The sequence below is a fragment of the Cervus canadensis genome, chromosome 25 (genome assembly GCF_019320065.1).
Source record: "Cervus canadensis isolate Bull #8, Minnesota chromosome 25, ASM1932006v1, whole genome shotgun sequence".
NCBI lineage: Eukaryota > Metazoa > Chordata > Mammalia > Artiodactyla > Cervidae > Cervus > Cervus canadensis.
Window position 1 is genome coordinate 32279330 of NC_057410.1, and position 144179 is coordinate 32423508.

The 144179-nt window shown below is 40.7% G+C and overlaps 3 protein-coding genes and 1 pseudogene across 4 annotated transcripts; 3 read left to right on the forward strand and 1 right to left on the reverse strand.

The window, feature by feature from the left end:
• The first annotated feature begins 36524 nt into the window (after window positions 1–36524).
• LOC122427512 (60S ribosomal protein L5-like) lies at window positions 36525–37552 on the forward strand. The gene has a single exon (XM_043447053.1). The coding sequence runs from the start codon at window positions 36578–36580 to the stop codon at window positions 37469–37471; it is 894 nt and encodes a 297-aa protein (XP_043302988.1). The 5' UTR covers window positions 36525–36577; the 3' UTR covers window positions 37472–37552.
• Window positions 37553–56480: 18928 nt separating this feature from the next.
• On the reverse strand, window positions 56481–84536 carry MRPL42 (mitochondrial ribosomal protein L42). 2 transcript variants are annotated; one of them, XM_043447414.1, is made up of 6 exons: window positions 84399–84536; window positions 82804–82964; window positions 78546–78609; window positions 76947–77031; window positions 69619–69782; window positions 56481–56656 (listed from the first exon to the last, which is right to left on the reverse strand). In XM_043447414.1, the coding sequence occupies exons 2-6, from the start codon at window positions 82871–82873 to the stop codon at window positions 56611–56613; spliced, it is 429 nt and encodes a 142-aa protein (XP_043303349.1). In that variant the 5' UTR covers window positions 82874–82964; window positions 84399–84536; the 3' UTR covers window positions 56481–56610. The 2 variants fall into 2 exon arrangements, with proteins under 2 accessions (XP_043303349.1, XP_043303350.1); XM_043447415.1 differs by lacking the exon at window positions 84399–84536 and adding an exon at window positions 84230–84332.
• Window positions 84537–101045: 16509 nt separating this feature from the next.
• On the forward strand, window positions 101046–141102 carry UBE2N (ubiquitin conjugating enzyme E2 N). The gene is made up of 4 exons (XM_043447413.1): window positions 101046–101195; window positions 138932–139178; window positions 139361–139501; window positions 140356–141102. Exons 1-4 carry the CDS (start codon window positions 101166–101168, stop codon window positions 140394–140396), a joined length of 459 nt encoding a protein of 152 aa, XP_043303348.1. The 5' UTR covers window positions 101046–101165; the 3' UTR covers window positions 140397–141102.
• Window positions 115480–125333, forward strand: LOC122427727 (annotated as a pseudogene).
• Window positions 141103–144179: the final 3077 nt, after the last annotated feature.

Here is a 144179-nt window from a genome sequence, read left to right on the forward strand (position 1 = left end):
AACCACCCCCCCCCCTTCCAGGTCCACGCCCAGGAGCCGAAGGGAGTGGGCCGATGGCGGTCCCCTGGGCCTGGGTCCTAGAAGGTTGCCAGCGGGCGGAGAGCGGCGCCTGGATGAGCTGCGCTGGTCGCTCTCAGTTCCCTCCCCTTGGCGGCCCTGCTCCTCCCTCTTTCCCTCCGCTCCGCCGTCTCCTTCCGGCCACCCGGCGGCCCTCCCGGCTCACCAGCGCCGATCGCGAAGGGGACGCTCAGACCCGCGCGCTCTGTGATCCGCGTGGCCCGCCCGCCTCCGTGTCCGCAGCCTGAGAGAGCTCAGCTCTGGGATTTCCCGCAGAACTGGAGCCTGGGGGACCCGGAATGCGGAAAGATCCCCAGCTTTTCCCTGCCCAGGGACCCTCACCTCCTCCCACCTGGTTGGAGGCCACCTGGCCTCAGTTAAAACTCATCTCCTTCCCAGCCCGTCTCCTCCCGAGATGTGACCTACTTTAAATGTGACCTACTTTTTAAAAAACCATCAACACTCATGGGAAAACCGGATCCAAAATTTCGATAACCATTTTTCTTTGAAATACTCTTCTATTGCATCACTATTCAAAAGCTTGAAAGGTCAATGGCCACTTTCAGTTGAAGCACCGGCTATGGGGAAGTTGGGCGAGGAAGCGGCGGGGCGGGTGGGGGGTGGGGGGCGGGGAAAGGCTCGACTCACAAACCTGGCCTGGTGCCCCCCCCTGCTGGCTCTGCGAGGAAGCAGAAACCAGTCCCTGCCTTCAGGAGTCGTGGACAAAAGGGTTTTCTCAATAATTTTCCTGCTTTTGAGTAAATAGTTACGCAGATGATTGATAAATTGAGGAAGGGGAGGAGTGCAGTTCCCAGCTAACAAAGGGTTTTGTCAACGATTGGAGTCGCGTGGACGAATCATGTTTTCTTAGAGTCTGATGTGGAGGACTGAGCTAACAGCCCTAGTTAGAACCCTCTATAATAGAGATGGATAAATTTGTGTAAGTCTCTTACCCTCCTTGGACCCTAGACCTTTTCTATAAAATTAAGGGACTGGATTCCAGTTCTGGGCGAGGGATTGGGATGAATGAACAAATACGATTCCAAGATGGAGTTTGTCTCTGGTCTGAAGCCCAGAAACTCTTAAGAACCACTACATCTACTAGGGTTCATTAGGCTCTAAATTATTCCATTTAACTTTTCCTTCCTTGGTAGAGAATCACAGAGGGAAAGTGTACCCACTTTTCTGTAGTGTAAACATATTTTTTTAATTTTGCAAAGATAAAATAATTTCAGAATCACAGAGGAAAAGTGTACCCACTTTTCTGTAGTGTAAACATATTTTTTTAATTTTGCAAAAAAATAATTTCCATTTAATTGTCCGGTGAAATGAATCTGCCAACAGCTCTTCTTAATTGTGTTTTCCTGTTGCCTCCTAAGGATCTTTGCACATGCCCTCCCTTCCCCAGACTGGGTGCACGGCAGACTGTAATCATTGAGGGCCCGGCTCAAGAATCACTTCTACAGAGTCATTGTCCACAAAGATTACAGTAAACACGGTGCCAACTGTAGCAGCACCAAGCTTTGTACTAAAGGAGGATTTTTAACTTTTGTCTCTGAAAGGTCTCAGCAATTCCAAGCATTTTGTTGGCCCCAGGAAGCACACATTAGGAAAATATTTATGAGATTGTGTTAAGCGAAAAAAAAAAAAACTAGAATGTGTAATTGTATCCATGCTATGCTTTTGACATTATAAAGTTAAGTGTGCCTGTGGGCAAAAACAGAATTTGACCAAATAAAAGCAGCTGTTTGGAGGGTAACAGGATGTGGGTGAATCTTTAAATTTGACTTTTCTTAATACTGTTCCAGTGTTTCTGATACAGCCATCATTTTCCCAAAACTGCATGAGGGTGTCATTGCTTACTCTCAAGGGGTAGAATATAGTTTGCAGAGCTGCCCTCCTGAACCCCAGGTCTGCCACCCATCACCACCCTTTAGATGTCTAAGCAGAATCTCTGGTTTAATAGGTCCCAAACTGCAGCCTGGATAACCCTTTCCCTCCTCCCCCCTTCACAAAAATAAAACAAAGGCATCCCTCATGCACTCTTCTCCATCTCTGAAGACCAGTCTTCAGCTGCTCAGGCCAGCAGCCCCGGAGCCATCCTCCTCACACACCCCTCATCTCACGTGTCAACTAGTCCTTTGATTTCACAATAAAACCAGAAGGGAAGCACTGGCCACATCTCCCCCATGCCATTAGTCCGTGGTTGTTCAGTCGCTCAGTCATGTCCAATTCTTTGCGACCCCATGGACTGCAGCAGGCCAGGCTTCCCTGTCCTTCACCATTTCCCGGAGTTTGCTCAAACTCACGTCCTTTGAGTCGGTGATGCCACCCAACCATCTCCGTCCTCTGTTTTCTCCTTCTCCTGCCTTCAATCTTTCCCAGCATCAGGGTTTTGTCTGAGTCAACTCATTAGTCTAGGCCACCTTCATTTCTGGGCTTCCCAGGTGGCGCTAGTGGTAAAGAACTCACTTGCCAATGCAGGAGTCAAAAGAGACGCAGGTTCTGCCCCTGGGTGGGGAAGATTCCCTGGAGGAGGAAATGGCAACCCACTCCAGTATTCTTGCCTGGAGAATCCCATGGACAGAAGAGCCTGGGGGGCTACAGTCCACGGGGTCACAAAGAGTTGGACATGACTGAAAGCGGCTTAGCACTAGCACCTTCATTTCTACCTGGCTTACCGCTGCAACCTCCCTCTTGAATTCCTTGCTCCACAAAAGGCTCTCCAATCAGTGAGAGAGACCCTCACTGATTTTAATTAATTAAATTAGTTAAATTAAACTAAGTAATCTCACTCCCCACCTCTGCTTTACCCCCAAATGACTGCATTGCACCAGAGTAAAAGGCAAAACCCTGATAGCTACTCACAAGACTCTGGAAGATCTGGTACCTCTCTCTTATCCCCTCCTGCTCTGTTTCTTGATCACAATGCTCAAGTCACGATGAACTCCTTGCTATTGGTAGAACATGCTACCTGCGTTCCTTCCTTAGGCTCTTTGTCTTTGCTATTTCCTGCACCCACCACTCTCTTCCTCCAGATAATCAGATAATCTGCATGGTTTGCTCCCTCACTTCCTCAGATCTTTATTAAGTGCCACCTTCTTAGTGAGACTTGACTGATCACCCTATTCAGAATCCACCCCTCTTCCATCCTCTCTTTCCTCTGTGCTCTAGTTTTGTCTCTTGCATTGATCACTATCTAACCTAGATTATGTCTTATTCATTGGCCTGATTTCCTGTCTTTCTCATCCACAAGAATGTAAGCTTCCTGAGGACATGTATTTGTTTTGCACTGTTTACAGCTTTTTATCTCATCTCCTTGAATAGTTTCCAGCACATAGCAGGCATTCCACATAATTGTAGAATGAATGAAGCTCCAGCAAAGTGACTTTAAACTACCCAGGCATGAATCCTTGCTCTACCACTGCTGACTACCTATGTTATTTTTGGCAAATTATTTAGCCTTTTATGGAGGTAATAATGAAACATATAGGGCTATTGTGAAAATTAAATGACATAATCTATGAAAAGTGCTTTGACATTTAGCAAATAATAAACATCAGCTATTATTTTAACTCTCATCCTTTTACTCTCAATGAGTTTGAATTTTTCTCCCTACAGGTAAGGTTATCTTATTTTGTGTATATGAAACCCAACAGTAACTCCCTGGTTATTGCCTGAGAACTTCCTGTGAGTTGATTCCCTAGAGTTCACCTTTAGCTTTAAATTTACAAGGTAAAATAGTGATTCAGTTTGTCCCCAGGTTTTCAGGAGCACGTGCTCTGTTTACGGGGCAGGTGCATGACAGTTGTGAACTGTCATTCTACTAGGAAGGGAAGGAAGAGTGATTTTCACAAAGCTGAGCAGTGTCTTCTGTTGCTTGCATGGAGGAATTGCCAAAGCTTGAAAATCCCCTCCATGAACCAAACTCAAACTGGGTCTTCTTGGTTTTTTAATGCAGATGTTCTGATACTAGAACTGACTCGAGCAATCGGCACTGAGCTTGCTGAGTTGCAGAGAGAGCTTTTGGGGTTTTGTTTGGGGACTGAGGGAATGGCTGTTGGCTGTTGCGTCTGAAGTGCCTGTGGGTAGAAGGTACCCTTTTAAGTGGCCACCATTCCTTCCTTTTAGAGTTTGCCATCTCACCACCACCACCATCACACACACACACCCCCCACCCTCAACACTCCTTGTGATTCTGGAACCCACTCTTTTGGAAAGCATGTGACCCCGGCTAGCCAACAGGAGTGCCCCATGCCCTTGGACACAGGGGTTTGTCCACTATCACAGCAGATTAATTTTTAGGATTTGATGTAAGTGCCTCCCCTTCTGAGATGATGGGCAGTAAGGACCATGTAAGTCAACTTTCCCACCACTTGGAGAGCTTGTCAAAGAACAAAAACAACAGAGAAGGAAGCAGAGCTCAGTTTTGAGTGAGGAGGAGAGATTCCTGAGCACTTGAATCCAATAAGCCTGAAGCAGCACTGCCCTTGGGCTCCTCAAATACAGGAGTGAACAGGTTTATTTATCCCCGCAGGGTTTGATGTGGGTTTCTGTAGCTTGTAATCAAAGAAACTCTCATGAGGTATAAGGGGTCGAATGTGGAAGAATGTGTCGGAGGGAGTAGAGTGGAGAATTGAGAAGATGAAGAAGAAAGCTACCTTTCATGGTAATGAGCATCTATTACTGTTCGTCTGGTGCTTCTCAGTACCCATTCCCTTTGACAGTGTCCCACTTGCTCCATCCCTACAGTGGAAAACACTACCTGGGGAACAGAGGAAGAGGGGGAGATCCTGCTGGCTTCTGTGCTCTGGGTCAGGGGTGTGTGGGGGGGAAAGCCAGGCAGATGGCCCTCCCCTAGACTTCTGGGACCCAGGGACATGGTGCATGGCTGTGACCTCAGTCCTTCTGTCCACAGAAGTGGAAGGGAATCATGTTCCAGGAGCGTAGTTGTCAATGTTAAGTCACAGATCTCTCAGAAATCCTGATCAGAGTCCAACAAACCACCTGCCTATGGGCCATATTTGACCTCCCCCACCCTGAGGGTTATGGGCTTCCCAGGTGGCGCCAGTGGGAAAGAACCCACCTGCAGGAGACATAAGAGATGCAGGTTCAATCCCTGGATCGGGAAGATTCCCCTGGAATGGGGGCATGACTACCCACTCCAGTATTCTGTCCTAGAGAATCCTGTGGACAGAGGAGCCTGGTGGGCTACAGTCCATGGGGTTGCAAAGAGTCGGACACGATGGAGGTGACTTAGTACAAACACATACCCTGCGTGTTATTGTTGGTCTACCAGGGTTCTAAAAAAAAAAAAGAAAAGAAAAATGTGAACCAAATTAAAAATTTGGAGATTTCATCCCCAGAGAGATCAGAGTTTTGCATTCTCTAAGATTTGTCCACACTGAGTCCCATCCCCTCAAGGCAGTGATGGGCTGAAGCAGAGCAGGGGTTGCTGCCTTTGGAAGGCATGTGTCCCCCCATTCTCCACGATCCTCACATCCTCTGTGGATCCCCAACACTAAACAGAACTTGCTATCTGTCATCACTCTTGCATTGTTGGTTTTCTTATGGTGGAGAAGTATTTTTTTGGGACCTAAATGGAGAAATAAAAAAATACAACCCAAAGACTGAATATTTCAAGACAAATAGAAGAGAGCTTATTTCTCTGTGGGGCTGGAGCCTGTTCCTCTGCATAGTAGGCAAAATGTGGCTGAGTTCTCACACTGACCTATTTCATTCTGCTACATTCCTACCTGGCCCTGCAGGCATTTGCATACAGGTTCCATTTTTCTCTGCAGAAAAACGTTCTGGGACTTCCCTGGTGGTGTGGGGGATAAGGATCTGCCTGCCAATGCAGGGGACATGGATTCGATCCCTGGTCTGGGAAGATTCCATTGGCAACTAAGCTCACGAGCTGCAACCACTGAGCTGCCTGCTGCAACTACCAAAGCCCGCTCACCTCGAGCCTCTGCTCCGCAACAAGAGAAGCCGCTGCAATGAGAAGCCCATGCTCCACAACTAGAGGAAGCCCACACAAAGCAATGAAGACCCAGAACAGCTGAAAAGAAAAAAAAAAAAATTGTTCTGGAGGGAGACACAGATTGGCGTGTGGGAGTGGTTATTGACAACCTAAAACCTGACTGTGAATCCCCAGGGGCGAAATGAGCTCAGGTGAGACCCCATTAAAGCACTTCTGAGAGAGAAAAGTCTTCTTTCAGCATGGTTCAGGGTGCTCCTTATTGAAAGTGGTCTATACAGGCAGAGGGTATTCAGTCATGAAGACGTTGGCTTCACTAGTGTGGAATAATTTTCTTTATGTCCTTTCTCCTTCTTCACATTGCTCTTTCTGGCCATCTTGTTTCCCAAACTCACCAAACCTGCCTCAGGATCTTTGTACTTGTTCTCCCTGAAATGCTCTAAGCCTAATATTCTCATGGCATCATTCCCTCACTTTCTCCAGGTCTTTGCTCACCAAGACCTTCCTTTTCTTATCAGTGATCATTTCTTTCCCCTGCTTTATTTTTCATCCCAGCATCTACCACTACCTGATGTTATCAGTGTTCTTCATTTGACCTTTGTTTAATGTCTCTCTCCCACTAGAAATGTAAAAGGGACTTTGTTTTATTCACTACTGTATCTTCAATGCCTAAAATAGCTCCTAGTCCATAGTAGAAAGGCTTCCCCAGCGACTCAGTGGTAAAAGAATCTGCCTGCAATGCAGGAGATGCTCAGGAGACCCGGGTTCCATCCCTGGGTCAGGAAGATCCCCTGGAGAAGGAAATGGCAACTCACTCTGGTATTCTTGCCTGGGAAATCCCATGGATAGAGGAGCCCAGTGGGCTACAGTCCATGGGGTCGCAAAGAGTCGGACACAACTGAGAGACTAAGCAACAACAAACCATAGTAGATGCCCTGTATAAAGTTACTGATGAATCAGTCAAACACACATGCCAAGTAGGGAAATTGAAGCACTTTCACTACCTTCTTTCTGGCTTGAATCCCTTTTTAGCTTTTGCAACTTCTCTTGCATACATGTGCTTCTCAGCTTAGTCTTTGACTTAGCCTGCAGACTCAAATCCACTCCCAAGAAGAGCTTGGGCTGTCCTGGATTTTCTCCTTGATTTCCATGAGCTTGACATCTGTCGTACCAAGTAGCTAGCATGTAAGAGACTCAGCCGCTTGATGCAGCTGTTATGTTTCCTTCTCATTCAAATCACCTTCCAAGCTCTGCTCCAAGACCTTCCAAAGAGTAACTGATGGTGTTATTAGACCTAAGCCTAGGCAGCTTCTAGGTATGTTTGATTTTCCAGAGGAGTTCCCAAAGGTCAAGGCCTGGTATGATGATGTGGTAAGCAGAACAGGCAGAAGAAATACCTATTGGTAAATAACAAACACCACTCCTGGCTTAGTCATAGAATTCTGAGAAGTAGCAGTACCCAGTGAACCAACCTGGAGATTGGCAATCATGGGTGAGACTAACTTTGACCAAAGGCATGTGGCAGAGCTACAAAAAGCAAGCTCTGAACTGTGCAAACAGTAACCACCCACCTCCTCAAGCCACAGGGACAACCTCCATACGCAAGCCATGTGGAAAGGCTGGCTAATCACAGAGCAGGACTTTTCTGTTCCCTAGCTCATTAAATTATAATGATTATGTCCAGCCATAAAAGAAAGCAATAAAATATCATCCATTTGCCTTTATGTGATGACTTTAATCTCTCTTCACCATATATTATAACATATGCCTGACTTTACTTACAATAATCCATTGATGGTGGTAGGAAAATAAATATCTACTTTGCCTGTAAGTAAATTAAATCAAAGTAGATTAAGTAGGTTATTCTGTACTTGTAATAACCTTGTCCTTAGGAAAACAGTATAGGGTTTAGCATGAACAAACAAAACATTTTCAGTGGAAAAGTAACTTGTAGGGTAAGTTGCTTTTAAAATAGGTCATTCAAATCACTGAAAGTGCTATTCCAACAAATGTGGCTATTACATTTTCAAAGGTTATTTACAATATTTAAACATAGGCTAGGGATAAAAAATTGAGGGGGAAAGTTGGGTTCTTTCTGTTTTGTTTTAAAATATTCCCAATCAAGAAATTATTATATGTGCCAACAGCTCCAAAATAAACAGTAAGGTCTTATTTCTTAAAAAATAACAAAAACAATTTTTTTAAGAAATAATTCTGTGAACATTATGCTGGTAAGTCCTGCCACTTTTCCCTTTGGTTTTTCCAATGCATGCTCAAAGCAGATTTTTATTGCAACTTCCCTTTTCTTCTCTGATTTTTTAAAGCCGATACTCAAAATAGACAAATTTGCCTGACAAAGTCATCAGGCAAATCCTTGTCTTTCATGACATAAACATTTTTAACCAAAGTCTACAATGCCTTCTACTCTGCCATAACCACCAATTTTCCCCTGCCACATACTCATTGTCAACCAGATTAATTTTATTGTAATCTATTGATTGCAGCCATTAAATGGGAAAAAATAATGATGACATAATAAAAAGGACTCAATAAATAAAGATGATATGCATAAACAATGCATATGATATCACTGATAGCAACTGGGGAATCAGAAGTCAATTATATGCCAGCATCTCACACAAAGACCACCATAAAGGAATAAGACACCAGCTACCAAAATCCACTCAAAAAGAAATGGATCACCTTTACAGCCCTTTTAAAGAAGTAGACTCCAGACTCATGAGACTTTACTGGTGAGTCTTACCACTTAATGAAGAAATGACACCTGTTCTACATAAACTTCTCCCCAAAAATAGAAGTGGTAACATTTCACAACTCATTTTATTAATAAGAGGCCAGCATTATCATGATGCCAAAGATAGATAAGACAGAAAACCATAGATCAATACCTCTCATGAACATAGTAACAAAATACTAGCAAACGGAATCCAGAAATCTATAAAAAGGATACTATACCATGACCCACTTGGGTACATTCCAGAAAAGCGAAGTAGGTTCAATATTCAAAATGAATCAGTAAAAGTCACATTTTCAACAGATTAAAATTATGTAATATCTCAATATATGTTTTAAAAGCATTTATAAAATTTAACATTCATTACAAAAAGTTTGGCAAACTTGAAATAGAAGGAAATAGTTCTCAATCTGGCAAACCTTATGTCCAAAAAAAAAGGTAACATTGTTATTTTTCTTTAACTTTTTATTTTGTATTGGGGTATAGCCAGTTAACAATGTTGTGATAGTTTCAGGTGAACGGAGAAGGGACTCAGCCACACATATACTTGTATTGTCTCCCCGAGTCTCCTCTCCCATCCAGGCTGCCACATAACACTGAGCAAGGTTCCATGCACTATACAGTTGGTCCTTGTTGCTTATCCATTTTAAATATAGCAGTGTGTACAAGTCCATCCCAAACTCCCTAACTATCCCTTCCCCCATACTTTCTCCCACCTCCCCACTCCCCTACTCCTAGCAACCATGAGCTCATTCTCAAAGTCTGTGAGCCTGTTTCTGTTTTGTACATAACTCAGCCATTAAAAAGAATGAAATAATGCCATTTGCAGCAACATAGATGGACCTAGACAGTGTCATACTGAGTGAAGTAAGTCAGACAGAGGAGAAATATCATTTGACATCCCTTGTGTGTGGAATCTAAAAAGAAATGATACAAATGAACTTAGGTAACATCATTCTTAACAGTAGAAGACAGAATGCTTTGCAATTCAATCTGGGATTGAAGCAAGAATGCCCACTTTTTGTAACTTCTTTTCGATGTTAAATTGGAGGTCCTAGCTAATGCAATAAAATAAGAAAATAAATAAAAGCATACAGATTGTTTTTTAAAAAGTAAAAATGTTTTTAATTGCAAATAGCATAATCATATGCACAGAAAATTTAAGATATCAAAAATACAAATAGTTATTACAAAAAATATGTGAGTTTAGCTATGTATCAGGATACAGTGAAGTGAAAGTCTCTCAGTTGTGTCTGACTCTTTGTGACCCCATGAACTATACAGTCTATGGAATTCTCAAGGCCAGAATACTGGAGTGGGTTGCCTTTCCCTTCTGCAGGGGATCTGCCCAACCGAGGGATCAAACCCAGGTCTCCCGCATTGCAGGCAGATTCTTTACCAGCTGAGCTAGGAGGGAAGCCCATCAGGATACAAGATCAATATAAAAAATAAATTGTTTTTCTACTTGAACTATTGGATGTTGAAAATGCTAAAAAAACCACTCACTGCAATAATCTATATGGGAAAAGAACATTAAAAAGAGTGGATATATGTATATGTATAATTGATACACTTTGCTATACAGTAGAAGCTATTGCAACATTGTAAATCAACTATACCCTAATAAAAATTTTTAAAATTGCCACTCACAACAGATTAAAAACATGAAGTATTTAGAGATAAGTATAACCAACTATGTGCAAGACCTGTATACTGAAAGGATTTCTAATGCTGAGAGAAATCAAAGAAAACTAAACAAATCAAGAGACAAACCATGCTCATGAATGGGAAGAGTGAATATTGTTAAGATGTCAATTCTTTCCAAATTCATCTGCAGATCAACAGCCTTTGTTGTTATCATAGAAATCTACAAACTGAATCTAAAATTTTTTTGAAAATATAAAGGACCAGAAATGACTTTTGAAAAAAGACAATAGAGTTAGAGGAGTTGAGTTGGAGTTGAAATCTCTCTGATTTCAAGATTTAATCTAAAGCTACAGTAATCAAGGCAGTGCATATAGCTAAAGGTAGAAATATAGATCAAAGGGACAGACTATAGAGTCCAGAAATAGATCCACCAAAATATAGTAAACTGATTTCCAACAAAAGAGCTCAGGTGATGCAATGGGGAAAAGAGTTTTTCAACAAATAGTGCTGGAACAATTGGACATCCAAAAAAAAAAAAAAATGAACCTTGACTCTTACTTCATACTATACTCCACAATTAACTTAAAGTGGATCATAGACCTAAATGTTAAGAGATAAAACTATAAAACTTCTGAGAAAATATAGGAGAAGATCTTTTTACCTTGGATTAAACAGAGGTTTCCTAGATAAGAAATAAATATCATGAACCATAAAAGAAAAAATTAATATATTGGACTTCATCATAATTTTAAAATCTCTACTTTTCTAAAGATAATGTTATATGAATATATCTCAATAAATCTGTTATAAAAATATTAAGAAAATGAAAAAAGCCACAGACATGGAAAATTATTAGAAAATTTTATATCTGATAAAGGACTTATAAAAAACTATTACAGCACAATAAGAGTAATACTTAAAAACCCAATTAAAAAGAGGTTAAAACATTTAAACAGACACTTTCACTAAGGAAATAAATGAATGGCAAATTTGTTCATTAAAAGATGCTAATTTGAGTTTAGGGAAATGTAAATTAAAACATGAGACGATACCATTGCACCCTCACTAGAATCTCTAAAATTTTAAAAATTGATATGACCAAACATTGCCAAGCATACAAAGCAACAAAAATTCTCATATTTATAACAATTTTATTCATAATAGCTAAAGACTGGAAACAGTTCAAACATTCACCAATAGGTAAATAAACAAATTGTCTACATCCAGACCATAGAGTAATAGCAATAAAAATAGAACTATAGACACATGCAACAATATGCATTCATCTCAAAAGCAATTAGCTAAGTATAACAAGCCAACACAAAAGGCTATATATTATAGAATTCCATTTATATAACATTCTAAAAAACAGGTCAGATATTGTGAGGAAATGAGGGTGGGGGAGGAGATTGACTGCAAAGAGCATGAAGCAACATTTGAAGTTGATAGACATGTTCTATATCTTGATTAAGGCAGTAGGTTTATGATTCTGTATGATCAACAAAGGGCTTCCCTGACAGCTCAGTGGCAAAGAATCTGCCTGCAGCGCAGGAGACAAGGAGATGCGAGTTCAGTCCCTGGGTCAGGAAGATCCCTGGAGGAGGAAATGGCAACCCACTCCAGTATTCTTGCCTGGAAGATCCCATGGACAGAGGAGCCTAGCAGTCCACAGTCATAGGGTCACAAAGAGTCAGACACGACTGAGCACACTCACACGATGATCGACAAAACTCATTGAACAATACTTGTAAGGGGTCAATTTTATTGGGCTGGTCAAAAAGTTTGTTCAGGTTTTTTCGTAACATGGAAACCAAATGGAACTTTTTGGCCAACCCAATATTTTATGTGAATTATTCCCCAATGAACCTGACTCTTAAAAAGGTAAAACTTAAGACGTACCTTGGAGAAGGACAAAAGAGAGGAAAGACTGAAACTTTATGTTATTCAGGCTAAGTCAGTATACATGCAAGATCCCATCACTAAATAATCTTCCCTCTAACTGGTATTTTGGCATTCGTATGGTGCTCACTCTGGGAAGACAAATAAGGGAGGTATGGTGATTTTTTTTTTTTATCCCTACAACTAAAAATCCTAGACATATCTCTCCATGTTAATTCAGATTATTCAATAAAGAGAATAGTTTAGATTTGGTGAAGTTACAAATAGGAGAAGATACAGTTTTAGCTTTGGTACTAAAAACAGTTTTAAAAATAGAACTCATAATTAGATCTTAAATGTTCCTACCACAAAAAAGAAATGGCAATTATGTGATGGGCTGATAATATTGTAATCTATATATGTATCAAATCATGTTTGTATGTCTTAATGCTATATGTCAATTATATCTCAATTTTTAAAATTAAAAATACAAATAGATGATAAACAAAAACAGCACTCTTACATATCCTCAGAGGGATAGAAGGTATTTTACCCATGTGCATCCTTAGCTAAGGATAGCTCTCTGCAGGTGGAAAATGCAGGTAGAGGGAGATGCTATGAAACTGAATAGTTTTGCCCTGGGGAGAGAGATGGCTGGACTTACATGTTGCAGAGATCATGCTGGTAGTCATGGTATGAAACTATATTTGATCAGGGCAATGCAGTATAGAAGGACACGGTTGTTGAAAGCTGAAAGCATCCCTTGATAAGTGATAAAGCCCTCACTCAGGGCAATAAGAGGTGGCAGCTCAGAGGGACTTGGACATTGGTTGAATGTGACGGTGAGTGAGAAAACGGCCCTGGGGATGACACTAACATTCTGACTTGGTGGAAGATGTTGTTACACCAAAAGATCCTGGAAAGAGAGGCAGCAGGCACGCTTGGATAGAGGAAGTGTTCTCATATGGCCCTTGTCTATGTTGATCCAGGAGTTTCATTTTGGCTTTTTCTATAAACTCTTCCTTCCCTGCCATAGGCCCTTCCTGTCTATTCTCACATTATATTAAATGATGAATAAAAATAATAAAGCATCTATTTTATGTCCATCTGTCCCACTTAACTGGGAGCTACTCAAGGGTAGGACCTGCATCTTCTGCATTTTTTATCAAGTCCAGAATTCTCATTGTGCTTCCCAGGCCTGAATGTTCTTGCTCCTGTGCGCTCCGCTTCTCTGCCAAGCCAGTTCTCTCTCACCTGCTGACATTGGTAGTTTCCCGGCCTGGAAGGTCCGTCTGCCTCCCCCTGATTACAACCGCTCCTGGATCTGAAAACCTCTTCATCATTCTTCAGGTCTCAGCAAAGTCATTGTTTCCCTTAGGAAAACTTCAGGATTTCCCCCACGTCTGGTACAGGGCCCCTCCTGAATGTCCCACAGCACCTCTCATTCTGGCTACATTAGCACCCGTGACTCTGCCGGCTCTGTCGGTAAAGGGAGAGACCAGCTGCAATACTAGAGATCCAGGTTTGATCCCTAGGTCAGGAAGATCCCCTGGAGAAGGAAATGGCTACCCACTCCAGTATTCCTGCCTGGGAGATCCCACGGACAGAGGAAGACTGGTGGGCTACAGTCCGTGGGGTCACAAGAGTCAGACATGACGCAGCGACTAACCCACCACCACCACTCTATTATAATTGCTTGTTTTCTTCATCAGCCTGTGAGTTTCATAAGACCAAAGACTATGGGAGCCCTGGTTGTGCTGTGATTAGTCTCTCAGTCGTGTCTGACTCTTTGGGACCCCATGGACGGTAGCTCGCCAGGCTCCTCTGTCTGTGGGGATTCTTCAGGCAAGAATAGTGGAGTGGGTTGCCATGCCCTTCTCCAGGGGAACTTCCCAACCCAGGAATCAAACACGGGTCTCCTGCATCGCAGGCGGATTCTTTACCAGCTGAGCTACCAGGGAAGGCCAGCCCTGGTTAGTAATGTTAGTCATATTAATCATCATAATAATATTGGCTAATGTTTACTAGGTATTTAATATACGCCAGTCATCCTTCTAAGTATTTTGACGTATTAACTCGTTTAGACCTCATGACAGCCTTTCAAGGTAAGCCCTGTTATTATCACCTTTTCAGGTTAGGAAACTAAAATGTCACAAGGCAAGTTAACTTGAGGTCAACATTCTAAGAAGAGTATTAATCAACAACGACGACAGCTCTTTATCGTGTGCTCCCTAATTCCTCTCGCGCTGTCGTCAGAGAAAAGATGTTCCATCAATGTTTGCAGAATTGATTTCAGGTGAGGAGGTCGTACTCGAGCTGGCAGCTCATACCTGGCACAGAGGAGAGGGCAGACCAGGCAAAACTGTCATAAACATCCAGCACCTGCCCAGGGCAGAGGTGTTGGTGGTAAAAACACTCTCCTCGCAGCTGCTTTAAGGCCATGGGGAAGGGCTTCCTGCCAGTCAGAACAACAGGAGGAAGGTTTGGGGGTCTTTTTCCTTTTTATATTTTAACCATGCCCTGTGGCATGTAGGATCTTAGTTCCTCAGCCAGGGATCAAATCTATGCCTCCTGCATTGGAAGCGTGGAGTCTTAACCACTGGACTGCCAGGGAAGTCCCAAGATTTTCTATATCATTCATTTTATTGCCAGGCAACATACTCTAGACATAACCCTAGAATCCCTCTTGTTGATACCTTTATCTCACCCTGCACTGGCTTGTGACCCAGTGGCCCTCCCACTTTCCTATAAAATGACTCCACACCCTATCCTCACCTGGCCTCCTGTGGCTCTGTCATGCGTCCACGTTGTGTGTCTTGAGGACTTCCTGGAAAACCACTCAGGTGAGATCACAACATTATGAATAACGCAGGTGCCCCTGATGCGGGGGAAAGGTCACCCAGAACTGCGTGAACTGTACAGAGTGGTTCTCAACCTTGCTGCCCAGTCCAGAGCTTTTTAAACACCAGCAATTATATTGTCTCCCAGATGAATTAAATCAGAACCCTGGGGGGTGAGCCCCAGGCACTGGTGTTTTTTTTTTAAGCTCCTAGGGAGATTCCAGTCCACGAGGTCTCAAAACGTCAGACACGACTTAGTGACTAAACAACAACAAAGGAGATTCCAAGGTTGAGACTCACTGCAGAGGAACTCAGGCTCATTCTTTTCTGGGCCTTAGTCTCCCTGAGCTAGAGATTGAGAACAGTGTGTTCTTTCCATGTGGGACGGGATGGGCAAGCTTTGGAGAGAAAGCAGGGCTTCATAACCCCAACCTTAATAAAGCCTCATGGAAATGAGCCAGCCTTGCAGCGGTCTTGTGCTTCTGGACGTGTTAACCTGGTCTGAAGTTGAAGGGAAAGTAGCCCCTCTCCACTCACATCCGAAGGGACAGGAGCGATGGGAGTGACTGCAGCTTGTCCTCTTCTGAATCCCAGCTGGAGCAGTCTCCTCCCTAAGAGCCTCCTGTGTCCTCTTACAGAGCAGAAGCTCATTCCCCAAGGGAACGTGGGGTGCAGCGGTCCACCCACCCCTCCTCACACTCAGCTTCTCCCTCCCGTGCCAATTTCAGAGGATCCAAGGTTGACACTGGTGAAGGCAAACGGCAGCATCCTTATATATCAAGTCCTCCTGGCTTTGGAGGAGGTATCCCTCCTCCCTCATCCCAACCCCTCCCCTATATACTTTTCTAGTTCCTTCTCAAAACTGAGGTGACAGACAGCAGAGAGGAAACAACCCATAAAAGCATTAGACACCAGAGCTGCAGAGAAGTAGAGCTAGCCACCGTTACTATCACTGCTGTCTCGGCTAACACTATTCTAGAGCACAGTCTGTGTTCTCAGCTCTACGTGAATCGCTCCCCCTGCCCCCTCCCTCAATCCTGTGGGGCAGAAGTGCCACCATTTTACAGAGGAGAGAAGGAGAGGCATAGAGGGCAGCAATGTTTTGCCTCGCTTAAAAAAGAAAAAAAAAGAATGATTACACAGTTCTCAGAAACACTTAGGAACTTGCTAGAAATGTAAATATCCCCTGGCCAGAGCAAGACTCATGGGCATGCAACCAGTGTAGGCACACAGCAGCTGTGGGTTCAGAGGACCTGGGCAGTTGAAGTTGACTTTTGTCTTTGAGTGTTTCCTGAGTGAAGTCTACTTGGACAATGCAGCAGGCTGGGGAACTTGGAGTTACCCGGTACTTCTCTGCCTGGGTTCTAGGCCATCTGACCCCAGGCTCCCCGTCTCCCTCTCCCCCGATGGCAGTGATAAAGCGAGGCTTGTGTTCACCATAGTCTGCTGCCCCTGGAGGGGACCCCAGGCACAAACACAAGGAAGGAGGGGCCAGACACACACCCCTTGCACCCCTGGCTGCTCAGGCCAGGGCAAGGTGGTGACTGTCCCTACCCCAGGTGGGCAGCACCACAGCGACTTTCAGGCACCCCTTGCTGACCCTGACCTAGGTACTGAGCGAGTCATGGTGTGGAGATTGCATTTCCCTGGGGAAGGGTGAGGGTGTCTAGTAAGTGGGGATCGGGCCTTGGGCCCATGGGAAGGGGAGAGGGACCTCCCCCCAGGACAGAGCCCTGCATTCTCCTTTTGCACTGGACCCAGCGAATTTTGCCACTGACCATCTCTCTGCTATGTCCAGATCACCTGAATCAAAACTCTCAAGGCCAGGCCCAGCAGTTAGGGCAAAGAAGCACCCCAGGTGATTCTGACGCACTCTGAAGTTCAAGAACCCCCGAGTCCTACCGAAGCTAAAGGAGGAGGCAGTGAGCATGGTGTGGGGCAAGGGGCTGTGTGGGAGTCACAGGTTGGGTGCGGATCCCACTCCTTTGCTGGGTGACCCTCAGCAAATGACTTGCCCCTGCATCAGCCCTGGTTTTTCAGAGAATCCTACTTGATGTAATCGTCTTATCAGAATCTTCAGGCAGGAGCTGCCTTGATGACTGTTCTAAGCAATCTGGTTTACCTGATTTTAAGGAATCAGATGGAAGATCTACCGTGTGACTGACCGCTCAGCCTCCTCCTGATTTCAACGGCTCAGGTCGTATCCCACCGGAACTTCCCCCCACCCTCCCCTGTCCCCCTCTGAAGGCTGCCTTGAAATCAGTGCTGCTGTGCCCTGCCTACACTGTCTTTCCCAGGCAGGTGGAGGTCCCGCAGCTTCCGTGTCATCTGCAGCCTGTCACCTACAGGCTGACAGCCGCGCCCTTCTCTGGAGAGCCTGCCCTTGACTCACGGGAGCCAGCTGGGCCAGAAATGTTTGGGAGCTTCTTCTATCCCCAGGGGCAGCCCACAGGCACTGGCTGGCTGACACAGGGTACACAGTCCCTCTTGTTGGCGGCCCTATGCGTTATTTTCTGACACCACCTCTTACACAAACGCTGTGGTTTTTCCTGACACCAACCGACTCTCCAACACCCACTGGGTATTGTTGTTGCGCCGTGGCTCAGTTGTGTCCAGCTCTTTGCAGTCCTCTGGACTGCAGCACACCAGGCTTCTCGGTTCTTCACGGTCTCCTGAAGTTTGCTCAAACTCATGTCCATTGAGTGAGTGACGCCGTCCAACCACCTCATCCTCTGCCGCCCCCTTCTCCTCCTGCCCTCAGTCTTTCCCAGCATCAGAGTCTTTTCCAACGAGTCGGCTCTCGTTGGGTATACACCAACTCAAATTCTAACGCTATTTACTCGGAGTCAGTTTGCATTGGCTCCCACAATTTAAAGGGCTCAGTCCCACAAGACAGCCCCTGACTCAGCTGCCAGTCACAAGTGGCTTCCCCAGGTGACTGACGCTTCTGCCCAGCTGATTACAAATTCAGGCATTCTTACAATGCCCCCTTAAGTTTGATAATTCACTGGAATGACTCCGAGAACTCTAGAAAGTGCTCTACTTACATTGCGATTTACTATAAAGGATACAAACAAACAGCTGGATGAAGAAGTACATAGGGCAAGTGCCAGAAGTGTCCCAAGCACAGGAGATTCTACACTATGGAGTGGGGCTGAGCCACATCCCAGCACATGGATGCATTCACCAACTCAGAAACTAGAAATACTGTATGATCCAGCAATCCCACTCCTGGGCATATGTCCAGATAAAACTGTAATTCAGAAAGATACACGCACTCCAGGGTTCACTGCAGCACGATTCACAACAGCCAAGGCATGGAAGCAACCTAAATGTCCATCAACAGAGGAATGGATAAAGAAGGTGTGATACCTACAGTGGAATACTACTCAGCCATAAAAAAGAATAAAATGCCATTTGCAACAACATGGATGGACCTAGAGATTATTATACTAAGTGAAGTAAGTCAGGAAGAGAAAGACAAATATCATTTAGTGTCACTTGTATTTGGAATCTAAAATGTGACACAAATGAACTTATCTATGAAATAGAAGCAGATTCCCAGACATGGAGAACAGACTTGGGGTTGCCAAGGAGGAGGTGGTTCAGGCAGAGATGGAGTAGGAGGTTGGGGTTAGCAACCCCAACCATTTTATATGGAATGAGCAAACAAAAAAGTCCTACTGTATAGTACAGGGAGCTGTAATCAATATTCTCTGATAAACCATAAAGGAAAAGAATACATAACTGAATCACTTCACTGTACGGCAGAAAATAACACTGTGAATCAACTGTACTTCAATAAAGAACAAAAAGCAACTCTTGAGTTTTATGAAGATTTCATTCTGTAGGCATGAGTGATTAACTCACTGGCCGCTGGGGAGCTGACGTCACTCTCCAGCCTCTCTGCCCTCCCCAGAGTTTGGGAAGTGGGACTGATACTTCTAACTCTCTAATCATATAGTTGGTTTTTCTGGTGACCAGCTCCCATCCTGAAACTATCTGGTGTCTCCACAGGATCATCTTATTAGCATACAAAAGATAACTTCTTAAGGTTTTAGGAGCTCTGCGCTCCAAAATCAGGGACAAAGACCAGGTATACATGTTTTTATTATACCGTAGGCATTAGTCGTCCTTCAGAGCGCCTCATGGATCAGACTCAAGATGCTCATCTCTTTCCCTAGCTTCTCTCCAGCTCTGGTCTCTGCTCACAGCCTCAAAGTTTTCACCCCACATCCCTCTCTCATTAAAGCACACAATCCCTGCTCTAGCTACTTCCAGAAATCCAACCTAAAACACACCCATAGCTTTCTACTCCCCACAGGTATCTGTGTGTCTTTTACATGACTTATTTGACTGAGTTCCTTGAGATTTGATCCATATCTAATTTATCTTTGCCTCCCTATAACACCTATCTAATATTTTGCATAATAAGTTGTGGGTAAATTTTTTGGAAATAAGTATTTCATATTTTGAAATCATTTGCATGGATGGGCAGGATTGTTAAATGACTGACTTATTTCCTCCAGTTCCCTAGCCCCACCCAAACTTGGCACAAGAACAGTTTAATTCTCCCCAGTGAAGAGGAGGGCAAAGGATTTCAAGAAATGGCTCAAAAACAGGTCCCTGTGGAAATGCATCCAGGTCATTCCCATCTGGTGCCAGAGATAGAGAAGGCTGTTTAGTGTTTTGAGTATTTTTGCTCTTTCCAGCTTCTCTGCCCAATGAAGTTAAACAGTCCCTAAGAGTAAATAAATGTGGCAAAGATAAAACAAATATTTTTTCCAATTGGATTGGTTCATTCCTTGTGTGGGTTCAGATGAGGGAAAAACCAGAATGTTTTGATTAAATAAGCTATTGCCATGAAATGATTTGCCTGTTTACTAACGGACTGTTGTATTTCTTGTCATTATCTACCAAAGTGGGAATTCTTGGTATTGCGGAGAGGACTGTTCTGAATAGGAAAATGGCAGGTTTCCTTAACCTAATGTTCTTACTATGTTACAAAGTGTAAAACCATTGAATTGAAAGCAGCAGGCGGGTACAACCCTGCATGATTGCAGAGTAGAGAAAAAAGAGAAGCAGGTAGGCTCTCCCTATCCCTTTTTGAGGAGTCTTTCCTTACAGTGCTTCTGATGACTGTTTTTTTTTCCACTTCCCTTTCACATGTATCCTACCCAGTGTTACTAAGATTTGATTTCCTGATAAGAAGAAAGATGGTGTTGCTCCCTGTGACTCCTACTGTCTGGGAACCAAGGTGCTTCCTAACCTAAAAGGTCTGGATGAGATGCTATTGAGTTCATGGTGCAGGTTTTTTAGTTGCTAATCATCTACCATGATGGTGGTCCAGTAGCAGTGATGATAATGATGACACATGACCTTTATTGGATTATCAGACATTGTTCCTGGACTTTACATGTATTAATTGATTACCCCCCATCACAACTATGGGGCTTCCCAGGTGATGCAGTGGTAAAAGAACCTGCCTGCCAATGTAAGAGACGTGGATTCAAGCCTTGGGTCAGGAAGATACTCTGGAGTAGGAAACTGCAACCCACTCCAGTATCCTTGACTGGAAAATTCCATGAGCAGAGGAGCCTGGTGGTCTACAGTCCATGAGGTCACAAAGAGTCGGACACAACTGAGCAAGTAAACACATGAAAAAACCCATTTTACACAAGAAAAAACTAGACGTCACAGATGTTAAATAACCTGCCCAAGCATAGGTGTTGTCAGTGATGGAACTGGCTCTGACCCTAGGGAATCTGGCTCCAGATCCAAGGGTACTGATCATATACACACGGCCTAGTAGTATTAGTCTTAACAGCAACCATTAACATTTATCGAGCCTTCACTACATGCCAGTCACGATCATTAATTTTATGTATTAACATTATTAAATCTCATTAAAAACTCCATCAGGTGCGTATTTATCATCCTCTTTTGCTGAGGCACGTAGAGGTTAACTTGCCTGGGGTTACTCAGCAGACAGGTGAAGGAACCAGGTTTGTCGTCTGCGTTAAACGCCTTCAGAGAGACACGCACAGGCTCTTCTGCTCTTGCCGGCAGGAGGTATGAACTTTGGCTTTTGGGACACATGCACACTACTCTCAACAAAACTTCGTAAAATACATTCTGTCTCCCCTGGGAAAAAGATCCAGGGAGTCATAGAACAAGAGATCCCAGTCTAGAGCTCACATCTGTTCTGGTTGATTTGTTTGCTTGCCCAGTATTTCCGCCTCCTTTTTAGTAAGGGTGCTCTAGAACAGGAGCTTCCAGCCTCTGCAATCTAATGCCCAAAGACCCGAGGTGGAGCTGATGTAATCGTAATAGTAACAGCAATGAAATGCACAATAAATGTAATGTGCTTGAATCATCCCGAAGCCAGCCCCCCACCCCCTCCCTGTCCATGGAAAAATTATCTTCCACAAAACCAATTCCTGGGGCCAAAAAGGTTGGGGACTGCAGCTCTAGAAGTTTCTTGGTGGGGAATGTATCAGTTTTCTATCATTGCTGCAACAAATTACCATAAATGTAGTGGCTTGAAATAATACCAATGTAATTATCTTACTTCTGGAGGTCGGAAATAAAAAATAGGTCCCTCTGAGCTAAAGTCAAGGTAGCAATAGGCTGCATTCCTCCTTGAGGGCCTCAGGGAGACTCCATTTCTCTGCCTTTTCCATTTTCTAGAGACTGTCCCTGTTCTGTGTGCATAGGCTCCTTCCATCTTGAAAGCCAGCAGCAGCAGGCCAAGTCTTTCTCAAGCTACTATCTCTCTGGTTGTCCCTCTCCTGCCTCGTCTTCCACTTTTGAGGACGCTGGTGATTATATTGGGTTTACCTGGATACTCTCCCTAGTTTACCATTAACCGCGTGGCAACCTTAATTTCTCTCTGCCATGTAACCTATTCACAGTCTCCTCCGATTAGGATATTGACCTCTTTGGAGTAGTGTTGAGAGCATTGTCCTATCTGCCACAGTGAAACTCTGCTTTTCACCCTTGCTTCATGTGTTTCTGGGCTTATCCAACCCAACAACCCTGGTTCAAAGCGTAGGCTTGGGACTTTTACAGGATTTCTTGGTAAAAAGCTCCCACCCCCACATCCCACTTTGGATGAGCTGATCACTGCTCACCTGCTCTGAAGAGGGGCCGGGGTGGGGACTCTCCCTGACTGGCTGGGGCCCTTCCTGTTTGGGCTGTTACACATCCAGAGGTTCGGCCCAGCTGCTGAAGTCCATGAGTGGGTAGCAGCTGTGTCCACCTTTGCAAAACACCAGACTGCTGCTGCTGCTAAGTCGCTTCAGTCGTGTCCAACTCTGTGCGACCCCATAGATGGCAGCCCACCAGGCTCCACCATCCCTGGGATTCTCTAGGCAAGAACACTGGAGTGGGTTGCCATTTCCTTCTCCAATGCATGCATGCATGCTAAGTTGCTTCAGTTGTGTCCGGCTCTGTGCGACCCCATGGGCAGCAGCCCACCGGGCTCCTCTGTCCACGGAATTCTCTATGCAAGAGTACTGGAGTGGGTTGCCATTTCCTTCTCCAGAACACCAGACTAGCATTCCTAAAAATGAAGCCTCTTCCTCCTGCTGCTGATTCAGGAAGCCGCAGTGCAAGTATGCAAATACTCCCTAAAAAACAAAGACGACTGAGTCAGAGCTCCTCAGTGACACCCAGCCTAGCACTGTGTGGTCCCTTGTTTATTATTCACTGACTTGAGCTGAGCATCAGGATGGTACTTCAATGTTCAACATTGATTTGCTTTCTCTAGCCTCTCCTTTGCCATTCTCAGCATCCCCAAAGATTTTTTTTTTTAATGCAGTAAAATATCTGTTTGCTAGGGTTCACCTGAAAGACACATTGTTAGTCAGGTTTTTGCTATCTGAATGCTGTGCAACAAAACACTCCAACGTCTCAGTGGCTTACCAAAAGCATTTCTTCTTCTTCATTGGTCTGTGGGGCAGCAGGGGCAGCTCTGCTTTGCTTTACAGAAGGGGATCAGGTCTACTCCACATTTCTCTCATTATTTCTGGACCAGCAGCGACCAGGGACCGTTCTTATGATGAAGGACACCAAGCCAAACTACAGGAACACATTTAAGGTCTCTGCTCAGGTCATGACCACTAACATCCCATTGCCCCAGAAGAGTCACATGCCAAGTCCCCACATCAGTAGGTAAGGAAATGTTCTCTGGTTTCTCCAGCAGGGGCCACTGTCGAGCAACATGACAAAGACTGGGTGTGTTTCAAGATGGAAGAGAATTGCGGTAATCCAATCTTATCATTGGAGCTCAGCTGGTGGAGACTCTCCCTGCAGTGCAGGGGACCCAGGTTCAATCCCTGGGTTGGGAAGATCCCCTGGAGAAGGAAATGGCAACCCACTCCAGTATCCTTGCCTGGAAAATCTCATGGACAGAGGAGCCTGGTGGGCTGCAGTCCATGGGGTCGCAAACAGTCGGGCACAACTGAGCGACTAACACTTACTTAATCTTATCATAGGGGCTTCCCAGGTGGCATTAGTGATAAGAAATACACCTGCCAATACAGGAGATGCAAGAGAGACTGGTTCAAGCCCTGAATGTGGAAGATCCCCTGGCGTAGGAAATGGTAACCCACTCTAGTATTCTTGACTGGAAAATTCCATGCGCAGAGGAGACTGGTGGGCTACAGTCTGTGGGGCTGCAGAGTCACACACCACTGAGAGACTGAGCAATCCTCTCATAGACATCCTCCATCTTGATATTGTCCGTCTCTTTCATAGAAAAGGAGAAAATAACTATATAAAATTTTATAGGTCATTTCAAGAATTTCTGCAAAAAAAAAATTACACACACACACACACACACACACATATATATGTATATATATGTTACCAGTAAGATTTCACCCTGCCTCCTACCTATAGATCTGATTTCATGGGGTTTGTACAGGAGTATAGGACCTCACACCCAGAAAGACCCCACATTTGGTGTAATGCTCTGCTTTATCTTGAAGTTCTTAATAATGTTTGACCAAGGGGCCCTAGTTTTTCAAGGTGCACTGGCTCCCACAAATTAGGTAGCCGCTCCTACCTACACGTGCTGTATTTATGGTTCCATGTGGTGAGAATTCAGAGAAGGCAGTGGCACCCCACTCCAGTACTCTTGCCTGGAAAATCCCATGGACAGAGGAGCCTGCAGTCCATGGGGTCACAAAGAGTTGGAAACGACTGAGCGACTTCACTTTCACTTTTCACTTTCATGTATTGCAGGAGGAAATGGCAACCCACTCCAGTGTTCTTGCCTGGAGAATCCCAGGGACAGAGGAGCCTGGTGGGCTGCCGTCTATGGGGTCGCACAGAGTCGGACACGACTGAAGCGACTTAGCAGCAGCAGCAGCAGTGGTGAGAATTAATGCTCAGATTAGCAGCCCTGAGACCTGTAGGTTCCAAAATGATCCAAAATTCTGTTGCAATTCCCATGCTCTTTTCTTCTTTCAATATGTTTAATGGGCACAGTTATAATTCTAAGTGTTAGAGAGAAGACCGAGAACTAACCAGCCTGCTCTCCTCGGTTTTACACTGTACCATATTCTGGCTATCCGCTGCTGGACAGATGACTTTCATTACAGTCATTAAAGGGAAATCTGATGCAGACACTCATAATAGATCATGGATGTTGAAGGTCACAGGCAAGCCCCAGCACCCAGCAGGAACTCCCTTCATCTCGATATTTTCTTCCCAAGAAAGTAAACCAGAACACAAGTGAGTTAGAGCGCCACAATTAGACAGCCCATCTTAAAGCCACTTGGCTTTGTAAAGATAATAAATTTTTCCCAACTTTGCTACTTTGGCTATAATCCTAGTCTCCCAAGTGACAAAAAGATCCATTTTAGAAAGGTTTTCAACCATAAAACCTAAAGTCAAAGAGCAGACCGAGTTTCTGGTTAACATTTCCCAGGGGCTCTGCAAATAGTGTGAGAAATGCCACTCTGTGACAGCTTGAACCAATACCAGGCTCGTCCTTCAAGAGATCCGCTCACTACTGTGTTGCTCAGAGGAGTGGAAAGATGTCAAATTGCTGATCCGCTTGAAAGATCAAAACAGGTGTATTTCATACTCAAGCAGCAGGGACCCTGTCTTGGGAAGGAATCAGTGCTTTTCCTCATTTGCTTGCTTCACAGAAATTCATACCCTTAGGCTTAATACCTCACCCCATCCCCAGACTAGACTCTGCTTCCAGCAAGCCCAGCTGGACTCAACATGTTCACAACACACACAGATGCCTCCATGATACAGATGGCACCACCAGCTCTATCAAAGCTTGCTTCTCCAGCCCCATAGGGCCTAGTTCTCAGATTTTAGCCTACATTAGAATCATTTGGGAGCTTGTTAAACACAGATTTCAGGGCTCTAGCTTGTGATTTTTGGGTTCAGTTAAGTCTTGGGTAGGTCCCTTGCTTCCCTAGTAAGTTTCTGGATGCCCGATGCTGCTGGTTTGGGTACCAATCTTTGACAGCCTCTGCTCCAGGACATTGCTTTAGGCCCTGAAAGGCTGCACCAGCAAAACTCTCTGCAATGCTAAAGACCCTCGTTTTCTTTGGCTTCTGACCACCTCCATCTCAGCTTTCCTCGACTCCCATTCATTCTTGAATATCCTTCTTTCGATAGTTTTCCAGCCTCACATGCCATAGAAAACATTCTCACTGAGGTTAAACATGATGCACCTGCTGTCAAATTTAATAGACGGGCATCACCACTCAGGTGCCTCCCCAGCCAGGCCACAACTCACCCTGTCTGAGCTGCACTCCCTGCCTCTCTGCCTGTTCTCTTGGTCTAGTGTTGGAGGCTGCCTGGATGGGCTGTTTTCTCTTCCTTCTGGTAACAGTATTGCCCGGAGGTGCAGCCATGGCCCCTCCCTACTTGGTGTCGTTGAGATGTGATTTCCAAACTGACACTCCTGACACCTTGATTTTGAACATCTGAACTCTCGAATTGTAAGAAAATTAATTTCTGTTGTTTAAGCTACCCAGTTTGTGGTAATTTGTTACAGCAGCCACATGGAAACAAATACATCCTGCTTCCATCTGAAGGGCTGGGATTGCGGAAGGGAGGCAGGGGATCCTGCTTAGGCAATCTGACCTAAGATACAGAAGGTAGGAAATTTCAAAGCTTCCTCAGCCCAGATCTGACTGCTTGAAAAACAGTACAGTCACCAAACTATGCAGTCTGAAGATAGCTACCACTTCGGCACAGATACTTAGCCAATCAAGAGCTCTATCTCTTATACCAACCCTGTTTATTTAGTCTCTTGAAGTTGGAGGGCATTCTCTCTGTAGACAGAAGAAAGACTTTCTCTGTATAATAAATTAAGGGAAAAAAGTTTCACTGAACAGTCCTTTCTTAGAAAGCTTACAATTAATTTCCTTTGTAATTTCCGGTGATAAGAGCTGATAGCAGATTTCCTTGCCAGCTTTTGTAATCCCAATGACATCACAGAACCTCCATCACTGCAGAAAAATTGTTCTTTTAGGTGGCAATGATGACATCAACCACTACAAGGGGTGCGGGGTGGGGAAGAACAGGAAATCCTACATTCAGCTGCTAACTGATAAATGAAGGAGGAACTGGTTTTTAAAGTAAGTTCCCATAACTAAGCAGCATTCTCAATTACTTGGCTTTATTTGATACCTAATTGTTTCTATAATCTACAAGTCCCTAGTCAGAAAGGCTCCTCACTTCCAAGAAACCCAGGGATTATAGGTTAGATCCCCTCACTTTGGGGGAGCCCTAGGTCATTGCCTCATGTCAGACATAAGCATAAGGGTTAAAAAAGACCCAGACCACAGAGCTGGAGATAATTTTTAGGATGAAAGGAAGAGAAAGAAAGAGAGAGAAGGGGAGAAAGAGAGAGAAGGAAAGAAAGAAAGGAAAGATAAATAGAAAAGAAATACAGACAATCAATGACATCTGAGTTGGGCAACCTAACAAACGGTATTAGACTTCTCCAGAGAAAGCAAAACTGATGGGATATGTGTATATAGATACTGAGTTTCATTTTGTTTCATAACATCATGTAGAGTTTGGTCTCATTTGTATACAATAAAGACGTAAATTGCTATATTTCCTGGAAAGGACATTTACCAGAATCTTAACAATAGTAATCTCTGAGTAGTGGAATTTCAGGTTATTTTGGTAACATTTATTAGGGGCATACTATGTGTCAGGCATTCTTTAAAGTATTTTACATGGATTAAATTAATTCAATAATTGATTTGGTTTGCACTTTTTAAAAAACAAAATCATGTATCATTTCCCCCCCAAAAAAACTATGAAGCAGTTGTTTTTTAAGAAACATCCCTTCTAACCCTCTTACACTGTTGGTGGGAATGCAAACTAGTACAGCCGCTATGGAAAACAGTGTGGAGATTTCTTAAAAAACTGGAAATAGAACTGCCATATGACCCAGCAATCCCACTTCTGGGCATACACACTGAGGAAACCAGATCTGAAAGAGACACGTGCACCCCAATGTTCATCGCAGCACTGTTTATAATAGCCAGGACATGGAAGCAACCTAGATGCCCATCAGCAGATGAATGGATAAGGAAGCTGTGGTACATATACACCATGGAATATTACTCAGCCATTAAAAAGAATTCATTTGAACCAGTCCTAATGAGATGGATGAAGCTGGAGCCCATTATACAGAGTGAAGTAAGCCAGAAAGATAAAGAACATTACAGCATACTAACACATATATATGGAATTTAGAAAGGTGATAACGATAACCCTATATGCAAAACAGAAAAAGAGACACAGAAATACAGAACAGACTTTTGAACTTTGTGGGAGAATGTGAGGGTGGGATATTTCAAAAGAACAGCATGTATACTATCTATGGTGAAACAGATCACCAGCCCAGGTGGGATGCATGAGACAAGTGCTCCGGCCTGGTGCACTGGGAAGAGCCAGAGGAATCGGGTGGAGAGGGAGGTGGGAGGGGGGATCGGGATTGGGAATACATGTAAATCCATGGCTGATTCATATCAATGTATGACAAAACCCACTGGAAAAAAAAAATAATAATAATAAAAAAAAAAAAAGAAAAAAAAAAAAAGAAACATCCCTTCTATTCTCACACATGAGCAGCCCTTGTTTCCCAAAGCTCCACAACCTTGGGACCACTGAGAAGCTGAAACTGTTGCATGCAGATCCCACCCAGAGTTATTGCTGGAAATCTTCCCATTTCACACACACACACACACACACACACACACACACACACACACGCACACACACAAACTGATGCTTTCCCATTGCTGTTGGAGTGCTTCGTTTGTTTGATTGTTTTCATGGCTCCTCTCTTGTTTGTTAAGAACTGGGTAAGTCAGTAATCTGTTCCCTTTCAACCTCAATCTTACTCGTAACCATCTCCCATAGACCACGCTTCTAAGGTATTTAATTTGCATTCTTTTGTTTCTGTGTGTTCTCATAAAATGTGTTGTTTGGTAAATTCGTATTTTTAATTCACCTAGATGGTTTGACTTTATATCTCGTTCAAGGGTTCTCTGCCACACCCGCTACAATCACCCATCCAGTCCCTGCACCCACTCTGACCATTGCTGCTGGTGGAAACTTGGGGATTCCTGGAGTTGAAAGTGTTCTCCATCATCCCTCTGCCAACCACTCACTCCTAATCCCCTGACATGCTCCAGAACTTAAAGTTGATTAGACAACCTTAGGTCCAAGAGTCAACCTTGGTTTTTTTTTTTTTTCCCCGTGTGTGTAGCTCTCTCCCCTGAGAAACTTGCTGCAAGTTTCCCATTTGCCAGCCTGAAGGGAAGTGGAAAGCTAGCAATGATTGCCAAGTCAAGCCAAAGTCAGGTCCCTGGACAAGGACTACCTGCCAGCTCTCTCATCCCTAGAAACTCCTCTGCCTAAATCATTTTCCCTTCTCCACCGGGTTGAAGCAGTCTTGTTTCCCAACTTGTGCTAATATTTACAGCGGGAAGCTGGATCTTTCACTCTAAGATTCCTTTACTGAATCTTCCAGAAAATCTAACGTGTCCTTCATCATCTCACAAGCATTATAAGAATGTATGTGGGGGGGGCACTCCTCTGGTGGTCTAGTGGTTAAGAACCTATCTTGCAATGCAGGGCACTTGGGTTTGATCCCTGATCAGAGAACTAAGATAGCACACGCTGCAGGGCAACTAAACCCGCACCATCTGGAGCCCCTGTGCCACAAGAGAGGCCGTGCACCGCAACGAAAAGATTCCAGCAACCAAGACCCGACTTAGCCAAATAAAAATATTTTTTAAAATGTACATGATGAGTCCCTCACTTTTCTATAATTTCTGCATCCCACTCACCATCGGCTGCCTCTAACTTCAGTCTGATGTAATCTGCAGAAAAATGCTCAGGGTGGGACATGGTCAGAGGTGGATTCATCTCAAAGTTAATGAGGCTTGAGTTTCAGTCCCTGCCCTGTAAAGGGCCCAAGAAAAGTCCAACAATGTGCTCACAATGTGTTTTCATTAAATTTGTGATGTTAAGACATTTTAGCCACAGTCAAGTAAGACCTCTATCTTTGTTCTCTGACATTCCTCCCATCACAGTCTACCACGGGTCAGGGAGCTTTGGCAAGGCCTTGGATGTTTGGGGATCTGGCTAAAGGAAAGTTGGCTTGCGGATACACATAGTGGGGTTTAGTGTTTATAAACACTGTTGTGTCTTCTTGTTATAGTATTTGTATCCTACAATTGTATTCTTAAAGAGGGTTTCCAAAATTCCAAAACCTTCCTCCACCTCCCAAAGCTGGGTCTTCCCACCCAGTGAAGCCCAGTAAAATTTGCTTCAGAACCCATGTATCCTTAGGGGTGATTTTGGACCTTCACGGTTCTGTCCTGATCTTCATTTTGAAGCTTTTCTGTTGTAGGTGGACCCCTAATTCCACCGACGTGTAGCCCTTGACTCAGAGTATAATTTCCAACCTGCGCCTCTGTCAGTTTCCTTTCTGTGCCTCTCTCCTCTGCTCCCTCAGCACACACATACTCTCTCTCTTCTGCATCTGGCGCAGTTGCATCTCCTATTTAAATACCAGAAGCTGAAGTGCAGATTGGCAATGAGCCAGTTCTTAAAAATGAGCCCAAATGTTCGAGGCAAACACTTCCAAGAATGCCCACAGCTGCCAGTCTCAACTTTAGAGGGCAAGAGGAGGAAACGGGCTTACAAAGCAGGTGTTCTGTCCGGGTGTCCCTCTGGAACTGAGGCTGTTTGATGAGGCAGAAATATTTCCAACTCTCCACCTAACAAAACAGTGAGGGAACAAAACTCTTAAATTAGAAAAGTCTCTCAAGTCAACAACTCAGCAAAATTTTCAGCACATACATCAAAAACAGTGCTCAAGGACTATTAAGTTAACAAATTCTCCTTTTAGAGGAAAGCATCCCCCACCTCCAGTCATTGCAAATGGACTCTGTTTCCATTTAAAATGTCCTGGGAGACATCTTTCCTCTGGCCTACATTCAAGGTCAAGTTTTTGTTGGTTTCTTGGCAGGTAGGGGCTGGGGAGGGAGAATTGCTTTCATTTTCTTTACCTCTGCAAAATGCCTTTCCGAAAGTGTTAACCCTATTTTTTTTTTCTTTATGTTGACCTCCATTTCTCTGGCAGACTTTCAAATCATTTTTTTCTCGTTGTAAAAGTAATCTATCCATGTATTAATCGAACAAATATTTACAGAGTACCTACATCTCAGGTCGTGTTCTTCTTTCACTAGGATAATTTTTTCTCTCTTATTAACTAGACTTTGCAAATATTTAAAATCACAATATTTATGATAAGCAGACCCCAGAATTTATTTAGCCATTCTCTTTTTTGTTAAACGTTCAAGCCACTTCCAATTTCTCCCTGTTGTAAATAGTGTAGCAGTGACATTCCTTGCAATAGACTCTTGTCTATATCTAAAGAGTAACTCTTCAGGACAGATATCTAGCAATGGAATTACTAGATCAAAAGGTATAAACAATCTAAACTTTCTTAATAAACATTCTAGTAAACTTGCTGATGCATACTACCACCTTTGGCTTCCTCAAATCTTCCTCAAAGGAAGAATCACCCATCCCTATTTAAAGACAGGAGGGCATATTCCATTCCTTCTATAGAAGTTTGCTGATTCCTAAAATAATTTCATTTCCTGGTGGTGATAAAATTCCAGTTCTTTTCTTGAACTTTCTGTACTAAATTCATCCTCTAGGGTCACATTTTTGCATTCCTTATGCAAAGGTGTAACACTTAGAAAAGAAAGAGTATCCACACTCCTCTGCTCATGACTATCACTTTGGGCAAACAAGAAATCAACCCAGAGGGAAATCATCCCTTCCAAGAGAAATATGGAGTCACACAAAGGTATGTAAGACTCTAGTAATCATCTTCATTCCTCGACCTACTGAGGGGTTTGAGGAGGAGAAAGGATGTAAAGCTGAGCATCTCTCTAATTAGCCTTGCTCACACAGGACGAAAGGAGCCTTCCCACCTAGTCAGCACCTCTGCTCTGGCGAGTCAACCTGTAAAAGTGCCTTACCAAGGCGCTTTTCAATATACAAGCAAATTTCATTGCATAGCATTTTAATCTCTAATTTTTCTTCTGGAACAACTTCGTTCCCTGACTCTTTACTAAGAAGAATGCCTGCTTTCCAAGAAACCCAGTGCTGTCTTGAGAAACCCCCAGTACTTTGTCCTCAAGAAGAAACACTAGGGAAGACAAAGAAAACCAGAGCAAGTCCTCTTTGATCTTATTCAAGATGGAATATTTGCTAATGTGTTGCTTCATTGTCTTATTTGGATCAGAAGCCCTTTAGTGGGAATTTTGTTTATATAATGTTCTGCTTAAGACAAAGACTACTGAGATTGAAAGTCAAGATTTTCTCTTTCCTGGGAGCCAGGCAGCCTGAACGAACTGATTGCCTGGTCTTTTTCCCTCCAGCTGAGTCCAGGCTAGGAGAAAATCCGTGACAAGAGCAAAGAGTTTCATCTCTGGATGACCAAAGGGGGCTTTACCAAAGGTGATGATAGAACCTGTGGTAGGTGAGGGGCAGCACCGTCTTTCATTCATCCAGCAGTGACTTATTGAATGCTTAGTATGTGCCAGAATCTAGACCAGGCACTGTGCGAGTGAAACAGACAAATAGCCTGCTCTCACGGATCTTGCTGCTGAACGAGAAGCAAACACCAACCAAATAGTGTTGATCCTTGAACAACACGGTCCACTTTGACCTGCGCAGGCCCACGGTGGATGCAGATTTTTTGTTTGTTTGTTTCCTTCAAACACTACAGTATACCACCATCAGGGTTGGTTGAATCTGCTGATGCAGAACTGCAGATAGGGAGGGTGGATGGAAAGTGACACATGGCTTTTCCGCCGTGCAGGGGGTCAGCACCCCTAAACTTCCAGTTGTTGGAGAGCAGCTGTACCTATGCCCATGGAAATAAGACCAGTCTTGGTGTGGGCGGGGCATCAAGAACATAGAGCTGTGAATGCCTGTTTGTGGCAGGGGATTCACCTTAAAGGGGGAAGGCAAGCAGTTGTTGCTGGAATTTAGATCCGAAAGGCAAGCTGGAAAAGAGGGAAGAAGGTGTGTATCAGGCAGGGGTCTGCAGTCAGAGGGTGAAAGGAAGGGGCAGTTTGCAGGATGGCTCCAGAGATGTGATCGAGGCCATACAGGGTTCTGGTTTTCATCCTGAATGGGTCTTTATTATTTTTTAAATTTATTTTTTAATTGGAGGATAATTGCTTTACAATGTTGTGTTGGTTTCGGCTGGATAACAATGTGAATCAGCTGTAAGCATACATATATCTGCTCCCTCTTGAGTTTCCCTCTGACTGTCCCCCGGCGGGTCCCAGCCCTCGAGGTCATCACAGAGCAAGAGCCGAGCTCCCGGGCAATACAGCTGCTTCCGGCTGGTCGTCTGTTTACACGGTCGTGTGTGTACGTCAGGGCTACTCTCTCAGTTCACCCCACGCTCTCCTTCCTCACTGTGTCCAAAGTCCATTCACTATGTCTGCATCTCTATTCCTGCCCTGCAAGCAGGTTCATCAGTACCATTAAGGAGTCTTTAGATTGCTAAGCCCCTATTACTTGAAGATTCTACTCTTAGATATTTACCTAAGAGAAATGGAAACTCAAAAGACTTCACATGAATACTCATAGTTGCCTTAAAATAGCCTAAAGCTGGAAACAATCCAAATGTCCATCAACAAAAGAATAAATAAATAAATTACAGCATATTCATAGTCAACTGAACGGAATGAACACACAACATAGAATGCTATCCAGATTACTTTGAGTGAAAAGAGTCAGGCACATTCCATCCATACTGTGTATTTATATTTGCATGAATCCAAAAATGGGCAAAACTAATCTATGGTGATAAAAATCAGAAAGTGGTCACCTCTGGGTGTGGGGGCTGGGCAGGGGAGGGAATCACTGGAAAAGAGGAGCAAGAGAACTTTCTGAGGTGATGATAATGTCCTACACTTCATTTTTTTCATTTGTCCTAAACTTTGCTTCAGCAATATGTGAACCATGAACTTCCAGATGTTCAAGCTGGTTTTAGAAAAGGCAGAGGAACCAGAGATCAAATTGCCAACATCCGCTGGATCATCAAAAAAGCAAGAGAGCTCCAGAAAAACATCTATTTCTGCTTTACTGACTATGCCAAAGCCTTTGACTGTGTGGATCACAATAAACTGTGGAAAACTCTGAAAGAGATGGGTATACCAAACCACCTGACCTGCCTCTTGAGAAACCTGTATGCAGGTCAGGAAGCAACAGAACTGGACATAGAACAACAGACTAGTTCCAAATAGGAAAAGAAGTACATCAAGGCTGTATATTGTCACCCTGCTTATTTAATTTATGTGCAGAGTACATCATGAGAAACACTGGGCTGGAAGAAGCACAAGCTGGAATCAAGATTGCTGGGAGAAATATCAAGAACCTCAGATATGCAGATGATACCACCCTTATGGCAGAAAGTGAAAAAGAACTAAAGGGCTTCTTGATGAAAGTGAAAGAGGAGAGTGAAAAAGTTGGCTTAAGGCTCAACATTCAGAAAACTAAGATCATGGCATCTGGTCCCATCACTTCATGGCAAATAGATGGGGAAACAGTGGTTGGCTTTATTTTTCTGGGCTCCAAAATCACTGCAGATGGTGATTGCAGCCATGAAATTAACAGACGCTTGCTCCTTGGAAGGAAAGTTAATGATCAACCTAGACAGCATATTAAAAAACAGAGACATCACTTTGTCAACAAAGGTCCATCTAGTCAAGGCTATGGTTTTTCCAGTGGTCATGTATGGATGTGAGAGTTGGACTATAAAGAAAGCTGAGCGCCAAAGAATTGATGTTTTTGAACTGTAGTATTGGAGAAGACTCTTGAGAGTCCCTTGGACCTCAAGGAGATCCAACCAGTCCATCCTAAGATCAGTCCTGGGTGTTCGTTGGAAGGACTGATGTTGAAGCTGAAACTCCAATACTTTGGCTACCTAATGTGGAGAGCTGACTCATTGGAAAAGACCCTGATGCTGGGAAAGATTGAGGGCAGGAGGAGAAGGGGATGACAGAGGATGAGATGGTTGGATGGTATCACCGACTCAATGGACATGGGTTTGGGTGGACTCCAGGAGTTGGTGATGGACAGGGGAGCCTGGCGTGCTGCAGTTCATGGGGTCGCAAGGAGTCGGACACGATTGAGCAACTGAACTGAACTGAACTGAAATGTCTTTTTGCAGGCACCACCTCAAAGTCAGAAAGGCCCTTGCTTGCTGAAGGTTTAGAAGAACCACAGAAGCTAAGCATTTTACAGCTGGAAAGGATTCTTAGAGTGCACATCAGCCTAAACATTTCACTCATGGAATGCGGGAGTAAAGGGACTAAACTACCCAGGAATATTCATAACATTTGATTAATACTTACCAAGTACTTCCACATCAATTACCTCCTTAAATCCCCAGAAAGTGATGGCAAATTATTCATTCTTCTTTTCATAAGTTGGGGCTCAGAGAGTAGAGCAGAAAAAGTGAATTCCTGTCAATGCACAAGTTTCTCCTCTTCTTCTAGGGTACATCACTACATCCCTGTTACCACCTCTCTTGCAGCTGGAGGGGTAGGGTAACTGACCATACAATCCTTCCTTCACATTCTCACTTCTTTGCCGGCTGTCCAGATGTACAGGATCCAGGGGAGGAGTTCACAGCCCCAGGGGATGGTGAAGCCATTCATTGGAAGGATCCTGGGTCTCTGAATGACTCTGTGGAGCAGAGGTATTTTCCCCCATTCACTGATCCAAGTGAACTATGACAGGAAGGAGAAATAAACCTTTCCTCTACCCAAGCACTGATGTTTTGGTGCTTGTTTTCTAGTTAGCCTAACTGACATAAGAAAAATAAAGGGACCCATGCAAAAATCCATGTATTAATTTATTTAACAACAACAACAACAAAAAAAGGTATTGAATACCTATTAAACACGCTTGACATTGTGTGTTCATTAGTGAATTAAGACAGCTCTGGCCTGCGCCCTTATGAGGCTTGCAGCTAACAGCTGACACAGGTATGGACAGGGATAAGACCCAAATGAAAATCTGTTAACTACAAATTTCTCTCCTTCTCTACTTCACATGCTTCTTCCCAAATAATTTAAATCAAAATATGTCATTCCTTTAAAGTTTACTTTACAAAATAGACAATTTACCCCACATATGAATTATAGGATGGAGAAAAGAGGTAGGGGGTGTTTGTTAAGCTCCTGCATTCCCCAAGACCTAAGAAGGCCCAGCCCCGGTAAAATCTCCTTGTATCATAGAGCCTTTGTCAGTAGATGGGATTAGAAAACGATTGTTTTCAGATACTTAAATTTTCGGGTATTTAAAGATCTACAGTTGACCTTTGAACAACACAGGGGTTAGGGGTACCAACCTTGACCCTTTACATAGTTTAAAATCTGCGTAAGATAACTAGTTGGCCCTCAGTTCAGTTCAGTTCAGTCACTCAGTCGTGTCCGACTCTTTGCGACACCATGAACTGCAGCATACCAGGCCTCCATGTCCATCACCAACCCCCACAGCCTACCCAAACCCATGTCCATTGTGTCAGTGATGCCATCCAACCATCTCATCTTCTGTTGTCCCCTTCTCCTCCTGCTCTCAATCTTTCCCAGCATCAGGGCCTTTTCCAATGAGTCAGCTCTTCGCATCAGGTGGCCAAAATATTGGAGTTTCAGCTTCAGCATCACTTCTTCCAGTGAATATTCAGGACTGATCTCCTTTAGGATGGACTGGTTAGGTCTCCTTGCAGGCCAAGGGACTCTCAAGAGTCTTCTCCAGTGCTGGTTCTGCAGCTCTGTGACAAGCCGCGGAATCGGGGTTCTGTTCCACAGGATGGGGTTTGTGAAAGTTGTCAAGAACAAGGCCTACTTCAAGAGATACCAAGTGAAATTCAGAAGAAGGCGAGAGGGCAAAACTGACTACTATGCTCGGAAACGATTGGTTATCCAAGATAAAAATAAGTACAACACACCTAAATACAGAATGATTGTTCGTGTAACGAACAGAGATATCATTTGTCAGATTGCTTATGCCCGTATAGAAGGAGATATGATAGTTTGTGCAGCTTATGCTCATGAACTCCCAAAATATGGTGTGAAGGTTGGCCTGACAAATTATGCTGCAGCATATTGTACTGGCCTGCTGCTGGCCCGCAGGCTTCTTAATAGGTTTGGTATGGACAAAATTTATGAAGGCCAAGTTGAAGTGACTGGAGATGAATACAATGTGGAAAGTATTGATGGTCAACCTGGTGCCTTCACCTGTTACTTGGATGCAGGACTTGCCAGAACTACTACCGGGAATAAAGTTTTTGGGGCCCTAAAGGGAGCTGTCGATGGAGGCTTGTCTATCCCTCACAGTACCAAACGGTTCCCTGGTTATGATTCAGAAAGGAAAGAATTCAGTGCTGAGGTACACCGAAAGCACATCATGGGTCAGAACGTCGCAGACTACATGCGCTACCTGCTTGAAGAAGACGAGGACGCTTACAAGAAGCAGTTCTCTCAGTACATAAAGAACAACGTGACTCCAGACATGATGGAGGAGATGTATAAGAAAGCTCATGCTGCGATACGAGAGAATCCAGTGTATGAGAAGAAGCCTAAGAAAGAAGTTAAAAAGAAGAGGTGGAACCATCCCAAAATGTCACTTGCCCAGAAGAAAGATCAGGTAGCTCAGAAGAAGGCAAGCTTCCTTAGAGCTCAGGAACGAGCTGCCGAGAGTTAAACCAAACCACAATTTTCTATCAAGATTTTTCAGATAAGACAATAATAAACTTATTGAACAAGCAAAAAAAAAAAAAAAAGAGTCTTCTCCAATACCACAGTTCAAAAGCATCAATTCTTCGGCGCTCAGCTTTCCTTATAGTCCAACTCTCACATCCATACATGACTACTAGTTGGCCCTATGTATACCCTGGTCCTCTGTATATGCAGTTCCTCATATCAACAGTTCTGCATCCCTGGATTCAACTAACCAGGGATGGTGTAGTAATGAAGTATTTACCATTGGAAAAGAAAATCCACGTATAAGTGAACCCACGTGTCAAACCCATGTTGTTCAAGGCTCACCTGTATATTGTTGGAAATGGCATGAGTTCATTTCCCTTCATTACTCAACAGTAGTAACCTAAAATTCTATGACCCTATGAATTTTTCTCTCCGATACCTGTGACTTTCTGGTGTCTCATAGTCATAACTCAGAACAGCTGTTCTCATTGTAATGCACTGTTGAGGGACTAGATTAAATGTCTCAGACTCTGAGATATTCCAAGCAATTGTTTGGATTTTTCAGAATACTCAGAACCTGGTTTCTTATGCTTTACTCTCTTTTCTAGACAATTTTGGCAAACCTATAGGAAGGGCTGTCATGGTCAATAGATACTGAGTTTTCAGCGTTTGCTCTTTGAAATTTCAGATTTGTATGTATTTATCCAATTTTTACTCTTATTCAAGTGACTTTTACATGGTCATTGCTGTATCAGTTAACTCTTGGTAATAGAAAGACTCATTCAAATGGGCTTAAGCAAAAGGTAAGTTTTGGTTCAAGTAACTAGGACCTGGTTTTTCTTTCTCCATCTGTCAGCTTTTGGGTCTCAGCTCTCTTATCTATCTTTTGGGTCAGCTGTGTTCTCAGATAGACAACCCCCACCTGCTCATAAAATAACTGGAGGAATGCCAACCTCACAGCCTCTTAAGTTCATACCCAGTGGAAAGAAAAAACATATATCTTCTGGTAGCATTTTTAAAAGTCAAGGACTTGAAACGTCCTTGAATTGCACTGGTTTAGGTCAGGTACCCACTCAGGAGCACAGGTGCAGTCTGTCTTGGGCCTGGGTCATGACGCCACTTGATGTAGGCATCAAAATGCCATTGAGACATCATAGACTGAGAGTGGGAAAAGAGTAAATTACCCGGAAGAAAATTGGAGACTGATTCTGCAAAGAGAGGTAGGTAAAGAAAAATTATGGAATGCATTGGTTAGCACTGCCATTGATGGCTCTGGGTGATTAGATTCTTTTTAAAGAGTACAGCTATTAACCAGCTTGGGTAGCTGTTTCTAAACTCAGCAAATGTCTGAGTGAACATAAAGTTTGGGGCTTCACTTAGCCTTAAGAACTAGAAAAACTAAAAGAGTAAACAGACAGTAAAACCTGTTAAAATAACTCTTCATCAGAGAAGTGTAAGCTTGAGTAGGCACTTGGGAAGTTGTTTGTAACTAAGGGAAAGAAAGATAAGCGTGTATATGTACTTTCTCTTACAAAAGTGATTTATTTATTGTTGCTTTCAAAAAAAATTTTATAGTGACAAGATAATATACATTCAGTGCAACAGTGTGATGGGGAGGTGGAAGTGGAAATACAATTTAAACTAAGGTTGCTAGCAAGAAAGAGACCTTTAGGACTCTGCATGGATAGAAAAAAAATTTTTTGAACAACTACTTCTTTTATTAGGAAAAGTACAACAGCAATTTATGGTCATTTTATTTCTTACCAGTTTCTGTGGGATGTTTGAGATATTTATCAAAATGAAGTTAACTTTTTAAAAAATATTTATTCATTTATTTATTTGGATACATCGGGTCCTGGTTGTGGCACATGGTTCTCTAGTTGTGGTGCTCAGGCCTAGTTACGCCACGGTAGGCAGGATCTTAGTTCCCCAACCAGGGATCAAACCCGTGTCTCCTGCATTGCAGGGCAGATTCTTAACCACTGGACCACCAGGAAAGTCCCCAAAGTTAACTTTGGGGAATATAAATGAAGTTAGCTTTTGACAATATTAATCAAAATCAGTTACTTGAAGTCGCTATATGAGTGAGGTCTCTCTCTTTGGGTAGAAAGTGACTGAAACCCAAGTCAGACTAGCTTAGGCAAAAAAGAATCTGTGTAGGAGGGCTCAGCTAGTTCTGAGATGACAAGGACACACCTGGGCCTTGCAGACAAGGAATCAGGGATTCAAACACCGCCCCAGAGTCTTTTCCTTTAATCCCTTATCTCTGTTTCTCTTACTCTGGCTTTCTCTCCAGGAATTATGCCAAAAACAAATAGAAGGTTTTCTCATTTTTTTACCATTTGCACCACAAGGGAAGCCAAGAATACTGGAGTGGGTAGCCTATCCCTTCTCCAGGGGATCTCCCCAACCCAGGAACCAAACCAGGGTCTCTTGCATTGCAGGTGGATTCTTTACCAACCGAGTCATCAGGGAAGTAACTTCTCAATTTGTCTTAGCAAGGGAGTAAGCTTCTTTGTCCGCTGTCAATTTTTCAAATCCTAAAGAAGGACTCTCATTGGTCTGGTGTAGGTTATCTGCTTACTCAGGACCAAAGCATTATATTTTGATCAGCCCTACTTGATATGGTTAATCATCTCCAGTCCAATTTGCTCAGGCCAGGAGTTGGGATTCCCTAAAGACGCTTGTATAGAAAAAAAAGGCATTTTCCAGAAAAAAGAGGATCGGAATGCTAGGTCAACAAAACCAGAGATGTTCACATCAAACATCCAATTCTTTTATTAATAATAAAGAATATTAATGCCAATAAACATAATATCACTTTAACAAGTAGAGGGTTACAACTGCAATGCTAAAGCCCACACACCAAGCTAAAATGCTTGGCACAGGCAGATAACCCAAACATTTCACAGGCAGTTGTCCAGCTTTGTTCACTGCCCACCCTTCACAGATCACCTTCCTGCCCTGCTGAGATCATGCAATGCCTGGTGAGAGTCAGACCTCTGCCCAGATTTCCTAAAATGAATCCTAACTTTAGGGAGAGCTCAGAGTTCTTTTCATCTTTCACCTGCTTTTGACCTTAAGCTTCAGTTCTAATAATTAGACCTCTGCTTTGCTCACCTTTACCTAAGCCAAATTTCCCCCTCTTTGTCCTTCTATTCCCCTACATGACACTAATAGCCCTTCTCAGACACGCTTTTAAAAGGAGTAGGACACAAAATCTTGGTTTCTAAGTATCAGTATCATTTTCCACTCGAAGGAAACAGGAGTCGTCAGAAACGACTGATTCCAAATCTAGACGAGGGAAGTAGAAGATGAGCCTGAAATAGCTTATTGTGCCAGCAAATAAAGAGGTGCTCAAAAATAATGGGGAATGTCAGTTTGTAGGGCTCCTTATCTTACTTGAATTCCTAGCCCTATATAAAACTACTAATCTCATCCTCCCTCTTGAAACCTCCTCTAACTTCTGGTCATCTTCTCAATGCTAGCTCCCTCTAAGAGTATTTTCTGGTATCTCATTTTCTGCCCAGTCATCAGACAGGTGTCCCTTGGGGTTCTGTCCTCAGCTGTCTTCTCATTCTATTCCCTCCCTGGGTGATCTCAGCTAATCCCGTAACTCCAGTTGTTATATAAACAATGGCTCCCAAATACATACTTTTAAGTGTGTTTATATGTGGGTAGAGAGAAGAGATAGATTTAGCACAGAGACTTTGTTAAAGCTCCAGAATCCATCCTGGATATCTCCTGGATATCTCCACTTAGTTTAATTCTCTGATATCTCAAAGATAACCTGCTAAAAAAGACATTTTTCATCATGTCATCTAATATTCTTTATTCTGTTTCTGGTACTACCAACATCTGACTCTCGAAGCAAGAAATTCTGTGGTTATTCATTTTTGAAAAAACTTTTTGTTTTGGGGTATACAGCCAATTAATGGGCTTCCCTGATGGCTCAGATGGTAAAGAATCCACTTGCAATGCAGGAGACCGGGGTTCAATCCCTGGGTCGGGAAGATCCCCTGGAGAAGGGAATGGCTACCCAGTCCAATATTCTTGCTGGAGAATGCCATGAACAGAGGAGCCTCGCGAGCCACAGTCCATGGGATCGCAGAGTTGGCCACGACTGAGCAACTAGCACACAACACGGCCAGTTAACACTGCTGTGATGTTTCAGGGGAACAGAGAAGGGACTCAGCCACACATACATGTGTAGCCACTCTCTCCCAAGCCCCCGTTCCATCCAGCCTGCCACATAACACTGAGCAGAGCTCCATTACGGTAGAGACTTGTTGGTTATTCATTTTAAACACAGCATTATGTACATGCTAGGGTTATTCTTAATGTCAGTGTCTTTCAGGCAGAGACCAACAGGAACACATCTCTAGCTGGACAAGCTGAGTTAATTACTCTTTGCAGTGAGGGAAGATATACAGCCTAGGGAGCCCTGGGACTCAGAAGGAGAGTGTTTGAAGAAAACTATTAAGGAATTTGGGATTTGGTTGAGTGATTTGAGAGAGGACTGAAGAAACAGAGGTCTGCTCTAGACTGGCCGCCATTGGAAAGAAGCAGCATTTTACTATTGGGAACTCAATACATCTTATGTGCAGGAAGGACACCAGAGGAACTATATAACACTATAATTGGTAAAGAAGTAGCTATTGTTCATTTCAGAGACAGGGGCAGAGTGTTTGATACTTTGTGAATGGCATAGTGACCCTGTTTTTGTCTGTGCTTCCACAAAATTATCAAGTAGAGTTGTTTTGTCTCATGTTGTTATGGTCACTGAATAATCTTGTCTGATGCTGGTGTTCTGTGAGATTCTTACGCCAACAGAAAATAACATGGCCTGACTCTGAATGCCAGGTCAGCGTCAGGAAGTCAACAGCTGCTTTTTTCCCTTCTTTCTCACTCATTACTGTCATTCACATGTAAATTACTTACCAAGTCCTATTAATTTTACTTCCTACATATCACTAGATCTGTCCCCTTCTCTCCATCTTCTTTTCTGCTTCTTTAATCCCGGCTATTATCATTTGTCATCTAAATTACTACATCAGTCACCCCAGATTTCGTCTTGCTCCTGTTCTGGTCCATCCGCTACCCTCCCCCCAGTTAGCCAGAATGAGGTTTCTAAAAATATCATCCCTGCTTAAAATCTTCGTTGGTTATGTTATCAGCCATACTGCTAACACCTAAATGGTAAAATTAAAAATCACGGAGGTTAGCAATGAAATAAAACTTCTTTTTTCTTTTCTCCCTAAGAGGAATTAAGAAGGGTGGAAGAATTTATTTTTATACAAGAATCAGCTGAATTTGGAGACCATTTTTCACATACTGACTACCTCTTAAGAAGTTATGACTCAATACAAATCAATACAGTGACATAACCACTAAAAACCAATGCATTATTGACACCATTAACGGAAGTATATTGTCCAGAACAAGAAAATGAAGTTCAGTTCCATTCTGGGCAACACATTTTAAGAGAGACATCATTTAAAAAAGTATGTCCAGAAGAGGGCAACTAAGACCGGGAGCTTCTGGAAACCATGTCATACAGATAAAGAGAAAAAGTGCAGCTTAAAGAAAAATAGGAATTTGACAAGCGTTTTCAAATATCTGAAGAGCTGTCATATGTAATAGGGACTAAATATATTTTGTACAGTTCTGGGGCAGGATCAATCCTGAGGATTACAAATCATAGGAAGATTGATTTCCACTCAGTATAAGGAAATACTTTCTAATAATGAGAACTGTCCGATAATGGAGTTAGCTTCTTGGAACTCCAGGTTACTAGAAGGGTTTAAGCCAAAACTGAATAACTGTCTGGAAAGAAGTCTGTAAAACGGAAGTTGTTAAACCATCTGTGATAAAGGTATAGTTTTTTTAAATCAATTATGATCTAATACTTTTATAAATTATAATAAAACTTAGTAGGATGAAAAGAAAAAAATGAAAAGTACAAACTTAATTTTTATTGCCTAATTCAATGAACATAAAATTTAATTTTAGTAAATAGAATTAGAACAAACCTGAACATGCACATTCAGGATTAATATAGAAAATTTCTATGAAAATTCGCTATGGAGAACAGTGTGGAGATTTCTTAAAAAACTGGAAATAGAACTGCCATATGACCCAGCAATCCCACTCCTGGGCATACACACTGAGGAAACCAGATCTGAAAGAGACACGTGCACCCCAGTGTTCATCGCAGCACTGTTTATAATAGCCAGGACATGGAAGCAACCTAGATGCCCATCAGCAGATGAATGGATAAGGAAGCTGTGGTACATATACACCATGGAATATTACTCAGCCATTAAAAAGAATTCATTTGAATCAGTTCTAATGAGATGGATGAAACTGGAGCCGATTATACAGAGTGAAGTAAGCCAGGAAGATAAAGACCAATACAGTATACTAACGCATATATATGGAATTTAGAAAGATGGCAACGATAACCCTATATGCAAAACAGAAAAAGAGACACAGATGTGCTGAACAGACTTTTGGACTCTGGGAGAAGGCGAGGGTGGGATGTTTTGAGAGAACAGCATCGTAACATGTATATTACCTAGGGTGAAACAGATCACCAGCCCAGGCTGGATGCATGAGACAAGTGCTCGGGCCTGGTGCACTGGGAAGACCCAGAGGGATCGGGTGGAGAGGGAGGTGGGAGGGGGGATGGGGATGGGGAATACATGTAAATCCATGGCTGATTCATGTCAATGTATGGCAAAAACCACTACAATATTGTAAAGTAATTAGCCTCCAACTAATAAAAATAAATGGAAAAAAGAAAAAGAAAGTTAAAGTGTTAGTCGCTCAGTTGTATCCGACTCTTGTGAACCCCCTAGACTATAGCCTGCCAGGCTCCTCTGTCCATGGGATTCTCCAGGCAAGAATACAGGGGTGGGTTGCCATGCCCTCCTCCAGGGGATCTTCCTGACCCAGGGATTGAAACCACATCTCATGTCTCCTGCATTGACAGGTGGGTTCTTTACCACTAGAGCCTCATGGGAACCAAATTTCTATAACTCTTAACATTTTGTTGTTCTTCAATTCTAACTGAAGAAAACTATGAGTGAATTAGCAATTTTCTAGATGAGCCCAATATAAGTATACTTTGAATAAACACCCTGCATATTACTATTTTAAAGTTTTAATATTTCAAAATACCATGTGACAAATGAGCTTGTTTCTTTCTTGTTAAAATATTTAATCCAGGTTGGACTGGTGACAATGCTACTTTCAGGAAATGATGTACGTCTAAACTACTTCTATGAGATATTTTAATATCATTCCTAAGAAGGAACTGAGCTGACAAAGGGGTGATGGTAGAAATGGAAAAAAGTTTTAAGATAATTTCAGCATGAACTGTTCGTTTTTAACTTTTGGACAAAATGAAGGGAGTGATCCTGAAACTTCAAAGTTTATTTTTAATTCTTCATTAGTTGCCAATTAGAACAATATATCCTATAAGTCTATAATTAAATTTAAATCATCTTTTGATGAAATAAATGGATTCCAGATCTATTAATTGACTGGACTTTCTTTTAATGGAAGATAAAATTCAAAACATTCTATCAAATTAATAATAGTTTGATGAAAACTGTTTGCAGATGTGCAGCATCAAGATAATCACCACTTCCACTGACAATTGTTAAATTATGGAACATGTAATCACAATCTGTAGAAACCCTGTTCTTCCTGGCCTCTACCTTTTGTTTTTGCCCTTTGACTTTATCTTCCACTGAAAACATCTTGCATTCCTGCTTTGAGTAGACCAATTTTGAAGATATCAAACAAGTTAACAACTCTAGATGGCCAATTTATATCTAAAAATTTGGAACCAAGCTGGTTTCTTGAAGTGAAGCTAAATATTCAAATATACTCAACAGAATTCCCCCATAGATAACCATATCTCAGCATGTAATCATAGTTGTTTATAATGTTTTCTAATTATCACACAATAAAAAGAATAATTTGAAATTTATTTCATTAGTCTTTATATAATTTATAATATTTCCTAAGTCACTAAACACACTGTTTAATTTAGCTGATGAACTTCTTATACTAAGACTTTCTGAAAGGAAGTGGTATGTTGACTTAAATTCTGGGTCAAGCTCCTTAATTTAAGTAATTACTTCAGAATGTTTTCTTATCATTGAAGCTATGATTCTAATTGTATTCCTACTCAAAAATTCAAACCACATTCACTAACATTGTAATCTTTCTGTTGTTTACAGATAGTTATGTTTGTCAGCAATGAAGCTAAAAAGAGAATCGTTTGGACTTATCTTTGATTGTCTAAGGCTGGGAGCTGGGGAGGAGAGACAGCAAAAGGGATGATGGAAATGTTCTTGATCTCGCCAAAGCAATCCTGAGAAAGAACAGAGCTGGGGGGATCACGTCCCCTGACCTCAGACTATACAACAAAGCCGCAGGCATCAAAAGATGCACAGAGCTAGACACATGAGCCAGACAGAGCTCAGAAATAAACTCGCACATTTACGGCCAGTTAATCTGTAACAAATGAGGTGAGAATGTACAGTGGGGAAAAGAACCTCCTCAATGAGTGGTGCTGGGGAAAATGGACAGCTACAGGGAAAAGAATTAAACTAGAACGTTTTCTTATACCATATAGAAACAAACTCAAAATAGACTAAAGATCTAAACATAAAACCAGAAATCATAAAACTCCTAGAAGAAAACATCAACAGAACACTCTTTGACATAAACCATAGCAATCTTTTTTGGATCTGTCTCCTAAGGCAATAAATAAATAGAAACAGAAATACGTGTATGTGACTTAATTAAACTTAAAAGCTTTTGCAAAACCAAGGAAATCAAAATGAAAAGACAAAAAGAAAATAGTTGCAAATGATATGATCAGTAAGGGATTGATACCCAAAATATATAAACTGCTCATACAAAATAGAAAATTCCATTTTAAAAATGGGCGGAAGACCTCAACAGACATTTTTCCAAAGAAGACATACAGATGACTGTATGCAAAGAGGCAGATGCAAAGATGCTCAACACTGCTCATTACCAGAGAAAGGCAAATCAAAACCACAGTGAGATACCACCTCACACCTGTCAGAATGGCTATCATCAAAAAGACCATACACACACACACACACACACACATACACACACACAAAACGACCACAAATAACAAATGTTAGTAAGATCATAGAGGAAAGAAAGAGAACTCTTACGCACTATTGATGGGAAGGTAAATTGGTGCAGCCACTATGGGAAACACCATGGAGATTCCTCAAAAATCTAAAAATTAGAACTATCATATGATCCAGCAATTCCACTCCTGGGTATGCACCCAAAGAAACAAAAGCACTCAGTGGAAAAGATACATGCACCCAATGATCACAGTAGCATTATTTACAACAACCAAGGTATGGAAGCAACTCAAGTGTGCAGAACAGATGAATGGAAAAAAATATGTGGTGCATATATATATATATACACACACACAATGAAATACTACTCAGTCATAAAAAAAAGAACAAAATTTTGCCTTTTGCAACAACATGGATGGACATGGAGGGTATTATACTTAGTGAAATAAGTCAGGCAAATGAAGACAAATACTGTATGTTAAATATGTGCATTTTATTGTATGTAAACTATAACTCAATAAGGTGGATTTAAAAAGTGGTTCTCCAAGAAGCAGTCTTCCCCACAAATCTAATCCCCAGTGAGTACTTCTTTTCCTGAACTTGAATGAAAGTACACAATTTATCAATTGATTACCTAATGTCTTATTTCAGCTTCCAGTTGTTAAGCAGACCATACAATCTTACTGTTTAACTCTTTCCCACCTCCAGTGTGTGTGGAAAAGAGACAGTATTAAAATAAATGTTCTAATTGATAATGAAATTATCAGTTAATGAGCGTATCAGTGAGGGATCATTCAAGTAAAGCTGGTTTGTAAGCAAGAGTTAAGAATTTTTTTTTTGCACATCAGGAAAAAAAACTTCAGTTAATTTCTTACTGCGGGGCTTCCCTGGTGGCTCAGTGGTGATGAGCCCAGCTGTCAATGCAGGAGACACAAGTTCGATCCCTGAACCAGGAAGATTCAACTAAACCCGTGCACAACTCTTGAGCCTGTGCTCTGGCGCCTGGGAGCCACAACTACTGGTGAGCGGTGGCTGCGACAACTGAAGCTCGGGCTCTCTCGAGCTGTGCTCTGCAACAGAAGCCACTGCAGCGAGAAGCCTGCACCAAAACTAGAAAGGGGCCTCCACTCGCCACAACCAGAGAAAAGCCCGCACAGCAGCGAAGGTCCAGCACAGCCAAAAATAAATGAATGGTAAATTTTTGAAAACTTTTTACTGACAGTCAACCATACGCTGAGCATTCAGCTCTGTCCTACAGACACATGACAATCTAAACCCAAGTGTAAATCAGTTAAGATTAGTGATTCCTACTGTGACAGAATGGCCACTGTATCTGCTGCTTCTTTCAAAAGGTAGAGAGTCCCCTTCCCCACTCCTGGGACCGGGGATGGCCTTGTGGAAGCGATGTCAAGCCCGTTCAAAGGCTTGGCCCTAAGAGACTTTGCAGCTTCCAATCTTGTACCCGTGAGACCATGAAGCCATGTGACCAAGCCAGGCCTGGCTTGCTGGATAATGAGAAACACAGGTCCTCTTATTGCCCTAGCTGATAGGCATTCAATCACTGTGACACACGGATGATGCCATCCAAGACCAGCCAGCCTCATCAACCCAATTAATGACCTTGGATGGATAAGCCCAGCCTACACCAGAAGAATACCCCAAAGAACATTAACTAAAATAAAGGATGGTTGTTTAAAGCCAATGAGTTTTGTGGCAGTTTGTAACTTAGCCAATAAATAACAGATACTCAAGGACTCATCTGAAGTTCTCTTAAAAGACAGACCAAGTCATTTAGACATTTATCAAAAAGTTATTAAATCCTTGGACTCCCCTGGTGGTCCAAGGGTTAAGAATCTGCCTGCCAACACAGGGACAGGGGTTCAATCCCTGGTCGGGAAGAGGCCACATGTCATGGGGGCAACTCAGCCTGTGTGCCACAACTACTGAGCCCGTGCTCTAGAGCCCGCAAGCGGCAACCACTGAAGTCCACTCGCCAAGACAGCCCACGCTCAGCAACAGAATAAGCCACTGCAATGAGAAGCCCGCGCATCCCAACGAAGAGTGGCCCACACCCGCCACAACTAGAGAAAGCCTGTGCACGGCAACAAAGACACAGCACGGCCAAAAATAAGTAAATGAAAATAACTTTTCAAAAGTCATTAAGTCCTTAAACTGGAAGTCTAGGTTGAAGCTGACATGTAAAGAATAATTTATTTCTCCCTGAAAATATTAACCAGAAAACAACGTAAAGTGTCTCTGAATGGACAACTAGAATGAGTGAAGAAATAATCTAATGCTTTAATAGTAAACGTATGATTTCAGGGGCATAGCCAGTGGAATGCTAGGGCTGGTTCACACCAACCTTTGAAATTCAATTATTAAACTTTCAGAAATGTTGTGAGCCAGCTGCTAAACCATTGGTAGATTAAATCAGCCATGATAAGCGTATTTACACCATGGAATCCAGTTGTTAAATCTCTACTAGTATATCGCTGGGCACATCTGCAACTGGAGGCAAATTTCATGAGTATGTATATACCTGTATACATATTAAAATATCCTTGGGACTTCCCTGGGGGTTCAGTGGTTAAGAATCTGTGCTTCCACTGCAAGGGGCACAGGTTCAATTCCTAGTCAGGGAGCTAAGATCCTGCATGCCATGTGGCATGGCCAAAAATAAAAATAAAATAATAAAATATCCTTAATAGTTAAAGAAGACATTGGTTGGCATAACCAATGCCATGGCATAACATTCTGCCATGATATGTAATTTTGGGCAAGCCAATTAGTCTTGGTAAATCTGAACCCATATATGTAAAGTCTGTGCCCAAAAATCATCTTTTAGGTTTCTTTCAGATCTATTATTCTATCTCCTATGAGTGTACTGATGGTAATTATATCTGGATGGCAATGATGGAAAAGGTCAAGGAAGCATTCAAATGATCACACTGTGCTAGTGACTACAAACTTTGCTCTAATTCAAGACAAACTAAACTGATAGTATAGTAGTAATTACATGTGCTTGGGGTTATGAACAGCAAGGAGGTCCAACCAGTCCATCCTAAAGGAAATCAGTCCTGAATATTCATTGGAAGGACTGATGCTGAAACTGAAACTCCCATACTTTGACCACCTGATGCGAAGAACTGACTCATTGGAAAAGACCTTGATGCTGGGAAAGATTAAGGGCAGGAGGAGAAGGGGACAACAGAGGATGATATGATTGGATGGCATCACCGACTCAGTGGACATGAGTTTGAGTAAACTCCGGGTGTTGGTGGTGGACAGGGAGGGCTGGCATGCTGCAGTCCATGGGGTCGCAGAGTCAGACATGACTGAGCGACTGAACTGAACTGGGTTATGGAGGAGGAAGAGGTGAATTCTGACTAGAGGGGAAAGAAAGGAAGGTCAGTCAGGAATGAGATCTCATCTCTGAGTCCACAGTGGTTCAAACTCTGTAGGTGCTTAATAAAACCTGCTGAAATTGGGCTTCCTGCAGGAAGATACTAAATAAATGTGAGGTGATTTTAGTGATGTTACTAAATCTAAGTGGATGCCTTTGGTAGAATTAGAAAACACATTACATACTCTGAGTACTTCTTGCCTGTGCATTGAAGTCTTACTTTCAAAAGGTTAAACAGTACATTAGAAAATAGTAGGGGGCTAACAGCTGAGCTGTAATTAGGAAAGTATTTCTTTACCACTGGAATAATTTTTTGGTAAAAATATTAGCAAATAATTTTGAACTTTGGTGGAAAAAAATCTAAGAAATCATTCCTTTTGCCTATAAGCAGTGGAAATACTTATCCATGCCTTCAGCAAAAGAATGGTTTGCTAACTTCTTGTGTTTATACACTGATACCCAAGTTGACTCATTTCTGAATACACATCTGAAACTGAAAAAATATTCCTTGATGGAATTCTCCCATCCAAAACGAAGGCACATGATGTCTTGTTTTCTTCTTTTCTTAAAAAAGCTTGAATCTAATTAAGGTTGCATCTGAGAATATGTGGAAACTACTCTATGTTGCATATCAATATCATTCCAGTACTAATGTTATTATGTGCTTAGCTGTAGGCATGTAAGAACTAGGGCACAATGTGACAGAGCCTTTAATTGCTGAAAAACCACAGAACTTATGCCCGGGGGCAGTGGGGGGAGGGGGAAACACACAGATACAAAAATTCTCAAAATTCTACACAATTTCTGGAGTTTCATAGATACTTCCAACCCAAATCTCATTTACAAAATCCTTTGGTTAAAATCTTCTGCAAAAATCCTCAACAAAATATTACCAAATCAAATCCAAAAAAGTCTAAAAAGAATTACGCACCATGACCAAAAGGGATTTGTCCCAGGTGTGTAAGACTGCTTCAACACTCAGAAATCAATTAATGTAATCCATCAGTATTGAAGAAGTCAGAGGACTGATGACCATCTGATTTTAATGCTTATTATAAAGCTACAATCATCAAGAGAATGTAGTATTGGTGAGTGAACAAACAGGTCAGTGAAACAGAGTCCAAAAATAGACCCATACAGCAGTCAACTGATCTCGGACAGAGGAGTAAAAGCAACAAAAGTGAGCATAGAATGTCTTTTTAACAAATAGTACTAGAACAACTAGACATCCACATGCAAAAAAAAAACTAAACATAAAACTTTTCACCTTTCACAAAAATTAGTTCAAAATGGATTACAGATCTATACACAATAAGCAAAACTATAAAACATTTAGAAGATAACACAGGAGAAAATCTAGGTGATCTTGGGTCTGGTGATGACTTTTTTAGATACAACACCAAAGACACGATTCATAAGAGAATTGATAAGCTAGCCTTCACTTCAATGAAAAATGTCTGCTTTTTGAAAAGACACTGTCAAGAGACTGAAAAGAAAAGCCATAAACTGGGAGAAAATATTTTCAAAAGACACATCTGATAAAGGACTATTATCTAAAATATGCAAAGAACTCCTAAAATTCAACAGTAAGAAAACAAATAACCCAATTAAAAATGGGCCCAAAACATTTTAACATTGACTGTAGTGATGGCTACCCAACTCTATGAATATACTAAAAACTATCTAATTATATACTTTAAATGGGTGAATTGTATGGCATACGAATTCTAACTCAATAAAGCTATCAAAAAAAAAAAAAATGGGTCAAAGACTTTAACAGACACTTCACCAAACACATACAGATGGCAAAGAAGCAGATAAAAACATGCTCCACATTCTATGTCATCAGAGAAATACAAATTAAAACAAGACACCACTACACACTATTTACAATAACCAGGACATGGAAGCAATCTAAATGTTCATCGACAGAGGAATGGCTAAAAATGTGGTACATACAGTGGAATTTTAGTCAGTCATAAAAAAGAATGAAATAATACATACCATCAGCAGCCACATGGATGGACCTAGAGATTATCATACTAAGTGAAGTCAGACAAATATCATATGGTGTCACTTATATGTGGAATCTTATTTTTAAAAATGATACAAATGAACTTACTTATAAAACAGAAACAAACTCCCAGATTTTTTTTTTTTCTTTTGATGTGGACCATTTTTAAAGTCAATATTGAATTTGTTACAATATTGCTTCTGTTTTATGTTTCGGTTTTCTGGCCATGCGGCCTGTGGAATCTTAGCTCCCCGAACAAGGAATCTAACACAACCTCAGCACTGGAAGGTGAATTCTTAACCACTGGACCACCAGGGAATTCCCTCATAGATCTTGAAATCAGACTTATGGTTATCAAAGGAGAAATGTGGGGGGAAGTGATAAATCAGGAGAATGGGATTAACATACATACTACTATACATAAAATAGATAACAAAGACCTACTGTATAACACAGGGAACTCGACTCAATATTCTGTAATAATCAATATAAGAAAAGAATCTGAAAAAGAAAACAGATTATAACAGACTCACTTTGCTGTACAGTTGAAACTGACACACTGCAAATCAACCACATTACAATAAAAAATTTTTTAAAAATAAGAAATAGTCCTTTTAAAAACAGCTATTCACCAGGATGCAGTAACAGCACTGTTTATAATAGGGAACAAATGGAAATAATGATTATGTCTAATGGTATGCGTGCACGCTAAGTCACTTCAGTAGTGTTGACTCTGTGCAATTCTATGGACTGTAGCCACCCAGGCTCCTGTCCATGGGATTCTCCAGGCAAGAATACTGGAATGGGTTGCCATGCTTTCCTCCAGGGGATTTTCCCAACCCAGGGAGCGATCCTGCATCTCTTACATCTCCTGCGCTGGCAGGCAGGTTCTTTACCATTAGTGCCATGGGGGAAGCCCATGTCTAATGGTATGGAGTTACTTAAATTATTACATTCCAGTTTATAAAATAATATGCATCCATTAAATGAGAGTACTGATACAGAAAAAAAAAAAAAAAAGCATGATACTAAGTGAAAAAGCAAAATAAATAGAATTATTTTTGGAAATACATTTATGCAGCAAAATAACCCAGGGAAGAAAGGTAGCAAAAATGTTAGTGTTATCTTTAGATGGGACAATTATAATTTTATTTTCTCTTTATTTAGTCTCTAATTTAAAAAAATGATACATTATATTCATGGTTAAAAAGCAACATCATTAGAAAAACTAAGTAGCTTAGTAGATACTAGTTAAGCAGACACTACGCTCCTTAAGAAGGGTCCACTTTTTGTTATTGGCCTGGCAAAAAGTACAATGCCTCTTCATAGTAGTAGGGGTACAATAAATGACTAGATCAACAGAATGAATAATGGCTTTACTTAATTTCAGTGCCGTCACTTATTCTACTTATCATTCTTACCTACAGAATACCCAAATAGTATCTGCTAAATTAAGTACATTAGTATCTGCTAATTAGATACATTTAGTATCTGCTAAATTAAATACATTAAGTCACTGCCCTTTGGGTGAGGAGTGCTCAAACTGAACCCTATATGAGAGTGCCCTCTGGTGGTTTCACGGACAATGCTTTTTATCAACTTGAAGTATGTTAACAATCCATTCCCTTCTCCAGGGGATCATCCCCACCCAGGGATCGAACCCAGGTCTCCTGCCTTGCAGGTGGACTCTTTACCATCTGAGCCACCAGGGAAGCCCCAACAACAATCCACCTCACCAATGGAAGGAAATATGAGAATGAGGACTGGGTAGCAGTATTTTCATGAAGCTAAATTTATTCCATTTAAAGAATCATCATACCTTATATATTTTTTTAAATTTCTGAAAAAACAAACTAATCTTCCATGAAATGTTAGTGATGGTGGACAATAGGTTACACCTCTGAGGTGGAAAATGGGAGAGGCTGAGTGGAGGTGAAGGTGGTGATGAAATATGTACTTATTCAGCAACTCGTGAAATCCAGAATTCCAGGAACTACAGTGTTAACTACAATGTATGATATTTCCAGTACAAATAAAACTAATTCTCCAAAGCACTCACATGTATATGTGCGCTTTGGACATCTCACAACTGAACGATCTCTACTTAGTAGATCCCAGCATTTAGAAGAAAATTTGTCATTTACTTTAGTTTTTATAATCTTACTACTTTCATAATATGGCATATCTCAATCTTTGTAAAATTTTGGATATAAACCAACCGGAAACAAACTATTTTTGAAGATATATCACCAAATGTAAGTGGTTAATATTTCAGATTATTAAATTCTATTGATTTGTCTTTCCTTTGCTTTTCCCCCCAAATGAGTAACATATTGTTTTATTTCCTTTATACTTTCCTATTATTCCTACATTTTACTGAACACTTGAACCTTCACCTTCCTTTATGAAAAGAACTAGATTAAGCAATAGAATGTGAAATCATTTTTCATATCCAATTTAAAAATATCACAAATACTGCACAAGTTTGAATAAAGTAACTTTCCATCTAAAAGACTCCTCACTTCCTAAGGAGAAAGCACAGAGGCAGCAATGCTGATCATATATAAGCTGGTAGTGATAATCAACAGAATAGACTATTAATATCCTTATAAGAGGAACCAGAGACCAAATCGCAGAGAAATCAAATTGCCAACATCCATGGGATCATAAAAAAGCAAGAGAGTTTCAGAAAAACATCTACTTCTGCTTTATTGACTATGCCAAAGCCTTTTTGTGGATCACAACAAACTGTGGAAAATTCTTCGAGAGGGGAATACCAGACCACCTTACCTAACCTCCTGAGAAATCTGTATACAGGTCAACAATCAACAGGTAAAACTGGACATGGAACAACAAACTGGTTCCAATCAGGAAAGGAGAACATCAAGGCTGTGTATTGTCACCCTGCTTATTTAGCTTATATGCAGAGTACATCTTGTGAAATGCCAGGCTGGATGAAGCACAAGCTGGAATCAAGATAGCTGGGAGAAATATCAATGACCTCAGACACGCAAATGACACCACCCTTATGACAGAAAGCGAAGAACTAAAGAGCCTCCTAATGAAAATGAAAGAGGAGAGTGAAAAAGTTGGTTTAAAACTGAACATTCAAAAAACTAAGATCATGGCATCCAGTCCCATCACTTCATGGCAAGTAGATGGGCAAACAATGGAAACAGTGATAGACTTTTATTTTTTTGGGCTCCAAAATCACTGCAGATGGTGACTGCAGCCATGAAACTGACAGACACTTACTCCTTGGAAGAAAAACTATGACCAACCTAGATGGCATATTAAAAAGCAGAGACATTACTTTGCCAACAAAGGTCCACCTAATCAAAGCTATGGTTTTTCCAGTGGTCATGTATGGATATGAGAGTTGAACTATCAAGAAAGCTGAGCACCGAAGAATTGATGCTTTTGAACTGTGGTGTTGGAGAAGACTCTTCAGAGTCCCTTGAACTGCAAGGAGATCCAACCAGTGAATCCTAAAGGAAATCAGTCCTGAATATTCATTGGAAGGACTGAAACTGAAGCTGAAGCTCCAATACTTCAACCATGTGATGCAAAGAATTGACTCACTGGAAAAGATCCTGATGCTGGGAAAGATTGAAGGCAGGAGAAGGGGACGACAGTGGATGAGATGGTTGGATGGCATCACCGACTCAATGGACATGAGTTTGAGAAAGCTCCAGGAGTTGGTGACAGACAGGGAAGCCTGCGTGCTGCAGTCCATGGGGTTCCAAAGAGTCGGACACAACTGGGTGACTGAACAGAACTGATTCTTATAACACCAGTTAAGTTTAGTAATATTCATGTTTTAATCAGAGTTGCATGTGTTCTAAAGTAAGCAGAATTTTTAAGACAGCCAGAAAAAAATGTCAAAATGAATAATATATTCTTTCTAGGAAAGTAAAAATTCTTGGCTGAAAGAAAACACCTCTTGTCATAGTGATGCATTGTTAAAAAGCTCTGGAGCCTGACAGGGTGGATCCTGGCTCTGCCACTTGCTAGGTAGGCAGAGTTCAAGTCACTTAGTCTTATCTGTAAAATGGGGAAGATGCTGTTTCTTCAGAGGACTATTTTGAGAATTTAATAATATTGTAAACAAAGGACCCAGCAGATAGGAGAAACTGATTAAAATGTAACTAATTATTCCCTAGAGCCACAAGAAAGGAAACATTATAACATTTTTTCTGTGCGAACAGCATGAGTTTCTTTGCAAAAGCAATTTAAAAATCTTCAGAAGAACCATGCATATTTTTATTAATCATATTTATACTACTAACAGTATTTGGTTGATAAAAGTACTTAAGCATACTAGGCACATAAAAATAAATACGAGACTTAAATAACTCAACAGGAAAATACTATAAAGTAGGCTTTTTAAAATTCAGATTGTCAAATTCAGAATTACTTACTATATATAAAGAAATACACATTCTAATATATGAAAAGATGTTTTATTATTATTTTACTACATAACATATTAGTAAATACACCCAATTGTATCTTCTCAAAAGGCAAATGAGATCCAGGGTAACACTCCTCTTTGATTCCTAAAAACATCAATATCATCTGTCTTTTGGAGGATTCAGTTTCCTACGACGTCTATGATACCTTGAAAGGAAGAAAACATTTAAGATAAGATTATTTTAATAAAAGTTAGCTGTTCCTGATAGAAATATCAAATTTGTATAAGCTTGGTGTTTACTGGCACTCAAAAAAAAAGAATCAATTAAACATAATACATACATATACCTCAAATAGATATTTCTTAATAATAAGCCACATTTCCCTGCTGTGAAAATTTTCTATTAATTAAGCATTTGGAAAGTCTTTTTTCACATCTTGAGGTAGTTTCAATATGGTAATCTAGATGACTGTTCCTTAACTTAAATCTAATGATTGTCTTTGGAGCAAAGGAACACCATATTGTGAATATGAAGAATACACTCTATTGAAGTTTTATTTAAAAGGGGATGATCAGCTCTAAATGGAAGACTCTTAAGCTTCAAAATCATGTTTTAATAAACAATAGAAAAAAAATAAAATAAACAATAGAATATAATTAGTAGTATGTATATGGAAAATGTGCAGTATCACAAAAAATGGAAGAATACAAATTTAAAGTGAGCAATCTTTTCCCTTGTTTTTGCAATCACAAATAATTTTTAAATTATAATGCACAATGCAACTAGAGGTATGGTGAAATAAGCAATATCACACCCAACTGCTTAAAGTATGCATCAGTATAACATTTGAAAACCAGTGTGGCACTATCAAAATTTTTTTTATTAATCATAACTTTTGGTCTAATAATTCCTCTCTGGAAATCTATCCTAAAGCAAATCTTAATATGAAAATATTAAATATATAATATTAAATATTAAAGGGGGAAGGGATGATACAGGATTCAAATTTATATATACAGTATGATTAAAACCATGTAAAAATAGGCAAAACTATTAAAACTTATGTATAGAAAGAGAGAAATAAAATGCACTGTTACCAGTGACTGAAGTGTTTTCACCATGGAGAACTCTATTTTCTTTTTTCAATTTCTCTTTTCAATTCTTTTTTCAATAAAGAATTCTATTTATTGAGTCAAGAAAATTTCTGCGCAGAGTACATGAGCTCTCAGTGATGAGTTCTCTTCAAAAACTCCCTTAAGGCGAGACTGTGGCAAATTGATCTGAGCTAATTTTTAACTTTTTTGCTAGTGTGGAAATTCACTGTAAAGATATCTATACCATAAGTGACAAGGCATGTATCTTATGTCCTTCAGTTGTGATTAAGATGATCTCAAGTATTTTTTGCTTATCTTAAAGGTTTCATACAGGCAACTTTCCTATATACTGCTTTTTGATAAACTGCAAAATATAGAAATTAAGTTAAATAAATGAAGCACATCTATATGTCCTAACATGGGATACTAAGTTGCAGGGTAACATATAGCACATTATCACTTACCTAAACACGTCTACATATATTTATATTGGCATTGAAAGATTATCATTTTCTTAAGGGCTCCAGTTATGTGCCATATAATCAAGGTTTTACTAGCACAACTGTATTCCTGAAAGATGTTCTGTAAAGGCTAAGAGACACAGAATAGAGCTTTGGGAAGTTACAAACTTCCTGAAATTATTTATTAAAATTTTGAACATGTATTTATTTTCCGGGGAAGTGGATTAATAGGTTTCATTGGATTCTCAATGAAGTCTGTGGTTCTAAAAATCTAAGCACTGTCCTACACAAATGTGATTCAGCTTACAATGCTCAAACACTTTCACTACTCAAGATGCTTAAGGCCCAAAAACACTTGGAGATCTTGATAGCCCTGAACCTAACAAAGTCAAATTCTAAAATATGATCAATAAATGTCAAATAGCATTTACAGACTTTTTATCATGCATGAATGTCAACACTTGGAAGCAAACACCTGAATTTTAAGATGCCCTTATGACTTATCCAAACTGGGATCATTTAAAGAATAAAAACCTGTTCTATTAATAATTAACAAAACAGTTAAACTGAGACAGTTCCTGGCAAGGCAAAACATATTGTTACCCCTCTTAAATTATACAATGACTCAGTGATATCTGAAAGATTTGTCCACAGCTCTTAGAGTCCAGGATAGAACTTCACCCCCTGATTCACAATACAGCTGGATGTTCAATGTTTCCTACCGATGTTGTGAGTTAATTTTTGTTGCCTCCATGGGAAAATATTCAAGTCGCTCTTTAAAGAGGTATTGCTACTCAAATATTTATAGAATATTGCTTTATATTTCAGAAATATAGAATCATGTTCCATATACTTCTTACTTTCAATCCAGACTTCTTTCAATCCTTCCATCCCTTTTTTCAACATAACTGTACATTTGGTGGAATTATGTTACCTATTTTCTTTTTTAAGAGATATTATGAAAATCAGAATCATTCAACGAATGAATCTTATTCATTCATTTTTAAATATGTGGAGCATCTACTACATAGCAGGCATCATCTTTAGGTGTTAAAGTTTCTGTGGTACACAAAACATGACAAAATCCCCACCCTCATGAAGCTTACATTCCAGTGTATTAGACGGAAAAATAAGATAAACAAGTTGGCCAAAGAAGGCTTCAGTGATAAAAACTCCAAAGAAGAGGTGATCGAATTCCAGCTGAGCTATTCCAAATCCTAAAAGATGATGCTGTTAAAGTTTTGCATTCAATATGCTAACAAATTTGGAAAACTCAGCAGTGGCCACAGGACTGGAAAAGGTCAGTTTTTCAAATCCCAAAGAAGGGCAATGCCTAAGAATGTTCAAACTACCATACAATTGCACTCATTTCACATGCTAGCAAGGTAATGCTCAAAATCCTTCAAGCTAGTCTTCAACAGTATGTGAACTGAGAACTTTCAGATTTACAAGGTAGATTTAGAAAAGGCAGAGGAACCAAAGGTCAAACTGTCAACATCCACTGGATCATAGTAAAAGCAAGAGAATTCCAGAAAAACTACTCCTGCTTCATTGACTACGCTAAAGCTTTTGACTGTGTGGATCACAAAAAACTGTGGAAAATTCTTGAAGAGATGGTCCAGACCACCTTATCTGCCTCCTGTGAAACCTATATGCAGGTCAAGAAGCAAGGGTTAGAACCAGACAGGGAACAATGAACTGGTTCAAAACTGGGAAAGGAGTACATCAAGGCTGTATATTGTCACCCTGCTTATTTAACTTATATGCAGAGTACATCATGCAAAATGCCAGGATGGATGAATCACAACCTGGAATCAAGATTGCAATAACCTTAGATATGCAGATGACACCACCCTTATGGCAGAAAGTGAAGAACTAAAGAGCCTCCTGATGAACACGAAAGAAGAGTGAAAAAGACGGCTTAAAACTCAACACTCAAAACACAAAGATCATGGCCTTTGGTCGCATCACTTCAGGGCAAATAGATGGGAAAACAATGGAAACACTGACTATTTTCTTGGACTCCGAAATCACTGTGGACAGTGACTGCAACCATGAAAATTAAAAGATGCTTGCTCCTTGGAAGAAAAGCTATGACAAACCTAGATGGCGTATTAAAGAGCAGAGACATTACTTTATCAACAAAGGTCTGTATAGCCAAAGCTACGGTTTTCCCAGTAATCACACATGGATGTGAGAGTTGAACTAAAAAGAAGGCTGAGGACTGAAGAACTGATGCTTTCGAACTGTGGTGCTGGGAAGACTCTTGAGAGTCCCTTGGACTGCAAGGAGATCAAACAAATCAATCTTAAAGGAAATCAACCCTGAATTGGAAGGACTGACGGTGAAGCTAAAACTCAAGCTCCAGTACTTTGGCCACCTGATGTGAAAGGCCAGCTCATTGGAAAAGACTTGATGCTGGAAAAGACAGAGGGCAGGAGGAGAAGGGGATGACAGAGAACGAGATGGCTGGAAGGCATCACCAGCTCAATGGACATGAGTTTGAGCAAGCTCGGAGAGATGGTGAAGGACAGGGAAGCCTGATGTGCTACAGTCCATGGGGTTGCAAAGAGTCAGACACAACTGAGTGACTGAACAACAACAATAATGGGTCTGAGGTGGAAGGAAGGGCATGTTGAAGGAACAGCAAAGAGGTCATGAGGTTGGAACAGCCTGAAGATGGAAGAGAACAATTGGAAATGAGAATAGAAAGGTAATAGAGGATCAGATCACGTAAATTCCTGTAGATAATAGGTAAGGCCTATAGTTTTCTCTGAGTGAGATGGAAAGCTGTTGGAGGTTTTTCAACAGAAAAATTATAACTAACATAATTCTGGCTGTGTGCTCAGAACAAACTGCAGGAAAGCAAAGGCTCAAGTAAGGAGACCAGTTAGAAAGCTTCTTCTATGAACCAGGCAAACGATGGTGGCACAGACGGGATGATGGCAGAGGGAAGGGTGATAAATGGTCAAATTGATACATTTTGGAGACAGAGGCAACAGGATCTGCTGACAGACCAGATGCTGGGGGTGACAAATAGAAAAGTTAAGAATGGCACCAAGATTTCTGGCCCAAACAGCTAGAAGAATGGAACTGGCATTAACTGAGACAGGGAAAACTGTAGGAGAAGCTGGTTTGTGAGAGACACATTAAGTTAAGGATGTCCATTAGACATGTCAAGTAGGTACCTGGAAATACAGGTCTGGAGGTCAAGGGACAGGAAGAGAGAAATTTGGGAGCCAATGTAGACGGTATTTAAACCCATAAGATTGGATGCGATCACTGTCTTAGGGAATGGACAGAAAAGATGAGAGAACCAAGGACTGATCGATCCTTGGGGAACTCCAAAATTTAGACATAAGGGAAATGAAAAGGAATCAGCAAGAGAAACCAAGATATTAATAGTATATGAACTCTGGATGTGTAAAAAATGTAAAAAGAGTTTTAGCAAACTTATTAAGGTTGAATTAACGAGAAAAATAACAGAAAACTCAAATAGAACCACTAGGAATGCTGCAATATTGCTAAAATGATGTGTTCTGCAAAGAACCATAATGGAAGGAATGCTCCACTTTTATTTTTTTCTCGCCAACTGAGGAAGACTGAAGACAGGAAGAAGAGCTTGGACATAGATGCTGGCAACTTAGGGCACTGATATGTCCTGCTTCCTGAGTACTGGTGACATTAAAGGCCAACAGGAGACACCTCAGGGGCTGTAGAGAAGAGCAAAGTGACTCACAATCAGGTCCTCAACACCTGTATACAGAGGAGCTATCTAATGCAAACTACTATAGGGAGTACAAAGAAATTGATTTATAGAAGGAGTACCTTTCACAGAATATATTCAAAGTCCCATTACATCAGGTAATGTAGTGATTTAGCCAGCGTAATTGGTTTTCATCACCTATAATATTAGTAAATAGGAAGTAGCAGAAACCTCATGGTTACATATGCTATATTTTAAAAAAATCAATCTTTGCACAACTGCATATAAAAATAGGCAAAAGGTAGAAGGGAGGGAACCAAAAGTTCAATTTAATCCCAAACCCAGGGCCCTGAATTTCCTCATCACTCATTCTCACCCTGAAAATTCAAACAGTTCTATACCCAGTCTCAGTATAAAGCCCAAATCTAAGATGACTCCTTGAACTGCCATGTTAAAGTAAATAAGATCATCGGGATTAGGAAACAGTAATATCCAGTTCATAAATTTAGTGGTAACAATTCTAACAGTGGATTTCCATATGTGAGATAACCTAACCTCCAGTGTTTATTACCTATTGGACTATTTCAGCATCAATTCTGTACAGCATACTACCTATGCTTCCAGTCCACCCCACTGTGGGTGAGGTCAATAATTAAAGGCAGGTAGGTTCAGGATTGAATGAGGTAGGCAACAACCCAGGATCATAAAGCCTTTGCTGACCTTGATTCAGAATCTGATAATAAAGAACATCTTAATGCACAGGTGACCTACCTAGATAAAATGGAAATTAAATAAATCCTCATGACTTAACAGCTCAACTCTGAAAATAAAACTTGCAAGAATCACAGGGAAATTTACCAATGGACCAACCCAAAGACCACCATAAAGTACAGCTTCAAAGAAAAACAACACCTTCAAGAAACTGGAAAGATAATTAGGTAAGATAATATCCCATAAGACAGTGACTTAGTACATACACATTGTATTAAAGATACTGTATTAGAGGTCTTCCAGGAAACTACAAAACAGAAGTTGCATTCCTGATGAAGACAGAACGACAGCAAAAGAGAAAACCAAAAAATTACCCACAAATATAACGTTAATGGGTATCTAATAAATTATAGTTAAAATAATTTAGAGGTGGTAGCTATTCAAAGTGACTATAATCAAATTTCATGAAAAAAGCAGACTAGAGCAAATGGCAGAAGAAGAGTGCAAGTACTGAAAATCAAAAGAAAAAGCACTTAGGATGGCTTGATACTAAAATCAGAAGTCAGACTGGATAAAAAAACAAAATACAACTATATTTCATTTAAAAAGCCCACTTTTGGGGACTTCTCTGGTGATCCCATGGTTAAGTTCATGCTTCTGATTCACCAGTTCAATCCCTGATCGGGGAATTAAGATTGTATATGCCGCACTTGGCATAGACAAAAAAAAAAAAAAAAAAATCCTTCAAACTTTATAAAAAATTTTGCACAGCAAACAGAACTATAAACAAAATGAATAGACAAACCACAGAATGGGAGAAAATATTTGAAAACAATGCAACTAACAAAGGATTCATCTCCAAAATATCCAGACAGTTTATGCTGCTCAGTATCAAAAGAATAAACAACCCAATCAGTAAATGGGCAGGGACTTCTCTGGTGGTCCACTGGGTTAAAACTCCATGCTCCCAATACAAGGGGTAAGGTTCCATTCCTGGTTGGGGAACTAAGATCTGGCATGCCTCATGGTGCAGCCAAAAAAGGAAGAAAAAAAAAGGTGGGCAGAAAATCTAAACAGACATTTCTCCAAAGACAGACAGACAGCCAAAAAGCAAACGAAAAGAAGCTCAACATCACTAATTATTAGAGAAATGCAAATCAAAACTACAAGGGGGACTTACCCAATGGTCCAATGGCTAAGAATCCACCTTCGAATGCAAGGGACACGGGTTTGATCCCTGGTCGGGGAGAGGAGCACCTAAGCCTGTGCTCCACAATAAGAGAAGCCTATGCAATTCAACTAAAGAAAGTCTTCAAACCACAACAAAAAGCCCACATGCCACAACAAAGACCCAGTGTAGTCAAAGTATTAAAAAATTAATAAATTAAAAACAAACAAAAAACTACAATGAGGCACCACGTCACACCAGTCAGAATGGCCACTACCAAAAAGTCTGCAAACAATAAATGCTGGAGAGGGTATGAAGAAAAGGAAACTCTCCTACACTGTTGGTGGGAAGGTAAATTGGTACAACCATTATGGAGAACAGTATGAACGTTCCTTTAAAAACTAAAAACAAAACTACCATATGATCCAGCAATCCTACTCCTGAGTATATATTCAGGGAAAACCATAATTCAACAAGATGCATGCGTCCCAATGTTCACTGCAGTATAGTTATAACAGCCAGGACACAGAAGCAACCTAAATGTCCATCAACAGAGGAACAGATAAAGATGTGGTACATATATATAATACAATGGGATTTTACTCAGCAATAAAAAAGAATGAAATAATGCCATTTGCAGCAACATGAATGGACCAAGAGATTACCATGCTAAGTGAAGTCAGTCAGACAGAGAAAGATAAGTATCACATGGTATCACTTACATGTGGAATCTAAGAACAACAAAATGATACAAATGAACTAATTTACAAAACAGACTCACAGATCTTGAGAACAAACTCTGGGTTACCAAAGGAGAAAGGTGGAGGGAAATGATAAATGAGAAGGCCGAGTCTGACACATACACACTTCTATATATAGAATAGATAACTAACAAGGACCTCTTGTAGAGCACAGGAAGCCCTGCTCAGCATTTTGTAATGACCCGCACAGGGGAAGGACCTGACAGAGAAAGGAGAGACACACACACACACACACACACACACACACAACGTCACCCTGTGTACACACACACACACACACAACGTCACCCTGCTGTACACACATACACACTTCTATATATAAAATAGATAACTAACAAGGACCTCTTGTAGAGCACAGGAAGCCCTGCTCAGCATTTTGTAATGACCCGCACAGAAATGAGACACACACACACACACACGTCACCCTGCTGTACACCGGAAATGGGCACTGTAAGTCAACTACACCCCAATAAAAACTTTTAAAGTTTAAACATAAACAGGACTCCCCTCGTGATGCAGTGGATAGGAATCCTCCTGCTAATGCAGGGGCCACAGGTTTGATCCCTGATCCAGGGAGATCCCACATACCACGGAGCAACTAAGTCCATGCTCACAGTGACTGAGCCTGTGCTCTGGAGTCCGGCAGCTGCAACTACTGAGCCCACGTGCCACAACCACTGAAGCCCGCGTGCTCCAGAGCCAGTGCTCTGCAACAAGAGGAACTGACGCAATGAGAAGCCTGTGCACCACAACCAGAGAGTCACCTCCACTTGCCACAGCTAGAGACAAGCCCGGGCAGTGTTGAAGACCCAGCACGGCCAAAAATACATTTTAAAAATAAAATGGCCAAAAAACTGGAAAGAACCCAAAATGTCCAACTGGTTAACAGATAAACAAACTGTGGTCTATCCATACAAGGAAATACTACTCAGAAATAAAAAAGAACAAATTATTGGTATACAAAATAATATACAAAATATACAAAAAGCACTGTACTTAGTGAAATAAGTCAGAAACGAAAGGTTATGTACTGTATAATCCCATTTACATGAAATCCTGGAAAGTATTAAAAAGCAGACAAGTAATTGCCAAGGGTGAGGATTATAGGGAGGGATCAGACTGCAAAAAGGCATGGGAGAACTTCCTGGAGTTATGAAAACAGTCTATATTATGATTGTGGTAGTGGTTATGAAACAAAGCAGGACCTTATGGCCCTTGACCGCCCTCCTCACATATCCTCAGCTTGCTTTTTGTCTGTGGAAAAACTTTAGCCAACAAATAAGTTTAATCAGAGAAGTGAGAAAATGTGGAAACAAAGGAAAACAGTCCAACAATACTAAATAACAACAGTTGTAATAATAACAATAGAATAACAATAATAATGATATGCCAAATATTATACTTAGCATGTACAACATGTAATAACTACACAAGACAGTTGTATAATTGTTATCCAAAATGGGTGTCCAGCTACTTGCATCTCAAAATCTAGTAAGGAGGCAATGTTGGTGGAAAGGAAAGTTTGCTTTATTTTGGAGACTGGCTCCCAGGGAGAGTAGGTACTGCTGTCGGTCCAAAGGCTGACTCCCCGACTGAGAGTTGGTGGGCAAGAGCTTTTATAGACAGAGGGAGGGGGCTTCATGCAGATAACAGTACAGTCAGCTCTGACAGTTATCTTGAAATTGGTCACTGGTGGTCTGATCAGCATCATCTTGACTGTTTTAAGTACGACCCTTTGCGACCCTATACAACCCTGTGGATTGTAGTCCATCAGGCTGCTCTGTCCAAGGGATTCTCCAGGCGAGAATGCTAGAGTGGATTGCCATTCGCTTCTCCAGGGGATCTTCCCCACCCAGAAACCCAACTCTTGTCTCTTACCATCTACAGGCAGGTAGGTTCTTTACCACTAGCAGCATACATTTGTTACAATGTATACATTTACATACTTAAACTGGTGACTATTTCACTTAAAACATTTGTCAAAAATCATGAAGTTGTAAACTTAAAACTGGTAAACTTGAAGTATGTAAACTACACCTCAAAAGAGCCTATTTAAGAAAAGATGCTTCAGGGAGTTCTCTGGTGGTCTAGTCGTCAGATTTGGTGCTTTCACTGCCCTGGCCTGGATTCAGTCCCTAGTCAGGGAACTGAGATCCTACAAGCTGCGTGGCATAGTCAAAAAAAGAGAAAGATGCTTCAAAAGGAATAAAAGAAAAACTGTGAGTAGGAGACAGACAATATTAATTAATTATCATTATCACACTACTACTGTACATATACTGTATGCCAGGTGTTTGATTATATTTCATCTCAAAACCACCAAGCAAATTAGGCATTATTATTTCTATTTTCTTCAATAGATAACAAGACTGAATAACTAGCTAGTAAGTAGCAGAGACAAGATGATTTAAGTCAGTCCAGCCTCTTTAACACAGTTATACTCTCAGAAACGGTTCTACTTTATTTGAGTTCAAAAAGCACAGAACTGAGTATAATATGAGGTAGGGTTATTCATATAGGGAGAGTTTAACAGTGTTCATCTAAGGGGAATATAGCATTAGTAGGTATAAAAAAGATTTTTATTTTATCGTTTTAATACTTCTGAATTGCTTTAAAATATTTTAAAAACAAGTATTTTATACCTTTCAATAACTTATTTAAAAAGATGTTATATAGCCCCAAGTAGTAAATTCATAATGGGTCCCATTCTTTTAACTGTTATAACTTTAAAACTGTGAAATATTTAGTAAAATATCCTTGTATATCCCGCCTGATATTAAAGAAATGTTCTCTAACATCTAGAAACCAACACTTGAAAATGGCTCCCATTAATCCAAACTATCTCTCTCTCTATATATATATATAAATCTTTGTTAAGTAGCAGTAATCACACATTAAAATTGTGAAAGATGATGCATCACGACAACCATGCCTACAGGTAAAACTTTTCTTTGTACACACAAGCTAGCATCTGGGGTTTTTCTGTTGAACTCTTTATTAGGAGAGATCCTGGGATAATCAACTGCATCTAATTAAAGTCTTCTTAGAACTGAAAGTGCCTAGTAATCCTGAAGGGAGAAGATACACCAGGAGATTAAATTAATTAGCAGTTAAAGCTAATTAGCAGTAATAAGATTACACATAGGTGGGATACTACACAGAAAAGTCTGAAGATTACACGTTTGGTTTTAAGACTCCCTAATGGTCTTCTTGCCTTCAGTCTTTCCTCTTCAAATTACAAATACAACACAGAACTTTTGTAACTTCAGCAATTTGGTTATGAACAAAAGATCCCAAGAAAACTGCAGCAATATGAAACATGCAGGAAACAAGTACTGAAAGCCATTATAAAAAAATTTTAAGGTGGGGCTTGAACTAAAATATCTCGATGATGGGAAAGAAATAAAAGATAAACATGAGCAATGGTACGAATCATAGAAAGAAATCTTAGAATACAGCAGTGACTGAGATATGGGGCTATACAAAAGGCTTGCTAACCTGTTTTCCTATAATGTAAGTTACAAAAAGGGAAAAATATAGACTGCATGTATAAACTAAGTGGGTACTGGATAAGAAAGAAAAAACAAGAAAGGGGACATAAAATAGGTGAAGGAATTGAAAGACACTTTGGAGAAGACTCTTGAGAGTCCCTTGGACTGCAAGGAGATCCAACCAGTCCATCCTAAAGGAGATCAGTCCTGGGTGTTCATTGGAAGGACTGATGCCGAAGCTGAAACTCCAGTACTTTGGCCACCTCATGCGAAGAGTTGAGTTACTGGAAAAGACCCTGATGCTGGGAGGGGCTGGGGGCAGGAGGAGAAGAGGATGACAGAGGATGAGATGGCTGGATGGCATCACTGACTCGATGGGCCTGAGTTTGAGTAAACTCCGGGAGTTGGTGATGGACAGGGAGGCCTGGCGTGCTGCGATTCATGGAGTCGCAAAGAGTCAGACACGACTGAGCGACTGAACTGAACTGATGGTATCCAAGAGATAAATGGATAGAGAAGATGTAATATATTTCTTTGCTACACACAGCAGCTTGTGGGATCTCAGTTCCCAATCAGGGACTGAATCCATGTCCTCGGCAGTGAAAGCACGGAGTCCTAACCACTGGACCACCAGGAAATTTCCAGTATTACGTTTAGTTAAATAAGTCAGACAGAGAAAAGACAAATATACCATGTTATCACCTATATGTGGAATCTAAAAAATAAAACAAATGTATATAACAAAATGGGCTTCCCGGATGGTGCTAGTGGTAAAGAACCCAGCTGCCAATGCAGGAGACATAAGAGATGCAGGTTTGATCCCTGGGTCAGGAAGATCCCCTGGAGGAGGGCATGGCAACCCACTCCAGTATTCTTGCCTGGAGAATCCCCTGGAGGACAGAGGAGCCTGGCAGGCTACAGTCCATGGGGTTGCAAAGAGTTGGACACGACAAGCGACTTAGCATGCACACATATATAACAAAACAGAAACTGACTCACATAGAGAAGAAACTAGTGATAACCAATGGGGAGAAGGGAGAGACGCAAGGTAGGGGTGTGAAATTAAGAAACACAAATTACCATGTATAAAATAAAGAAGCAACAAAGATATATTGCAGAGCACAGGAAAATATAGCTATTATTTTGTATTAACTTTAAATGGGGTAAAACCTATAAAAATACTGAATCACTACTTTGAGGTACGCCTCAAACTAATATAACCTTGTAGGCCAACTATGCTTCAATAAATTAAAAACAAATATTGTTTTACCTTAAAATAAAAAAGATACTACTGTGGCAAAAAAAAAAAAAACAACACAGATTTTTTTCCCTTGGAAACTAATGCAGAAATATCATTTTATTATAGAAACATTATTAAGGGAGAGAAAGGCTTTTCTGAGTGGAAAAGAAGAGCTGTGCTTTGTTATAATGAATTTAAAACTTTGTACAGATATCTAGTTAGAAATATTCTAAGGACAACAAATAAAAACAATACTTTAAATGACTATATCACAAAACAGAAAAAATTTTAAGAACCCCTGCATGATTCCCTGAAAGCTTTGATTAAACTCTCCCACTAAAATAAAGGAAGAGAAGAAGTACACTTTTATTTCAGCTACACTTTATGTAGATTTAAAAGCACAATTCAGTAGGTGAACATACTGGGTGTTAACTCCTTCAGGCAAAGTACAACCTCAGAAGGCTGTTAACAGAAAGAAAGTTGTGTTATTTCTTTAGTGTTCAGTGAGAGATGAAGAAGAAAAGAAAACACTTACTGTCCACGAGGATACCAACGGTGCTTAGTAGTAAAGAACATTTTACTGAGTTGTTCTATCATGGGTCCTTGCTCTAAGTGTTCACTTTTTTCTTCTAATCTGCTTTTCAGTACTAGATCATGTGTTTCTTCATTGTTATGCACTGGATCTGGCCGAGGGATAGGCTACAAAATAAACAGCAGTGAACATCAACATGTAGGAATGTTAGCCAGCATCTGATTGAGTTGACGGTAAAATAACTACCACCACAGTACTTCAAGGTGGGTAGATAAGTCACCAAAATGGTTTCACTGAGTTGCACTATCCGTTAGCAAATCAGAATTTATTTTTGGCTGCACCAGGCATGGCATGTAGGATCTTAGCTCCTCAACTCGGGATTGAAGCTGTGCCCTCTGCAGTGGAAGCACAGAGCCCTAACCACTGGACCATCAGGGAAGTCCCCAGAAATATTTTTCTTCTCATATGAAGTTCTGGGTTTCCTTTCCAATAATAAAGTTATTATTTAAATTTATCTTCTCCCAATAATAAAGTACTTATTACTTTAGTCTCTATTTCTCAAAACTATAAATTGTGCCCACTTTTTAACTTAAAAGTTTATAGTCAGGACTTCCCTGATGGTCCAGTGGTTAAAACTCGATGTTTCCACTGCAAGGGACTCGAGTTTGATCCCTGGTCAGGGAGCTGAGATCCCACATATCACATGGCTCAGGCAAAAAAACAAAAAAAACCAAAAATTACAGTGCCCACAGTCTCTAACATTAAAGTGAGATACAATGGAAAACCTTTAATTGAAAATGACATTTCTTATATCCAAAAGAAACAGGAAAAATTTTCAATATTTTCATTTTAGGTGACTGCACTGGCATTAAATGATGCTTTATGATAATTTGAGTAGTTTTTTCCCCCAAAGACGATAATTACTAAAAAAAAAAAATCTCATTTCTTCCCAACACTAGTAAGATAGCATATGTCCATCAGCAACAGTGGCTGACTAAAGCTCTTAAAAATCAGTGCCTTGGAAAGTCAGCTTACCTATATTTTAAATATTAAGTGATATGACATGTTAACACAAGATTGTAACATTAGTTTTATTAAAAAATATAACATATACAAAATAAAATATATGTATGTTATATATATATATATATATATAACATATATAAGACATAAATATATTTATATGTAACATATATAAAAGACGCTTGCTCCTTGGAAGAAAAGCCATGACCAACCTAGTCAGTATATTGAAAAGCAGAGGCATTGCTTTGCTGACAAAGGTCCATCTAGTCAAAGCTATGGTTTTTCCAGCAGTCAGGTATGGATGTGAGAGTTGGACTATAAAGAAAGCTGAGCGCTGAAGAATTGATGCTTTTGAACTGTGGTGTTGGAGAAGACTCTTGAGAGTCCCTTGGACTGAAAGGAGATCCAAGCAGTCCATCTTAAAGGAAATCAGTTCTGAATATTCATTGGAAGGACTGATGCTGAAGCTGAAACTCCAATACTTTGGCCACCTGATGCGAAGAACTGACTCATTTGAAAAGACCTTGATGTTGGGAAAGATTGAAGACGGGAGAAGGGGATGACAGAGGATGAGATGGTTGGATCATCTCTGACTCAATGGACCTGAGTTTGAGCAAGCTCAGAAGTTGGTGATGGACAAGGAAGTCTGGCGTGCTGTGGTCCATGGGGTCACAAAGAATCAGACACGACTAAGCGAATGAACTGAAAACATATATAAGCTTTACAAATAACTTATATATGTATTACAACACAATGAAAACTTGAATTTACAAATGAAACAATTCAAACACAGACATCTTCTTACATTCATACACTATTAATGACAACTACTACACTCGACCACTGTATTAAATGTTAGAGCATATATTCATATTTATTTAGCTTACATACACGAAAAACTAAAGCCTTTTAATAGGCAAACTGTAAGTACATGATGGTGGTGCAACTGACTAAGTACTACAGAAATGCAAAATAACAAAGACATTAGTGAAAAATAGAACAGGAGCCAAGTTAGAGCCTTGTCATAGAGTGCAGAATGAGTTCTAGAAGGAATAAAAAACATTACAAGTAAAGCAAAGTAGGTAAAAACACACAATAGGTAATCTTAAAAAAGGGACCCTGAGGAATTAAGATTATAAAAAGCTTTCACAGTTTCAATTTTCGTGGCTCAGTGGTAAAGAATCTGAAATGCAGGAGATGCAGGTTTGATCCCTAAGTCAAGAAAATCCTCTGGAGAAGGAAATGACAACCCACTCTAGTATTCCTGCCTGGGAAATCCCATGGACAGAGGAGCCTGGCAGGCCACAGTTCATGGGGTTGCATAATGTCAGACATAACTTAACCACTGAGCACTAAGTACAACAATTTGACATAAGTAGAAATAAGGAACCACTTCCTTAGTGTGGGAGGGAATAAGGAGAAAGTATAATGAAGAGGTTAAGAATTTGGGCTTTGGTCAATAACTACTAACTCTGTGACCTTGGAAAAATTATTGAAGCTCTTAATTTCCTTTCTGTAAAATCTGAGCAGTAATTACCTACTTAATATAGGTTTGATGTGAGAGTTGAGACCATAAAGAAGTCTAAGAGCTGAAGAATTGATGCTTTCAAACTGTGGTACTGGAGAAGACTCCTGAGAGTCTCCTGGACTGCAAGGAAATCAAACCAATCAATTCTAAAGGAAATCAACCCTGAATGTTCATCGGAAGGACTGATGCTGAAGCTGAAGCTCCAATACTTTGGCCACCTGACTTGAAGAACCGACTCACTGGAAAAGACCCTGATGCTGGGAAAGATTGAAGGCAAAAGGAGAAGGGGGCAGCAGAGGGTGAGATGGTTAGACTGCATTACTGACTCAATGGACATGAAACTAAGCAAACTCCAGGAGATAGTGAAGAACAGGGAAGCCTGGCATGCTGCAGTTCACAAGGTTGCAAAGAGTCAGACACGACTGACTGAGTGACTGAACAAGCCACTAATATTTCTTTTAAGGCCTCAAACAGGAAAAAAGTGGTATTATTTATTTTTTTTTAAAAGTGTTCCTTAAACATTTAAAGTAATTTTATAAGGTCATCTCTTTAATACATAGAGTGAAATATATGTCTTTGCAAGTTGCTATCAGGCTCTGAAGGATACCAGCAAACACTAGATTAGAGCCTATAGTTTTCTCTCCTTTAGGTTATTGTGTTATTATTGTTTTTAGTCACTAAGTCATTCCTGACTTGTGACCCAATGGACTGTAACCCGCCAGGCTCCTCAGTCCATGGGATTCCCCGCAATACTGAAGTGAATTACCATTTCCTTCTTCAGAGAGATCTTCCCAACATAGGGATAAAGCTGAGTCTCCTGCTTAGCAGGTGGATTCTTTACCACTGAGCCATCTGAGAAGCCCCTTAGGTTACTATACTTGTTACTAAAGATCAAATGTTTTAAATAATATCAGCTATTTTCAAGTTAATAAATGTTCATTGACTCTCTTCCTACTCCCAAACAGGCTCAATTCTAATACATCTCAAATTCTCTCTGCTTTGTATAATTAAAAACACTTTCTTTCCCAGGCACACAGAAAAAAGACATTAGAATTAATGGCTTCCTCGAAGCCTAAACCAAAAGCCTCTACAGACTCAGAACTGACTTTTAGGATGCACTTGACCTCCTGATCAAATTTCAAAGAAAGGGTACATGAATATTTCACTAAAAAGGAAAAACTAAAACTGTATGTCAACTTTAAAAAACATTTAGAACTGTCACCTTGAATTTTCCTTGCTTTTCTTAAGAATTTTTAAAATTTGACTTTTGAAATTTTCCACTAAATCAACCACTAAAAAGAATTGCCTAATACTTAAATTTTTACTTTATTTTTCCAAATCATTATTTTTTTGTCCCTGGTTTAAAATCTTTATTTTCCTAAACTAGAAATCCTAAATTCTAGAAAAACATTTTTAGTTTTAATAAAACTTATACCTGGCCGAAACAGAAAGCAGGATCTTTTTACCTGGATATTTGGAATATAATTGACATCTAGATGCAAATACAAATTACCAGAAAACCAAGGATATAAATCATTTTAATTTTCTTAAAGTCAGTGTCAGTAGGTACTTCTACATATGACCAGGATCTTTGTATGAAATATGCTTTCCAGGGCCTAGAGAATTAAAGGGCCCACTAGAGTTGCAGCTGGGCTTCCCTGGTAGCTCAGATGGTAAAGAATCTGCATGCAATGCAGGAGACACCAGTTTGATTCCTGGGTTGGGAAGAGCCCCTGGAGAAAGGGCATGGCAACCCACTTCAGTATTCTTGCCTAGAGAATCCCCATGGACAGAGGAGCCTGGAGGGCTACAGTTAGTCCTTGGGGTCACAAAGAGTTGGACACGACTGAGCAACTAAGCGCAGCAGAGAACAGAGTTGCAGCTACTTCCTTGAGAAAAGAAAATCAAATCTAAATGTTAAGTCATGTTTAAATAGTTATTTAATGCTATATACTATCTTTGTGAAATTTGTAAATCTAGATTCAAAAAGAACATATTTTAACAACGTATTTTCAAGACTGTTTCCTACTGTAAATAAAATCCAATCTGTAATTACTTGAGAAACAAAAAATTTCCAAGCTTCTACAAATTCGTATCTCTTAGCTTTAAAACAGAACATCATGGAGAAGACCCAATTTATTTAGTTAATCAACAAATATTTATTGTGCACCAATCAAGTACAAAGGTTTTCCAGGTGCTGATGATACAGCAAGGAACAAAATAGTCAAGGCCCTGTCCTCATGGAGCTTACGTTTTAATGAAGGGAGACACACAGAATAGCAGGAAAACATCCATTGTGCCAGAAATGATAAACGCTATTGAGAAAAGCAAAGCAAAGAGGGACAGCAGGGACTCCAGGGGCAGGGGTTCTACTTTAAATGCAGTGACCAAGGAAGGTCTCTCTAGAGAACAAATAAGGAGAGACCTCAAGGAGAGGGAATAAACTACAGGATTTCTGGAGGGAAAGCATTCAGGCAAAGAAAGCAGTAACTACATGGGCCCTGAGGCAGGAGCTTCCTAAGTATCTACCTTAAAGAAGAGCGGAGAAGCCACTGTGTGGAGGGATTACGTGTGAACTCACAGGAGTGATCTCCTAGACCAGACAGAGGGATACTGAGGACACTGGAGAGGGTACAGCTGATACAGCAAAGGAAGGGCAACAAAAATAGAAAGAGAGAGACGGGTATGTATGCAAAGAAGTGATGATGACAACGAGCACGGAATCCATCCTAGGTAAGGAGATTGTATGAGATATGTGCAGGACTGCGAAAACACGGCTCCATCAATTGATGGCGGTCTTAATGAGGGAATGAATAACTCTTGGAGCTGGGAAACTAGCAGGAGTTGGAAGCACACTAATGGAATTCTGAAACATCTAGATAGGGAGGAAGAATTATTTGTGATTAAAACCTCTCTAGAAAACTACCATGGGTTTCCCTGGAGGCTTAGACGATAAAGAATCCACCTGCAATATGGGAGACCTGGGTCCGATCCCTGGGCTGGGAAGACCCCTTGGAGAGGAGAACAGCCAACCCACTCTAGTATTCTTGCCTGGAGAATCCCCACGGACAGAGGACCCGGCAGGCTACAGTCCATGGGGTCGCAAAGAGTCGGACACCCCTGAGTGACTAAGCACAGCGCGGTATCAGGGAACAACCATGGGAGTGGGGACTGCTGTAGAGATAAAAGATCAAGAAGTCAGAGGCTGGGGTAGTAGACAGATCACCTACATGGACACTGAAGTAACAAAGAATTAGGATACAGTTGGGGAGTGGGAAAGTACATTTAAAATCTTCAAAGAAGAGTGGAGGGATGGGGGAGGGAGGATGAGAAGTGAACTGCAGGATGACAGCAAAAAAAAAATAGTAGATAGCATGGTTTAATGATCCAAACTACAAAGCTAAAAACTGTTAGGGAGGAGGAAAGATGATCTGGACATGACAGTGAAGAGCCACAGGGACATCTATTCTATCTTTAGGCTCAGTAGTAAAAGGGTTTAGGAGAGAAAGCATAACTACTTAAGGGTGCCAAGGAAGCACTGGGGCCAGGGTACAGCCAAGTTTCTGTTAAGAGTCGGAAGGCAAAGGCAACGTTCTAGAAGCTAGGGTTCTGAGAGACTTTAAAATGATAGTAAGTTTTAACAGAATGTAGAAGTTTTAAGAGTTGGGAAGGATAGGAAAAGTGTCAGATTCAGGGATGCGAAGAGCTATATGGAGATGAGAGTCTGGATAGTGAGAAAAGACCACATGATCTTGGACTTTTCAGTATAACTGCTAACACAGGAATAAAGCACATAACCAGAAAAATAATACGAAATAAAAATGGGAGAAGACACAATACAGTATGAGCTAGAAGTTACAGGTCAAAAGTCAGTGACTTACACCTGTTTTCTATAAACTGTTCAAAGAAATGAAACAGAAAAGGTACAAAATTACTGCCTATGATATCTAGCTAGAATACAAAGTAGGCAGACAAAATGATGAAATTTAAAAAGAGAATATAAAATAGCAAACTAACATTAATTTGTTCTGTCAAATCAGTACTCTGGCCTTAATGATGATTTTTAAAAACAGCTACCACTAGATGCATCATGTGATGAATTACCTAAGTATTTTTTCCTCAAAAAGCAAATCAAACATCACCGAATATAGCAGAAGAAGGCTTAAAGAAAAAGGAGAAAGCAATTCATACATAAAATAATAAATAAAGACTTGGGTCAAGTTAAATAAATTGTATTAAAGTAAAAACAAAGCCTCCTTTATCTAGTGCTTCTCTTTTGAAGAAATATGGAAAACATTAATTAAACTAGGCCACTTAAAATTATGCCCATGTTGGCCCATTAGAAAAAAACCAACCAAAAAAAGGAAGAAATTCACCAAACATTAAAAGGATGATCAGAACCAACACAATATAAAAGTTATGAAACAGCACTCTAAAATACAAACTTTTCATAATTTATTAGACTGCAATATACAGTAGCATGGGACAGTGTGTTCCTAAAATTTATACTAAGTGTGTTTGATCCCTAGTCAGAAATCTGCCAAATTTTAGGCAAGAAAATTGATGCCATAATTGTGTTTAAATGGTTCACTTTGTGTATTGAAAAAAGTCTTTACAGAAAGAGGAAAAGAAGAGAAAAATCAAAACAGTAAAATAAAAAAGCCAAAAGACGATCAACACCAAATAAAGAAAATCAAACAATTCCTTTCTCTTTGGACACTGTAAAGAAGTGTATTTTCAAGAGCAAATTAAAAATCATAAGAGATTTGCTTATACATACTTTTGTGTGTTCATATGGAATGTCCACAGAAGGGTGATAGCATACTATTGTCCTGGCATCAGATGTCAGAGCAAGCTCTACTTTGCTTAAAAAAAAAGAAGAACAAATGTTTCAGAGACAGATTTATACTACAGATTTATACAAAATGAGTATTAGAGCTCAAATCTGTTAATCACCAATCCCTGAAGAATAAATGCCGTGTCACTGGACTGGCAAAGGAAGTACCCGTATCATAGGAAACAACTCAGATCATCCCACAAAACATGTCAACTTAACTACCACAACAAACCCATTACCCATGATTTTATCTAGATTATCCTTCAAATTACTTGTTTTGTTAGTTCTCCAAATCTTTGGAAGAGATCTTCATGTTCACTCATCACTATTAATAGAACTTCCTCCCTTATCTAAAAGCTACCTTCAAAAAGCTGTAAGATTACTTGAATTATTAAAGCTGAAGATCAGCAAAATACATAATCTTCCAGGTAAAGGATCACCTGAATTTCTAATCATAAAGACTGTAGCTGAACACTTTTTCTAATTCGGCATTTCTCCAAGCACCCTTGGCATAATGCAAAACATGTAAGATTCAATCTCTTCAGGTTCACAAAGTGCCACCTATTATCTAGTCTTATTTCATCACTATCCTAATACTAAGTTTACAATTAAAACTGGTATCAAGAGGTAAGAAAATATATTTTTACTAAAATTCACAATAAAACAACTTTGTGGGGCTTTCCTGCTTCTTCAGTGATGAAAAAAAATCTGCCTGCCAATACAGGTGACAGGGGTTTGATCCTTGGTCCAGAAAGATCCCACATACCACGAAGCAACTAAGCCCGTTGTGCCAAAACTACTGAAGCCCACAGCTCTAGAGCCCCGTAGCTCCAACTATCAAGGCCCCCCATGCCTGGAGCCCGGGCTCCACAAGAGAAGCCACCAAGAGCAGGAGCCAGCACGCAGCCGTCAAGAGCAGGCCCGCTCACTGCAAGCAGAGAATGCCCAGGCAAGTCAACAAAGACCCAGCATAGCCAAAAGTAAATAATTAAATAAAAAAAAATTTTTTTAAGTAACTTAAAAAAAAAACATTGTAGCTTCTGCACATAAGACTCTGCTATAAAGGACAACGTTCCACTCATAGGCTATTCCTAGTTCTCAGCATACTGACTAGAACTAAGTACCAAATAGTTTGTGGTTGAATTAAATATTTATAATTTAGGATTATTCAATATCAACAAAAGATAAGATAAATAGTTGTTTAAGCTAATAGATATGAACCCTAAGAGAAAATCATAAAAGTAATTAACTTCTCAAAAAAACTAAAGAATGATTCAGGAAGAAAAGACAGCATTTCTATTAGCACATCTGTCTTAGAACAAATGAAGTATTCACTGAAACACAATGATAAATGATTTTTATTTAAAACATTTATAAGTCCAGACACTAGGTAAATAAGAACACTGAAATATTTTTTAAAAACAAAATTAAAGAAAGAATAATCAGAAAAGAAAGCAGAAAATTCCAAAACAAGAAATAAAACAATCTTTTCAGATAGAGCTAAGAGACTCTTTTTTTTTTCAATTGGATTTCAATACATACCAATTATAGTCATCTGGAAGAGAAGAATACGTAGATTTGTGACCAACACAATATAAGGCTCCGTCTGCAAAAACCCCAAACAGTAAAATGGATTTAGTTCATTTGAGCATATGTTCTCACACAAATGTAAAGTTAGTTTTACTCATTCAACCAATATTTACTATGTTCACCATGAACAGGGCTGTACTTGAGCTAAGGATTCAGCAAGTTGAGATCCTGTCCTCAAAAAGGGTTCAAATCCGGTGAGAGAGGGACACATAAGCAAACAACTCCAGTACAAAGATGAGCCCTATCAGCACAGAAGAACTGGGAGGAGAAGGGGCACACTGGCAAGTTACAAAACAGGAGTACAGGTTCAGGAACACTTTTCCAGTGGAGACGACCTTTAAGGTGTTCTGAAGGATGAAGCAGTAACTTGGGAGTTATTAGTGGATGAGTACAATGTTCCTTTGAGAGGTAATAAAAAGTGCCAATGATCAAAGGAAAGAATATAAAACTTTAGTGTTGGGAATTCACTGGCAGTCCAGTGTTTAGGACTCGGTGCATTCACTGCCAGGGTCTGGGTTTGATCCCTAGTCAGGGAATCAAGTATCCTACAAGCCAGGAAGTACAGTCAAACAAATAAATAGAAACTTTAGTGCAACTGGAGTGCACAGTCCATAAAAGGGGAGTGTTTAAGTAATGAAATACAAAATAAACTCCTCAAAATCAACTTTTCTTAATCAAAATGCTGACATTTCCTTTTTTAAGAATACCTGCAAATTCAAAAGCCATATTTTTTTTAACGGTTTGAAAAAGGTTTCTCTACATTCAGAGAAATGATAATTCTTTTAAATATAAAGGAAAAATATAGTTCGGTATGGTTAAAAAAAAATTCTGAATAAATCTTCTGTAGAGAAAGATCAACTTCTCTCAACTAGTCTCTTGCTCCTCAGTATGGAATGCCATCCCAAGTTGGTTCAAATACCACTCATCTTTCAAAAGCCAAATGCTACTCTTCCATGAAATTCTTTTTCCCTTCTCCCTGCCCGACAGCCCCCATCACAGAAGAGCTGTGTATTTTGGATGCTCCACAACCAACACTCCATACAACACTGATATACCATCTTTGTGGTCTTTTTTCTTTTTTTCAATGCACCAGTTATTTACATGTATCAGAGACGTCTAAACAAAGATGTATTTTCCATCTTTGTATACCTCTCGTTTTCCCAAGGATTGTATATACTTAAGAGTTCTAAATATAAATCCTTACTCCAATACATTAAAAAGTACCTTAACAAAACTCACTAGACTGTAAAAGATTCTTCAGCAAAATGTTGACCCCACAATTCCATTGATGTAAAGATAACAAAAATACAAAGAATTAAAAATATAACTTCATCTTTCAAAAGATTTATCAATTTTCATTATCTGTGCTAATACAGAGGTGTATTCATTAAGACAAATCAGAGGGTAATGTAAAAATCATTTACACATATTTTATTTTCTTGTTTGACACTGTTGGGGATCTTCTTTTCTTAACTATGTATGGATTAGTATTAAAAGTCATTTGTATTCTCTGAATACAAACCAGCTAAGTGATCTACATGCTTGCTGAAAGAAACAGGGTTGGATGGCAGAGGAAGGACAGAGAGAATTTACCATTTTTAGGTAGGCAAGAAGGAAAACTCAAGACAAGAAGACTTTCAGTTCAACAGAAACTGCAAAATTTCTACTCTGCACTTACACAGACATTTGTTGTACCCTCATGACACACACATTCTACCTTCTATTCCAGGTATTGTTTCCATAGTTGTCTATTTTAACTACGAGTCTAAATAGATTCTTAAATGAACATCCTGCTTATTAATGTGTCCCCTATCATGCTTAATAAAAAAGAAGAGATTGCTAAACTGCCTCTGAAATGTAATTTCTGTATAATTAATACTTAAAAAACATATTTGACATTTTAGCAAGAGAAAAATTCTAGATACGGCTAAGTATCAGAAGTTCTAAAGGCATAATTAGGACTGACGCCAAAGTTAACATCAATCAATCCAAAGCAACTCAATATGCCAAAAAGAACTTCCCATGAGAGTCAGTTCTCCACAACTCAAGGACTTTTCCTGTTTTATGTATATATTTATACACACACACACAGTTTAATTGCATTATGATATGATCTGTAAAAGCTGAGAGTCCCATTCATTTTCAAAAGCTGAATTATTTTAAATTACTACAACAAAGACGGTCTAGCAGAAAGTATATTGAGAAGACACAGTTTTGATCTTAGCTCTAATTTATCAGATATGCAACTTGGTTGAGTTTCTGATGGCCAGAGAACTCATGTTCCTTCATCTTCAGAAACAGAATACCACCACATGATAAGTAAATTATTGTAAAAATCAAAGTTGTAAACATCAAAAGACTTAAGATGCTTAAAAGTTGTAAAACTTCTACACTGACTATGTATTTCAGAAGGTTTTAAATGTTCCTTTTGGAGTATAAGAAGACCTTTTTATTTGTGCTCATTGAATTTTCCAATAACCGTTTGCTTTGCCTCTAATCTTTCAACATCCTTCCCTTTTGTATAAAATATCAATAGCAACAGTAATAATATTTTACCTTCACTAGTAATAATACAAATTGTGTAGAATAGGGGGCTTAAGGATGTAAGAGGTTAGGTAGTCAGTGATTATTAGAATGACTGAGTGATGATGGAGTAATATTCTGGGATAGCCCAACTGGTGAAGTCTACATAGACATTTTTAACTTTTCCAGGGGCAGATTAACTAGTTTTCAGATTAACCTGAGTGAGGACAAACTGTTGTTTCAGGACATGGACTAGGTAAAAATTGATTAGGCCTGATTTCCCATCAGCCTTGGGGCTGAGTTCTTATCAGGGCAAAAGAGAGACTAATTGCAGCAGCACTCTCTCCCCAAGTCCTCAACAACAACAAAAAATGCTCCTAGGTAATCAAGGGCTGACTGCAGTTTTGTTTTCACTGATTTTAGTGTTTACTTAATTATACTTTTACTTATATAGTTTTTACCCACTAGTCTTCAAATAACTCTTTTCCTCTTAACTCAATAGAAATGTTCAATTACAAATGGTAGTCAACAGGAAACATGGACAAAGAGATTAAGATTGGGCAGAGATGAGTAAAAAAGTTAGCTGACTAGCTAAACATGAAAAAGAAAACCTACTGTAGCGCTCTAACCATGTCTGCTTTAGAAATGGGAGGATGCAGTTCACAAACAGGGGAAAGGGGAAGAGAAAAGAAACTTGGTCGGGAAATAAGATTTTAATTGCCTGTTTATTTATATAGGTCAATGTTTTGACTATCAAACATGTATTACTAGGCTTTGAAGAAAATATTACACTATGTTTCTTCGGAAAAGGAAGTAATTACATTTTTTTAAAAAGTTACATAGAAAAAAATACAAAAAGAGTACACCAAAATATTAACAATAGTCATCTTGTAAGATGGAATTGTACAATTGGCCCTTATTTGCTAATTTTAAGAACTGCCGAAAAAGTAGTATGTGAGGACTTCCATGGTGGCTCAGTGATAAAGAATGTGCCTGCCAATACAGGAGACATGAGTTCAATCCCTAGTCGGGGAAGATCCCACCTGCCAGGGAGCAACTAAACCCTAGCGCCACAACTACTGAGCCGGTGTTCTAGAGCCCAGCAGTCTCAACTACTGAAACCCGAGCCCTAGAGCCCCTGCTCCAAAACAAGAAAAGCCGCCTCAGTAAGAAGCCCCAGCACTGGACAAAGAGTAGCACCCAGTCCCTGCAGCTAGAGAAAAAGCCTGAGGAGCAACAAAGACCCAGCACAGCCAAATAAATAAGTAAATACTTTTTTTAAAAAAGCAGTATGTGAAAACATAAGTAACTCAAACCAGAAAAAGGTTTTCCTTATTAGTCCTTCACTTGGCCTCAGTTAAATCCCACTTGTGGTCTACAAAGATAACTTACTTGGTCCACATCTTTTACTCTTCATTTATAAATGCCTATATACATATATGGGTCAATCATCTTTCAAATGCACAAATTAGATCATAAAATAGATACTGTCTGACATACACCCCTTTCTATATAAGGATCTTTCCACATCATGCAATATGTGGCATACATATGACTCCTATACAATAGCAAGCATATACAATAACTAAACACTGTACATTTTCTTCAGTGGACACATATTATGATATTATAATATTTGAAAAAGTTTAACATCTCTTAAACATTAAAAAAAAAACACCCAACTTACTTTGAATTGGAAATAAATGTTTCAAGATAGTTCTGCTTGATATTACCCATTTTACTGCTGCCAATGCCATGGTGAATCAAAATACTTATCAGGTGGTATAAAGATGATTTGAAGAGAAACTGCTTTTTAAAATCGGCTTCTAGATATAACAGTCTTCACCCCTGCATGAGAGATAAAGAATCAGTGCTGCCTATGATAAACTGAAGCGACACAACACACTCAACACCACAAAATAGGATCGCTACCTAAAACTATAGACACTAACGCAAAACTTTTTAAACAACTGTTTCCAGGCAATACAGGACAAAGAGCAACATCATCAGAAATCCCAGAACTATGTGCATTACTACTCCTCTTAAATGCAAACTTCTCAACACCTGGTATAGTTATTTCCATTCAATGAGTGCACAGCCAATGTGTAACTATTAGAAACAGTCTATCACACATGCTATACAGAGCATTCTCCTTTCATAAAGCTAATGTGTCTGTGTACAACTTCCCAGGTACCATATACAAGATCTTAATACATCTCTTAAAATAGTGTTCTGTTTCTGATTAAATGAAATATTAAACAAGAAGACCCAACCATGGCTTATTAAATATTGACTTCGAGAAACACACATAAACATCCTATCCCAAAGCCCCAAATAAAATTTTGCCCTCTTATATATGTATGAGATTTCTACCTTTTCAAGGTGCTTTCACTACCATTCATTTTACTCTCATATTAATCATGAGAAGTATCTTTATTTTGACTCATGACGAAATTAAAGTACAACATTTAAATAACTTGCTTCCAAGAGCTTCAGAGTCAATCATTAACAAACTGGGAAAGTTTGGGCAAGTCATTAAGCAATCCTCTCAGTTCCTTCCACGGTAAAATGGGGGAAAACAACTCCAGGCTGCTGTGAAAAAATGACATACATCACTCGTTCTCAACTGACTATTCGATGACTATTCCCCACACCCCCATCCCCGCACAGTGGTAAAATCGTATTTTATCAGTCTTAGTTGCTAAAACTACGCAGCTGACTCCTTGCACTGTCAGTACATTAGCACTGACATCCCTGAGTTCCTTTCTATAGTTTATAACCCATTTTCCTATACATTATATGCTCTTTCACAAGTGTAGAAGTAGGCATCTCCATTGAAAAATTAAGAACCTAGGCTCAGAGAAGTCAAATGGTTTACCGCTGCTTAATAGGTGGTATGGATGAAACGCAAACCCGTATCTTCTGACTACGAGCTGAGGAACAGAACATTTAAAACGACATTCTGTCTGAAACCCAGGGATCAGATTATTCACCTCAAAAAGAGAATTCAGAGGGTATATCCCTTGGCCTGGAATTCAACCCTGAAGAAATACAGGGTTGCAGGGAGCCTGAGAGGGACGGAGGTTTGAGGGACAGGCTAACAGAACTAGCACCTTTCACCTGGAGCGTAGCTCCCACAGGAAGCGTTGAGTCTGGTGACCCCAGAGGCTTTATCCTGCGGTAGGATAGGAAGTAGGAGACCTCAACACTTGCCAATAAGCCTTCTGGGCCCGCCGAGCTTCTAGGGACTCCTAGACGGGAAAAAGAGAGGGCAGCGGTTACCTGGACTGCAGCTCACCGCGAACCCGCCATCTTGCCTCAGTCCGGGCTCTAGGCCTCACAACCCCACGAGCCTTCCTGGCCCGCGGGGCACTCTGGGAAATGTAGTCTCCGCCGGAAGGAGCCGAAGGTGCCGGGGTAGGGGTTTCGCGGCGGCGGGGGCTGCGGAGAAGGGATTCATTCAACCTGCTCCCGGGATTAGTTGCAGCAGTTCGCCGGCAACTTTACTAGCACTATCTCCAAAAACAAATCCACTGCTCCCCACGCATATCCTTAAGAAAGTAACAAGCAGTATTTTTTTTTTAAGTTTATACTAATAATCGGAGCAACTTGAGATCCATCTTCGGATAAGTTAGGTTTCCTACGGAAAGAGACATTTCAGAGAAGCATTGAAGGAGTAGTGGCGTTGGATTTGATGTTTGAAATGGGGAAGCGGGGCAACCCTTCAACCTAAAAGCCCAGCATTGTATTTTGAGAACGGTGCTGGTTATTTATTATGGGAGGAAGACATGTGCAGAATCCTGAACCTTGTCTTGTATCTTAGAGGGAAGAATAGGCCACGCCATAATGTCTTTCCGGACTATGCTGTAGGGGAAGACAGCGGGGAGAGACAGATTGGAAGGAGCTATCAATAGACTCGTCAAACATTCACTGTGCAGAGCTGAAGAGAGACGGATCAAAGACGATGCCACAGGCCACGTCTGGTTGGCTGTGAGCCGAGTGGGAACCACTGACCAACAGGGAGGCTCAGTGGGGCGAAGAAAGGTTCACAAAGCTGAGACCAGAAAAGAAACCAGCCATAGGCCTGTGCACATAAGGAGTGAGTGTAGAAAAAGAAAAGAAAAGCACCCCGAACCTAGCCAGGAAATTCCAACATTTAGCGGTCCGGTGGAGGAGGAGGGCCAGCAAGGGCCTCTCAGAAGCAGCAGCAGACAAGCAGTATGAAAACCAAGAGGCGCCCTCAGAGAGTGTGTCAGGAAGAGTTTGATAAATGTAGAGTTCAGTGTCGGCAATTTTTAAACCGTAATTTCCAACATGCTGACATTTTGATGTATAATCTGTCACTTTTTGTCTCTTTGTATATCTGTACTATGATAGTAGCTAACAGTTATTAGACACATTATGTGTACTATTTTAAAGTCCTGTGGCCAGTAATGGAGCTGAGATATGAACCTGCCAGCCTGATTCTTCTTCAGCCTCCCTCTCTTTCACACAAACACTTTTATGTTTAGGTTTTCTTTTATTACTGTTAATATATTAATACATATATCAATAAACACATACATGCACAATAGACTATCTTTTCTAATATACCTTTATTCCACTTAACTGTGTATCATGAACATCTTTCCTACAAACACCTTAATTATTGTCAGTTTCAAACCGCAAGCCTCCTGGAGATCATCAGGACTTATTTAAATGATCAAAGATTCTCATAGTATAAAGTTTTTTCATTATTAGGTGCTTTTATGCAACTCCTGCTGCTACTGCTGCTAAGTCACTTCAGTCGTGTCCAACTCTGTGCCACCCCATAGACGGCAGCCCACCAGGCTCCGCTGTCCCTGGGATTCTCCAGGCAAGAACACTGGAGTGACTTGCCATTTCCTTCTCCAATGCATGAAAGTGAAAAGTGAAAGTGAAGTCGCTCAGTCATGTCAGACTCTTAGCGACCCCATGGACTGCAACCCACCAGGCTCCTCTGTCCATGGGATTTTCCAGGCAAGAGTACTGGAGTGGGGTGCCATTGCCTTCTCCGTTATGCAACTCCGAAATTTATTAAATTTATTAAATTTATTCTACTGCACTCATTCATTCTACAAATATTTATTGAGCACTTTTTAGATGTACCAAACACCTGAGTAACAGTCTATGTCTTTAGAGATTACACATCAAGTGGGGACCACAGATAGTATATGCATAATTGAATAAGTAATTTATTTTATTATCATTGTCTTGAGTGCCTCAGAGGGAAAAAATGCCGTGAAACATGTAACTATTGGTTATAAGCATATTGGTGTCTGACTAGTCTATTAGGGTTAGAAAAGGTTCCCCTGTGGATATAAATGTAAGCAGAAATGTGAAGGAAGGGTAGAAGTCGTGAAGATGAAGAATATAAGAGAGTAAGGGCCTTGATTAAGGGCCATAAGGTAGGGAGCAGTACAAGATCCTTTCAAAAAACAAAAATAAGGTCAATGTGACTAGAATACAGAGTGTTAGCAAAAGTGGTGAAGCTGGTGACAAAGGTAGATCTATTTTATATTTTTAAGAAATATTTCACTCTTGGCAGGTAATATATAAAAAGAACTTTCTAAGAGAACACATATATTTGAACTTAACCAAAAAATAAGACCCTATTTTTCTAGTACACATTGAGTATTCTCCTTAAGAAGTGTTTCCTTGCCTTGTTAAGATAAATTACATATGTTTAATAGCATTGATAAATTATCCCACCAGAAACCATAAGAAATTTACACCAGAAACTGTTATTCCCCAATAGCTCTTTCTCCCTTTCCTCCATATTAATAGAACCCCTAATCTTTGACTGAGTATACATCTACTCTGAATTTAAAAATCTACATTTCTCAACCTCCCTTTCAAACATAGACTTGTTTGAAAGGGAGGTCATGGTCATGTGACTTAAGTGCTGGCCAATGAGATATATGGACCCAACAGAAGCAGAAGATATTAAGAAGAGGTGGCAAGAATACACAGAAGAACTATATAAAAAAGATCTTCATGACCTAGATAACCATGATGGTGTGATCACTCACCTACAGCCAGACATCCTGGAGTGAACAGTCAAGTGGGTCTTAGGAAGCATCACTGTATATGAACAAGGCTAGTGAAGGTTATGGAATTCCAGCTGAGCTATTTCAAATCCTAAAAGTTGATCCTGTTAAAGTGCTGCACTCAATATGCCAGAAAATTTGGAAAATTCGGCAATGGCCACAGGACTGGAAAATGTCAGTTTTTACTCCAATCCCAAAGAAAGGCAATGCCTAAAAATGTTCAAACTACCATACAATTGCACTCATTTCAAATGCTGGCAAGGTAATGTTCAAAATCCTTCAAGCTAGTCTTCAACAGTACATGAACTGAGAACTTCCGGATGTACAAGCTGGATTTAGAAAAGGCAGAGAAACCAGACGTCAAATTTCCAAAATCTGCTGGATCATTGAAAAGCAAGAGAATTCCAGAAAAACATCTACTTCTACTTCACTGGATCACAACAAACTGTGGACAATTCTTCAAGAGATGAGAATACCAGACCACCTTACCTGCCTCCTGAGAAATCTGTATGCAGGTCAAGAAGCAACAATTAGAACCGGACATGGAGCAACAGACTGGTTACAAATTGGGAAAGAGTACGTAAAGGCTGTGTATTGTCACCCTGCTTATTTAATTTATATGCAGAATACATCATGAGAAATGTCTGACTGGATGAAGCACAAGCTGGAATCAAGATTGCTGGGAGAAATATCAGTAACCTCAGATATGCAGAAGATGCCACCCTTATGACAGAAAGTGAAGAAGAACTAAAGAGCCTCTTGATGAAAGTGAAAGAGGAAAGTGAAAAAGCTGGCTTAAACTCAACATTCAAAAATCTAAGATCATGCCATCCAGTCCCATCACTTCATGGCAAATAGATGGGGAAACAATGGAAACAGTGACAGACTTTATTTTCTTAAGCTCCCAAATCACTGTGGATGGTGACTACAGCCATGAAAATAAAAGACACTTGCTCCTTGGAAGAAAAGCAAACCTAGACAGCATATTGAAAAGCAGAGGCATTACTTTGCCGACAAAGATCCGTCTAGTCAAAGCTATGGTTTTTCCAGTAGTCATGTATCGATGTAAGAGTTGGACCATAAAGAAGGCTGAGCACCGAAGAAATGATGCTTTCAAACTGTGGTATTGAATAAGACTCTTGAGAGTCCCTTGGACTGCAAGGAGATCAAGCCAGTCAATCCTAAAGGAAATCAGTCCTGAGTAATCATTGGAAGTACTAATGCTGAAGCTGAAACTCCAATACTTTGGCCACCCAATGTGAAGAGCTGACTCTTTGGAAAAGACCCTGATGCTGGGATAGATTGAAGGCAGGAGGAGAAGGGGTCGACAGAGGACGAGATGGTTGTATGGCATCACTGGCTCAACGGACATGTGTTTGAGCAAGCTCTGGGAGATGGTGAAGAACAGGGAAACCTGACGTGCTGCAGTCTGTGGGGTCCAAAAGAGTCGGACAAAACTGAGCGGCTGAACAATAACAATGAGATGTAAGCAACTGTGTCTTTGGCTCTTCCCAAATGCCTTGCAAAGTACCTGACAGATAGTAAAGCACTCAGTCAACACTAGCAATAATTTTACCTTGTAGGTGCTTAATAAATACTGGTGTAATAAATTTTTATGAATATCTTACCCAAAGAGATTACCTACTTCTTAGACATTGAAATGTAATCCTTCCCTTTTGACTGTCAGGAATAATCCAGTGAATGTAATGAAAATTTAAAAAAGGACTTAGTCTAAAATGGACAATAATGATTTCTAGCTTTAAGTTGATACATCACTTAGTCTCAGCAGAAAGCAAATGACATACTCAGCTGGTATCATTCTGAGCGGTTTATTTACAGAGGAATTCTTTAAGGAGGTGTGAGTGGAATCACACAGAGCAGTGTTAGTATAACCCGGGCTTGGTACTATTGGCTGTTCCTTCCAGATCAGAAGGAATAAAGAGGGGGAGCAGTTCCTGGACTCCAGGAGAGAATCCTGTAGTTGGCTACCTGGAGGAGAGCAGTCAGCTATTGAAGGACATCGCCAGCCTGATGTGACCTTGCCAGGAACCATCCAGGGTAATAATTACTCTGACTTCCCTATCCTTTCCGTCTCCAGTCTCCTGCAAGGGCTTCTCGTTGGCCCAAACCAAACAGAAACCAGAGGTGAAAGAACCCCCTCCATGCAGGGTCGTCTAATCAGGTTAACTTCTAGGAGAACAGAGTGGATCAGGTGAAGAGTGGATTTGGAAGAGTGAAAGGCAAGTTCTTGGCATCATGTCAGAGTAAGTGCCTTGGCGTATTCTTGGTGCTCTGACTGTAAAGTCAGAGACTGGTAATCCAATTGGATGTTACTTAAATATAAACAGTATGGTCCTCCAGTTTTAATGGAATATGAGAAGAATTCTGAATAGCTTTGAGCAGTAATACCTTCACTGAATATGTTGATAAATCAAACAAGTGAAACCGCTTGAGTAGGAGACTGGAGGCTCACACCACACTGGTAAGTTAGGTAATATGTGTAACATGAATTCAGGTAACACTCCATTTGGAGGGTATGGGTGGCGACCATACGAGGGGGCTCTGCTTCTCCTTCAGGTCGTGCAGAAGAAGATCCTGGAAGACTGTACTTCCAGACCTCACCTTCACAGCCAGCCTAGAAGGCATCTCAGATTGCTTATGTCGGTTACCCCAAGGTACTTGGGGGTTTCTTCTTTCCTATAGTGTAAATGACTTTTAGCTCCTCAGAGAATTTGGAATGACGTGTAGAAATGATGACGTAAATCAAACACACCTGTGGACTTCCCCGGTTGGTACAGTGGATAGGACTCTGCCTGCCATTGCAGGGGACATGGGTTCGATCCCTGGTCCGGGAGGATCCCACGTGCCACTGAGCAACTAAACCCAAGCGCTGCAGGTTCTGAGCCTGCATGCCCTAGAGCCTGTGCTCCACAAGAGGGGTCATTGCAACGACAAGCCCGTGCACTGCAACGGGAAGGAGTCCCTGCTCATTGCAACTAGAGAAAGGCCATGAAACGAAGACCCAGCACAACCAAAAATAAATAAGCAAATTAATCAAACCCACAGGTAGTATTGTTTTCCAGTTAGGGTTGAGAACATAATGCATTCACAAACATGTATCTTCTGTGTTTATATTGAAGTATTTAGAATATATAAGAGAATTTGGACTATTAAATTTGCTTTGTGGCCTGACAGATTAGCTTTGATTCTAATTTTTTAAAACTTTTTATTACAGAAAATTTCAAACACATACAAAATTAGAAATAAAAGTATAACAAACCACCACACACCCCTCCTTTGGCTTCAACAATTGCTCATGGGCAATTTTGTTTCATCTATGCTCCCACCATGTATCTTTTCCTCCGTTATTTTGAAGCAAATCTCAAATAGCCTATTATTTCATCTATAAATATCTCAGTGCACGTGTTTACTAAGTCACTTCAGTTGTGTCCCACTCTTTGTGACCCTATGGACTGTAGCCTGCCAGGCTCCTCTGTCCATGAGATTCTCCAGGCAAGAATACTGGAGTGGATTGCCATGCCTTCCTCCAGGGGATCTTCCCTCCAGGGCTCGAACCTGCATCTCTTCTGTCTTCTGCATTGGCAGGCGGGTTCAACATGCAACTTTCCAAACGGCTCATGAATGTCATATTTTCAATTGTGTTTGCTTGTTTGAATCAGATCCAAATTAGATCCACACTTTTCAATTGCTTAATATCAGGTTTTAAGTTCCTTTCATTTAAGAGTTCCTTCCCTATTTGTCTTTCTCCTTTTTCCTTGCACTTCTTTGGTAAAGAAACAAGGTGTTTGTCTGGTAGAGATTCCCAGAATCTGGGTTTTGATGAGTACATCTTGGAGCAAACTTTAACATGTTCCCAAGTCTCTTGTGTTTTCCATAAATTGTGATTCCAGTTTGAACTTGTCATTAGGTGACTGATCTAGGCTTATGACTCTATGTTGAAAAGTGTGAAATAATTATATTGTTTGGAAGCAGTGCTAGAATACTTAACAGATGACTCACTGTATTTAAATTGTTTTGCATTTATAAGAATTATTTAGATGTTTGGTAATGTTTACCTATCAGAAAACTGAAGGGCTGAACAAGAAAATTGAGTATGTTAAATTTACAGGTGCATAAACAAATAGGACCTAATTAAACTTAAAAGCTTTTGCACAACAAAGGAAACTATAAGCAAGGTGAAAAGACAGCCCTCAGAATGGGAGAAAATAATAGCAAATGAAGCAACAGACAAAGGATTAATCTCAAAAATATACAAGCAACCCCTGCAGCTCAATTCCAGAAAAATAAATGACCCAATCAAAAAATGGGCCAAAGAACTAAACAGACATTTCTCCAAAGAAGACATACAGATGGCTAACAAACACATGAAAAGATGCTCAACATCACTCATTATCAGAGAAATGCAAATCAAAACCACAACGAGGTACCATTACACACCAGTCAGGATGGCTGCTATCCAAAAGTCTACAAGCAATAAATGCTGGAGAGGGTGTGGAGAAAAGGGAACCCTCTTACACTGTTGGTGGGAATGCAAACTAGTACAGCCACTGTGGAGAACAGTGTGGAGATTCCTTAAAAGACTGGAAATAGAACTGCCATATGACCCAGCAATACCACTCCTGGGCATACACACCGAGGAAACTAGATTGGAAAGAGACACGTGCACCCCAGTGTTCATCGCAGCACTGTTTATAATTGCCAGGACATGGAAGCAACCTAGATGCCCATCAGCAGACGAATGGATAAGGAAGCTATGGTACATATACACCATGGAATATTACTCAGCCGTTAAAAAGAATTCATTTGAATCAGTTCTAATGAGATGGATGAAACTGGAGCCCATTATACAGAGTGAAGTAAGCCAGAATGATAAAGACCAATACAGTATACTAACGCATATATATGGAATTTAAAAAGATGGTAACGATAACCCTATATGCAAAACAGAAAAAAGACACAGATGTACAGAACAGACTTTTGAACTCTGTGGGAGAAGGTGAGGGTGGGATGTTTTGAGAGAACAGCATGTATATTATCTATAGTGAAACAGATCACCAGCCCAGGTGGGATGCATGAGACAAGTGCTCAGGCCTGGTGCACTGGGAAGACCCAGAGGAATGGGATGGAGAGGAAGGCGGGAGTGGGGATCGGGATTGGGAACACATGTAAATCCATGGCTGATTCATGTCAATGTATGGCAAAAACCACTACAATATTGTAAAGTAATTAGCCTTCAACTAATAAAAATAAATGAAAAAAAAATTTACAGGTGCAACTTAAAATGTTCAAATGTATGTATTTAATTTTCTTTTATGGAAAGTTCCCTTAAAAGAGTTTTATTTTAGTTGCTAGTCTAATTAGCAGAATAATAAGATCAGTAAGTTGAACTTTAGGAAAAACTAGACTTTACTCTCATTTCAGTAAATTGAATGCTAATTAAAGCAATGCTACTTAAACTAATCTATGGATAATTTCCTTGTGCAGGAAAGCTACCTCAAAGACACCAAAAATGCTTTTATCGGTATAAAGATGTTTTTGTCCTCTACTTTCCAAAATTATACTCAAACAACGAGAACAGAGATGAATGGCAAGAGATGGAAGAATGGCACCTGGTTTAGGGGACTGAAATTTAGCCTGCAGGTTGTACCAGGCCTCAAACAATTGGTGTCACCACGTATTCAGGAAGAGGGAGAGAGGAAAGGGCTGAAAACTGATAATATTTGAAAGTCAGTATAAGGTGCAATTAGATCCAAGTCTCCCATACACATCAGCCCACCCTGGTCAGAAATGGGAATCTGAATCTGAGAAGCTCTGGACTCAGGAGCACCATACGTGGAGGATGGCACAGGAGAAGCACCCAATAGGAAACCGCTGAGTGAGTCCCCAGCTTCCCGTCCTTGTGCGGCTCCAGAATGTCAGCACCCTTTGTATTCTGAGCCTGGCCTGCGGCCTTCCCCATGACCATATGAACCACCAGAGGTCCTCCCAATAAATTCCTTATCTGTTCAGTTCAGTTCAGTTCAGTCGCTCAGTCGTGTCCAACTCTTTGCGACCCCATGAATGGCAGCACGCCAGGCCTCCCTGTCTGTGACCAACTCCTGGAGTTTACCTTATCTGTTAGTTGGAGTCAATTTCTATGCCTGCGCCCAGGAACCCTGGGCGTGTGGGATCTTAGTACCCCAATCAGGGATTGAACACACGCCATCTCAGTGGAAGCACAGAGTCTTAACCACTGGACCACCAGGCAAGTCTCCTATCTTGCTCAAAAAGAAAAAAACAACAACAACAACAAAACAGTTCCTAGGGAGGACCTAACAGTAATAGGTAGAGAATGAAGGAAGGCAGGAAGAGGCCATATGTGCTAGGTATTATGTTACTGCTAGACGCATAGCAAGTAAGAATGTGCGTGGGTAGAAAGGCAACATGACATCAGTGACAAGCCAACAAGATGTGAAAATGATAGAGAGAACATAGGTATGATGGATTCCGGGATTTTCAGAGTAGTGATGAGATTGTCCAGACTGTGGGCTGAGGTTGCCTTTGGGGAGCCGAGATAGAAAGTAAGCAGGAGGTTAAGAAAATGTCAGTTGGTTTTGTGATTAGAAGGTAACAGGAGTTAAGTTTTCTAATTGGTGAATTTAAAAATAAAGAACTGGGTCCTCTCAGCTGTGTCTCTTTTCCGCTTCTCTTTCTCTACCTCCCTCTCTTTCCCCTCTCTTTTCTTTTCTCCTTCTTTCTTCCTCCTTTCTTTCTCTTCTTCCTTTCTTTTCCCCAGCCTGTCTTCTAAGCCTGCCCATCTCCTCTGTCTTGGTTTAAGGGGCCTGAAGTTGCCTGACCATGCTAAACAATTGCGTGGCTACGCCTGCAAGTGGGAAGCAGGTTAGGGAACCATTAATAAGCTCAAAGTACTACAGACTTAGAGTTCTTTTCTATGATTAGCTTTACTAGTAATGAAGGCAATGTTTTGGTCTCCATCTCTTTCAACTGGTTATAATTTCAGGAACCTAAATTAGGTTTTATTTATTGGCTTCCTCAAAACCCAGCAATCTGGAATACCTAACACTTGAACCAAGTGAATTAGAACAGATAGGAGGAAAGATATGGGTATCGGGCCAAAAGGAATTAGAAAAACAGGAACAAGAGAAGTATAAATCAAGGTTGGTCTTATAACTGTTTTGCCTTCTGGAGCAGATCAGATAATATTGGACAGTGATGTTCAAGCTTTGGACCTCTCAGTGGTACCCAGGGAGCTGGTTAAAATCACAGGCGCCTGTGACTTGCACTCAAGATCTTGGGTGGGGGTCCTGCACCTGTTGTGTTTCACCAGCTCCTGAGCTGATTAGCACTCCAGAGTTTGAAAACCTCTGCTTCAGAGTATATAATAGCCCAAATCATTATACTGGAAAGCAAAACAAAGTTTTCAAAACACTTCTAATCATGCTGGAAGCAGGCCGGCAGTTTTATGCAGAAAGCAAGAGACACAAGTGAGACGTGTTTGACAGATCAGTAGGACTGGAGAGAGATCAGTGATGGGTGGAGGAAGAAAGGTGATGGGAGTGTTCTGACAAGAAACTTGGGCAGGGCACACCAGGGGAGAAGATGTGGGGAAAGAACTTAGGCTGGGTAGGCTGAGTAAGCGCTCACAGGTGGAGTCACCTTGGGCAGCTATTCTCTTGGAAACCTGGAAGAGTGACACACAGGGGCCGGGGAAAAGCTGTGCTTTCAGAGCTCCTGTTCCACAGTCAGGCTTCTGGCCAACCCTTGAGTCACCATCCTCTGGAATCTTGTTTCCACTGGGAACTGGCCCAAAGAAAGGAATACCCTCCTTCATCCAGAATTAACGAGGGGCTAATGTCTTGATGAAAGTGAAAGAGGAGAGTGAAAAAGTTGGCTTAAAGCTTAACATTCAGAAAACTAAGATCATGGCATCTGGTCCCATCACCTCATGGGAAATAGATGGGGAGACAGTGGAAACAGTGTCAGACTTTATTTTTTTGGGCTCCAAAATCACTGCAGATGGTGATTGTAGCCATGAAATTAAAAGACGCTTACTCCTTGGAAGGAAAGTTATGACCAACCTAGATAGCATATTAAAAAGCAGAGACATTACTTTGCCAACAAAGGTCCGTCTGGGCAAGGCTATGGTTTTTCCAGTGGTCACGTATGGATGTGAGAGTTGGACTGTGAAGAAAGCTGAGCGCTGAAAAATTGATGCTTTTGAACTATGGTGTTGGAGAAGACTCTTCAGAGTCCCTTGGTCTGCAAGGAGATCCAACCAGTCCATCCTAAAGGAGATCAGTCCTGGGTGTTCATTGGTAGGACTGATGTTGAAGCTGAAACTCCAGTACTTTGGCCACCTGATGCGAAGTGTTGACTCATTGGAAAAGACCCTGATGCTTGATGCTGGGAGGGATTGGGGGAAGGAGGAGAAGGGGATGACAGAGGATGAGATGGCTGGATGGCATCACCGACTCGATGGGCATGAGTTTGAGTAAACTCTGGGAGCTGGTGATGGACAGGGAGGCCTGGTGTGCTGCGATTCATGGGGTCACAAAGAGTTGGACACGACTGAGCGACTGAGCTGAACTGAACTGAATGTCTCCGGGGTGCATGCACTTAAAACTTCCTGTGGGTAAGATAGCATTCAAAAATGCTTGGTAAAGCATCAAGTGGTGAAAAAAGGCCAGTCTTACTCCCCTGATCCTCTTAGGTCTCATCCTTCCAGAGTCTTTCCACCTTGAGATAGTGCTCTTACGACCCTGGATGACCTCACTCGGTTGTTTTTCACAGGCCGGCATTGTGTGGGTTAACACTTTGTAAGTGCTCAGCTATTTATGTTGAGGTCACGAATATGAAGCCGCAGGGTTTTTTTTTTTTCTTTTCTAAAATCTGTGTGCAGCCTTTTCCTCCTCCCCCACCCACTTCCTCCCTGAGTCAGTGTTCACCAACCCTCTTCTCACAGACACTTGTCTTGATCGCCCACGAAACAGTTTTCTTATTCGTTAAGAAACAAAAAGTGTATTGCCAACAAATACTTCTCCATGAAGACTATTGCTCATAATGGAAACAGGACCTCTATTAAAGGTGACCGATCTATCATTTTCCAAACTGATCTACTCTGTCTTTAAAAAGCATGAGACAGCTTGTGAAAGAAAAAAAAAAAACAACAACACACAACTCTGTTGTCCTCCAGGAAGTCAACTTGAAAAGTTTAGGGATGAACATCAACATCCCGTGTTTTCTGTAAGCAATCACTTATGGATGAGGAATCTAGGCAGCTGTTCTCAAACAGGTGCTTATCTTCGGCCTGAACTCATGGATTCATTTCTTGACCAGTTCTTTTTGGGAGGTCTGATGCTCTAGGCCCTGAGCTAGGTCCCAGGGATCCAGAGATACCCAAGATAGAGAAGATCCATGACTCTGAGGAGCTCAGGTATAAATGTCGTAAGATATTACCTGCATAGTACATATGCTTCTGCTATTGTGGCAACCCACTTCAGTATTCTTGCCCAGAAAATTCCATGGACAGAGGAACCTGGTGAGCTACAGTCCATGGGTCACGAAGAGTCAGACATGACTGATTTAGCAGGCATGCAGTGAACATCTGAAATATCTGTGGGACGGGGGTGGGGAAGGAACAGGAAGCACTAAAATAGTATTTTTAGGAGTAAGATTTGCATTGAACGGGAGTCCTCTAAATTCTCCAACACAGCATTCTTGGGCCCTCTTTCCTGTATTATAGTGCAAAGGCCCTCGGAGTTTGAGTTCTGAAAGGAGCAGAGTCTGGGGAAAAACAAACAAACAAACAATACAAAAAAAAACCTGGACAAGAAGGAGGTCTGATGAAGAGCCAAAAAAAGATTAACTAGCTAAGGGTTCTGCCTAGTGCTGTTCAGTTTAGTGAAGCTATTTGGTGGCTCTTACTTATTCAATACCATGGACCGGCATCTTTTGAATTCTGAGTACATGATATCATTTTTTCTCTTTCTTTTTTTAAAATTAGTTTTTCCCTTTTTTTCTTTAGTTGTATATCATTCTTTTTTTATGTATATATTTATTTGGCTGAATCAGGTCTTAGTTGCAGCATGAAAGATATTTGTTGCATCATGTGGGATATTTCACTGTGACACACAAGTCTCTCTAGTTGTGGCTGAGCAGAAACACTGCATCTCAGCCCTGTGGCAACCTGTCCTTCTAAAAGATATCCTGTTCTACAGCATCGAAACATGTATATTATCTAGGGTGAAACAGATCACCAGCCCAGGTTGGATGCATGAGACAAGTGCTCGGGCCTGGTGCACTGGGAAGACCCAGAGGGAGTGGGTAGAGAGGGAGGTGGGAGGGGGGATCGGGATGGGGAATACATGTAAATCCATGGCTAATTCAAGTCAATGTATGGCAAAAACCACTACAATATTGTAAAGTAATTAGCCTCCAACTAATAAAAATAAATGAAAAAAAAAAATATATCCTGTTCTAGAGGACTTACATGAATCAGAAGTTTGGATTTTATTTTCCAGATGAGTATAGTGTGAGCTGTTCTCAAAGGGGAAAAAAAAGGGTAAAGACATTCATGTATATATATTTATATATATATATATGCGTGCATGCTAAGCAGCTTCAGTCGTGTCCAACTCTTGTGACCCCATGGACTGTAGCCCACCATGCTCCTCTGTCCACGGGCTTCTCCAGGCAAGAATACTGGAGTGGGTGGCCATTTGCCATGCCCTCTCCAGGGAATCTCTCAGACCCAGAGATTGTCTCCTGTGTCTCTTGCATTGCAGGCAGATTCTTTACTGCTGAGCCACTGGGGAATATATTATATATATAATATTTATCTAAGAGAATTTCCTGCCATCAAACTGATCTTGGCCAAACAAGCTATACTGTCAAGTTTTTAAAAATCTGGTTTCCTGGGCTACCCTGGAGGTCCAGTGGTTAGGAATCTGGACACGGGTTTGATCCCTGGTTTGAGAACTAAGATCCCACATGCTTCTGGGCAACTGAGTCGGTGGGTCACAAATACTGAGCCTGTGTCGAGAACCTGCGTCAAAACAACAAGAGAAGCCATAGCAATGAGAAGCCCAAGCAACGCAACTAGAGAAAGGCTGCATGCAGCAGTGAAGACCCCGCACAGCCCAAAATACAAAAGAACTAGTTGCTTAAAGTGCTTTACAAAAAAATCTGGTTTCCTATGGAAAACTATACATGGCCTTCATCAAGATTACAAAAATAATAGCCCTATATGTTATGAAGTGTTCTAAGTACTTAATATGTATATTTGTATATCATTGAACTTTCACAATAAGCACATGAAGTACACTTTATAGGTGAAGAAAAGATCAGACAAGTTAAGCAAATTGTTTTCAAATCTAGGTGGGGCTTCAGTGCCCTCACTCTTAACCTCCATGATTCTCATTATCCATTCTGATACAGAATAGCCAAAAGAAGGCACTGACATTTTTGTTGTTTATTCAGAATCTTTCATTCTCAAATTTTAGGATCTATCAACATTACCCGTGATGTTTACATGCAGAGTTCCAGGCCTCAGCACTGACCTAGAAAATTAGCATCTCTGGAAAAGGGCTCCAGGAATGCTATTTTAACCAGCGTTGTGGATGATTCTAAGGCAGGTGGCTTGAAAACACCTTGTGACAAATATACCTGTGGCAGTTTGTGTTTCTCAAAGTTGGCCACAACCATATTTTCTATCATATGTATACTCTGCTAGTTTCTAGAATTTTGCCACTCTTCTTTCAAGAGAGGGGGGCCATGTCCCCTAGTTTTCAAACTGGGTGGGTTTTTATGACCACGAGAAGTCAACCAATAGATTATGGCGGGAGTGATGCTACCTGATTTCCAAGGCTAGGTCAAAAAAAAAAAGGTGATTCAGCTTCCACTTTTGCCTGCTAGAATACTCATTCTTGGAACCCAGCCACCAGGCGGTGAGGAAGCCGAGGTTGTTCCAGGGAGAGGCCCACTTGGAGCAGGACTAACAGCTCGTACCAACTTGCCTGCCATGTGAGCCATCCTGGAAGTGCTTCTGGTTCAGTCAAGCTACCCGAGCTGACACAGCATGTAGAGAGATGTGCCTTCCCTGCCAAGCCCTGCCCAAATTGCAGATTCAAGAACTAAATAAATGATTATTGTCCTTTTCGGCACTAAATTGAAGCTGAATTTTTATGCACTAGATAACTGGACTAGAACCCTTCTAATCCCATGTTCACTCCGCCTTTCTTCCTATCAAGGTGGGTTCCTGGACCTCTCTAAAATATTCTGCCAGTATCTCTGTCCAATGTCATTTACTTTCCCAAATTCTTCTAATGACAGAACGACTCGTTTCAGAGTTTTAGCTATTCAAAGTTCTCATTATTGCCTCTGAGGCTTGGTTTCTCATCTAAAAAACAACAGTAATAAGACAGCCTACCTTATACACTTTATCATTAAATGAGATAGTCCATGTAATCATTTAGCATCACGCTAATGATATTTTCTCTTATTATTTTTACTAGGTTTCTTGCATTCATATTTTCTATTCTTTAATGCACTAATTTTTTTTCTTATAGTTCAGTGCAATTCACAGGCTTTCTAGGCCTGGCATGCTCCCCTGACCAAGTCAGTTACATGCTTCTTCATCCTTAAGGATGCCACTTCTCCTTTGAGGAGCTTTCTCTGACTTCTCAAGCAATTAATGCCTGTGTTCAAATAACACCTTGAAGGAAACTCTACTACGGCCCTTAACGCACTGAATTGTAATTGTTGACTTGTCTCTATTCTCCACTGTACTCTTTAAGTTCTTGGAAGGCAGGGTCAGCCTTTTTGTATCCTCATCCACTAACATAGCACCGGGCACTCTTTTAGTCACCGTCTACTGTCTGCGCTACTGGGCTAGGAAACTCCGTAGCTAAGTAGTTAAGGGGTCCATGTTTTGGCGGAACAAAACTTCCCACACAACCTGTGGAAAGTGAATGTCTCTGAGCCTCATCTGTAAAGTGGAGGAAGCACCTTAAGGTTTGCTTTGACGAGAAAGGAAAATAATACCGCAAAAAGCCCACCACAGAGCAAGCAATCAATCATCAGGGTGTTACGAAATGGTTCCCCAACAATCCAATTTTCGGGTACCCTCACTCTAATCCTCCTTTAGCACGCCGGCACTCTAAGGGTAATCCTTCTTTTAGGAATTACTCTCTAATCCTCTCCTAGGTCATTCCTCCAGCGATCCAGTCGGCAAGTCAACTGCTAGGGCCAGGCATTCAGAAACCATTCTTCTTCCCCGTCCCCAACTCTCTCCAAATTCTTTGCTTTTAGCTTTCCTAGGACTAAGGGGTGTATCGAAAAGGCTCGACTTATGCGAAATTTAAGCACCAAAAGTCTGGTTAGAGTTTTACTGGAAAACTTTCGAGACCCATACTTGGGAGTTTCGGTGTTTCGCTTCCCCTTGAGCAAGGAGCCCGCGATCAATTTGACCTGTCTTTTGCCCATCGCCCGCCCAGACCGCGCGCAATGCAGTAACGTTGAATGAGCTAACGAACCGATGAATGGGCTACGTCGACTGCCAGGCCTCTGTTACGTCGCCCATTGGCGCGGGCGTAGCCGCGGATAAGAGCCTGCGGGGCTCGGAGCACTCAATCCCACCTGCGCGCGGCAGGCTCGGCCACGAGAGCCGGAGCTCCGCGCCGCCCCGCGCCGCCTCCCCCAAGTCCCTGCCCCGCCGCGCGCGTCACTTCCGCCACCCCCAAGCCGGGGCGGGGGCGGGGAACGCGGGGGAGGGGGCCAAGTCCGAGGGAAGCCCGCCCGCGCCCGAGCAGGAACTACATTTCCCGAGGGGCCTTGGCGGCGGCGGCGGCGGCGGCGGCGGGCGCGGCAACGTCCCCCGGAAGTGGAGCCTGGGACTTCCACTCGTGCGTGAGGAGAGCGGAGCCGGAGACGAGACCAGAGGCCGAACTCGGGATCTGACAAGATGGCCGGGCTGCCCCGCAGGATTATCAAGGTAACCGCCTGGGCCTCCCGGCTCTGCTCTTGCCCTGTCGGCGGACCGGGCGGCGCGGCCCCTCGCTTTCTCCGGCCCGCGGCCCGCGGTAGGAGGCCCGAGGCAGCGCGGAGAGGGTTTGGACGCGGCGGCGAGGGAAGTCGGGTGCTGGGGAGGGGGCGCCGGGGAGACTTCCGGCCGCAGTGGGGCAGCCGGGTGGCGGGGATCCGGGGCCCCCAGGAGGCCGCCCCGCGAGCGGGGAAGGCCTGGCCTGCGCCTAGGCGGAGGGTGGGGCTGCGGTGTTGCGGGACTCTGGCTTTGGGAGCGGGCCTCCGCGGCCTCTCAGACCACCCCAGAGCAGAGGCCGCGGGCGCGCGGGAATCGCGGCGGGGCCCGGACTCCGGGCAGGGGTTGTGGCCCGACGCGGTCACTCGGCCTCGGAACCCCGTCTCGGCCGGGGCGGGAGTGCAGGGGTGCGGTAGCCGCAGGTTCAGAATGAATGAACCGGGAGGGTGAGGCCGGGCGGGGCCCTGTGCCTCAGGAGGCGGCTCCGGGAGGGCCGCGCGTCCTGCAGCGTCCGGCACATGCTCGCCCTTTGCTGCTGGGGTCCGGGGACGTGGGGGCTCCGCGCCCGGCCGCCCTCGCTTCCGCGATCTTCTCTGCTTTAAATGCGTTTCCGTTTGTTATCTCAGCGAAGTGATTTTGCTCTGCTTGGCAAACTCTTCTAGAGCTGTTTCTCTTTGGAGGAAATAGTTTTAACGCGAGACCGAGCGGGAATTGGGGGAGAGAGGTGTGGGGGACCTTGTGAAATATTTTGCCTCTGGATCTCCTGCACTTTATTAAAATCGTTTTTTGGTTTCTTATGAATATATACTTGGAGAAGTACGAATGAAACTATAGAAAATTCATCTTGGTTTTGTAAGTTCTTTACAGAAACATCAAATGATCAGATGTAAAATGTTCCTTGAAATCCACGAAGACAAAACCTTGAGAATTTTTGGTCATTTTTAATGAAGGAAATTAGTTGAACCTCTGTGTTGCTCACTATGCGAGTTCAAGTACCTAAATTGCAAAAACATTTGCTTGCTATAACCTGGTGAACGTGTATTTAACTTAACTTGTTAAAGTTTGGGGGAAGATGCAAGCTAAGTGCGGTGATAGACCTGTTGAAGGATGATGTATTGTGTAGTGTTTCTGCAGTTGCAGTGAAATATATCTCAGATGGGGTGTCTTTGACCTAAAGGTTCTTGATTTAGAGAAATGAGACGTGTTTTGTAAGGTAGAAAGTCTTACTAGAAAGTACAGAAGTAGAACAAATTGTCATTGTGCTCTGGAATCTGAATGATATGACCCTTCGTAGTGTTGCATAAAACAAACCTTCATTCGTTGTATTAAAGATTTGTCTTCGACTCTGTCCAAGGCAGTTTAATGGCTGTGTGCTTTGGAGGGTACTTACGATGTGGTTTTAGTTGTAATAGAATCTCATGGCCGCAATAGTCATGTTTATTGAGGCCCCAGTTGAACATGAGGGATGGAGGATAGGGATATACACCGAATATCCTTGGATTTTTATTTACTGTTATTCAGATTATCGACTTAAGTACACAGTACACGTTGACATTCAAGATAACTCTCAAAAATACATAATGAACTAAAGACTTTACGTATATTTTTCCATTTTTGCTTAAGGCTGGATATATTCTGCAATAACATGAAAGCCTTGGATGGGAAAAATAAATTCTGTGGGACTTTGTATATGAACTTAAAGATAGGACTTCAAGCAATAAGTTGAAGTCTTGGTGGTAACATCTCTCTAGTGAAAGTTTCCTTGGTTGGGATTTTATCTTGTAAGAGGTGGTTTTACTTTAATGCTATTTATAGCAAAAGGAACTGTTTCCTCCAGTTTGTAGGATGGATTGAAAGAGTATACAATTTTTTTTTCCCCTAGTGCCTATGCTTATATTATGTAGGCTTTTCCATAATTGGTGAACACGTTTATTTTTTATATCAGAATTAAGAAGTTTGCCTCTTTTCTGTCAACTACAGTACCAGGTTCTATGTGGAATATAGTGGGGGTGGCAGTGGGGCAGCACTGCTGTCCTGAGTGATGGGAACACAGTGTCTCTCGCTGGCCAGTGTGATGCTTTCTGCCTCAAAAAGGGCATTATTTACATTTGTAAAAGACTGCAACCACTTGGTACCTGCAGAAATCTTGTGAACTGAACGATACCGTTTTGTGGCCCAAAAATCCATTCAAAGGACTTTTCCTAGGGCTTTTCAAAGCTGGCAGAGGAGGCAGAACTTGGATCTTGACCCAGTGGGACCTTCCCCTGCCTCTTGTTATTGTGAAATGACATAATACATGTAAAAGTACCTTAACAACTGTAACTATACACATAAAGATGATTTTTTAAATTACTCTTCACCCAGTTGCTGTTGCAGTCAAATTCCCATGTCTAATCCAGCAGCAAATTCTGTAGGCTCTATTTTTCAAATCTCAGACAATGAAGAGTCTATCTGCAATGTGGGAGACCTGGGTTTGATCCCTGGGTTGGGAAGATCTGCTGGAGAAGGAAATGGCAACCCACTCCAGTATTCTTGCCTGGAAAATCCCATGGACAGAGGAGCCTGGTGGGCTGCAGTCTATGGGATTGCAAAGTGTTGGACATGACTGAGTGACTAACACACACACCCACCCCGAATCAGAGACATTTCCCTATCTCTCTGAAACCACTATTCAGTTCCATCATTTGTTACCTGGCCTACTGTATTGATCTTTTAAACAGCAGCTAGTGTTACTTTTAAAAATATAAATCTAGTCATTCTCCCACTCAGAACTCCACAGAGGTTTTTCATTGCATTTAAAGTCTTGACTTTGTTTCCTCCTAGCTACAAGGCTCTCCATGCATCTGGGACCCACCTCCCTCTGAGACCACCTCCCACATTTCTCTCCTTGGGTCGCCCCATTGCAGCCATCCTGCTGCTGGGCTGTACCCTGAACAGTGAGAGGCTCTGCATGTTCAGTCACAGGGCTTGCCTTCTGTTTATCACATTGCTTACTTTGCCGTATTACTCAGTTCTTACGTGTCCTGTCCTCAGAGAGGTTTACCTAAACTGTCCTAAAACACGGTCCTCCCTCCTCCCCCATAATTGCTCATTATCCCCCATTTCCTTCTCTTCTGTATAGCACTCATCATTACTCAAAGTCATATTATTTACTCTCTCTCTCTACTCTCCATGAAACTCCATGAAGGCAGGATTTTGCTCAGATACTTCGAACACATAATCTACAAATCTAATGCCTAGATGTTGAAATACTGATTGAATGAATGCTCTTCAATCTCTTTGGAAGAAAACTTCAGGAGAGTTATTCTATATAATTTATTGTTACTGCCCTGTAGGTTCTATCTGAATTGATGTCTGAGCTGAAAGTTTCTAATTCTACCCATGAGATTCATTAAAAACAAATCAGTCTTTTGTTGACTAGGAAATACATAGAACACCTTTGAAAGGTTCTAAAGGATACATAGAGGAAGAGTAAGACTCATCTGTTATTCAGCATTCTAGTTCCCCTCCCCAGACAACCACAACTTTTATTGTGTGTTTTTCCTGAAAGACCAGAGAGACTTAGTGAGTATATGTTAGGCCTGTTCCCCTCCTCCCCAAATAAATGGGCTTCCCAGGTAGCGCTCTTGGTAAAGAACCTGCCTGCCAATGCAAGAGGAGGGCATGACCACCCACTTCTGCATTCTTGCTTGGAGATTTCCATGGACAGAGGAGCCTGGCAGGCTGCATACAAAAGGATTGCAGAGTCTGACACCGCTGGGCGACTTAGCACACACACATGGAGTAAATCCTATACCATAGTTCCTCCGTTTGCCCCTAAATATTTCTTTGAGGTGACTAATTTTTTTTTTAAAGGACTGCTTTGTGAAGTGGTTAGACCTTAATTTTACTAATTGCATATTGATAACTTCTAGATTGTTCCCTGTATTTGCTATACAAACTGCTGTGATGTAGTCTTACACAGTGATATTTTGCAAATACATGAATTACACTGAATCTTGGCAGTTATGTGTTTAGCTTGAATTATAGAATTTCCTTTTCTTCCCTCTTTTTTCCCTGGGCTAAACGTCTTTTAGTCTATATAAAAATGACAGAACATTTAAAGCTTAAAGTTACATAGAGTGAAAGCTCCCTAAAATAAAAGATCCTCTTTAATTTATCTGTCATAAAGAACAGAGTTATTTTGGGAACAGATAAAAGAGATCTGTAGTTGTGTCTCGGTTAAAAACAAATTTATTTGTTGTACATGTTACATTGACGGAATGACATTCCTTTAATTTTCTTCTCAAAATTAATCATGAAATCAATAAACTATAGCCTAAGCAAACAGTTACTAACTTACTCAAGGAGTTGACTTATTTGATTAAAACCTAGCAAACCAACTTTCTGAGATTAGAGTTTCTTCAGTTTTTCCTAGAATTTATTTTTTTGTTTCTTGAGGTTTAGTTTCAAATTCTTAAAAATTTAATCTATGTTGTACTGAGTCTTGAGTTCTGTTTTTTAATAATATTTATTTTGAAAAAATAGGGTTTTTGTCACTAAAAGTGATATATGTTTTAATATCATTTGATACATATTGTTAGTACATAAGGTAGTTTTTAGTAAGAAAACTAATTCAGAAAACCAACCCCTCTTTTAAACCCTAAAAATCTTTGGCTGATAATGTTTTTTTTTTCCTATTTAAGAAAAAAAGGCATGAAAAACTTAAAATGGTCTGAAGATGCACTTGTTATAAATTGTAAAAAACATATTTGGGAAGCAGATAACCCCATGTAGTAAAAATTTGAGTAGAAACAGTGTGGTGCTCTTTTGGTTGCTGTCCCAATTTAGGAATCTTCTGTGCTTCTTCCTAGTACAGTCAGCTGTATTTTTTCCATATGACTTCTGGGGATTCAGGTTCTTGACAAGCTTATTTGTGAACTCCCTCAGTCTCCGTGGATTCCAGGCTAGAGTCCCTGAACTACTTTTGGTAGTGATTAAACTTTCAGGCTGTATGGATATTGTTTAATATACTACCTAATGTTTTGATTATGGAATGTAGGCATAATTGAAAGTAGGTTAAAAATAGGCAGTTGAGTTTGTTTTTAAGCTCCTCTTTGTCATGCACTTTGTTCAGCCCAGATTGATCAACTCTCACACAATAGAAATTGAGTTTTGTCAAATTATTAAGTACTTCCCGAGTATCCAGCATTCTAAATAATTGTATCAGAAATATTTTGCATTTGCTTTATAGAGGTTCTGAGTTTTTTCCACACTTGTGATGACTTCCAGCTGTATACAGTAGAGAACATTATCCTTCTACTTCTCTGATGAGGAGACTGTAGGCCAAAGAAATTGGATGACTAAGATTCCTGGCTGGCAAGTCAGTATTTTTACTTTTCTCCCTGTGCTGTCTATAGTGACTTGTTTTACCTGTGTGTAAATGGATTTAAGAAGAAAATAACTTCCCTGCCTTGGATTCAAGTGGTATGGATTCTGAACATACATTTGAGTCTGAGTTATGGATGCGTAAACATTGTAGGAATAAATAGCAGAACCAAGGTAATGAGGATGGCATTCAGCAGGGGCTTTGGACATTACACTTCTAGTCAACACACTTCTGATGTGGATGCTTAATTAATATGTTACATGATTTTACTTGCTAAAACCAAAATAGATCTGAAAGGCATAGTGTATGTAGCAGTGTTACATCAAGAAATAAGGATTCTTTTTTCCCCCCATATTAAAGTTTTGTTTTTTTTTTTTTTTTTTGGTTTATTTTCTTTGCAAATGTAATATAGGACATCAGTGTGGATATACAAATTAGGAGATGAAAAATAGGGATTCAGTTAATGTCAGTTAAAATCATAGCATTTTTTTAAAACTGCTTCCCAAGTGAAGTTTTTTTGTTTTTTAATGTTAAATAGTCATCTTTGATTTGTAGATTACGTAGGATGTAGGATCACCATAGTCTTAAGAGAGTGAGATCTGTGGCCCTGGCATTTCTGGTGACAGAAACTATTAAACATGTGGTTGGAAGAACTGGGGAACTGGGAATCTACAAAAAATTCTTCATTATCTAGTTTTTCAAGAGCTACCCCTCACCATTCAGGGTGTTGTATGTTTGTTAAAATTCTGGATGTAGCTATTGTAAAATCCTCTGAGGATACTTAAGGATAGACATTTTTATAATTTGGAGTTGGCCTGTAACTCAGATGTTTCTGAATAATTAGGATTTGGCTATGATTTGAAGTACATTTAGGTACTGATTTTGGAATCTAATGTTGACATGTTTTGTCTTCATATTTTCAAACACCTTTAGTAGTATTCTTGCCTGGGAAATCCCATGGCAGAGGAGCCTGGCAGGTTACAGTCCATGGGGTCGCAGAGTCAGACCTGACTAAAGCGACTTAGCATGGGATAGCATTTGTTTTCAGTGCCCTCACAATATGCCAGTATCAGAGGTTTGGTTTGTTTTGGGCAAATCAGTTTTTGTTTTTAAGACTTCTACTCTCCAGTGATTGAAGGCTCTGTAGTCTAGAAAAATACTAGAAAGAAAGGCAACAGATGTTATCTTTGTGTCTTGAGAAATGGGTGCTTTTTATTTTTTCATAGCTTTCTAAGATTTCTTTGTACCAAGGCAAATGTTATTGCTGTAAAGTCAGTGTGTTTTTAGTGACCTTTAAGGGTCATTGGGATTACCATCCCCTTTCCCCCCTTACCCTGTTGTTCAGTTTCTCTGTCGTGTCTGACTCTTTGCAACCCCATGGATTGCAGCATGCCAGGCTTCCCTTTCCTTCACCATCTCCTCAAGTTTGCTCAGACTCGTGTCCATTGAGTCGATGATGTTATCCACCCATCACATCCTCTCTTATCCCCTTCTGCCCTCAGTCTTTCCCAACATCAGGGTCTTTTCCAAGAAGTTGGCTCTTTGCATTAGGTGGCCAAAGTATTGGAGCTTTAGCTTCAGTCCTAATGAATATTCAGGGTTGATTTCCTTTAGGATTAACTGGTTTGATCTCCTTCCTGTCCAAGGGACTCTAAAGAGTCTCTCCAGCACCACAGTTGGAAAGCATCAATTCTTTTCACTCAGCCTTCCTTGTGGTCCCAACTCTCACATCCGTACATGACTACTGGAAAAATCATAGCTTTGATTATACCGACCTTTGTTTACGTCGGCAAAGTAACGCCTCTACTTTTTAATATGCTGTCTAGGTTTGTCATAGCTTTTCTTCTAAGGAGCAAGCGTCTTTTAATTTCATGGCTGCAGTCATCATCTGCAGTGATTTTGGAGCCCAAGAAAATAAACTCTGTCACTGTTTCCATTTTTTCCCCATCTGTTTGCCATGAGGTAATGGGACTGGATGCTATAATCTTAGTTTTTTGAATGTTGGGTTTTAAGCCAGCTCTTTCACCTTCATCAAGAGACTCTTTAGTTCCTCTTTGCTTTCTACCATTAGAGTGGTGTCATCAGCATATCTGAGGTTATTGATATTTCTTCTGGCAATCTGGATTCCAGCTTGAACTTCAGGGTGCAAAATTCAGACTTAAATTGGAGAAAGTAGGGAAAACCGCTTGGCCATTCCCTTATACAGTGGAAGTGACAAATAGATTCAAGGGATTAGATCTGATAGAGTGCCTGAAGAACTGTGGACGGAGGTTCATAATGTTGTACAGGAGGCAGTGATCAAAACCATCCCCAAGAAAACAAAATGTAAAAAGGCAGAATGGTTGTCTGAGGAGGCCTTACAAATAGCTGAGAAAAGAAGAGAAGCGAATGGTGAAAAAGAAGAGGAAAGACATACCCATCTGAATGCAGAGTTCCAAAGAACAGCAAGGTAGGTAAGAAAGCCTTCTTAAGTGAACAGTGCAAAGAAACAGAGGAAAATAATAGAATGGGAAAGACTAGAGATCTCGTCAAGAAAATTATAGATACCCCTTACCATTGGACAGCAAAAGTGGCTGTGGTAAGCTAGAAAGAGCCCAGGGCCAAATTTCAGTCTTCTATAACATTGTGATTTGTCTGTCTTTTTATTATCCATTCATAAAACATGTTTCAGTTCAATTAAATGGCCATTTATTGAATGCGTAATATGTATTCACAAAACCAGGTAAACAAGACAGGTATCCCTGTCTGGTGAAACGGAGTTGTGAAACAAGAAATTACTGTGAGGTGTGTTATGAAAGAAGGAAAACCTGGGGTGTACCATAGTCAGAGGAAAGGTATCTGTTGAGGAATATTTTTAAACTTGAAGAGAAGGAAGGAGAGAGTGGACAGAGGGACTATCATATACGAAAGCTGGAATCGGGGAGAGAGAGAGAATGAATGGGTAATATATTCCAGAAATCCAGTATGGGTGGTGGGTAGTGCCTTATTGTAGTGTAATTAGAGGCTTTTGCATGAGTCCCGTTTAGTACTGTAGTTTGCCTCAAGATGGGATGCCTCTTCTGGGGCGGCGGGATCCTCTCCTACCCTCCTGGGTCCCTGGGTCTGGGGACGTTTGGGGTTCCAGTGAGAAGGAACTAAAGAGCAGATAGGAGAATACATTTGAGGTATCACTGCCTCAGACCATAACCACTCTAATGTGAGTTTTAAACAAGATTTTTTTCATTCAGTAAGCCTAAAAATAGATTATCTTACACTCGTTTACATTAAATTGAATTTTGTGTTTTCCACTCAAGGGGGAGGGTATGTACCTACTTAATTTCCCCACTGCCTCAGAGAGACTAAGGAAAAGTATTTTCCAGTAAAATTCCCCCTACACTTGCGCATAGTGTTATTCTTGCTTTGGCTTTAAAAAGTCATTTCTTTTCATAGTGGATGGCACAGTGATTCACAGCTATAAAGCTTTTGAAGTCTTTTACGTTTAGTTATAAAAGAGCTATCCCCATTAGGTAATACCCGCCTTGCCCCCCCCCCCCCCCCCCCCCAGTACTGTCTACCCTGTCTTTATTGTTGTGGTTCAGATAAGGGTTAAACTAAAGTGCTGCCATCTGAAGTCAGGTTCCTGCCGCTGACTCTGATTAGAAATCTGAACACTTGGCCAGACCTTGTCTATTTCTTATCAGAATCTTTTCCCCGTTTAACTGGGCAGGTTGCTGATGAATTGAGTGGTAGGAACTAGAAGATATTTTCTGTGAAGACTTGTTTATAATCTGAGCAGTTAGTTTATGGTTGTGCACCAGAGCTATTTGGGTTGTCAGCCCCAGCTTGTTTTTCTGTTATGCTTTGTCTTAAGATCTCCAGATGATTTTGTAGGGCCTGTATGTGCTTGGCTTCAGTGGCCTGTATGTGCTTGGCTTCAGTGCGAAGATAGGTAGAAGGTGGTGGAATTAAAATCACATGTAAAGCTACCTTCTCATATGTAGAAAACAAAGGCATCAGTGAGGACATTGAAGACCTGGCATTGTGGATGGGGAAACCCCCCCAAGATTGGTATAGGGAACGAGGTTTTTAGGGGGTGACATTTGAGCTGATTTTGAAAGATAAGCGGAAAAGTGGAGTGTGGGGAGAATGTTATTCCAGGTTAGACACACCAAACTCTAGGAAGACACTTGAGCAGTGCTAAAACCGTAACATGAGTCAGCACTTACTCGCTTGGCCCACAGACACTTCATATGCAGTCTTTTAATTTGAAGTTTTTTTTCTTTAGAAGCGTAGTTCATGGATTTATAGTCATTTACTAAAAATCCAATTAATATGGTAATATAGAATGTTACATACTAAAAATAATCAAGTAATATGGATAATTATTTCCCCTTTGCTTTATTTTGCTATTCTGATCTCCACTTTATAGATAAAAATGAATATGAAAACTTACTGAACATGAAGGGAAAACCAGATGCTTCCATTTTTTGATGTACAAATCACATATAAAATTCACTCTTTTAAAATGTATAATTCTGTGTTTTTAACATATTCACAAAGTTGTGTTGCTGTCAACACTATCTGATTACAGTACTTTTTCGTCACCTGGAAAAAGAAACCCTCCATCTTTAGCAGTTCTTCTCTCTCCTTACTCCCTCAACCCCTGGCCACCACTTAGCCACTTTGTCTCTATGTAGTCACCTATTCTGGGCATTTCATATACGTGGAACCAAATAATATGGCTTTGGTGTCTGAGCATGTTTTCAAGGTTAATTCATATTGTAGTATGTGTCAGTACTTCATTCCCTTAAAAACTTTTTTTTTTTGGCTGATGTTTTTCTAAATAAATAAAGAAATTAAATGTTGAATGAGGCAAAGCAGAAGTTTTAAATCTGTTGGTTTCCATAAAACTAACACATTTGAAATCTGCATTGCTCTAGAAAATTTAAGAAATTTCTTTAGCCTTGTGAGCCATTATTATTTTTAAATTGTCAGTGAGCAGTAAATTTTTAAAGACTGAATTTCGGGAATTTGGTGGTGGTCCAGTGGTTAGGACTCAGCACTTTCACTGCTGGGCCTGGATTCAGCCCTTCGTCAGGGAATTAAGATCCTGTAAGCCTAGCAGCAAAGCCAAAAAAAAAAAAAAAAAAAGATTGGATTTTATCGCTGGATACTGAGAAATTTGAGTCAGTTCTGGTAAATAATGAGTAGGAACCATCATTGACTTTTATTTTTGTCTCAAGGATTAAGAAACTATGTGACCTTGGCCGAGTCAGTTTCTCTGGGCCTCCATTATATCTGATACTTTTTTAAAAACTTTGCATTGAGAAGAAGGTATGATTATTTAATCTTAGAACTGATTTTCCTTTTTGGCTTTTAAATTGGCCCTTAAGCAATTCTCGGGGTAGCGGGGAGGCACAACTGCTAAGTAGTAGCAGTATTCTGAAATTTTATATAGCTTTCCAGTATAATTAATAAGAAGGCCTTTGTCCTGGGTTTCAGGTCTCTCCAATTGCCTACCAAGTCTACTTAGATGTCTTAAAATCAATTTTTATTTTACGGTGGAATATATTCATTTTGCTGTCTCCCCTCCCTTGCATCAGTACTTCCAGTGTTTCTTTATTAATTACGTTAACATTAACTGAGTTGCCTGCCATTTACTTCTCTCCTCACCCCCTTAGACATTCCGTTTGTTACTAAGCCAGTGGATTGAACCTCAGAAATTCCTCTGCTTCTCCTAACCTATTCCTGTTTCTCATCCTTGCAGTTTTCTTTGTATGTGGGCTGTTACCCGCTCCTGTACTTTTTGTTTTTGCGTTAATCAGAGAACTCATCTATCTTCACTTACACACACATGTGCATGCTCGCTCGCTCTCTCTCTTCGTTTTCCACCTTGCCACATTATTCTAAAAATACCCAGTGTGATCCTGGAGAGCTTAGGCTCGAGTTCATATTCCTTGACTTGGCAGGTAAGGCGTTTTCACGAATTGGTCTTTTCTTCTTAGTTCATTGGCATTTCCTTCCTTGTCTCCCCTTTCCTGTACAACTTCTGATACTGATGGTGTTTGCAAGTTAAAATGATGTATTTTCTAACTTTTGAATTATGCCACGTTGGCAAGAGAACATCCTTCGTATGAGTGTTACTGCCCAGCATTCTGTGTTGGTTGAGTTTGGGTTTTTTTTTTTTTTCTCTCTCTTCTTAGAGAATCTTGACTGTAGTCATCTTGGTTATATTTCTAGCATCAAGTATATTGTGGTTTAGAAACTAGCATACTGTTTTCTACATGAAGAGAAAATCAGGCATAAAATTGAAGTCATTTGCTTTATTTTCTAGGATCCTGTAAAGGCACTCTTAGGAAACAAATGTCCTATTGTTAATTGAGTCATCATAGTGAAAAAAATTTTTTTAACTTTTGACAAATAAAAATATGTAAATATTTAAAGTATATGAGGTGATGTTTTGATGTATGTATACATTGTGAAACTATTACGACAAGCTAACATCTGTCCATACCTTTGTTGTTTTTGTTCTGGTGGTCAGAATACTTACTAGCAAATTCAAGTATACAGTGTATTAACTGTAGTCAGCATGTTGTACATTAGGTCACCAGAACTTATTTATCTTCTGAAAGCTTATATCCTTTAATCAATCATATCTTCTCTTTCCCTCCTCCTCTCAAGACTCTGATAACCACCTTTCTAATCTGTTAGGAGTTTTTAAACAAATGTTTTTTTAAGATTCTACACATAAGTGACACCATGCCTTTCTGTGTCTGGCTTATCACACTTAGCATTGTATCCCTGGGTTTATCCACATTGTTACAAATGGCAAGATTTCTTTCTTTTTTACAACTGGTGAAAAGATACTTTAATTTGTTCTCTGTAATCGGACAGATACAGTACTTGACACTACTTGGGTCAGGGTTTTGAGTGCCTTTTATATGCTTAAGTTTTGTTTTATTTTACATTCTTTTTTTGGCTACACCATGCAGCTTGTTTCCCACTAGGGATTGAACCTGTCCCCTGCAGTGGAAGCTTGGAGTCTTAAAACACCAGACCACCAGGAAAGTTCCCCATATATACTTTTTAAAATGCCTGCCCTCGTGGTTCCTGCACAGATACACTAGCCTTTTGCTTTCTACTGCTTCATTGATAATAGTGGATTAGTTGTAACCGGGCCTTAAGCAGGGCGTGTAGAAGTCCAGTGTCGTCTCCCTTTGTTGGAGGGATCGCACCAGCAGGTTTTTACTGCGTTAGTATGCAGTGGGACTCGGGTAGCTGAGAAGCTAGTCCTCATCAGTGAGCAGGCTTTCACTCCTTAAGCACCTCAGGTAGGACTGTAAAATGCAATTATTTAGGTTTATTGTCTTCTGAGGTGGCGAAGTAGTAAAGAATCCACCTACCAATGCTAGCGACGCCAGAGACAAGGGTTTGATCCCTGGGTCAGAAAGGTCCCTTGGAGTAGGAAATGGCAACCTGCTCCAGTATCTTTGCCTGGAAAATCTCATGGACAGATGAGCCTGATGGGCTCTAGTCCATGGGGGTCACACGGGTTGGACATGACTGAGCACGTGTGTGCACGCGCACACACACACACACACACACACATAATGAAAGAAGAAAATAGAACTTGCACGTGTCCCTCTTTTATAGCAATTTTAATATTTTAAGAGTGCACACATGTACTCCTTTACTGTAAAGTGTTTACTTGATTAGTGATTTGGATCATCAGGCCAATTAGGGTTATATATTTGTGTAAATTATGACCAGTGTGAAACATTAAGAGTATTAGTATGCTGAGTATCAACTGTGTTCCTTATAGTGATTGTTGACAGGTCTCTGTTGTTTATGGCAGATTAAAACAAACACTTGAGATAATTTTTTCTGCTTGGTACATATCAGCTACTTCATTTTGCCGTTAGCTGGCATGTGTACTCAGAATGCTTTAATTAAAATATTTGATTTTAGTATATAAACACACTAACATTCATTTTTATAAAAAGATCATGTCATCCCCCTACACACACACCTATTTATTTATTTAATTTTTGGGCTTCTCCGCATGGCATGTGGGATTAGTTCCCCCACCAGGGTTGCAACCCACACCCCCAGTGGCAGAAGCGTGGAGTCTCAACCACTGGGCTACCCGCAAGTCCCAAAGATTGTGTCTTTAAAACCCCAGATACATATTGCACATCCAAGTCCAAAGATTCACGTTATAATTGTAAAATTGTAGGTGTTTTACATTACCATGCTATTTATTCTCTCATTTATATTATAGAGTTATAATCATACAACTTCTGTTGGAAAACAGGTGTCTTGAAAAAAATGTGATTGTGAACTAACAGAAATTTTGCCCATTTTGCTCAGTATCAAGAGTCTTACTGTTCTCACATCTACTGAAAATGGTTTATAGTGAAAGTGAGAAAGATTGAATCTGGCAGGAAAATTACCTTCCTTAATATTCATGTGTGCAGCATGCTTTTTTTCTGTAGATTATTTTTGACGCTCAAATGTGTGAAGTTGTTACCACAAAGTATTACCAAGCTGTGTACAGAAGTGCTGAACCCTAAATCTTTCATCAGGGTACTGGAGGTTACCTGGTTGGCGAGAAGCTGGTTGTATAGTCGTTGGGAGTCTCACAATTCTTCCATGATTGTGAAATTCTGTTTGGGTCATTCACACTTGGGTGTGGCTTACTTTGAGCGTATTATCAGATTGTTTTGGGTTTTTTTTTTAATTATTTTTTTCCATTTATTTTTATTAGCTGGAGGCTAATTACAATATTGTAGTGGTTTTGCCATACTTTGACATGAATCAGCCATGGATTTACATGTGTTCCCCATCCCAATCCCCCCTCCTGCCTCCCTCCCCATCCCATCCCTCTGGGTCTTCCCAGTGCACCAGCCCTGAGCACTTGTCTCATGCATCCAACCTGGGCTGGTGATCTGTTTCACCCTTGATAGTGTACTTGTTTCAATGCTGTTCTCTCAGAACATCCCACACAGATCATTTTCTAAAGAGCATCTAGCTGAGGCCCTCTGCTTTGAAAGGTGAGGAAGGGTGGGTCTTAATTGGTACAGGTTTGGTCCTGACTTCTGTGAAACTCACTTTGATACCAATAAATCACCTTTGAATTGTGAGTTTGATTATTTTCTACTTGTTGGATTTGGGCACTGTGGCTTCTGCCAGTGTCAAGTGGAAGCGCTCCCAGACACTGGGGACTGAGGTGCTTAAGTGGGCACCTCTAGACTTGGCATTTCCTTAACTGGCACCGCTGCCCTCCTGCTTCTTAGCTGTCCTTTGTGTCTTTTGCTGAGTGTGGAGGGCCAGAGGGGTGGAGTGGCACTAGGCAGTGTGCAGACTGGGCGAACCTATTCCTCTGGCAGTTCAGTGAATACCTGTGAGCTGCCACACATGTCAGGTTCTTACTTAGGTGACTGAAGGATGAAAAGAGAACTTCAGGGTACTGTGGATGTAGCAGCTATAGGGAGCACACACTGTGCTAGAGCAAGTTAAAGTGTGTTTCCTGTTTTTAGCTCTGATACACCTTTAGTTGGAGAAGGAAATGACAGCCCACTCCAGTGTTCTTGCCTGGAGAATTCCATGGACAGAGGAGCCCGGTGGGCTATACCATGGAGTTGCAAGAGTTGGACACGACTTACCTACTAAATCATCATCATCATCACACCTTTTAGTTATAAAATCCTTGTCATTCTCCTAAGTCTGGAGTCAAAAACAAAGAAGTTGAAGTTATTAAAATTTAGCCACTGAGAGAAGGACCCCCAGCTGGGATCCAGAATTCTGAAGAGAGTCTAGCCCTCTGATGGGGGTTCCAGGGGGATGCTCTTTCAATCAAACTGGTCCTGTTGCTGGAGGGCCATCTTTGTGGCGTCATGGATAATATTCTCTATTTAATGGCCAAACTCGAGAATATTCTATTCTAAAAGACTCCCTGCAGAGGCTAACAGCTCCTGCCTTCTTGAAAGCACCAGATAGGAGGATCGTCCCTCTAGAGCACCGGTTCTGAGTTAACATAAGAATGCACGTATGGAGAGGCAGGCAGCGAATAGCCACATTTCTAGAAATTTCTAAGCAGTGCGCAGGGCAGTGGTAGAGGGAGTAGGAATGAACAGGCAAAGGACCCGGGGTCATGAGATTGTTGGGTGGGCGAAGCCAGCGGCCTGGGAGGTTCTAGTCTGTTCTGCCTCATGCAGCTTTATGCGGTCACGCTGAAGTAGCGCCCGGGCCTGGAATCGGGCTGCAGCCTTCACTGCACCAGCCGCCTCTAGACCATGGACCTGCGCAAGGTGAGCGAGCTTCGAGCCTTCATGAAAATGTGTAAGCAGAACCCGAGTGTTCTGCACACCGAGAAACTGCGTGTTCTAGGGGAGTGGGTGGAGAGCATGGGGGTTTAAATTCTACCTTCTGCTCATAAAACTAAATCGGAAGAAAATACCAAGAAAGAAAAAACAGATACTAAGAAGGCGGAGGAAAACAAAAAGACAAAGCCAACAAGCGAGGAAAGTGATCTAGAAATTGACAATGAAGGTGATTGAACCAGACGCTAATGCCCCTCAAGAAATGGGAGATGAAAATGTAGAGATAACTGAGGAGATGATGGATCAGGCAAATGATAAAAAAAAGTGGCTGCCATTGATGCCCTAAGTGATGGTGAACTCCAGAAAGCCATTGACTTGATCACAGATGCCATCAAGCTAAATCCTCGTTTGGCAATTCTGTATGCCAAGAGAGCCAACGTCTTCATCAAATTACAGAAGTCAGATGCTGCCATCCGAGACTGACAGAGCTATTGAAATAAATCCTGATTCAGCTCAGCCATACAAGTGGCAGGGGAAAGCACACAGACTTCTGGGCCATTGGGAAGAAGCTGCACGTGATCTTGCCCTTGCTGATAAGCTGGATTATGATGAAGATGCTAGTGCAGTGCTGAAGAAAGTTCAACCCAGGGCCCAGAAAATTGCTGAACCTCGGAGAAAGTATGAGTGAAAACGTGAAGACCCCAAGATCAAAGAAAGAATAGAAAGGGTTAAGAAGGCTCAGGAGGAACATGAGAGAGCCCAGAGGGAAGAAGAAGCCAGACGACAATCAGGTTCTCAGTATGGCTGTTTTCCAGGTGGCTTTCCTGGGGGAATGCCTGGTAATTTTCCTGGAGAAATGCCTGGAATGGGAGGGGGCATGCCTGGAATGCCGGGAAAGCCTCGGCTCAATGAAATTCTTAGTGATCCAGAGGTCCTTGCAGCTATGCAGGATCCAGAAGTTATGGTGGCCTTCCAGGATGTGACCCAGAACCCGGCAAATATATCAAAATATCAGAGCAACCCAAAGGTTATGAATCTCATCAGTAAATTGTCAGCCAAATTTGGAGGTCAAGCATAATGCCCTTCTGACATAAAGCCCCTGCTGGAGGAAAAGCAACTTAGATCACTTAATGGATGTTGCAATAATACAAACCAGTGTACCTCTGACTGTCTCATGAAGAAAGCTGGGGTGCTTTGAAAATAATCCCTTCCCCTTTGCCCCAAATGGAGCTGAAAACATTTTACAGCAGTTTGCCATTAGGGTATTCATTCAGATAATGTTTTCCGACTAGAAATTAAAAACTTGAAGCAATTTTTAAACCTTAAAAATTAAAAAAGTGTATTAACCCCTACATTTTTCTTTACTAATCCTTTGAATTGAATAGGCGAGGAAGATACATCAGTATGGGAGATTTATTGTTCCAAGTTTGAGTGAAATAAAGATTTGTTAGTGGGAAGCTAATACAACATTTAAATAGATAAAGTTTGAGTTGGACGTACAGTTACTGAGGCATTTTGATTTGTCTTTTTAATTGCTTTGTTGTTATTATATTAAATGATTTACTTCTGTAACTCTTGGGACCACCAGTATTGCAGTAGGACCTGGGTAGAGACTGGAAGTACTTGGCAGCACAGCAGCCGTCTTACTACATTTTATATCACATGTCCTCTTGTGCACATGCATTTAAATCTTACACTGTGGTGAAGGGATGGTTTTTATAATGCTGCAGTAAAATTGGATTACTTAGCTCTGTTCATGTCTGATATGTAAAAGAAATGTTTCATTATTTCCACACAAAAAAACCAAACTGGTTCTCTGTGGAGTAAGCTGCAAATTAGATGAATGTGCTGCTGGGATGTTGGGTGATGTTTACAGGCACTTCAGATGGACTAGAGACCTGGAAGAGGCAAGTCCTTTCTTGCAGTTTTAGCATCCACCTGTCTACAGAGGTTAACAGCGAGCCCCTGGAAGAGCAAAAATATAGTTTGCCAAGTCCCACCTCCGGAATCATAAGTAGAGAATTTATTTCAGTTGAAAGGTATTTAATCTGGCACAGGTATAAATTTCCCAGTGTAGAGATTTTAATGTCTGATTTTCTGGTCCGGCCCTTGATAGGGAAGAATAGGAATCCCCTGAGATGTGGCGATATTTGGCTTGACTTGAGTCCTACAGAATTATGAATTTATACAGGTTTTTAAAATGTGTGTGTATTTGTTTTGATTGTCTTTTTTTTTTTTAAAGCATTATGTACTGTAGAGAAATGCCTTTGTTCCATATCATTAAATCCCCCACTTTCTTTAGTCAGCCCTCAAATCTCAGGAAAGAGAACTGCATGCCTTCAAGTGGGGATTAGAGAGAGAGTACGCCAAGGGACACAAGGTTGCCAGTCCTTGATGACCCTACATCAGCCCTAAGGACACTGCTTCGTATATTACTGGAGCAAATTAAGAGACATATTTATTAACCTAACATGAATGCAAAGGTGTGAAGCTCTACTGGATACTGAGGATTCCAGACTCTTAACTGTGATGTGTGAAAAGAGCTCTTGACTCTAGAGTGGCCTTTTGGTCTGTGTTCTGCCACTTGATGTTTCTGTGCACATTTCTGAGGATTAAATGAAACTGTATAGTATGTGAACATCCAGGTCAATTTTAAGGATTAATCCAGTTGTCAATTCCTGAGCCTTTGAGTTCTAACTAAATGCATCTAGCTATCCAGTTCTTTAGGTTCTGAAAGTTTAATGTCCTGCCCAAAGTTTGGCTATTTATTAGTAGTTTAAGGTCTTGAGGTTTCCTTTTGTGTATGTGGTTCTGGCATTGTACATGCTATAACCCAGACCAGGTCTTTTAGTTGCAAGCATTTTGCATGTTTAGTGATTTTTATCGAGTTAGCATCTTAGCAGCAAGTGGTGTGCCCCAGCTTGTTGGCTCTTGGGCTTTCCCCCCTTTTCTCATTTCTCTTGCATTGCTCCACTGCTTAGATTCTCTTGTGTCTGGTCAAATTGTGTCGTTCCTGCCCCCAAATCCTAGCAGTTACTCAGGCTTAGAATAAAGACGTGACTGAGCGACTGCATTTCCCCTTTTCACTTTTATGCATTGGAGAAGGAAATGGCAACCCACTCCAGTGTTCTTGTCTGGAGAATCCCAGGGACGGGGGAGCCTGGTGGGCTGCCATCTATGGGGTCACATAGAGTTGGACATGACTGAAGCGACTTAGCAGCAGCAGAATAAAGAACCCTGTTTCCCTAAATTAAGACCCATTTCCTTCCCTCAGTAAGTTCATGACACATACTATACTTTTTTCTTTTAAATCAACTTTAAATTTACATACAGTTACATGCACTCATTTTAAGTGTACAGCTTGAGTTTTGACAAATGTATACAGCTATGAAACCATCTAAGTTAAGATTTAGAACATTCCATCACCCCAGCAGAACACTTAATTAAAAGATCATACTGTTTTGAAGTGTGTTTTGAGTTTATATAGAAGGAATATTTTTCTACACTGTTAGATTTAAAGCATCTTTTCCCCCATAGGCTTTGCTGTGATTTAATCTTTGCTGTTCTGAATTTTAATTAAGGATTGTCTTGATGAAACATTATTACTTTGAAAATGGGTTACTCAAAATGCACGTTCAGTTTCTTTAGGTGATTTTATTTAGTTTTCTTGTTTTTGATAAGTAGTACTTGGCACATGTTACAAAATTCAGCAAAGGGGTGCTCCTTGATAAGTGTCCACTACCTCTGTGTCCCAGTCAGTGAATTCCTTTTCTCAAAGAAGCTGTTGTTTACTTGGACAATTTAAATCAGTTATTTTATGATTTTGTAACATTTTTTTGGTTCAGATGTATTTCTACATAATATATTAGCTCACGTTCCCAGCAGGCCCTCATTCCAGCATTTGTATTCTTTAAATGTTTGATCACATTGTTTTAGAGACTCAGGCTGTCCGGATCAAGTGGATGAATTTGACCCAGTATTACTGTACACAGGTGCTCTATCAAATAATACTTCTGCCTTAGTGTGTAAATTTGTGCCTATTTCAGTTATATTAAAATCTGAGTTGTGGTCATTTTCTCCTCTGGCTAAGTAGCACAGGACAAAATAACCATCTGAAATCACAGAAGAATTAAAAAAAAATTATATGTACTGAGTTATACTCCAGTTGGATCTCTTAAGATTATTTAACTTACAACCAAATTGATAATCTGTGAAATATTGAAATCTTTAACTTCATGTTAATTTGGTTTCTTGAGCAATTTTATTTCAAATTCTGCCAAAAATCTTGAGGTAGAGGATGGAGTCTTTCATATGTCAGCCAGTTAGTATTGAGCAAATTATCATTATTAAAATTGAGGAACATAACTATTGGCGCCTCATGGTTGCTAAAGGGACAAGAGAAACTTAAGCCTGCTGCTCTGGTGCTTAGTATTTGGTCCTTTTAAGTGCACAACCTGTACAGAGGTATCAAGGCCAGAACTTTTCAGCAGAAGTTTGAGATAGTGTGTGAAGATTGGGTTTGAAGTTTTAGAGTCTTTTTTTCTGTGTATTTCAGCCTTGTGCAGCTACTGTCTGGCTCGTTAAAGCCTTGAGCCTACCATTTTTGAAAGTCAGATCTGCTCATTCATTTGGAATGTGAGGCGCTGTGGTGCTCAGCCTTGGGGCTCAACCTTGGTGTGTGCGTGCTCTGTCGCTTCAGTCACGTCCGACCTTTCGTGACCCTGTGGACCGCCGCACATGCAGGAATGCTGGAGTGGGTTGCCATGCCCTCCTCCAGGGAATCTTACCGACGTAGGGATTGAACCTGCGTCTCCTGCGTCTCCTGCATTGGCAGGCAGGTTCTTTATCACTAGCTCTGCCTGGGAAGCCTGTAAACCTTAGATCGTGGCCTTGGCCTGTAGGAACTGGTGTAGTCTGGAGACTGACAGTAGGGATGTCCTTCTGTGGGGCGCACCTGCTTTGCAAGCAGGGTTAAGTAGCATTTAGTCACTACCTGTTACGTGACAATTGACTTTCAAAATGGTAGGAATGCTGCTTTGTGGGCAGAATAATGTTTTATGGCTTAGATCTACTTCCTAATTCTCAGGAGCAAAAGGATTTTGTCTATGTGGAGACGTGTGGTAGGAGTATAGAATCTGGGGCCAGGCTCTCTGAGCTTGATCTCTAGCCCTGCCAGATACTAGCTTGGACATCCTCACTTGATCTCTCTGCTTCTTTATCTGCTTAAATATACTAATCTTGGTCTAGGGTGGTGGGGAGGGTTAGAGTGCAGAAAACAGAGCCTAATGTAATTCTGAGCCTTATTTAATATTGCGGATTACTGTTTTCTGATTTTGCAAAGATACTGCCTCTCTGTAAGTCTAAAAAGAATGAACATCTTTTGTGTGGGAAAGCTATGATTGTCATTTCATGTTCAACAAAATAGATGATATTAAACATAGCTCTCTGAACTGGGGCATAGATTTTTAAAGTAGAGCAAATGTTCATTTGTCAACAGTCGGTAGGAAAATGAGATGTTTGGAATAATCGTATATTTTGATTTTATTAGAATTATATATATATAGAGAGAGAAGAAGTTAATTTTGCATGCATTAGTACTAAACTATTTTTACAGATGCTAAACTGAAGTTTTATTCTTTAACCCAAAGTATTTAGGATTTTGCAGAACTTCATGGGGCGCCTCTCGTGCAGACTGACTGGCATGTTGTTGGAGTTGTGCAGTGTGGCACAACTTGTTAAAGGATGCTTATTCGGAGGAGGCAGAACGCTTACTATCTGATTGTTTCCTCATTTATCATACAGTTGCATGCACAGTGTGAAAAAAACTTAATTTTTCCTTTCTGGTGGTTTGGATTTCAGACAAAACCGTGTCAGTAAGACAGTTGGATTGAGAGGGCAAATCTACAGCAACTGTAACTTGTTTTTGTTGGCCTCACTGAAAATTTCAGCTACTCTGCCTCCATCTGTCTTCTTGTCTGTTAATATCAACAGAGGCCTTTCCTATTAGTGGAGTCCTCAAGCTTTTAGCACTTAAAATTTTCCTGTGATTGTCACGTTTGAAACCTGAAGTAGCTAGTAATCAAGGAAAAGGACTGGATTAGATGATCCATGGTAGTTGTAGAGGTGTAGCTGCTAGCTGGTAGGCCAGCCAGGAGAAGTGCCTGTTTATGTCATTTGCTTTGCAAAGAATATTGATTATCTATAAAGCAACCAGGAAAACACCATGCAATGACATAATAAATGAAAAAGTGTAAACGTAGTAAACTGTTTCTGAGGACTTTTGTCTTTATCAGAACAAATATGTGCTGGAATATTAACCAGAGTTTGGTTATTAGGAGTATGGCAATTTTAAGTAGATTTCTTTCTTTCTTTTTTCTTTTAATGAGCAGGTGAAATAATCTTGGGGGGAAAGCAGGTACCATAAGCAACAGATTTCTTCCTTATTTAGATATTTAAGCATTGGCATAGATGCTGGGGATATACTATATGCATAATATCCCTTTTCTCAACAGGAAAGATGAAATATTGAGTATTGAACAGTGATTACAAGGTTAAAGAGGATTACAGAAGGGGACTTTCCAGTAGAAGGACGCATACAGCAGGGAGATTTAACCCATTCCAATAATAGAATGTTCAGCCAAGTTTAGTGCTAGAGAGAAACTTTGAAATGTCTAAGGGACTACCTTTTAATAGGTGAAGGAGGTAAATGAATTTGTATGGTTGTATACAATTAGAACTGGAATTAAATTCAGATTCTTAGCTCTAAAGTTTTTTCCCTAGTAGGTACTCCAGGCTACCTAGTTGAAGTTAGCTCTCTAATGTAAAGTTAGCTCCCTCTTTTTTAAAGGCTCTTAAACTTGGTAGAAGTTCTTTGATAAAGAGATTAGCCAGCTTCAGTGCTCTCCTTCTCTGACCCTGTTTAATCGCAGAGTTATTAGCTGCTGCTTAACCTCTTCATTCCCCCCAGACCATTAGCTCTTACCCTTCACTTTCTTTTCTAATTTAGACTTTATTTTTAGCAAGCGGCGGAAGCCAGCTTTGGCTGTTTTAATTCGCATTAGTATTTACGGAGTTACGATATATCTAACACAGTCTTCAGGAGTGCCAAAGAGAGAGGCAGCTAGGAACAAGACTCAGAATCACATCACTGACTTCACTGCAGACATTGCATGCATCACCCACTGCAGTGTGATTGCTGATGCTACACTTGGCTGTCTTTGGGTAAGTCCTGCTGTTCGTTCCAGAAAGAAAGTGAAAGTGAAGTCACTGAGTCTTTGCGACACCGTGGACTGTAGCCCACCAGGCTCCTCTGTCCATGGGATTCTCCAGGCAAGAATACTGGAGTGGGTTGCCATTTCCTTCTCCAAGGGATCTTCCTGACCCAGGGATCAAACCCGGGTCTCCCACATTGCAGGCAGACGCTTTAACCTCTGAGCCGATCTCTATTTCATATCTTAGTTTCTGAAGCACAGGTTTTGAAGGAGCCTAGGTCTCACATGCTGGGTTGCAAGAGAGTTAGGAAATAACACTAAAGCTTCTGTTGAGGGATGTGAGGGTCTGTGAAGGTTGGGGAGTGTAATCTTCAAATATATGGATGTTCTAGCTGTCGGGTAAAGGATTGACAAATGTCTTCATGAATCTCCTTTTGCCTTATGGTGCCAGGCAGTCCTATGTGTGACCATAGTTAATTTTTTATTTTTATATTACAGTTACTTCAAATTTTTGTATTCTTCTCAAGCTCTCAATCTGAACATTGCACTAAGGAGGAGGAGGGGAAGGTATGAACAAATGGGGAATTTTTACCATTGCTTAATAGTGGACTAATTTATAGATAAATGGCTAAACTTACACATACGGGCCTTAAAATGAATTTCCAACTTCAAACAATGAGTTAAAGCTTGAAGAAAGAAACCCATAGTCTAGATAATTTTTAACTTAGCTAAATTTTTTAAAATGTTACAAGTTCACTGGTTTTTGCTGGTGTAGCATCACTCATAAATAGTGTTCACTATACGGGAACCAGGCATTCAAAAATTTTCCCTATTTCCGTTCAGGATGAATTCAGAAGACACACTTGCACGTTGCCTCACAGAATCTTAAATATGCAAGGTTTTTTTTTTTTTTTTTTAATTTTTTTAACAGTGCCTTAAGTACCTTGGCACAACAGCAATCCCAGTGATGAAGTTTTACTGTTATTCAGTCCTCCCTTCATTCAGAGTTCTAAGATACCATTCCGAAGACAGAATTCATTAAGACAGTTACGTTACTCAAATCATTAAAGGCTTATTTTTATTTTTTGTGCTACAGTCAGTTCAGGCCATGAAGTTTTACAGTATCCATCAAATAATAAATCAGGAGAAATGGAGAAATAGCTTCTATGAGTCTGCTGCTGCTACTGCTGCTAAGTCACTTCAGTCGTGTCCAACTCTGTGCTACCCCATAGACGGCAGCCCACCAGGCTCCCCCGTCCCTGGGACTCGCCAGGCAGGAACACTGGAGTGGGTTGCCATTTCCTTCTCCAATGCAGGAAAGTGAAAATTGAAAGTGAAGTCTCTCAGTCGTGTCCGACTCTTAGCGACCCCATGGACTGCAGCCTACCAGGCTCCTCTGTCCATGGGATTTTCCAGGCAGGGGTGCTGGAGTGGGGTGCCATTGCCTTCTCTATGAGTCTACTCATGTCTAATTACAGTGTTGGGTATTCAAAGGACATTTTTACCACCAAGAATTTCATGAGTGTTATATGAAGGAGTAGTTGGTAATGTCTTTAACTGTGATGTCAATATTTACAAATCTTATGGAAAAAACGAATGGAAAAAAAAGATGGAGATGTAAAGTTTCCAGAAAACATTTAAAGTGTCTTTAGAAATAGCCAAGAAAAAACATGCCCTGATCTAGTCCTGTTGTTCATATAGTGTCTCTAACTCAAACCTGTACCTACTCCAAGACCTTGACATTTCCATTCTAAAATGCATCTTTAAAAGACTGACTTTTATGTATACTTTATGAAATTTCAAGTCAAGAACAGTGTATACTTTATATTCACGTTGAAATAAATTCCTGGGGTGAGAGGGGGGCAACGAACTCTCTTACTCAGAGTTAGTTCATACAGCAATACTATGAGCAAAATAAGGAATTAATATATTTGTTAGTAAGTTTGTATTTCAGAGTCACAAGAACATTTCAGAGCACAATGATTTGTGCAATATGAGAGAGAAAATGGATTACCATATAACACATAGTTTGAGGTCAAAATTATGTATGCCTTTCCCTTCTCCAGGGGGTCTTTTCAGCCCAGGGATTGAACTCAGTCTCCCACATTGCAGGCGGATTCTTTACCAGCTGAGTCACCAGGAAAGCCTAGGAATACTGGAGTGGGTAGCCTATCTCTTCTCCAGCGGATTTTCCCAGCCTAGGAATTGAACCGGGGTCTCCTGCATTGTAGACAGATTCTTTATCAACTGAGCTATCAGGGAAGCCAAAATTATATATGCCAATTTTTAAATCCGATATCGCAGATTTTTTCTACCTTATTTATTTTAATAAGACTATATACTTTTTCAGTTGACAGTCCCAAAAGAAAAATAAAGGTGACATGGTTTAATTTACCTTTTTCATGAAGCACTTCTGCATGATTGTGAAGCCTTTCCTTAACTTCTGTGCTATTTTATTGTCCTGGCAAACATTTGAGATTTACTGTTGTTATACTGTAATTGTCACTCTTTTTCTTTTTTAATTTTATTTTGGCTGTTCCAGGTCTTAGTTGCAGAGAGGGAAATCTTTGTTGCTGTGTGCATGATCGAACAGAGATCTGATCTGAGCAGAGATCTCAGATCTGCATGATCTGAGCAGAGATTGAACCCCAGGACCCCCACTTTAGGAGCTCAGAGTCTTTTAGCCACTGGACCACCAGGGAAGTCCCTATGAGTGGTCACTCTTAGTTCATCATTTTCCTCATGTGTAGAATGGGTCTGGGGATTAAATGAGTTAATGATACATTTCAAGCATCAGTATTTGACCTAGTTTGTTTTTATTACTCGAACTTTTATATTATCTGTGAATCAGGGAACTTTGCTTGATAATTGCATAGAGCCGCTGACCTTATGGAATTTACTGACTCGTGATGGGGGAGTATAAGAAGTAGACCGCAGCGTATCCTCATGTGTTTCGTGGGGCAAGAGGACTGGGGGATAGTAGACAAGGAAATCAAGGAATTCAGCCTCACAGTTTTCCTTGTTGGATGCACAGTTTGTTAGTAAGAATTTTCAGATTTTTGTCCGCTGTCAGTGATTTGAATAAATCGTACATGCCGTTCCTGGGGTGGAAGTTACTAACACAGCAGGTATGGTAATCCTTCTCATCAGCTCTGTGTGGAACCTGAGTGTGCTTGCTTTTATTCCTGGAAGAAACCTGTATTTAGCACTTAAAACTACCATTTGCTAGCTGGAATGCCCATCGTAAAATAGTGTTAAATGTTAGTCGCTCAGTCGTGCCCGACTCTTTGCGACCCCATGGACTGCAGCCCACCAGGCTCCTATGTCCATGAGATTTTCCAGGCAAGGATACTGGAGTGGGTTGCCATTTCCTTCTCCAGGGGATCTTCCCAACCTAGGGATTGAACCCAGGTCTCCTGCACTGCAGGCAGATTCTTTACCGACTGAGCTACAAGGGAAGCCCTAAAATAGTGTAGGGTGCAACAAGTCAACCAAATTATTGTGCTAGTTATAATAAGAGGAGTGGAGGTAATTAATGCACAGGAAACTGGGAGTACAGGGGAGATGCTTCCAGGCTAATTCAGACCTGAGGAATAAGTTGATCAGATATACTTAGCCTTTGAAAAGTCTTTCTTTGGCTCCTAAGTCTCCATTCCTTTTCACTGAACTTAACACCAAAGTATCGATCTGGTCTTGGGTAGAGGAGAAAAATTAAAACAGATTTCTTGTGCAACTCATTCCATCCTATCTCTTGGGTATTACTCCAAGTAGAATGTAGAAGTACTTTCCTAACAGTTACTTAGCAGTCTGATGGGAAATAAAGTTTTTCAACAAAGTGTGATATCTTGGTCTAAAATCTAAGATTTAGTCCTTAGTATCCAGAGCCTTTGGAACAGTTACCTCCATTTTTCCTTTTCTGAATGTACCACCTAAAAATAAGTATGTGGGAGTAGAAAAAGGGAGAAAAAGGAGGAAGAGGAGGGTGTGCCTTGAGAATCATCATTCTCATCTAAGTTTAGAATAAGCTGTTTTTTGAAAAATGGTGAGTTAGGATAACATGATTAATTTTTATGATTGTCAGATTTTTCACTTACCAAGGAAAAGGAATTGAAAGTAGATTATGTCTTATATCCACTAGGGGGTAGTGTGAGCCATAAAAATTAAAATTATTTCTCACTTGATTAACCTGTTTCATCATGAATTTGCCTTGTTTGAATCAATTTTTCTCCATGCAGTGTTTTTTAATTGCTATAAGTCATCATTTTCAAATACAGTCTTATGACTGTAACAAACAGTAACACACATTCCTGTCTCTAGTGATTCAGATGTTCTGACTTTACTCTTTTTTTTTTTTGGTCTGTACCCTCTGGCTTGTGGGATCCTAGTTCCTTGACCAGGGATTGAACCTCTACCCTTTGGAGTAAAAAGCACCCAGTGTTATCCACTGCAGCACCGAGGAATTACCCTGACATTGCTTGTTTGTGAAGAATTTTCTGAGGGGAAAATAGGGCTTCCCCAGTGGCTCAGACAGTAAAGAATCCACCTGCAATGTGGGAGACCTGGGTTTGATCCCTGGGTTGGGAAGATGCCCTGGAGGAGGGCATGGAAACCCACTCCCGTATTCTTGCCTGGAGAATCCCTAAAGACAGAGGAGCCTGGCGGGCAGTCCATGAGGTTATAAAGAGTCGGACACAACTGATTGACTGAGCACACACCAGGGATACTTTAAAGTTTCTCTACCAAATTTTACTTATTATATGAAATAAAGTAAGTTATTCTTTATGACCTGTAAGTAAAATTATTATATAACAGGATTGTCTTCTCTTTCACTGTCCTATATGGTAGCTACTAGCTTCATGTGCAGATTGTAGTTGAAAGGTGGCTAGTTCAAATTGATATGTGCTGTAAGTATAAATCACACACTGGATTTTGAAGACTAAGTATGAAAAAAGATTATAAACTATGTCAGTAAGTTTTATGTGGGTTATATGTTGAAATGCTATTTTGAACATCTTGGGTTAAATAAAACATTAAAATTAATTTTATCTTTTTCTTTTTACCACATTACTCTTTACTGTGGCTACTAGAAAATTTATAATTACCCGTGTGGCTCACATTATAGTTCTTGCCAACAGCACTGCTGTGTAGAAAAGCGTTCACTGGCCCATTTTTATCGTGATGTCCCTCCACCTGGCGTTAACGATTTGTAAGGAAGTAATACAATGAGGAAGTTGAGCACAACTTTGGTTTTGTTCCTAAGGCAGCTAGAATATATATGGTCACTTCTGTAATAAGACATATGTGTTTCTAAGGTTTATTATGTTAATAAGCAAAATCATGTGGTAAAAATCAGAGAGCGCATGGATGAGATGTTAGGGGCATAATACTCAAAAAACATTGGTTATGTTTTTTAAATGCCCACTTAAATGTCAAGGTTGAACTTGCAGATGCCCTCAAGTAATTTACAGTTGTGTTTATAATGAAATATTGATCTTTGCTTTATTGATAATCTCCCCAAAGAATTCCCTGCTAATATTTTAGAGTCATTTAAACATATAGTGACACGTTGCAGTAGACAGAGTAGGCATCATTGAGGCATTTCTCATTGTATGACTTATGATAAGAAATTGATGAGTTATTTAGTATACTAGATCTTAGATGAGTTAAAAAATTCACAATTCTAGTTTTGTGTTTCAGAGAATATTCTAAATGGGGAAAAATCTAATTGCTATATGTATAACATGTTGGGGGTTTATATGAAAAGTGTGCTAGTCTCTCAGTTGTGTCGGACTCTTTGCAAACCCCATGGACTGTAGCCCGCCAGGCTCTTTTGTCCATTGGGTTCTCCAGGCAAGAATACTGGAGTGAGTAGCCATTCCCTTCTCCAGGGGATCTTCCCGACCCGGGGATTGAACCTCAGATCTCTCACATTGCAGGCAGATTCTTTACCATCTGAGCCATTAGGAGGTGTATATATGAATAGTTAATAAATGGGGCAACTTTTCACACACAGATTCCCAGTCTTTCTAAAAATACTGTTATCTAAAATTTTACCGTACATAATTCATTGCCATAGAACGTGTGAGACCTTATACTATTTCATAGTGAAGTGAAAGTCACTCAGTTGTGTCCAACTCTGCAACCCCATGGACTGTAGCCTGCCAGGCTCCTCTGTCCATGGAATTCTCCAGGCCAGAATACTGGAGTGGGTAACTTATTACCTTCTCCAGGGAATCTTCCCAATCCAGGTATCGAACCCAGGACTCCTGCATTGCAGATGAATTCTTTACCAGCTGAGCCACCAGGGAAGTGTACACACATTATCATTGAATCTAAAAACAGGAGGAGTCCTAATTAATGGAGTTTAGTGTTATTATTTACAGTGGTGTCATTCTGGGATTAGCTGTTTGAGTCCCAATAGAGCTGTTGATAATCAGATCAATTTGATGTTATTTAATTCCTTTGAAAGTATTTGTAGCATGAACTGCTATATGCCTTCGGTAAAATGAGATATTGTCCTTGAGACTAATCTTGTTGCCACTTAAATTCATATTCTGCTTTTATGTACTTCCCTTTCTATTTTTTAGTAACCAGTTTTCTGATCATAGTCTACATTACTTTCAATTTTGCGTGGCCTGACTTGAGTTCTACTTGAGATTCAGTCCCAGGATTGCTTTTAAATAGATAGGATCTCAAAATGCAACTAAAAGTTACTCTGTTTTCTTTAAAAATGAATACTGTTATTTAATAAATCTTGAGACTTGTTTCTGTGCTTTGTTCTTACCCTATATTATTTTTGAGTTGCTTATGTGTGGACTGGCCTTCTTAAGTGACATCATTTGTTAAGTCCTTTTACAATGTTATCTCATAGCAGTTCTACATAAGAGGTAATGTTAACTATATAGCTGAGGAAGCTGAAGCTCAGAGCAATGTAAATTTCTTCTTCAGAAATGTAGTTAAGTGAGGCAATAATAATTTGAACCTGTTATTTCTAAGACTTGAAGAATACTTCGCTGTCTTTCTACCATAGGATAGTGAAAAACTAGGATGTGTTTCAAGTTAACTGTGTGTGAGTAGTAGCAGGAAGGATTTTAGTTCCTACCCAGTTTTTGCCTTTTTAGGGAAAAAAATTGACAATTTCTGTGGGGGAGAGTTGTTCCATTTGGTTTGGGTTTTATTCTTTTTTTCCTTCTGTAATTTATGCTGTGGGTTTGGGAAATCAGTGCTGTGTAGTCAAATAATTATGCATGTGTATTCATTATATCAAAATCCATTAGAACTTGAGAACACATAAAAACTATTTCAAAAAGTTTTGCATACCCAAGAGCTTATTCTAGAATGTGTTCCAATTAAATCTGATACAGGATCAGGTCACATGATACATTTAATATGTATGTTCTTAAGAAAGAGTATCTGATTTTGAGGGTGAACTGAAGATGAGGAAGTGAAGGCTCCATCTGCCTGTGATGATTGTACGGAGTGATTTGAACCTATTTTGGGATGTGATCTTGGAGGCTTTTCTGGCAGCTTTTTATAGCTTTGAATAGAGCTGCCACTATTTTGTGTAACCAGGGAGTGGTGTTTTGGGACTCTTGGACCCCAGCTTTTTTTCCCCAGTTTCTCTCTTGATGACTTTCTAAAAATATGAAGAATTGGGATAAAACAAAAGGAGGATGGAGGTGAGGAGTGAAAATTCAAGGAATTTTACCATCCACTTTTCTCATTCCTTTACGCCTAATATTCTTTCTAATATCTTTACTTTTTCTCCCAAAAGTGAAGACCAGACTCCTGTTCTAGTTACGTTTTGGAAGACTTCCTAAGATGGGAGGCTTCTTTGTTGCCTCCTGAGATTTTTAATGCTCCAAACATGTTTTACTTTGAATCTAAAGAATATTTTGCTGAAAGTAGTTTATAGCATTTCAGTTTTTTATTTGCCCTAGCATTGGCATGATTAAAATCAAGCAAGCCAGTCTTGAATTGCATTACTCAAAATGGCTATGAGTTTAACACATTTTGGAAAAGAATTTGATTTTATACCTGCATCTTATGACTATTTCAGTATATAACTGTACTGACAGAGAAATCTTTTCTAGTATATGCGTTGCAGGCTGTAGAATGAAGTAGTGTAAGGTGTATAATTTTTCTTAAGTGAAAGCAGTATAGTATTCTCAATCATTGTTTTTCATATCTAGAAGCTTAAATACTGCAGTGTTCTAAGTGTTTTTGACTACACATACTTATTCAAAATGTTGAAAATGTATGGTGCACTCAGTCGCTCAATCGTGTCTGACTTTCTGTGACCCTGTGGATTGTAGCTGGCCAGGCTCTTCTGTCCATGGGATTCTCCAGGCAAGGCTACTGAAGCCATTCCCTTCTCCAAGGGATCTTCCCAACCCAGGGACTGAAATCTGCATCTCCTCCATTGGCAGGCAGATTCTTTACCACTCAGCCACCAGGAAAGCCCTGAAAATGTACTATTAATGCATAATTGACTGGAGATCCATCAATACGTTTTTAGAGAGTGATACAATTAACATTACCATGGGAAGTAGTTAGAGCTAAAACGTGATCAAGAGTTCATTATACAACTTCTGGTCGTCGTCATCATTGACATTTTATTATGTTAGGTTTTTGTTCCTACCTTGTGTATATATTATAAACATAAAATTTTCAAAAAAGATGCATCACAAAATTTTGAGTAAGGAATTTTCTAGTGAATTTTATGCAGATGATTCTCTTTTCAGCCGAGTGACATGTATACTAACATCTCAGAAGATGATCGTTCTTTTGAATATAGTTCTGATTAAGGCGGTACGAATATTAGACCAACAAAAAGAAAACCTTAGTGATTGATTCTGATACAAAAAGTGAAAATGAAACTCACATTGCTGGAGTGAGCTCCTTTGCTTATATAGAAGAGTGGACTGAAGAAATTTCATGAAAATTATAAGACTTTTCAGCTGTGTCAGTTGTAACTATTGAATGTAATAACCTGCATAGTGTTAGTGAAATAATTAATTTTTGGCCAGCCAAGAGAAAAATTATCAGTCACAGGCATTAGTTTCTGCAAAAATTCCCTGGTCAATAATGAGCTAATATATAAAACTATACATACTGTTGTCAGTTTGTGTATTGACTATTAACATTTTTCTGACTAAATATTTATAAATATAGATTATTTCTCCTCTCACCTGAGTGGATTCTTTTTCTTGTGCTGTGTGCATCCTGCTTTGCAAACACTGCTTTAATGTTAAAGATGGAATTTCTGATAGTTTATTCCTTGTTCTTTGTATCATTAAATAGATTGATGATTCAGCAAGTGTTTATGGAACATCAGTAGTACTGCTCACTGTTCCAAATGCTGAGGATTCAGCAGTAAATACAACAAACACAAATCCCTCTTTACGACCAAATTAAGTGAGATACAGTACGTTTAGACCCCTAGAGATAAACTATGTAGGGGGTGGGAAGGAGCAGGGCTAGAGGGAGGGTGTCGGGTAAGGTGGAAAGGGGTTTGCAGATTCAGTTATGGAGGCTTCACTGAGAAAGCACATTTGAATGGAGATCTTGGGATCTAAGGGAGTGAACTCCATAGACACTTAGGGGAGTTCAGTTCAGTTGCTCAGTCGTGTCCGACTCTTTTCAACCCCATGGGCTGCAGCACACCAGGCCTCCCTGTCCATCATCAACTCCTGGAGTTTACAGAAAGTCATGTCCATTGAGTCAGTGATGCCATCCAACCATCTCATCCTCTGTCGTCCCCTTGTCCTCCCACCTTCAATCTTTTCCAGCATCAGGGTCTTTTACAGTGAGTCAGTTCTCCCCATCAGGTGGCCAAAGTACTGGAGTTTCAGCTTCAACATCAGTACTTCCAATGAATATTCAGGACTGATTTCCTTTAGAATGGACTGGTTGGATCTCCTTGCAGTCCAAGGGATTCTTGAGTCTTCTCCAACACCGCAGTTCAAAAGCATCAGTTATTCGGCGCTCAGCTTTCTTTATAGTCCAACTGTCACATCCATACATGACTACTGGAAAAACCATAGCCTTGACTAGACAGACCTTTGTTGGCAAAGTAATGTCTCTGCTTTTTAATATGCTGTCAAGGTTGGTCATAACTTTTCTTCCAAGGAGTAAGCGTATTTTGATTTCATGGCTGCAGTCACCATCTGCAGTGATTTTGGAGCCCCCAAAATAAAGTCGGTCACTGTTTCCCCATCTATTTGCCATGAAGTGATGGGACCAGATGCCATGATCTTTGTTTTCTCAATGTTGAGCTTTAAGCCAACTTTTTACTCTCCTCTTTCACTTTCATCAAGAGGCCCTTTAGTTCTTCTTTGCTTTCTACCATAAAGGTGATGTCATCTGCATATCTGAGGTTATTGATATTTCTCCCTGCAGTCTTGATTCCAGCTTGTGCTTCACCCAGCCCAGCATTTCTCATGATGTACTCTGCATATAAGTTAAATAAGCAGGGTGACAATATACAGCCTTGACATATCCTTTCCCGATTTGGAACCAGTCTGTTGTTCCATGTCCAGTTCTAACTGTTGTTTCCTGACCTGCATACAGATTTCTCAAGAGGCAGGTCAGGTGGTCTTTGTATTCCCATCTCTTTCAGAAGTTTCCACAGTTTGTGGTGATCCACACATTCAAAGTCTTTGGCATAGTCAGTAAAGCAGAAATAAATGTTTTTCTGGAACTCTCTTGATTTTTGGATGATCCAACGAATGTTGGCAATTGATCTCTGGTTCCTCTGCCTTTTCTAAATTCAGCTTGTACATCTGGAAGTTCACAGTTCACGTACTGTTGAAGCCTGGCTTGGAGAATTTTGAGCACTACTTTACTAGTGTGTGAGATGAGTGCAATTGTGCAGTAGTTTGAGCATTCCTTGGCATTGCCTTTCTTTGGGATTGGAATGAAAACTGACCTTTTCCAGTCCTGTGGCCACTGCTGCATTTTCCAAATTTGCTGGTATAATGAGTGCAGCACTTTCGCAGCATCATCTTTTAGGATTTGAAATAGCTCAACTGGAATTCCATCACCTCCACTATCTTTGTTCGTAGTGATGCTTCCTAAGGCCCACTTGACTTCACATTCCAGGATGTCTGGCTCTAGGTGAGTGATCATACCATTGTGATTATCTGGGTCGTGAAGATCTTTTTTTGTATAGTTCTTCTGTGTATTCTTGCCACCTCTTCTTAATATCTTCTGCTTCTGTTAGGTCCATACCGTTTCTGTCCTTTATTGTGCCCATCTTTGCATCAAATGTTCCCTTGGTATTTCTGATTTTCTTGAAGAGATCTCTAGTCTTTCACATTCTATTGTTTTCCTCTATTTCTTTGCACTGATCACTGAGGAAGACTCTCTTATCTGTCCTTGCTATTCTTTGGAATTCTGCATTCAAATGGGTATATCTTTCCTTTTCTCCTTTGCTTTTCGCTTCTCTTCTTTTCACAGGTATATGTAAGGCCTCCTCAGACAGCCTATTTTGCTTTTTTGCATTTCTTTTTCTTGGGGATGGTCTTGATCCCTGTCTCCTGTACAGTGTCACAAACCTCCTTCCATAGTTCATCAGGCACTCTTTTTCAGATCTAATCCCTTGAATCTGTTTTTAACTTCTGCTGTATAATCGTAAGGGATTTGATTTAGGTTATATCTGAATGATTTAGTGGTTTTCCCTACTTACTTCAATTTAAGTCTGAATTTGGCAATAAGGAGTTCATGATCTCAGCCACAGTCAGCTCCTGGTCTTGTTTTTGCTGACTGTATAGAACTTCTCTATCTTTGGCTGCAAAGAATTTAATCAATCTGATTTCAGTGTTGACCATCTGGTGATGTTCATTTGTAGAGTCTTCTCTTGTGTTGTTGGAAGAGGGTGTTTGCTATGACCAGTGCATTCTCTTGGCAAAACTCTGTTAGCCTTTGTCCTGCTTCATTCTGTACTCCAAGGTCAAAGTTGCCTGTTACTCCAGGTGCTTCTTGACTTCCTACTTTTACATTCCAGTCTCCTATAATGAAAAGGACATCTTTATTGGGTGTTAGTTCTCAAAAGTCTTGTATGTCTTTATGGAACTGTTCAACTTCAGCTTCTTCAGCATTACTGGTCACTGCGTAGACTTGGATTACCATGATATTGAACGGTTTGCCTTGGAAACAAACAGAGATCATTCTGTCGTTTTTGAGATTGTATCCAAGTACTGCATTTCGGACTCTTCCGTTGACTATGAGGGCTACTCCATTTCTTCTAAGGGATTCTTGCCCACACTAGTAGATACAATAGTCATCTGAGTTAAATTCACCCATTCCAGTCTGTTTTTGTTTGCTGATTCCTAGAAGGTCAACGTTCACTCTTGCCATCTCCTGTTTGAGCACTTCCAATTTGCCTTGATTCATGGACCTAACATTCCAGGTGCCTATGCAATATTGCTCTTTACAGCATCAGACTTTGCTTCTATTACCAGTCACATCCTTAACTGGGTGTTGTTTTTGCCTTGGCTCCATCCCTTCATTCTTTCTGGAGTTATTTCTCCACTGATCTCCAGTACCATATTGGGCACCTACTGACCTGGGGAGTTCATCTTTCAGTGTCCTCCTATCTTTTTGCCTTTTCGTTCTGTTCATGGGGTTCTCAAGGCAAGAATACCAAAGTGCTTTGCCATTCAACTTAGGCGAAAAAGAATGCAAAGCCCCTGAGGGAGGAGTTGCATGGCGGGTTGCAGAAACACAAAGCAGCTAATCTTGCTTTAACAAAGCAGATGAGGCAGGCGGTGAGGGTTGGGAAGCATAGCTGAAGATGACTAAGAGGTAGGTGGAATAAATGCATTTTTTGGGGGGGGAGGTTATAAGGACTTGATTTTTAAAAGGTCTGTGGAATACAGACTAGGGGCTGGGGGACTCAAGGTCAGAAGCAGGCAGAATAAGTTAGTCGGCTGTTGCAGCCTGCTGGGTAAGAGTTGGTGGTGGCTTGGATCAAAAGGGTAGCAGTGTCCAGTCACGGGTAGATTCTGACGTTTAAGCCAACAAGATTTGCTGATGCAGAGTGGATGGGTGGGGTATGAAGGGAGAATTGATCAGTTGGAAGGATGGATTTCTGATTGACTCAAGGAAGGCTCTGAGGAGAGGAGCAGGTTAAGGGTGGGGAAGGTCATGCTAAGTTTGGGATGGTTACTAGAGATTCAAGAGTAGCTGTGGAGCGCAGGGTTATGAATAGAAGCAGGATTCAGGGAGAAGTCTGCAGAATATGCATTTGGGGAGGCTTCTGTGTACATGGAGTGGATTGATTATATAAATTCATCAGACTAGATGAGATCACTGTGGAAGTGTGTAGGCAGAGTAGAAGACCTCAGACAGAGCCCTGGTGCCCTTCTATAGTGTAGAGTTGGCACGAGGTTGATACCATGCATCTAGGAAGAAAGCCAGGAGAGAGTGGCTGCAGGAAGCTGGATAAAGCCTTGCGAGGAGAGCACAAACCAGCTGGGTGAGATGGTGCTTCTGAGTCAGTCAGGATGAAGGTTAAACGCTAGCCATTTGATTTAACCATGTGGGAATCATTGATGGCCTCAACAAGCAAGCTGGCAGCTAAAGCCTGCTTCGAGAGTTGTGTTTAAGACCAGAGCAGAGGAGGGAGGTTGGAGACATGCAAGTTTAGATGACTTTCAAAGAGGAGTAAAGCAATGGGGCAGTAGCGGGGGGCCGGGGTGGGGATGTTGAGTCAAGTCAGGGTCATTTCCTTCCCCCTGTTTCCTTTTTTTTTCTGAGAAATTACAGTAGGTTTGTACAGTTTGGGGAAAATCCAGTAGAGGGGAAACGGTGATTCAGGAGAGGAAGATGATGCTAGAGCAATGTCCTTGGGGAGGTGAGGAGATAAGATCTAAAGGAGAGGTTGGTCTTAGCCCAGAGTGACAGTCACTTCACCCTTAGTAACAAGAGAAAAGGCGCAGAGCACCTGGGCCCACAGATGCAGGTTGATGTGCAGATGCTCCTGTGAGAACCGAAGGAGGGGTTTCTGTCTGCTCCTGTCATACAAAACGGAGATGTCAGCCAAAAGTGAAGATATGGATGGAGATACTGGAGGTGGACAGGAGGAAGAATGTTCAGTTAATTAGGAGAGGGAGAAAGATGGAAAAGAGAACTAATGATATTGTTGGGGGAGCAGTAAGGGTCCATTTGAGGTTGGTTCATTTTCGATTTTAGAGACTAATCAGCTTGGAGACTAATCTCCAGCACTGTTTAAATGCCTCTGCACTTGTACTTCGTTTGTTCCATTAGATTTTTCAGAGGGGAGATTTTCAATGACTTTAAAGATTAATTTTGCTTTTTAAACAGCTTGGTTTTGGTTAAATTTAAATAGAGCAGGTTACCTTACCTATGTAGAAATCCTGTTGTTATTTTCTTTTTTTTCCCTTCTCTCTCCCATGAGTATAAGATCAGTTTCATTAGTCTAATTTTTTTTTTTTTTTTTTCCCGCCGCCGCCGCCGTCGTCGCTGCCTCCTCCCGGCAGCCTCCCCCGCAGGCCACAAGGCCGGGACCCTCATTAGTCTAATTTTATTCTCCACATATTTGTAGACATTTGTAGCTGCAGTTGTACATGATGTCATCAGTATTTGCTGGTGGTTGCTTTCAGCTGCTTATGATGATTTATGTTATTTTCTTTGAACTTTACATTTTATAAGCTAAATAGAAACCCTTTGAGAGATTGGAGAGGTTCTTTTATATCCAATTCCAAGAAATAAATTTCTCTAATTTTTATTTTGGTGTTTAGCAAAATGGTATTTGTTTCACAAATGTGTTATGTTTTTCTGTTGTAGGAAACCCAGCGTTTGCTGGCAGAACCAGTTCCTGGCATTAAAGCAGAACCAGATGAGAGCAACGCCCGTTATTTTCATGTGGTCATTGCCGGCCCTCAGGATTCCCCCTTTGAGGGAGGGACTTTTAAACTTGAACTATTCCTTCCAGAAGAATACCCAATGGCAGCCCCTAAAGTACGTTTCATGACCAAAATTTATCATCCTAATGTAGACAAGTTGGGAAGAATATGTTTAGATATTTTGAAAGGTAAGTGTTATCTTTATCATCATATGCTGTTAAGATTTTTTCCTTTTTTCTCTTAAACATTCCATTTTGAGAATCTGAATATTGTAATCTTACCTTATATGAAGACCGCAGAAGTGTGGGAGGGAAGCGCAGCAGTTCTGGGGCTGTGTTTTCACGCGTGGTCATCCTTGTTGCCTCTGTAGATAAGTGGTCCCCAGCACTGCAGATCCGCACAGTTCTGCTATCGATCCAGGCTTTGTTAAGTGCTCCCAATCCAGATGATCCATTAGCAAATGATGTAGCGGAGCAATGGAAGACCAACGAAGCCCAAGCCATAGAAACAGGTATTTAATATTCATTCTCCTTCACACCACTTCCATTTTAAAAAACAACCTGTACCACAACATTTTTTTTTTTTTTTTGGGTCGTGTCTTGCTCTGCTTGAGGGGTCTTAGGTCCCAGTTCAGAGATTGAACCCAGGCTATAGCAGTGAAAGTGTCAAGTCCTAACCACTGAACTGCCCGGGAATTCCTGTATATCACCTTTTCAAAAACTTAGTTTTAACCAGAAAAAGAAAAGATTTGTTAAAAGGAGAAGATCAGATCTCTCTTATAGTATGTAAATAACCTCTTAACAAAAGATTTTCAGACTCCCATCTTACGGCCCACTGCATGACTCCAATTTAAAGAGGAACAGTAGTTGGGAGATCTTGGACTGTTGTATAAACTACACGATTTAACAAATGTCTGAGTGCCTGCCATTCATTTAGCTATATGTAAAGATAATGGAAGACCTGTAAACTTCCTTGAGCTGTTTTTGCAATCTGTTTGATTAAATTAAACTATGTGTCCATTTATAGTTAGGGGGTTTGAAAGCAATAAGTTTCTTGCTACAAATTTTTTTTTTTCTTGCTACAAATTTTAACAATTAATGAGGAGCATCATATGAGAAAGGAAGGAGACAGCTCTTTTCATCCTTTGGAATTTTGTAGAACTTTTGAATTCCATTGTAATGTTTCGGTAATTAGATGTATAGACAGTCTTTCTGCCCCGACCTAGATTATAGAAAATGACATGAATTTAAGAAATTATAGCATGCTGTTTTCACAATTAACTTAATTCTGTTTGTTTGCTTTGTATAGAGTTTGGAAAGGAACATGTTGAACTTAAGTAATAATCACGTTTGTTTTTGTCCACAGCTAGAGCATGGACTAGGCTATATGCCATGAATAATATTTAAATCGCTTCGATCCTCAAGTGTGCATCACTTCTCCTGTTCTGCCAAGACTTCTTCCTTTTTTGTTTGCATTTAATGGACACAGTCTTAGAAACATTACAGAATAAAAACCCAGACATCTTCAACCCTTTGGTGATTAAATGCACATTAGCAAATCTATGTCTTGTCCTGATTCACTGTTGTAAAGCATGAGCAGAGGCTAGAAGTACCATCTGGATTGTTGCGAAACGTTTAAAAGCAGTGGTGCCTCTCTGCTTTTATTCATTTCCCCCATCATGGTTTAAGTATAAAGCACTGTGAATGAAGGTAGTTGTCAGGGTTAGCTGCAGGGGTGTGGGTGTTTTTCTTTATTTTATTATTATTATTTTTTTTTTGGTGGGGGGGAAGGTAGTTTTATTTTAATTTTATGGGCTCCTTTCCCCCTTTTTATGGTGATCTAATTGCATTGGTTAAAAGCAGCTAACCAGTTCTTTAGAATATGCTCTCTAGCCAAGTCTAACTTTATTTAGACGCTGTAGATGGACAAGCTTGATTGTTTGAGCCAAAATGGGAACATTAAACAGACATCACAGCCCTCACTAATAACATTGTGACCTTGCTGTCAAGTGTAGAATCCTCCCTTCAAGAAAAAGCTTGTGACCATTTTGTATGGCTTGTCTGGAAACTTCTGTAAATCTTATGTTTTAGTAAAATATTTTTTGTTATTCTACTTTGCCTTTGTACAGTTTCTTTTACTGTGTTTATTTCATTTTCCCAATGTGACAATCGTATTTAAAAATTAAAACTGATGGAACATTCTGTTTTGATCTTCACCATCTGACGAATTGAATGGTGAGAGGTAGATTTGCCAATTTCTTTTCACTGATGCAGATTTGTGTTAAGATATATCACTGAATGAAGTATTTATAAGCTGGCCCTGAGCATGCCTAAAACATCAGTATGTGACATTTTTTTTACCTCCTAGAAATTTGAAATAAATGTGCGTGTGTTGTCTGATTAGTAGGTGACCGTTGGTGTCTTGCCACAGTGTTTGGAGAATTACTGTTCAGGAGAGTCACAGCACAGCCACGCCAGGGACTGGCTTTGTGTGGGACTTGTACTTGTGCCACAGTTGTGTCTGGCATTTGGGTTATGACTCTGCTCTTAGTTCTTGTCTCAAAACTTCGTGTGTGACCACTGTTATTAGAAAACAGCAATCTGGTAATCACTTGGGGTTTGCTGAGGCATTTATCAGTCTTTCTTGCAGACCTGCTGAGCAGATCTCAAGCAGTCAGCTTGCCATAAGTGTCATGAGAAAGGTTTCTCCTTTAGAGGGCATCAGATCCTCAATTAATGATTCTTACTGTCATCCCTGTAATATTTACTGCGGGAGCTCCTTTTATTCTTTAATTTGATAATCAGCAATTATCTGCATTGACAGAGTTCTTCCCCCCCACAAAGCTGTTCTTTCCCACCTTTCCATATCTAATTCCTAAGTCTTGTTATTTTAAGACATTAATGTAGTCAGTCATAAGTATGTAAATGTTAACCTGTGGGTTGGAACCTTTGTCTCTTGCAGTTTAAGGTAATGGATATTGTAGCCCATCTGAGTTTTCCCCACTCTTATTCTCGTACCTTCTGGAGTTTCTTCAGACTGTGGTGTATTTTATTGTGCTCCTATGTAAGATGAAGAATATCTATTAAAATTACATTTTCAACATACAAAAGTTTTTGATGACTGGTAACTGGTATCCTTCAATAAATGCGTTGCTTGGAAACAAATATTAGTTTAATTCAGAGTAAAATTGTTCATAACCCAAATATTGTAAATTTAAAAGCTTAACAGCAGTTGTCATTTATAACAATTGTTGATCTCTCTAAGTTGTCTTACAAACTAAGGGAACTGAATCTCATTCTGGGGCCAACATGAGTGAACATTCAATCAGTTAAATAGAGATCAGTTTTATTTATTGCAGGTGGCATTGCTCAGATGATAGCTAGTACAACATAGTGATTTATAAGTATAAAATTCCAGATTTAAATCTATTCATCCACAAAAATGTATCTAAAGTAGGACTCTGATGTCTACTGAGTTTTTGAGTTACTGAAGTACAAATACGTGAATTCCTAATTTCACAGCAACAAGGTTTTTTCATTTGTAATTTTGGTAAGAGCCCCCATTGTTTTGATAATACTTGCTCCCCCAACCAGTGGGATGAAACAAGAGCCAGTGTGTTGGCTGGGCTTTCTTAGAATTTAAGGGGATCTGGGAGAGGCCAAGATAGAGTTTTAAAACTGGCAGCCACATCTGGCTTTGGAACCTGTTTTCCTTGGCTTGGCCCACATGGTGTGGTTGGTTAAAACATTTTGAATTCAATGCTGACATTTTAGAAAAATTGGGAGTGTCTCGTGAGAATCTAGAATTCGGGTAACTTGAATGATCTGAAGTTCTGACAACAGGAAGACGGGACCTGCCTTATGCAAGGCACCTGCTGGGAGGAGCTGAGTAGTAGCCTTCCTAAGATGAGCTTGTTCTTCTACTCAGTGATTCTCAGGCTGGTTAGAATCCCCTCCCAGCCCACCTGCTCCGCTTTGTAATCCTTTTCCCTTGTAAGCCTTTGACTTTGTAACTCCTTAGCTTACGGATGCACTACTACATGTCAGGGGTGATTAGGTGAATGGGACTGGCATAGGATGTTCCCTCGTGGGCCTCGTCTCATGAGGGGTGCGGGTGGGGCAGGTGGACCGCAGTGGCATCGCGGATGGAGAGGGGAAGTAAGCGCTTGGGAGGGACTGCGCTTCTGGATTCAATACCTCCAGGCAGGGGGCCAGCTTGTGCAGAGCCCTGGGGGAGGAAAAGGATCTGAGCGTATTGATAAGTGGCTTCTTGAACATCAACTCTGCCCATTCAAAAGCTTTTCTGAAATCTGGAGGGGTTGATAGGAGCCTTTGTTTTTCAAGTGATTTTTTAAATTTTGTTGTCTCCTTTGTTGTGATTTACTTCCACGCTAGCTAGTGTTGGTCCTCTCAGAAGCTGCCGAATGAGATCTTAGATTTGAGATATGTAGACAACATACTTTAATACGAAATTCCAGAAGCATTTAAAAATAAACACAATACCTAAAAAAGCCATAGGTGCTATGGTTTAGCACTAGTAAAGGAGAGTATGGGGTGGGAAATCCTATAAGACATTAACAGTTTTAGCTAAATGTAACTAAATGGTATGGGAGTAATAGGAAATGGCTCCTTAACTCTAGCCACATCAACTTTTTGTTAGTTGCAGTTGCAAAGGTTTAGAAATACAGCCTTATCTACAAAAGCTGGCCAAAAGAAAAAGGTAAAATGCCATGATTATAGGGCAGCTAATTCAACAGTCTATTTTAAAAAATGTAATTTCATTGGAATAATGTATTTTGGGACTGGGGGCAACATTTCATTTAACTGTGCAGCATGCGCTTAGTTTAAGAAATTATATTAGGGGGTTATTTTTAAATGACAATGATCACAAAAACAAAACATGTTGAATGTAATAACTTGGAATATTAAGAATAAAAATCTGTACACCATCACCCAGACTGATGATACTTTGTTTCCCTAACTATATCTTCCACCCCCTGCATTAATTTCCATTTTTTTAATCATTGAGGTTGGAAATCAGGAGGATTTGTTCCAAGAGTTGGTTTTGCTACATTTTTATGTTACAAATTGGACAAGTTCCCCATTGGCTGCAAAACTGGGAGTTGGGACTAAAATTTTCCTTGGTAAGTATAGAACTCAACCTGAAGAGTCTGGATCCTTTATCCTCCT

What these genes read in the sequence shown, in the direction of transcription:
- LOC122427512 (XM_043447053.1), top strand. Translation starts at nt 36,578, where the DNA reads ATGGGGTTTGTGAAAGTTGTCAAGAACAAGGCCTACTTCAAGAGATAC.
- MRPL42 (XM_043447414.1), bottom strand. Translation starts at nt 82,873, where the DNA reads ATGGCATTGGCAGCAGTAAAATGGGTAATATCAAGCAGAACTATCTTG. An exon ending in ACATTTATTTCCAATTCAAA is followed by an intron (nt 78,610 to 82,803) that starts GTAAGTTGGGTG and finishes GGGTTTTTGCAG; the next exon opens with ACGGAGCCTTATATTGTGTT. An exon ending in CTTCCAGATGACTATAATTG is followed by an intron (nt 77,032 to 78,545) that starts GTATGTATTGAA and finishes TTTTTTTTTAAG; the next exon opens with CAAAGTAGAGCTTGCTCTGA.
- UBE2N (XM_043447413.1), top strand. Translation starts at nt 101,166, where the DNA reads ATGGCCGGGCTGCCCCGCAGGATTATCAAG. An exon ending in ATGTTTAGATATTTTGAAAG is followed by an intron (nt 139,179 to 139,360) that starts GTAAGTGTTATC and finishes TTGCCTCTGTAG; the next exon opens with ATAAGTGGTCCCCAGCACTG. An exon ending in AGCCCAAGCCATAGAAACAG is followed by an intron (nt 139,502 to 140,355) that starts GTATTTAATATT and finishes TTTTGTCCACAG; the next exon opens with CTAGAGCATGGACTAGGCTA.